The following is a 144179-nucleotide window of genomic DNA, read 5'->3' as shown; positions in this document are numbered from 1 at the left end:
CCCTTGTGCCCCAGGGGCCAGCAGAGGAGGAGAGGAGCCCAAATGGCCACTGCACCCGGTGCCCCATCTCCAGCCAGAGCCCCGGTGATTCCAAAGTGGTGGAAGACTTCAGGAGGAGGCTCAAGTACTTCTTTATGAACCCCTGTGAAAAATATAGAGCCAGGGGCCGGAAACCATGGAAACTAATGTTACAGATTCTGAAAATTGCCATCATCACGTTCCAGGTAGGCTACTGTAGAATACAGTGTAGGAGGAGACTTAGGCTACTACTGTCGGTCATGTAAAATATAGGTACAATATACCCGCCTAGAGAAGTGAAATACCCATAGATTTAACCATTTCCCCATTAAACCATGACTGTGAGCCAAAGTGGCATTACACAATAATGGAAGTCCCGAGAAAGACCATGTCTAAAATCCCAAATATTTTATTCACTTTAATAAAATGTAAGAAAATGAAAAAAAATCTCAAATGCTTTGTGTTACGCATAATTGATGGATGTATCTATTACATGTTTGTTTTCCTCAGTTGGTGTCTTTTGGGTTGAGTAACGAGATGATGGTGACCTTTAAAGAGGAAAACTTGATGGTATTTAAACACCTCTTCCTGAAAGAATACAAGGACCAACATGTGGACAGATACGCAGTGTACACCAAAACAGATGTGTACGACCACATCTATTACGTCATCGATAGGGTAATGTAGACTTCAAATGGCCTAAAAAGAGCAAAGTCTTTCTCACTGCTTGTTCCCTACCAGTGTAAATGATATGTCTTATGTAGATTACAGCACAGTATTTAAAGGTTACAGTAGCTGATTCCCCGTGTGTCATCTAAATTTTTTACACAGTCATATGAGACTTATCAAACAGTGGAGCACAGTGTTGTTTATAGTGAACCCTAAACATGTTGACAACCAAAAAAATTAGTGAATTTCCTCATTTGCAACACCTGTGACAAATCTGGCCCAGAACACGGTTGTATATCATGTCTCACTATATTTTTCCTTGTTTCAGTTTATAAACCTGCAGAACCTGACGGTAGGGAACCATGCGTATGAGAAGATAGAGGGCGAGTACACCCCTCTGATCCTTTGTCAGGAGTTCTTCAGGAAAGGCAGCATCTCCCCTGGCAATGACACCTTTGATATAGACCCACATGTAGACAAAGGTACAAGAGCACACCATTTCATTCTGTATTTTTTTTTGTGATAGCCTCAAGTGTTTTATAAGAGAGGATAATAACATGGTTTAGACATCTTAAAAAATAAATATGATAAGGGGGAATAATGTTAAGTTTTAATGTATGGGCCCACATTGACTGGGAATAAACCGTATGTAAGTCATTTTGTTAGATTAATCCATTCCAGCTGTTAGATATCTGCTTACATGCTCAACTAAACACTGACCGTGGACTGTTTGTCCTATTTACAGATCTCTGGCTTCTCACAGCTGTCAGTGCCCAGATTGTGTGTTGTTGTTGTAGTAGATTTACACTGAGTGTACTAAAAATTAGGAACACCTTCTTAGTTTTGAGTTGCACACTCTTATGCCCTCAGAACAGCCTCAATTTGTCAGGACATGGTCTCTAGAAGGTGTTGAAAGTTTTCCACAGGTTTGCTGGCCCATGTTGACTCCAATGTTTCCCACAGCTGTTGTCAAGTTGGCGGAATGTCCTTTGGGTGGTGGACCATTCTTGATACACACGGAAAACTGTTGAGCATGAAAAACCCAGCAGCAATGCAGTTCTTGACACCCTCAAACTGGTGCGCCTGGCATCTACTACCATTCAAAGGCACTTAAAAATTTTGTCTTGCCCATTCACCCTCTGAATGGCACACATACACAATACATGTCTCAATTGTCTCCTCCCCTTCATCTACACTGTTTGAAGTGGATTTGACAGGTGGCATCAATAAGCGATCATAGCTTTCACCTGGATTCACCTGGTCAGTCTATGTCATGGAAAGAGCAGGTGTTCCTAATGTTATGTACACTCAGTGTATAGTATTTATCACATTGTCAGTTCATTCGTGTGCCTGCAGAAACAGGAAGTTTGGGAATTGCTTGTAACCATTACAAGGGTTACCACTGGATTAAGGTATATTATGAAGACATTTCTGTTTTTTCCTCACAGAATGTATTTCCGTATATCCTCTGGAGCCATTGGAGGATAAAACTTTGTCAAGAGACATTAACTTTTCTCTGGATTTTAAAAGGTGACTGACCAGACCAACAGTCTAACTACAGTTGGCCCCCTATACTAGGTTTCTTTTGTTGTAGTCTATAATCATAAATGTTTCTTTGTCTCTCACTCAGGCTGTTGTCAGTAAACATCTACCTCACGTTGAAAGCCATCAACCTGCAGACAGTGCGCCACCACGAGCTCCCAGACTGTTATGCCTTTAGTATAATTGTAGGTGGTGGGTTGTATGACTCAGGAAACAACTTCTTCAAGCTCTTTTAGGCTTTTAAGTGTGATGCAGCTGTCCTCTGTGTCAATGGAGAAGACAAATGGAAACCAGTAGCGAGTCAACAAAGTTAACGGATTAATTTGTGTCATGGAATAACTAGTCAATTCTCCATTTTCTAGTAATGGTGCATTTAAAATGTTACTTAAACCAGTTGAAATCCAACTGCTGAAACCTGGATTCAGTCGTCCTTGCTAGAACTCACAAGCAAATGATGTCTCTGTCTGACTTTATTTTTGGCAGATAATGTTTGACAATCGTGCACACAGTGGGAGGATAAAGATTAACTTAGAAAATAATGTTGGAATCAATGAATGTAAAGACTGGAATGTTGAAAGCACTTGTAAGTATATCATAAGATCATCCCAGTATGTAAAAAAAAAAAATGTTCAGTTAGCATACAATTTGTCTGAGTAATAGCTACATTCTTTGTGACCTCAGTAGTTAAGATTTAGAGTGTTTAGTGAGCTGAGTCAGACTGTCACGTCTCCTTATTTGTAACATACTGTAGTTCTAACATGGGCTGTGCCTCTCAATGCCAGAAGGAGGCACAATTTAAAACATTTAGGAAATGTCCATAATCTGTTGCTCAGCATGTTCATTTACTACAGTCCATATTTCATATGTTTACAGTAGAGATCCTACCATTTGCAGTGGCAGTAATCTGTCAGCCTCCATCCTATATGCATGGGGAAAAAGTGTCACTATCTAATTTACTGATTGATTGAATTTGCAGCTGGGAAGAACAACCACCTCTTGCTGTTCGATTCCCTCGTCATCCTCGCCTGCTTTACCTCACTCATCTTGTGCACACGCTCAGTCTGCAAAGGATCTCAGCTCCAGTTTGTAAGTTAAGAAGACCATTCTATAGGGGTAATAGGTTAAATATTAGGATTGTACATACCATGAAAACGGTCAGGCATTCATACAATATACAAGTAGAAGCATACCCAGCTCATGATCGCCTACTCACTATAACAATAGCATTAATATTGATGTGTTTTTGCTTATGGTGTGTGTTTCTCTCATTCAGCATTACACTGCATTCTTCCACACCTACTTTGGTAAAACTGTGCCCTGGTCTGAGCGCATGGAGTTTGTGAACGGCTGGTATATTCTGATCATCGTCAGCGATACACTGACCATCGCTGGATCCGCCCTCAAAATTGGAATACAGACTAAGGTGTAGTGACTACACCTGAGCACATACCTTTTGTTCATGTGTCTGTATGTCCAATATGACATTCATATTTCTGTATTTGTCAGGACCTTACAAACTATGATGTCTGCAGTATTTTGCTTGGGACATCCACAATGCTTGTCTGGGTTGGAGTTATCCGCTACCTGGGTTTCTTTAAGAAATATAACGTAAGGACTAACATAAGAAATGAGCTCAATTTAACAGCAATGCTCCATCAGCACCACAGCAATGATTTGTTCTCTGAATAGGAACATTACAGTACATGGCATTCATAAAGGACAGCACATATTCAAATAGTGAAACATAGATGAGTAAGGTTCCTTGTTCCTCCTAGATCCTAATTCTGGCCCTAAGGGCAGCGTTTCCAAATGTGATCCGCTTCTCCTGCTGCGCTGGCTTGATCTACCTGGGCTACTGTTTCTGTGGCTGGATCGTTCTGGGGCCGTATCATGAGAAAGTAAGTAGGTACACTAAAAAACAAAAAGGTATACGGTACCTGTATATGTAGGCCCAAGATATTTTAGAATCCACATATATTAAGTCAGTCCAGTATATGAAGGGCTACGATTTGAACCAATGTGTTACAATGGTTTATTACATATAACTAATACAAATTTATAATCCTTTATAGCACAACATACCTTAATGCAAAGTGTTACCAATTGATTTTCTGCCAGTTCCGGACCTTGGACAAGGTGACGGAGTGCCTGTTCTCTCTGATCAACGGTGATGACTTGTACTCCACTTTCCAGAAGATGAGAGAGAAGAGATACATGGTGTGGCTGTTCAGCAGGCTCTACCTCTACTCCTTCCTCTCTCTCTTCATTTACATGGTGCTCAGTCTGTTCATTGCCATCATCACAGACACATACGAGACCATCAAGGTCAGCTTTTGCATTAACATGGCATGACATATTCAAAAGTAACCGTCCCTGTTTATCTTCTGCATGCCTGTTCAATGAGAAAAGATGGTAATTCAATGATCTGGTATAATGTTGCATCTCCTTCCTGGTATATTTAATGTTACAGCACACAATACAGTGGTTATGTAACATGGTAATAGTATAGTACTGTATGTAAATGTTCAGAAAGTTAACTGCCATACTGTTTATTTTCAGCAACACCAGAAGGACAGAGTCCTGGTGTCCCAGCTGAAGGCCTTTGTGGCTGAGTGTAGAGACCAGCCTGACTCTGGGAAGTACAAGATAGACAAGGAACCCACCTGCTGCTGCTCCTGCTTTGGATAGACCCTATAAAGTAGCTGTGTGTGTGTGTGTGTGTGTGTGTGTGTGTGTGTGTGTGTGTGTGTGTGTGTGTGTGTGTGTGTGTGTGTGTGTGTGTGTGTGTGTGTGTGTGTGTGTGTGTGTGTGTGTGTGTGTGTGTGTGTGTGTGTGTGTGTGTGTGTGTGTGTGTGAGAGAGACATATGTTAGTAGGCATTAAAGCTCTTCATGTGTTGGGAAATGTATTTTGAAAATTGTTTAAAGTTTGTATATGTTGATCTATAGTATACTTTTTTATATGTGATTGTATTATGTAATTATGTATGAACAATTAAATTGCACAATGGGTGGTATTTTAATGTAACGTGACATTGTTTGTGCTTGCATTTACTAGGTAACATAGTAGAGAAAAAGTATGCATTCACTCATAACACTCATAGGTAGGCTAAATCAGTGGGCTAATGGCGAGTTTCCAATTAGGGTTTATCCTGGTGTTTCGCCCAAAAGACAGATTTTTCGGTTTCCGGCTACATGGGCCCGGCACCCGGGGCTGACTGGGTCATGGCTCTGAGGGACATGCCCAGACTTGGGGCCAAGCCCAGGCCCTGTGCTTTAATTTACATAACAATGGCTAACTGTGAACTTCAACACCTTCTCACAAAGCAACTGTCTTGAATGATGCAGAGGTTGTTGATTCTGCTCGCCCCAAGTCTTTAGTGTCACATTCCTGATGGAAACACAATTATACTAGAGCAGGTGTTCTCAAACTTTTGGGCTTGGTGGGCCAATATATAATCTGTGTGGTGGGTCACGGGCCAAACAAATAGACATTATGTATTTAGAGATCGTGACCGTGGGACTATAAAGGTCTGTCTACGCAAAGCATAGTTCTGAGATAAAGATTATCAACATTCTCACATCCCAGATGTCAGCACTGTTTTGTAGTGAATTCTTCTTTCATATCCCATTAAGGTCCTCACCTTAAAGATACCTAAAGTGCAAAGTATCAAAATCATGAGACATTTGTAAATCAGTTTATTTAGGTGGGTACAATCTCAGATACAGTATAAACTTGTGGCTCTGAAATGTCAATCTGGGTTCAGCAGTAAGGTTATATCTTTTTCTATTTTATTTTTTTATTTTACCTTTATTTTACTAGGCAAGTCAGTTAAGAACAAATTCTTATTTTCAATGACGGCCTATCTAACACTTCTGAATTCAATTTTAAGAAAACTGTAGCTATTTGAATATACTCATTATAGAATAATACTATTTTACCAAGATTGAGTCAGAACACATCATCCAATACATGTATTATGATCATCAGACAAATTACTATAATCACTGAACAATGATGTGACAACATAATTTACTTTAAGATGTCTGACAGTGTTGTTTTTTTGCTTGCGTGTCATTATTGCTGGCTAGACTATACCACACCTTACAGCGCCTAGTTCAAATGGGTTTATGCACTTAGAACGTTCTAGTTTCTTTCTCTTTTCATTTTTTCCCACTTAACATTTGTTTTTTGAGTATGTTTCAAATGACTTGACTATGGGAAAGGTATAACAATTTGTCTTTGCAGCAGTAAGTCACTAAAAATGCATCCAAATGGTATTGGAAAGTTCAGGAAAACATCCAAGCTCATCAGGCGCCTCTAGCCTTTTGGCGTCCCTAAGCGAGATTTGGTTTGGTGTCCCTCCCCCTCCCTCTCTTGGCTGTGGATTTTTGTTGTTGTTGTAGTGTTAAAGTACATTTTCTGCAATCCTACACATTTTGCCATGGGGTGTAGATAAAATGTTATGGTTTTAAAAAACATTTCCTGACATTTTACACATTTTGCCATAACGTGCTGAGAAATTTCTGCAGTTTTAAAGCTAATTTAGCTGCAATTCATACATGTTCAAAACAAAAATCAATGGTGATGCCCTGTATGCCCAATGGTGATGCCTTGTATGCCCAGTCGGTAATCTGGATAGATTACTTTACCTAGTGATCTAAATCATGTTAGCTGACATGGGCTCAGTGAGTGACTATCAGTGACTGAATATAAAAAGTGCACCTTCTGCATTCTAATTTTCTAAATCTCAACAGTAACTTCATACCTAGACTAAATTCCTAGTACAATAGTACAATAGAACAGAATACAATACAATAGAAATTATATTTTTTAGTTCCAACACTATCATAAAACACTGGTGTGGGTGTAAAGTGGGTGTAAATTTCAATAAAGCGCTGCAATGCACTTGACAGCCTTCCATATTTGCATAAATCGTCTATTAAAGGTGTGCGCATGATCCAATACAGTGGACTAATACTGGTTGCTTGACAACGCATTCGCCAATGACGGTGGTGTTTGTTTTGAAGCCAGAAAGACGTCCACTTAAAAAACAAATCTAATTTTGTTAATGTGGGGTTAACTGTACCACAGTGAGTAGAATTATCCAAGTGGCTTGGCATTCACTGTCAAGAACTAGACAGAGAAAATCATTGTACACTCGCAATCTCGGATTCGCATAGAGTTGGCTGTGCTGGCACTAAGGCAGGCTAATCAAGTCAAGTGAGTATCCACTATCCAGCCATGTCCTTGCTTCGTTGGCTAGCTAACTTTATACACACGTTACGTTAGCTATTATACACGTTTCATCAAAGCAGAGTTAGCTGGCTAACGTTACTACCCGAAGCCAGCAGCTTTTTATCTGGCTAGGTTAACGTTACTGTAGGTAAACCAGTTCAACAAGATAACATTAATCGTAGCTGAAAGGGTGACAAGTTAACGTTAGACAGCTAACTTTAACTTGTCTTGTAACTACATGATTGACTACGTTTTCAAATGAGCCTCCTGTTTGTTTATCTGACTCACTTGCAGCAACTCAATAAGATAAGAAGAAGCGAACAGTAGTAATGTTTTAGCTACTGCTTTTAAACTGGAACACCAGTGTTACTTGTACATACACACCCTTATGTTGCACTAGGGAACTCGTGTTTCCATAGCTAGGGCTGACCGTGAGGACTTGTCAAGAGCAGAATCAATAATCTATGCATAATCAAAACAGTTGCTTTGTGAGAAGGTGTTAAAGTTCACAGTTAACCAGTGGTATGTAAATGCCATCTGAAAAGTACCGGTGGCCTGGCTTTGGCCCCAAGTGACAGCAGGTCCACCGGAGCCATGGGGCACGAGTGCCGGGCCGCATAGATGGAAACAGAAAAGTCTGAACCTTTTGGGGTTAAATACTGTTTGAAAATGTGCCAAAGTGTGTTGATAGTATATTCACCCAATCGTAATGTCAACACTAGCTAAAATGTTAGCTAGCTAGCTAGTTGGTTGCTCTTCTTGGATTTAGATGGAGGCGCAGTGGATAGGGTAACAGTGTGACATAGGGCAAAGTTAAATCACAGACAAAAGGGGAAACCAGTATCTTTGGTTAAACGGGAGTGAGTATCGGTGTACATAAAATGCAGCATGGGTCAGTGGATAAGGGGTGCCTGAGAAGGTGTTTTCTGACATAGCTACTGCCTCTGTGGCTCGAATAACTTTCTACTCTGGTGTTGCCCGAGGCAATTGAGACAGTCAGGTCTATTATACTTAAGTCTAAAATGCACAATGTATGTTTAAACAGAGTTTGCTGATAACTGTACTGTTATCTATTTAAAGGGGAGTGGTGAGTGTAGAATGTGGTTGAGCTTGTTTCACCAGAAATCTTAAGGATCATATTATAAGTCACATTTTATTTGTCACATACACATGGTTAGCAGATGTTAATGCGAGTAGCGTAGTGCTTCTGGTTCCGACAGTGCAGTAAAATCTAAAAGGAGTGAATGAGAATATGTACATAAAAATAAATGTCCTCTCACTGTCAATTGTTTGTTTATTTTCAGCAAATTTAACATGTGTAAATATGTGTATGAACATAAGATTCAACAACTGAGACATAAACTGAACAGGTTCCACAGACATGTGACAAACAGAAATGGAATAATGTGTCCCTGAACAAAGGGGGGAGGGTCAAAATCAAAAGTAACAGTCAGTATCTGGTGTAGCCAGCAGCTGCATTAAGTACTGCAGGTCATCGCCTCCTCATGGACAGCAGCAGATTTGCCAGTTCTTGCTGTGAGATGTTACCCCACTCTTCCACCAAGGCACCTGCACACTCCCGAACATTTCTTGGGGGAAATGGCCCTAGCCCTCACTCTCCGATCCAACAGGTCCTAGACGTGCTCAATGGGATTGAGATCCGGGCATTGTCATGCTGGAGGGTCATGTCAGGATGAGCCTGCAGGAAGGGTACCGGAGGAGGGTGTCTTTCCTGTAACGCACAGCGTTGATCAGACCATGATGGACTCTCCACCCCCAAATCGATCCCGCTCCAGAGTACAGGCCTCGGTGTAACGCTCATTCCTGCGACAATAAACTTGAATCTGACCATCACCCCTGGTGAGACAAAACCGCGTCAGTGAAGAGCACTTTTTGCCTGTCCTGTCTGGTCCAGCGGCTGTGGGTTTGTGCCCATAGGCGACGTTGTTGCCGGTGATGTCTGGTGAGGATCTGCCTTACAACAGGCCTACAAGCCCTCGGTCCAGTCTCTCTCGGCCTATTGCGGACAGTCTGAGCACTGATGGAGGGATTGTACGTTCCTGGTGTAATTGCCTACCGTCTGTAAGCTGTTAGTGTCTTAATGACCATTCCATAGGTGCATGTTCATTGATGGTTTATGATTCATTGAAACAGTGTTTAAACCCTTTACAATGAAGATCCGTGAAGTTATTTGGATTTTTACGAATTATCTATGAAAGACAGGGTCCTGAAAAAGGTACATTTATTTTTTTGCTGAGTGTATATATGGCTGAGTGGCATAGACAAGGTGCAAGATGGTATAAAATACAGTATATACATATGATTGAGTAATGTAAGATATGTAAACAGTATTTCATTGTTTAAAGTGACTAGAGATCCATTTGTTAAAGTTGCCAGTGATTGGTTATTCATGTAGGCAGCAGCCTCTCTGAGTTAGTGATTGCTGTTTAGCAGTCTGATGGCCTTGAGATAGAAGCTGTTCTTCAGTCTCTCAATCCCAGCTTTGATGCACCTGTACTGACCTCGCCTCGTGGACAGTAGCGGTGTGAACAGGCAGTAGCTCGGGTGGTTGTTGTCTTTGATCTTTTTTGCCTTCCTGTGACATCGGGTGTCATGGAGGGACGATATTTTGCCCCCCGGTGATGCGTCGAAGGTGCTATTGCGCCGCCTTCACCACACTGTTTGTGTGGGTAGACCATGACATTTGTTGTTGATGTGTACGCAGAGGGACTTAACTTTCTCCACTGCTGTCCCTTCGATGTGGGTTGGGGGGTGCTCCCTCTGCTGTTTCCTGAAGTTCACTATCGCCTTTTGTTGACGTTGAGTGAGAGGTTGTTTTCCTGACACCACACTCCGAATGCCCTCACCTCCCTGTAGGCTGTATCAATGTTGGTAATCAAGCCCACTACTGTTGTCTGCAAACTTAATTGAGTTGGCGGCGTGCATGGCCACACAGTCGTGGGTGAACAGGGAGTACAGGAGGGGGCTGAGCACACACCCTTGTGGGGCCCCAGTGTTGAGGGTCAGCGAGGTGGAGATGTTGTTTCCTACCTTCACCACCTGGGGTGGCCCGTCAAAGTCCAGGACCCAATTGCACAGGGCAGGGTTAAGACCCAGGGCCTCAAGCTTGATGATGAGCTTGGAGGGTACTATGGTGTTGAACCCTGCGCTGTAGTCAATGAACAGCATTCTTACATAGGTATTCCTCTTGTCCAGATGGGATATGGCAGTGTGATGGCTGAACCTTTCTGAACCTGTTAGGGCTGTATGTGAAGTGGATCTTGTGTGGCTGGTAAGGTGGAGGTGATATGATTCTTGACTAGTCTCTCAAATCACTTCATGATGACAGAAGTGAGTGCTATGGGGCGGTAGTCATTTAGTTCAGTTATCTTTGCCTTCTTGGGTACAGGAACAATGGTAGCGGCTGCGCAGTTCTTGTTAGCAGGCCGCGATGGTGGCACTGTATTATCCTCAAAGCGGGCAAAGAAGGTATTTAGTTTGGCTGAAAGCGTGACGTCGGTGTCCGTTATTGTATATAGTCAAAGAGAACAATTAAGTACTGAAGAGGCCCTCTTGAATAATGAGTGTGCAGTTGCCTCTTGTTGAAGCCATTTTTCTCAAACTAAGCATTTTGAGTTCAGTGCCACTGGCATTGTTAATTAAACCTTGCACACACCACAGTCAGTGGCCTTTCTGTGTGGGTGTCTAAAAGCCTTCCCCTGGCATACAGTCATTAGCCTAGTTAAAGTTAACATGCAAAACCCTCTCTACTCAAGCTCAAAGTATCACTCCACTACAGTCCAGTGTAACAGCCAAGGCCTGAAAGCCCTACCCACCCCCAACCCGGTCCCATGCTGGCATAACACCCAGATTACGTTTAATCCCGCATGGCGTGAGTGAAGAATCGATCCAGATTATGCTGCCTTGGAGTCTTATGTCATTGGCTTGCTGCTTGACGCTCTATTTCAGGATTCTGTTCCAGTGAGTGCAGCCTCCGGTCGGTCAGGTCTGTCGTCTCGCGGATGACGCTTTGTTGACATGGGAGACTGGTGGACGACACTAACCATAGAGCCATCAATAGGTAATTTAATTCAAATGGGGACCCGGGGACAAAATAGACAATTGTTTGTTTTTATATGGATTTTTGTTGGATGGTGTGGGATTTTGCCCTATATTTGGGCACAATTGATTTTTTTTAAACCTCATAGTCAGCTGCCTGTGAACTTGTGATTCATCAATTGGTGGTTCTCTCTGTTTCCCTGCTGTGTTTAGAAAACCATGAGATCTCCAGCATATCAAGAATGATGATGTCCCCCTCGAGGCATCATAACAACCTTCCTACAATGCAGTCCTCCACCATGACACTGTCCAAGAGCTCCTACAATGTGTTAAGTGCCTTCTGCACTGAGGAGAATGTTCCCCAGTGTACCTCATACATAATTCAGGTACTGAAATTACTATTATTTAGTTTACATTTGGAATAATCCAATACTGACTTTGTGTAGGTGCTTATTTTACCGTTTTTTTATTTATTTATTTTTTTAGGTTTGTGTATCTGATGTTGCTCAATGATTATTCATTGATCTAGTTTAATTTTCACTGTATGCTGCTAACCCATTTTTCTGCCCTTATTTGGGGCTTGTACAGGAGATGGACTCTCTGGGTTTCTCCTCTGCCTGTATTGAGGCCAGCTCACCAGAGGGAAGCTGGGGGCTGAACACGGTGCCAGCCCTGAACATGATGTATGAGCTGCTCCAGATGCACCGCCGCAGCCAGCGCAGCCTGCAGGAGCAGGAGACGGAGCAGCTGAAGAGCTCCAGTGCCCTGGAACACCTGCAGATGACCAACTCCAGACTCAAGGTCAGTCAGGCAGCCTTTCCCATAGATCGTTTTCCAGGCAGGGTGCAAATTGTCAGTAAATACTAGCTTGGGGAGCTAAGTTAAGGTTTGATGGTGTCCTGAAAGGTCTTACTGCTTAGAATACGACATGTTATTGTTATGATATTGTCGTCAAGGTGAGCACATTGCGTATGCAAAATTGTGTTGATATAACATGTACAACAAGTATGTAATTGCCCAGCCTCCCGAGTGGCGCAGTGGTCTAAGGCACTGCATCGTAGTGCTAGCTGTGTCCAGGCTCTGTCGCAGCTGGCCGCGACCGGGAGACCCATGGAGCGGCGCACAATTGGCTCAGTGTCGTCCGGGTTAAGGGAGGTTTGGCCAGCAGGGATGATCTTGTCCCATCTCGAACTAGCGACTCCTGTGGCGGGCCGGGCACAATACGGGCTGACACGTTTGCCAGGTGTACAGTGTTTCCTCCGATACATTGTTGCGGCTGGCTTCCGGGTTAAGCGAGCAGTGTGTCAAGAAGCAGTGCTGCTTGGCTGGGTTGTGTTTCGGAGGACACACGGCTCTCGACCTTCGCCTCTCCTGAGTCCTTACTGGAGCTGCTGCGATGGGACAAGGCTGTAACTACCAATTGGATACCATCAAATTGGGGAGAAAAGGGGGGAGGTAAAATAAAAATAAAAAATGTATGTAATTGCCCAAAGGATCAGCTGGAGCTCTACAAAAGAGAGAAGTCAGGACTGCTTGAGACGGAGAGGCAGCTGCAACTCAAAAACAAGACTCTGCAGAACTGCCTGAAAACAGAAAAAGATGAGGTAAAGACTTTGTCATAAAATTGTTAATCATTGAGTGATGTGCTTATGTCGCTGCAAGTTTTAATAGGAAATGTAGTTTTGAGTGTGTGAGCCTGAACCAGCATCTTGCTCAGTAGTGCACACCATAGCAAAGCATTTTGTAAGCGAAAAACAAAACTGTTCTTATTGGATAAGTTCAGGTAGTACATCCCCGTTTCAAAATGTTTTCTCCCTACTGAACACACCCTAGGTGCAGAAGCTCCAGAGCATCATCACCAGCAGAGCCTCTCAGTACAGCCATGATGCCAAGAGGAAGGAGCGGGAGAGCACCAAGCTCAAAGAACGCCTCAACCAGCTACTGGTGGACAAGAGGGATAAGAAACTTGGTATGGGCATCTCAAAACAATTGTTTCCTCCTTATTCCAAAGGTTGTTGGTAATGTGAATATGTTTGCAATCTAGTCTTTTTTTCATTTTTTTTCAACAAGAGTCTGAGAACACTGAAAATGATGTAGGCCTATATAGCAAGTCCCTCATTCCCATTTTCCTCCCTTTATCTCTACTAGCGCTTGATGTATTGAACTACTTGGGACGGGCTGATGGGAAGAGAAGCCAATGGAAGACTGGAAAGGTGGAGGCCAGGTAGCAAAACTCATCTGACTGAACCATGTCGGTTTTGTGTGCTTACATCAACTCTTGATGCAACAAATCCTACATAGCTTTGGAGATCCCACTTTGATGAGTACGTATTTATTTGCCATGATTGTAGACATGAGGGGGAGATGTACAAGTCCCTGCTGAGTGACTACGAGGGTCGTCAGAGGGCTCTGATGCTGGAGAACGTTGAGCTAAAGAAGGTGCTGCAGCAGATGAAGCGGGAGATGGTGTCCATTCTTAGTCCCAGGAAATCCTGCTCCAGAGGAGACCGTGCGGAAGACAGCCTGGAACGGGTGAATTGATGATTGTCCTATCTGAGACACCGTAGCAATAGTCTACTTAGTTATTTTTATGTGGTAATAAAGGGATTAGATCACTTAATTTTTTTGAAATGCTCCTGCAAATCTTAATCACAAATCGTGTCTGTCTATGCAGAGCCACTCACAAAATCTCACTGTTCTACATGGTATGGAAGTGACATTTCGCTATAAACATTGGAGAGTAGAGGAGTGATCATGCCTATTGTTACGCTTTCAGGCCAGCTCGGACAGAGATGAGGTTGGTGACTGTAGTAAGGAGACCCTGGATCAGTCATGTGATCATGCTAGGGACCAGTCCTGTGAGCACGCCCGGGAGCAGCTGACCAATAGCATCCGACAGCAGTGGAGGAGACTGAAGAGCCACATGGAGAGACTGGACAGCCAGGGTATAAACGCATCTCCATATATATATCTATCTATCTATATCTCATGGAAGTAGACAATCTGTAACTCACCTAGTCGTCATCACTGGCTTTCTCTGGTCATTAACGGGTGTTACATGAAGGCAAATGAAATAATCCACTTTTGGCTCACTGCCATAAAATCATGACCAGTACTACTGCATTTTTGGCTCTCAAGTGGCACAGCGGTTTAAGGCACTGCATATCAGTGCTAGAGGCGTCACTACAGACACCCTGGTTCAAATCCAGGCTGTATCACAACCGGCCGTGATTGGGAGTCCCGTAGGGCGGCGTCCAATTGGCCTAATGTCGTCCGGGGTAGGCCGTCATTGTAATTAAGAATTTGTTCTTAACTGACTTGCCTAGTTAAATAAAGGTCAAATAAAACATGTAAACAACTCTGCTGCCAATACATTCTATATGTCACAGGGAGCTTTCTTCTCCACCATTGATCATATTGTATCATCCATCCACTTCCCAGCCTCCCTGGTACAGCAGAGTCAGCAGTGTGCTGGTAAAGAGCTGGTCCCCAGACAGATCCACGAGGAGGAGATGGAAAGGATGAGACTGGAGGTCCAGCAGTGTAAAGACTTCATCCAGACCCAGCAGCAACTCCTACAGGTTAGTTAGACCCACAACGCGACACACAATTCTCTTTTTCAAACCGAGCTACAAGTATCTGCCTTCAAGTACATATCTACCTCAAATATATTGTACCTCTGCACATTGCTATGGTACTGGTATTCCCAGTATATAGCTCCATTCATATGTATTTGATGTTTCTCCTCTTGTGTTACTATTTTATTTGTATTATGGTAAAGTCTACACCAGTTGTGTTTGGTGCATGTGACAAATAAAATTTGATTTGATCTACTGTACATCTCTTGTTATTGCCTTGAATTTGACCCTTCCAGGAGTTTCTCAGTCAAGTATTATTACCTTTTCCTTGTGTGTGTAGCAGCAGCTCAACTCTCCCTGCTATGATGATGAGACTGCTGCTCTGCTGAATGACTGCTACACTCTGGAGGATAAGGAGCGTCTCAAAGAGGAGTGGCGGCTCTTTGACGAGCAGAGGAGGAACTTTGAGAGGGAGAGACATAACTTTACTGATGCTGCAATTCGCCTCGGCCATGAGGTATCCGTTTTTGTTTTCGGCAAGTTCTCAAGTTGGAAATGTTTTGTAAAGTTGTCACTTGCAGTATGTGAACCCTTTGGAATGACCTGGATTTCTGCATAAATTAGTCATAACTTTTGATCTTAGTCACAACAATAGACAGTGTGCTTAAACTAATAACACACATTATTTGTCTTGTTTATATTGAATACACAATTTAAACATTCACAGTGTAGGTTGGAAAATGTATGTGAACCCCTAGGCTAATGACTTTTCCAAAAGCTAATTGGAGTCCAATCAATGAGATTGGAGATGTCGGTTAGAGCTGCCCTGCCCTATAAACACTGTTTGCTATTCACAAGAAGCATTGCCTGATGTGAACCATGCCTTGAACAAAAGAGCTCAAATGACCTAAGATTAAGAATTGTTGACTTGCATAACGCTGGAAAGGGTTACAAAAGTATCTCTAAAAGCCTTGATGTTCATCAGTCCACGGTAAGACAAATTGTCTATAAATGGAGAAAGTTCAGGACTGTTGCTACTCCCTAGGAGTGTCCGTCCTGCAAAGATGACTGCAAGAGCACAGTGCAGAATGCTCAATGAGGTTAAGAAGACTCCTAGAGTGTCAGCTAAAGATTTACAGAAATCTCTGGAACATGCTAACATCTCTGTTGACGAGTCTACAATACGTAAAACACTAAACAAGAATGGTGTTCATGGGAGGACACCAAGGAAGAAGCCACTGCTCTCCAAAAAAACACATTGCTGCACATCTGAAGTTTGCAAAAGACCACCTGGATGTTCCACAGTGCTTCTGGCAAAATATTCTGTGGACAGATTAAACTAAAGTTGAGTTGTTTGGAAGGAACACACAACACTGTGTGGAGGAAAAAAAGGCACAGCACACCAACCTCATCCCAACTGTAAAGTATGGTGGAGGGAGCATCATGGTTTGGGGCTGCTTTGCTGCCTCAGGGCCTGGACAGCTTGCTATCTTCAACAGAAATTAATTCCTAAGTTTATCAAGACATTTTGCAGGAGAATGTAAGGCTCTGTCCGCCAATTGAAGCTCATCAGAAGTTGGGTGATGCAACAGGACAACGACCTTAAACGCAGAAGTAAATCAACAACAGAATGGCTTCAACAGAAGAAAATAAGCCTTATAGAGAGGCCCAGTCAGAGTCCTGACCTCAACCCAATTTAAAATGCTGTGTCATGACCTCAAGGGAGCGGTTCGCACCAAACATCCTAAAATTATTGCTGAACTGAAACAGTTTTGTAAAGATGACTCGTCCAAAATTCCTGACTGTTGTGCAGGTCTGATCCGCAACTGCAGAAAACGTTTGGTTGAGTTTATTGCTGCCAAAGGAGGGTCAACCAGTTATTAAATCCAAGGGTTCACATACTTTTTCCACACTACACTGTGAATCTGTGCGCTCAAAGACATGAACATGTATAATTGTTATTAGTTTAAGCAGACTGTCTATTGTTGTGACTTAGATGAAGATAAGATCAAATTTTATGACCAATTTATGCAGAAATCCAGGTAATTCCGAAGGGTTAGCATACTTTTTCTTGCCACTGTAACTGTGTATTACCCCTTTCTTTTTTTCCTTTTGTGTTTTCACAGAAAAAGGCTTTTGAGGAAGACCGCGCCTTGTGGCTCAAGAATCAATTCTTGAACATGACTTCGTTCGTGGACCGCAAAAGTCATTCAACGTCAAATCCTCGTTCCTTGTCAGTCAGTAAGTTGTGATGATTACTACAGCAACGATTCGTATTGCTAATCCAGATCGAGATTAATGGAAAATATATACAGCAGATTTGGTTGGGAAATTGTGTAGAAAATATTGTATTGGAAGATTGGCAGCATACTGTATAATGCAGCATCACCACAACAACAAAAAACACGCCAATGATCTTTTGTGAATCATATTGTGTTTGGTCACAACTCCCTGTTCCCCTCTAGGTAGTGAACCAGAGATGAGAATCCCCTCCACCTCTGCCATGCTGACCAAATCCCGGACGTACACGGCGTTCTCAACGCCTAAAGCTGCCTCTGCTGCTGGCATGCCCTCCACAGCTGATCTCTACCGTACATTATGCCTCATACCAGACAGGAGGTACCGTTTTTACTAGTTATTTTGCGCTATGCCAGCTCACTCTCCTTTTTAAAATGTTTCATTCCTACATTAGATAGTGATAATCAATGACACCGATTTGATACTATGAACTTAAGTTCTCTCAAACAAACTGTGGTTAACTCTTGTTTGTTTTCTATCTAAGCTCCTCTTCTGTAGGCAGTTCAACACAAGGGAGCTGGCAGGAGTCCAACACCATCCACAGTAGAGAAGATACTCCGGTCAGGTCAAAGCACAGACACAGAGGTGGAGACTGCTGCAGTATCTTCTCTTTAGGGTCAGAGGAAAACAGCCTCAACTGAAGACACACTAGTACCATTGTGTTACTGTGGACTCAACAGACAACTCGGATGACAATCCATGGCAGAGTTCATTAGACACCAAACAGAAGAAAATGGACTGAAACAGGGAAAGAATACCTGGATTTGTCCAATAAGATGCACTCATTTTTTAAATTTCTGTTGCAAAACATTTTCTGTTACGTTCCCTAATGAACATGACCCATGTTTCAACGCCACCACTGCCTCAGGATGCCACGGAGACCTATTTTTGTGCAACTCATGTTGCATGATCACGGACTAATACTGAACAGTAGCACATTGTCGTTCACCAAAACTTGATTCATTCAGAGAGCACTTTATTGGAAATGCCATTTTTTTTTCTCTTCTATATACATTTTTATTAAGCAAAGCATATCCAAGTCTCTAAGCTTTCGCCAAGTGGCAGCCAAACCTTCATTTGGGGTTCTGTATCACTACAAATGTTAGCTTTTCCCAAATTGGATATCAATAGGCTACTGACTAACCATGAGAATGTTTACACATTGTTTTCACTCCAGATATATCATGAATAGTTTAAAGAGAACTTTATTCTAAATGTTTAAAATTAAGCGCTAACATATATGCTGCTCTGAAATTGCAATAAACGGTTTTTTTATTTTCATCTATCAATTCAACTTTTTGTGCTTGGCGCCCCATAGCGGTTTATACCAGGGGGTGTGGGCGCAGACTGCAACGCTGCGACTGCGCAAGTCACAATCGGATGTGTGATCATCGGTGCTTTGTCTACGCGTCCGTCGAGCTAACAGCCCACCGCTTCATTTCTAGGAAATAGTAAAGATGTCTGGCTCATCAAACCTCGTTGCGATGAAGAAAATTGTCCAGCAGCTGCGTTTTGAAGCGAGCATAAACAGAGTGAAGGTAAGAATCTATTTCACACGTAAATCTATTTGGTAAATATGCCCACGAAACTAGTCCGAGCTAGCGAACATCGGTAACGTTAGCTAGCTAGCGCTAAGGGCGTGGAATCTAGGCACACAAATGGAGATCTAGCCATGAAAACACAATCACAAACGCCCCAGGATAATTATTCCAAACAGATTCTTGAATTAACGTTAGGCTTTTCCTGCTGTTCAATGACTATGTTCACACCATACTATTGACAACACCCATTTTTAAGGAGGATATTTACAGACTTGCAGGAGTCTAGCTAGTTAGGAGTGCAACAGGTAGAGCTTCCCTTTCACAGCTATATTCCTTTGTCTTTTCAGGTGTCCCAAGCAGCTGCAGACCTACAGCAGTTCTGCATGCAAAATGCCCTCCAGGATCCCTTGCTCACTGGGGTGTCCTCCAGTACAAACCCCTTCAGACCACAGAAGGTGTGCTCCTTCTTGTGAGGAAGACACACAGGACAGACCACAGCATTCTTTGGTGAGTCTTTATTTTTTGGTGTATTATGTAGTCCTTTTGAGAATCTCAATTGCATACTCCTCACCTTCTCAAAACCCATTGAAGAAGATGGTTGGAGGTAGCCTGACTCCTGACACAATTATTCTGCTGCTCTGTCTTTTGCTTGGTTATTTGGTTATTACTGCATTGTCGGAACTAGAAGCACAAGCATTTCGCTACACTCGCATTAACATCTGCTAACCATGTGTATGTGACAAATAAAATTTGATTTGATTTTACATACTTTAATCAGAGACTGCCGTCATTGAAGTCATTTGTGGTGACAAAGGGAATTGTGCAAAAGTCATCAGCGATTGGATTATCTCTATCCAATCATAGGATCAGACTATTATGAATTTTCAAACTACCGCTTTACCCACGTGTGTTCTAGCCCAACCCATTTTAGTTCTGGACCAATTGGACAGCCCCGAATGTGTTTGGATTTGGTGAAGGGTCAGGGAGCTACTTAGATCCAGACACATTGTGGAGAAAACTAGCGTCCGTGGGCGTAGCGTTTGATTGGAGCAAGGAGTCTGGTTAGCGAGGGTAGGGACCTCCTTGCTTTCTCAGCCAATGGGTTTTGAAGAGGAGTATGCAATTGAGATTTTTGCTTTGATTGGCATGTAAGCTGCAGTAAATCAGTAAAGCGAAACAGGTTATCTACTCCATGCTAGTCTTTGATTGCGTTAAAGACCTGTTTCTTTAATGTGCAAGAGTATCACATTGTACCTCTGTTTTCCTGTCTCGCAGGCCTTCGTTTTGATGCTACAGGGAAAAAGTTGACCTCAACACTGCTCCTCATTGCCAATGGCAAACCACTGCCACATAATCTTATGAAGTGTAGAACATGTCAGGAAGACTTGCCATCTATTCTCAGCCAACCGAGGATACGATGAAAGGTTTATTTTTCATGGCACTGTGTGGTTTTCAAGTAAATGATTGTGCCTTTTCTATTTTATTCATTGTTCTTGACTTTTTGTATTTAGAAATTAACATTCTTCTTTCTCTACATGACTGTGTTTTTGCTAATTGTTCTTGGGTAAGACTGACAGTGTTACATCTCAAATCTTTACCTAAGATGCAAGTAGTTTCTAACAGCAATGTGAACAGGGCAACTTTACAATACAAAAGGCAGCAGCATGTCACTGTTATGCGTGATAAAAGCATCCACATCAAACACGAAAGTAAAATGCCATATATTTAAGAATAAGGAAATCAAAGAACATTCAGCAACCTATATCCCTGTGCTTAAATTTACAATTGACATGCATAATGTTCATAGATGCATCTTTTGATTAAGTTAAATAGTGGCTTATTAGGAAAAGAAAAATGGCTGTAATGGAGGATCGGTAAGTATGGTTCAAACTAATTACCATCCAGTCTTAGCCAGCATCAAACTGTTCCATAGTTTGATATATATATATATATATATATATATATATATATATATATATACTGATCAATGGTAGAGAGCGCATCACAAAGTCAGACATCTTTAGTGCACCGTTTGCATCCATCTGAAAAGGATCGTCCACTATTAAATAACCAATTCAGTTGAATCTGCTTGATTTGCTTTGAGACTAACTCTTCGAAGAAGAGAAAGTAAACCTGTACTTTTTAAGACCTGTAAAATGATCTTATGCTGTCCAAGACCTCAAAGAATTAAAGTCCTTGTTTGGTTTCATAAACTGATACCACTCAGTTAACTACCAACAAATGTAACGGCTCAAATCATTTGGCATCTGTTAAGTTTAGGTAACACAATATTTTCAGAAGGATGCAAGATGCAACCACGCAAGAGTTTTCTAAGCCCTGTTGTCTTCCACTGTCCTCTTGGGTCTATAAATCTCTTCGGACTGGTCTGTCCGTCCTGCCTCGTGATTATCTTGTTACACGTTGAGGAGCATGCAGTGGTGCATTAGCGTTACTCTTCAGGTGCTGAGTTTGAAGTGGTTTCACGTGGTACTCGTAGATCTTCAGTGCTGGCCCCAGTTTGATAGAAAGACCAGTCAGGACATCATTTCGTGTCATCAGGAGCAGAGACTTGCCATCGATTTCCTACAACAATAACAAATGGAAGGGATTGGGAAGCTCTTACCCACACGGAAGAAAGAGCAACTTGCAAGGTCAGTAAAATTATTATCTTTACCTGGTCCTGGAAAGCAGTAGCCTGCTCATCAAATCCTGCAGCTTTGAAATAGTTGACGACATCAGTGAATGCCCAGTCTGCAGGGTCCGGCAGCTGGCCATTCTCCGCCACACTAGAAAGACAGAACAGGAAAATAGGTATAGGGACAAGGCAGGACAGCACAATCCTATCCCTTATCTACAGCCTCACAATTAAAACCCCATAGACTAGACTTACAGTTTAGCTTCCACTGATCCATTTGTTTTGTTCTCCATTCCAGCTAGAGGAAAAAAGAGAACGGTGAGATGGAGATATGGATAAGCAAAAATACAATTGAAGCCAAAATATTAGGTTTATGAAGAAATATGAGGTCTGTCATAAAGTGAACACATTCACTACTTACTTGAAACGTGTGTTCGTTGTAATAGGACGTGTCAAGAGGTTACCTGGATATGGTCAGTTTCTGAAACCTTAAACTACAGAGCGAGCATCTGATAAACGGAGTGTTGAATAGAGAAGTCGTTTTTTTGAACCATTTCTTTGAAATGCTGACACGCATAAGTAGAGTACTCAGTTGCTAAGCAACATAGATGTGGGTTGCTTGATACTGTGGAAATACTATGGTACAAATGCATAGATCAGAAATCGCATTCAATAATGCCAAAAAGCAAATCAGTCTTCAATGGATGATGGGCAATAGGGTTCATATAACATGGAGGATAGAATCATCACATTAGTCTGTGGATTCTGACCTGATCCAAAGCCATGGAATGCGTTGCACTCAGATTTGAGTCCAAATATCAGAGACGGGAGCAATTTTAAAGCTCCCCGATCTGCATGATTAAAACTTCCATATTCAGTGTAGCTACTGTACCTACGAGACTACCACTCTTGGATGTTCTGTAGTTTATCTTTGGAAAGCTAATTTCCACCAGAAGCATCATTCATATAGTTTAAACTTTAGACACTGCATTTCATTCAGGACTATACACATATGTGGACAGAAATATAGCTGATGGTGATGACATTGTTGACTGTTTTATTAAGTGTGATATTGCAATGTGTAACAAAAGTCAGATGCAGCATGAAATATGTAGTAAAAGAAGAATGGGTATACATGACAAACTTTGAATAATTAGTCATTTAGGACAGTTTATTCAATATTACTATAGCTTACTACTGAAATTATATCATTGCATCATTGCCAACGTTGTGGTTGTCTGTCTATTTGACACTTACCTCTTTATTGCTAATTCGTGAGCTAGTTGGTTTCCTTTTATAGTTCTTAGGGCGTAAATAAATATCCGGTTTATTCACGATCGTGTGCTTGTCGCTGTGTAATTGATCTATAAACCACCTGAATTGCTCATTCAATTTTTTCGGATATGTTGAAAGGACCTGCGAGTCGGCATGCGACACTAAGACAAGAAGCTCGTGAACAGGCGCACACACCATTCTCAAACCTGACTGGCCAGTTCGTAGCGAATGGGACAGGGTTCCGGTTTAGAAGCACGGTTTTGTACTGATCCTACAGTTTTGCTTCTGTACTGCAGTTTAACTGATGCTCGGCCCAGAAAGACAATTTCCATGCATGGCCACATAGAGAAATCAGATTCGAAAACTCCCAATTTAGTCATCACCTTTGGGTCTGAATACTTATGTAAATGTGATATTTCATGTTTTATTTTATACATTTTAAACATTTCTAAAAACCTGTCTTTGCTTTGTTATTATGGGGTATTGTGTGTAGATTGAGAGAGAAAAAAAACTATCAATTTTAGAATAAGGCTGTAACGTAACTGTGGAAAAAGTAAAGAGGTCCGAATGCACTGTAGATGGCCTAAGAATAGCATGGAAAACTACCAGAAAGCAAGAAATTCAAAATAAAACCCTTCCTAGACAACTTTATGGCCCCCACATTTCATCAAGATAAGGAAAATGTCAATTTGGGTGTACAAAACATTAGCAACATTGTGACAAATTGGCGTCCTTTTCCAATTTTTAAAAAGACGCATAAAAACAATCCCAAAAATAAATAAAAGTTTGATTATGATTCGCAAATCTATAACAGAAAAACGTAGGACTATCCAGCCAAAAACAGAGAACCAGAATCTGCGCTTTCAGTATTGGGCAACCCTGAAAGAATAGACTCCAGAACAAAAAAAGAACAACACATCAGACATCAACCAATGAAAATGAGGAATCCATTAATTCAAACAACTTTTGGGAAAGTTAGAACTGCCTAAACAAACCACACAGAGGAAAAATGTGCTATCCAAAATGGTGACTAATTGAAAACTCACTTTGAACAATTATATATACATATTAAAATAGTTTCGGAACAAAAAAATCTATGAAAAATGTCTTCTTGAATCAGCCATTTAAGACAACCAGAACCTGTTAGTTCTGTTTGGGTTATTGGGGTATCTATAGTAAAACAAAAATACAGCTTGTGGTCATGATGGGATTTTTAACGAATTTATCAAATTCAGACCACAAATTTAGCACTGCAACACTCAAACTATTTAAAGTTTTGAATGTAGGGGCCTACCGGGTGGCTCAGCGGTTTAAGGCGCTACCGGGATGTCCTTGTCCCATCGCACTCTCACGACTCCCTGTTGCGGGCTGGGTGCCTGCAAGCTGACTGTGGTTGCCAGCTGGACAGTGTTTCCTCCGACTCATTGGTGCGGTTAACTTCCGGTTTAAGCGAGCAGTGTGCCAAGAAGAAGTGCGGCTTGGCAGGGTCGTGTTTCGGAGGATGCAATAGCTCTCGACCTTCGCGCCTCCCGAGTTCCTACGGGAGTTGCAGCGATGGGATAAAACTATAACTACCAATTGGATAGCACAAAAGTGGTGAGAGAAAAGGGGTAAAAAATACATATATTAGTGTGTGTAGGCTTTTTCCTTGACATCTACAACCAAGGACTAATAACAATATTTTTTTAATTGAGACAAATTTGATCCAAACAATTATTGTGGCATTTGTGGGAACAGCAACCTGGGGAAAATATTCTGTGCCATCATAAACAACAGATGACTACACTGCCTCAGTGAACACAATGTCCTGAGCAAAAGTCAAATTGGATTCCTACCAAATTATCAAACATCAGGTCACATTTATACCCTACACACCCTAATTGATAAATGTGAATCAAAACAAAACATTTTTTTCCTGCTTTGTGGATTTTCAAAAAGCCTTTGATTCAATTTGTCATTCAGGCATTTTTTTCAAATTAATTGAAAGTTTTTTATGGGTGGAAAAATAAATGTCATCAAATCAATGTATAGAAATAATGCAGTCAAATTGGAAGTAAACACACTTATTTTCCCAAGGGCACACTGTGAAACAGGAAAAACTTAAGCTCAAGTCTATTTAACGTACAGTACCAGTCAAGTTTGGACACACCTACTCATTCAAGGGTTTTTCTTTATTTTTACTCTACATTGTAGAATAATAGTGAAGACATCAAAACTATGAAATAACACACATGGAATCATGTAGTAATGACAAGTATTAAACAAATCAAAATATATTTTTGATTCTTCAAAGTAGTCACACCGTCTTGATGACATCTTTGCTCACTCTTGGCATTCTCTCAACCAGCTTCACTTGGAATGCTTTTCCAATCATTTTGATGTAGTTCGCACATATGCTGACCACTTGTTGGCTGCTTTTCATTCACTCTGCAGTCCAACTCATCTCAATTGGGTTGAGGTTGGGTTATTGTGGAGGCCAGGTTAGGTGATGCAGCACTCCATCACTTTCTTTCTTGGTCAAATAGCCCTTACACAGACTGGAGGTGTGTTTTGGGTCATTGTCCTGTTGAAAAACAAATGATACTCCCACTAAGTGCAAACCAGATGGGATGGCGTATCGCTGCAGAATGCTGTGGTAGCCATGCTGGTTAAGTGTGCCTTGAATTCTACATAAATCACTGACAGTGTCACCAGCAAAGCACCCCCACACCATCAAACCTCCATGCTTCACGGTGGGAACCATACATCCGGAGATCATCCGTTCACCTATTCTGCATCTAACAAAGAGATTTATTTGTGAAGCATTTATTTGGGCTGCAATTTCTGAGGCTGGTAACTCTCTAATGAACTTATCCTCTGCAGCAGAGATAACTGGGTCTTCCTTTCCTGTGGCGTTCCTCATGAGAGCCAGTTTCATCATAGCACTCAATGGTTTTTGCAACTGCACTTAATTTCATAATTCTTTAAATTTTCCAGATTGACTGACCTTCATGTCTTAAAGTAATGATGGACTGTCGTTTCTCTTTGCTTATTTGAGCTGTTCTTGCCAGAACATGGACTTGGTATTTTCCCAAATAGGGCTCTTCTGTTTACCACCCCTACCTTGTCACAACACAACTGATTGGCTCAAATGCATTAAGAAGGAAAGAAATTCCACAAATTAACTTTTAACAAGACACAGCTGTTAATCGAAATGCTTTTTAGGTGACTATCTCATGAAGCAAGGTCGAGAATGCCAAGAGGGTGCAAAGCTGTTATCAAGGCAAAGGGTGGCTACTTTGAAGAATCTCAAATATAAAATATATATATATTTTTAACACTTTTGTGGTTTTTACATGATTCCATGTGTGTTATTTCATAGTTTTGATGTCTTCACTATTATTCTACAATGTTGAAAAGAGTAAAAATAAAGAAAAACCTTGGAATGAGTAGGTGTGTCCAAACTCTTGACTGAACAATCAACAGCCCACGGGTTTCACTCTAAACGACACCGAAATAAAATGCCTCCTGTATGCAGATGGCCTGGTGCCGCTGTCCCCCACAAAAGAGGGGTTACAGCAACAAATGGATGATCTGCAACAGTTCTGGCAGACCTGGGCCCTGACAGTCAATCTCAAAAATAACATTTTTACTGGGCTTCATGCCCATAGAACACACACACACCTACACATTTTTGGGACAAAAAAAATCAGCTCTACAGGGAACTTCAACCTGGCCGTGAGTTAACTGAAAGACAAAGCAAGGAGGGCTTTCTATGCCATTCAAATATCTATCAAATTAGACATACCCATTAGGATCGGCTCAAAATATTCAAATCAATAATAGAACCAATTGCACTATGGCAGTGACGTGTGTGTGTGTGGTCCGCTTACAAAACAAGAATTTGACAAAAGGAAACAACACCAAATTTAAAACCCTATCTGCGGAATTCTGAAAGCACATCCTCAGACTGAAGAGAAACTCAAAACAACGCATGCAGGGCAGAATTAGGCAAATTCCCTCTTCTGATTCATTAATATTCAAAAAAATAGCCACCAAATGTTATAATCATTTAAAAACAAGTGACCCCCACTCCTACCATTTACAAAATTCTCAAGTGCCAAGAGTTGACCATCAAGAAGAGCCATAAGCTAGCTGGTCCTGAGTCTTAATTCTCTAACCACTCGCCTCAAGACAGCACATAGAAAATCTGTCCCATCCAAATGATCACAAAGCAAAAATAGAAATATCACCTATTGGAAAGAAATCACAAAAAATGTAAGTAAACTTCAATGCTATTTGGCTCTAAACAGACAGTACACGGTGGCAGACTATCTGACCACTGTGACTGATAGAAAACTGAGGAAAACACTATGTACATACTGTGAGCACAGCCTGGCCATAGAAACCGGTAGTCACAGGCAAACCTGGCTGCCCGGAGAGGACATGCTGTGATCATTCTGCTCGCAGGAAGAGATGGAGACAGTGCTGAATTTTCTTTCAAACCTTGACAGATATACTGACATAAGATATACATTCTTCCCAAAAATGTGAAAACAATAAGAAGAATTTGAAAATCTAAATGATAAAGACACACAACTACATACTTGGTGAAAAAACAAAATTCTGTCTTTTAGCAGCCACAGTTGTGGCCTCCTGCCGCAACCTGAGGGACAGCCAGTTAGAAGTGTAGTGTGATTATTCATATCTGCCTATTCTTTATTAATTTTTGTTGTTGTAATTGCTCTTATTATGATTATCACTATCATTAGTTTTGCTTTATTACAAATAGTCTAGTATATTCCTGTCTTTGACCATTGTCGCTATATGTTTACTTTGACACTGTAAGTGTTTACTATCCATGTCAATAGAGTCTTAATTGAATTCATTGAGATGGCCAATTCGGCGGAAAATCTGTCTCCCTCCAGTAGGTGGTGATTTTTCTTTGTTTCGCCCACCAAGCAAGGAGTTTTATATGAACGTCGAGGGTGTCAAATTTGGTCAACAAAAAAACATATGGCTTATTTGCTACATGAGGTTTATTTTATCGAATAGAAGTTTCGTAATGCTTAAGTTACGAGTGTACATCCAGGCAACTTTGAGAAAAACACTTTATATCGGAGTTGTCTCGAGACGGCTATGCATATTCATGGCATGAGGCTAGTGGCATAGCATTTCTCTACATTGAATAAAGGATGTTGACGTCAACAATCCTCATTGAATATTTAAAGGATTACAATAATGAGATGTATCCACTAATCCAAAGAAATGATAGGCGGGAGCTAGACAGCCAGCCGGCTTGCTTTGTGGACAACGACTCCCATTGTTAGGGCAGAGAGACATACATACCATAATCATTGGTATAAACCAGATGAAACTTGGATATAGATGGTCAATGAATCGAGACCGGTGTCTGTCATCATTTGGGGTTCACACTCACCTATCTCGATCAATAAGAGACTACTTGAAATAGACAAGATGGCGGCATACACATGAAGCAAAAAAAATTATTTTAATAACTGAGCATTTTCTAAATTCAAACAGAACCCCTGCAACTGGACACTGACATTTTATGACACTCCTGTTTCCACGAATCGAGAACAAAGATGGCATGGGGCGGCAGGTAGCCTAGTGACTGAAAGGTTGCTGGATCGAATCCCAGTAACCAAAAGGTTGTTGGATTGAATCCCCGAGCTGACAAGGTAAAGGTAAAGGCAAGGAAGACCTGAGAGAGTTACCTCTGCTCTTTTCCCCAAGCATAATAATATCCCTTCAGGACAAAAAGGTAATTGCATTTTGACTTCCTTCTTTTCATTGTTAATTTTGTTAGTATTGTGGAGTAACTACAATGTTGATCCATCCTCAGTTTTCTCCTATCACAGCCATTAAACTCTGTAACTATTTTAAAGTTACCATTGGTCTCATGGTGAAATCACTGAGCGGTTTCCTTCCTCTCCAGCAACTGGGTTAGGAAGGACACCTGTATCTTTGTAGTGACTGGGTGTATTGAACACCATCCAAAGTGTAATTAATAACTTTACCATGCTCAAAGTACTCAATGGCTGCTTTTTTTTGTACCTTCTTTGCGAGGCATTGGAAAACCTCTTTGTGGTTGAATCTATGTTTGAAATTTACTGCACGACTGAATAGTCATTCAAAAATCATGTTAAACATTATTATTGCACACAGTGAGTCCATGCAAATTATTATGTGACATGTTAAGCACATTTTTACTTCTGAACTTATTTGAGCTTGCCATAATAAAGGGGTTGAATACTTATTGACTCAAGACATTTCAGATGAAATGTTTTAATTAATTTGTAAACATTTCAAAAACATCCTTCTACTTTGATATTATGGTGTATTGTGTGAAGGCTAGTGTAAAAAAACAAACACATTTCAATTGAATCCATTTTAAATTAAGGCTGTAACAACAAAATGCTGAAAAGGTCAAGGGTTATGAATACTTTTTGAAGGCCCTATAGATAAAGATTTTGTTGTGGCAGAGCAAGTTGGACTTTATCACTATAGCGTGCAGGGTGATGAGCAATAGGACAAAGCAAACCATTAACAGATTGTATCGAGATGGTAGCAGGTAATAACCAACTCCATCATAACATAAGTTAATCATCATATGTTATCCATAGTTATATAACACCCATTGAGGACATAGATCAAGCCATTGAGGGAAAGACCAACTGCAATGCAGGAACATTTTAATTTTAAATAAATCCCCATTTATAACAGCGTGGAGCCAATTAATCTCATATGGTCCTTGTAACAAATACTCTGAGTGAATGTACAAAACATTAGGAAAAACCTTCCTAATATTGAATTGCACCTCCTTTTGCCCTCAGAACAGACTCAATTTGTCGGGGCATAGACTCTACAAGGTGTCAAGTATTCCACAGAGATGCTGGCCCATGTTGGTCACATACACATGGTTAGCAGATGTTATTGCGATTGTAGCGAAATGCTTGTACTTCTAGTTCTGACAGTTCCATAATATCTAACATGCAATCTAACAATTCCGCAACAACTACCTAATACACACACATCTAAGTAAAGAAATGGAATAAGAATATATACATATAAATATATGGATGAGCAATGACTGAGCGGCATAGGCAAGATGCAATAGATGGTATAAAATCCAGTATATACATATGAGATGAGTAATGCAAGATATGTAAACATTATTAAAGTGGCATTATTAAAGTGACTAGTGATCCATTTATGAAAGTAGCCAATGATTTCAAGTCTGTATGTAGGCAGCAGCCTCTGTGTTAGTGATGGCTGTTTAACACTCTGATGGCGTTGAGATAGAAGCTGTTTTTCAGGACAAGGCTTCTCACAGTTGTATCAAGTTGCCTGGATGTCCTTTGGGTGGTGGACCATTCTTGATACACACAGGAAATTGTTGAGCGTGAAAAACCCAGCAACGTTGCAATTCTTGACACACTCAAACCGGTTTTCCTTGCACTTACAGTACTACCATATCCTGTTCAAAAGCACTTAAATCTTTTTTCTTGCCAGTGTAAATAGGCATTTGAACTTTGTAGCTTTCGCCGGTGATAAACTTGTGGAATAGACACCAGCTGGAATGCAGTTTTATCCAATCAGCATCCAGGATTAGACCCACCTGTTGTGTAAATGAGTTAACAGACCAATAAGAAAGAGTTCCAAACCTCTCTACCAACAGTTTTTTTTCTTCAGTTTTTCCCTCCCCAATCAAACCAGTGTAGTACTTAAGTAAAAATGCTTCAAAGTACTACTTCAGTAATTTTTGGGGGTATCTGTACTTTACATGACTTTATGTTTTTGACTATTTTTATTTCACTACATTCCTAAGGAACATAATATACTTTCTACTCCATATATTTTCCCTGACACCCAAAAGTACTTGGCACATTTTGAATGCTTAGCAGGACAGGAAAATGATCCAATTCACACACTTATCAAGAGAACATCCCTGGTCCTCCACACTTCGTCTGACCTGGCAGACTCACTGAACACACATGCATTGTTTGTAAATTATGTCTGAGTGTTGGAGTGTTCCCCTGGCTATCCACACATTTTTAAAACAACAAAATGGTGCCACCTGCTTTGCTTAATTTAAATCATTTTTACTTTTGATACTTAAGTATATTTAAAACCAAATACTTTTAGACTTTTCCTCAAGTATTATTTTACTAGGTGACTCACTTTAACTTGAGTAACTTTCTTATTAAGGTATCTATACTTTTACTCAAGTATGCCAATTGGGACATTTTTCCACCACTGGTCATAGCAAAAATGTAGCTTGAGAAATTGCTCTTTGCTAAGAAGCAATTGTTGTTTCTTTTTGACCATTTGAATTGAAAACAGTCACAGTAGGGTACTTAATTGTTACTCAGAAATAATTTCATATTGAGATAAAAATGACTGCATTGAACATTTCATTTAGGAATGGATATATCCTTTGAATTGAGTATTTGTTATGTTAAAGATCTATCATATAAGCTTTAAATATGCAGTGGTGGAAAAATTACCCAATTGTCATACTTGAGTAAAAGTATAGATACCTTAATAGAAAAGTTACTCAAGTAAAAGTGAAAGTCACCTAGTAAAATAATACTTGTGGAAAAGTCTAAAAGTATTTGGTTTTAAATATACCTAAGTATCAAAAGTACATTTAGTTGCTAAAATATACTTAAGTATCAAAAGTAAAAGTATAAATCATTTAAAATTCCTTATATGAAGTAAAGCAGATGGCACCATGTTCTTGATTTTAAAATGTATGGATAACCAGGGGCACACACCAACACTCAAAGTATTTACAAAAGATGCATTTGTGTTTAGTGAAGTAGGGATTGCCACTTGTTCTCTTGATAAGTGTGTGAATTTCACAGTTTTACTGGTCTAACAAGCATTTAAATTGTAAGGAGTACCTTGGGTTGTCAGAGAAAATGTATGGAGTAAAAGTACAATATTTTCTTTACGAATGTAGTGAAGTAAAAGTTGTCACAAATATAAATAGTAAAGAAAAGTACAGATACCCCAAAAAACTACTATAGTAGTCCATTAAAGTATTTTTACTTAAGTACTGTACACCACTGTAAACATGGTATAAACGGGAGTGATAAAGCGACATCAACCTCAGTCATTCACACCAAAAACTGAACGAGCTTAGAGTGGAGCGCCCTTAAAAAGTATCTAGTCGAGCGCCGTGCACTTTTCGTGCAAATACTGTACACTGCTCCAACAGTAAGAGAACTGGGCTCGTGTCCAAATAGGAGGAGTTACGCTCAATTTCTTCAGAATAACCAGGTCTGTAGTCTCCACCCAATAGGTTAGAGCGCGCCGCCGGGTGTGTGTTGACCATCGAAAGAGAAGGAGTTGCACGGAAAGGGTGAAAGTTTGAAGCTGCCCCAGATCTCCTCGCATAGGCGTGTCGCTTGTGTCTGTCGTTTCGGAAACTGGAGATCTTATCGGACGGACAATCTATCGGTGCGTAATGGGGAAATGAGGGGATGGAGGTTGGATAAAACTCACATGGGGGGAGTAATGTTACAATATATGTACTGTGCAGAATACATACATTTCAGGTTGAAAATAGTGCCCCAGTCTGTGAATAACAGGGTTGTGGAAATTGTAAGGAACAAAGGTCTGGCCGGCTTTAAAAAAATATTTAAAAGTTTGCCAATTGTTCAACACACAGTTGTATGTCTGTGTGCATTCATTGAGCTTGGGGGTGGTCGCAGCGCTTCACAACTAACGTAACGAGATATTATATTGTGACATGTCTGCTTCGCGCATAGGGCAAATGTTGTCATCCAAAAGTTTACGCGTTATAACCAGAGGAAATTACCGTTTTTTCGGCAATGGGGCACAATACCCCGCGGGACACCTCACCCCTTGTGTCCGCTCAGTGATGATCCCCTCTCCGCTGTCACCTTTCTCTTCTCAGAGTAGAGCACTTTCTGGTGTCAGTGGACCGCCGCGTGGACTTGTCCAAGAGAAAATGACCGAGAATGCAGTGTTCTCCCAGAACAAGGTTTTGACCATCGACACCATGAACCCCAATGTGAAGAAGGTGGAGTATGCCGTGCGCGGACCCATTGTGCAGCGCGCCGTGCAGATCGAGAAGGAGCTGAGAGAGGTATGCTTAACAATAAAATGTAACTTTCTTAAATCATGATTTTCTCTTTTTTTCCCATTTGTTTTTAAATTGTGCAAATCATTTGTTTCTCTCAATCTGAAATATACAGCAGTTTGCAAAGTGCGAAAGCAATCTCTGACTGACATGCGCTGTCTGTCTCAACTAGACTAATTGCAAAAGTCTGACTTTTAAACAAGTTTTAGATGGCCTCAATGGCTCCGTTTTTCTGGATCTGCAACTACAGCAGTGACATGCAGCCTAGGCCCATAGGCTTGTGTGATATAGGGTGACCAGACGATTTTGGTGACATGTCCCCAGCTAAAGATTTCCCAGAAATGTTCCTGATTAGCTCCCAGAAAGAATAAAGCAACTCTGAAGTAAATTGAGGCTGACAATTCAGTAATCAAATGCTATATCCAATCAGATATGCATGTTAAACATCTATCCCTGTATCAAACATGTCTGCTGTCTGCTACCAAACTTGGGTGATTTTAAAATAAATAGATAGGCTAAGATTAAGAACTGTGGCGGGTTAGGCTAATCCATTTCTGTGTTAAAATTGCTAGAAGTATTTGAACCCCCCCCCCCCACCCTAAAATGTCAGAAATAACTGGTTTCCAATGGCTTGAGAAGCATTTGTCGTGCCCTTTGCTTGCTCTGCCTTTTGCCCTCTAGCCTAAATGCTCACCAAAACATATGCTTTTTGAGTGCATTTGCTCACACACCCAGTGTGTCACCCACAAGCAGATTGACCCCTCGTCGGAAATCAAATTACTGTTACTGGAGCTGAGGAAGATTAAAGTCAAAGTCCACAAGTCAAACAGCAAACTGAGAGATTTACTTCAGTTCAGTCTGTTGTCTGTTTTTACAACAGCTCTATTTAAACTTCTGAGCTCACAATGGCGTACAGTATAAAATCTATCAGGGGTCAAATCTTCATTTTCCCCCGACCAATGCCACTGTCTCCTTTAACTCTCTTAAAAGCAATAACTCATCACTCCTAGAGTCGCAAGCCCCCCTCCTGTCGTATGACATTTGTCATGTGTAATTTTTGGTACTTGCTGGTCATCATGTTACAGCTGCTAGTTAGTGGAGTGGTGTTTCTAGATTTAACAGCCCACTCGAGTGAAGAGGTAGGTTGTTGACATTTTGATGTAGACTACTGACATGTATTTTTACAATCATACTGTACATTTTTCAACAATGTACACATGCACACAATGCAATATTTTTGTTTTTCTCAAGATCAATCTACATCTATTGATATTGTCCACATTGTCAAACACTTTGGTCAGACTTAGTCCTCTTAGATCAATGCTATTTTCCAATTGGTTTTTATGTACTTGCCCTCAGTGTAACCCTTACCTGCACCATCCTCGTCCCCTCTCACTTCATTTCAAGAGTTGTCATGGAAACCCAGAGAGCATAGTTTACTGAGTTCAATCAGGTGTGTAAAGCAGACCCTCCGAGTGGCTCTTTCCATGAAGACGAGCAATGTGTATCTGTGTGTGTGAGAAAGAGGTAAAAGGGTCGCTTTTTGGCTGCGGCAGGGTATGGAGGGACTATCATAGTAATGACTATGGTGATCTTTACCAGATGGTCCTGGGGCTTTACCCAAATACAATTTGGATTCATGGATTTTCTCTCTACTATTTGTTCCGAGTCATCCTCAAACACCCCAGCCAACCAAGAGCCAACCTGGGTTAGGGGATGTTGGTTATTACCGGTAATGGCGCCGGAGAGGATTGGCTGCCGTTTTACGGGCTTCTAACTAACTGTGCTATTTTGTTAGTTTTTTCGCATTGTTTAACTTATTTTGTACATAATGTTGCTGCTACTGTCTCTTATGACCGAAAAGAGCTTCTGGACATCAGAACAGTGGCTATTCACCTCAAACTGGACGAAGAAGTTTTCTTTAATGAATCCGACACAAAAGATATACTGCTTTCCCGAGACCAGAACCAAATCCCTGTCATTCGGATGAAGAAAAGACAGAAATACAGGGGGCGGAGTTAAGGGTGCCTTGTGAGAATTTGTCGGCAAGTAGATAAACCGCCTCTACCATCTGTTCTATTGGCCAACGTGCAATCACTGGAAAATAAATTGGATGATCGGCGATCGAGACTATCCTACCAAAGGGATATTAAAAACTGTAATATCTTATGTTTCACCGAGTCAATGCTGAACGACGACACGGATAATATAGAGCTGGATGGGTTTTCCGTGCATCAGAAGGACAGAGCAGCTACGTCTGGTAAGATGAGGGGTGGGGAGTCTATTTTTCAATAACAGCTGGTGCGCAATGTCTAATATTAAAGAAGTCTCAAGGTATTGTTCGCCTGAGGTAGAGTTCCTCATGATAAGCTGTAGACCACACTATTTACCAAGAGAGTTTTCATCTATATTATTCGTAGCTGTCTACTCACCACCACAAACCGATGCTGGTACTAAGACCACACTCAACGAGCTGTATAAAACCATAAGCAAACAAGAAAATGCTCATCTAGAAGCGGCGCTCCTAGTTGCCGGGGACTTTAATGTAGGCAAACTTAAATCCGTTTTACCTCATTTCGACCAGCCTGTTACATGTGCAACCAGAGGAAAAAAACTATAGACCACCTTTACTCCACACACAGAAACGCATACAAAGCTCTCCCTCACCCTCCATTTGGCAAATCTGACCATAATTCTATCATCCTGATTCCTGCTAACAAGCAAAAACTACAGCAGGAAGTACTAGTGACTCGCTCAATACGGAAATGGTCAGATGACGCGGCTGCTATGCTATGGGACTGTTTCACTAGCACAGTCTGGAATATGTTCCGTGATTTATCCAATGTTATTGAGGAGTATACCACCTCAGTCACCGGCTTCATCAATAAGTGCATTGATGACGTTGTCCCCACATACATATATATCCCGACCAGAAGCCATGGTTTACAGGCAACATCTGCACCGAGCTAAAGGCTAGAGCTGCCACTTTCAAGGAGCGGGACACTAATCTGGACGCTTATAAGAAATCTTGCTATGCCCTCAGACAAACCATCAAACAGGCAAAGCGTTGTCGTATGTGGCAGGGCTTGCAAACTAATATGGATTACAAAGGGAAACCAGCCGTGAGCTACCCAGTGACGCAAGTCTACCAGACGAGCTAAATGTCTTTTATGCTCGCTTCGAGGCAAGCAACAATGAAGCATGCAATGAGAGCACCAGCTGTTCCGGATGACTGTGTGATCGCACTCTCCGTAGCCGATGTGAGAAAGACCTTAACAGGTCAACATTCACAAGGCCACAGGGCCCAGACGGATTACTAAGACATGTACTCGGAGCATGCGCGGACCAACTGGCAAGTGTCTTTACTGACATTTTCAACCTCTCCCTGACTGAGTCTGTAATACCTACATGCTTTAAGCAGACCACAATAGTCCCTGTGCCCAAGAAAGTGATTGTAACCACCCTAAATGACTATCGCCCCATAGCACTCACGTTGTTAGCCATGAAGTGCTTTGAAAGGCTGGTCCTTGCTCACATCAACACAATTATCCCGGAAACCCTAGACCCACTCTAATTTGAATACCGCCCCAACAGATCCACAGATGACACAATCTCAATTGCACTCCATAATCCCACCTGGACAAAAGGAACACCTATGTGAGAATGCTGTTCATCGACTACAGCTCAATGTTCAACACCATAGTGCCCATAAAGCTCATCACTAAGCTAATGAACCTGGGACTAAACTCCTCCCTCTGCAACTGGATCCTAGACTTCCTGAAGTGCCGGCCCCAGGTGGTTAGGGTATGCAACAACACATCTGCCATGCTGATCCTCAACACTGGGGCCCCTCAGGGGTGCGTGCTTAGTCCCCTCCTGTACTCCCTGTTCACCCACGACTGTGTGGCCAAAAGCATGACTCCAACTGTATCATTAAGTTTGCTGATGACTCAACAGTGAACGATCGCCGACAACGATGATATAGGGAGGAGGTCAGAGAACTGGCAGTGTGGTGCCAGGACAACAACCTCTCCCACAATGTGAGCAAGACAAAGGAGCTGATCATGGACTACAGGAAAAGGCGGGTCGACTAGGCCCCCATTAACATAGACGGGGCTGTAGTGGAGCGGGTCGAGAGTTTCAAGTTCCGCATCACCAACAAACTATCATGGTCCAAACATACCAAGACAGTCGTGAAGAGGGCACGACAATACCTTTTCCCCCCCAGGAGACTGAAAAGATTTGGCATGGGGCCCCAGATCCTCAAAACGTTTTACAGCTGCACCATCGAGATCATCCTGATCGGTTGCATCACCGCCTGGTATGGCAACTGCTCGGCATCCGACCATAAGGCGCTACAGAGGGTAGTGTGTAAGTCCCAGTACATCACTGGGGCCAAGCTTCCTGCCATCCAGGACCTATATACCTGGCAGGGTGTCAGAGGAAGGCCCACATTTTCTTTACTACCTATGGATAGTCACTTTACCCCTACCTATATATACAAATTTCCTCGACTAACCTGTACCCCCGAACATTGACTCGGTCCCGGTGCCCCCTGTATATAGCCTCGGTATTGTCATTTTATTGTGTTACTTTTTATTTTATTTTTTACTGCATTTTATTTAGTCAATATTTTTTTAAATTAACTCCACTTCTTGAACTGCATTGTTAGTTAGGGCTTGTAAGTAAGCATTTCACGGTAAGGTCTATAACACCTGTTGTATTCGGCGAATGTGACAAATAAAATTGGATATGGTTGATTTTTGTCTTTCAGTAGTCTACATCAGGGGTTTAATAAGAAGTTATTACGTCCTTATATCATATTGAGCACCTGTAAATCCATGCCCTATCACATCCGGACGCGATTGGGAGTCCAATAGGGCGGCACACAATTGTCCCAACTTCATCCGTTTTTGGCCAGGGTAGGCCGTCATTGTTAATAAGAATTTGTTCTTTAACTGACTTGCCTCGTTAAATAAAGGTATACAAAAAAATACACAAAAAAATATGAAAACAAGTCTGTTATGTTATTTAGGGGAACCTCCAAAAAGGTTGAAAACATGAAACTTGTTAATCTGTGCTGTATCAGGTGAACTAGCTGTAGGCTATTCCAAGTCTAACCTGATTTTCATACTGAGCTCTGATGGGTGTTAGATTTCTTTGTGAAAACAGGGCACAAAGCCTACATTCACTTGCTTGCTTTAAAAAAAGGTAAGGAAGGAACACCCACTTTCTCCACTCCCTCTCTATCCACTCCCTCTCTATCCCCGTTTCACCCCTCTCTATTTTCTCCTACGAACACACATGCCTATTTTGAGGGCTGAGATGAACTGTAATGTTTCAGGTGCAGATAAAGTTTGTTTCCTGAAATCTGATACGACTTAAATTGTTGTCATTAGTTAATTCCCCTCTTAGCCTAGCAGGAAGAGAAAAAGCACTAAGTAGAATGTGAGCAAAACAACTTCAACCCAACAACAGCTCTAGGACCAGGCTTGAGGCCCATGGAGATACATTCTACCGTCTCAGTGGTCTCCATGGAGACTGCAGGAGGTTTGCTGAGTAGCACTGTGACTTTCTTTTAATGAATGAAAGACATCACATTTCATCTCCTGCCTCTGCTACTTTGCTAATTTTGAAGAGTAAACCAGTAGCCATGATGATGTAACTTTCTTTTGCCAGACTTTGAATTTGTTTTGCCGGAACAATTAGAATTCTACTTACCAGAGACAGAAAAAGAGGCAAATAAACTTACACACGCAGAAAGAGCAAAAAAAAACAAAAAAACTAGAGAACTGGGTAAGGAGGTAGAGAGAGAGTGGGCAAAACAAAATCAACTGTAGGCTAGTCTCAATCATCTTATGAAGAACATGCAACAACTGACAAGAGCCACATGGCCTAATCAGTGAAGGTTTTTCAACAAGGGGCCTGCTATGTGGTCTTTATGTGACAACGTAAAAAGACTCCCTGAGATAAAATACCTGATTAGTAGCACTTAGAACACTTAAAAATACTTTTAAAGTTCCCAGAAAAAGAGGGGGACTGATTTTTGTAGTTATTTTTGTGTACTTTTATTTTAATAAAACGTACTCTCGTCACTTGGGAACTGTTGATTTTTTTTGGTTGTTGCAACATCATATCTCGTTGGAGTAAAATGTAAACTGCTCTCTACTCTCAGTATGAATGGAATGTGAGGAGGTCCTTTGTATTCAGTGGGTGTCACTCCCCTGCTGTTTGTGATTGGTCTGAACTGAGAGACACCTCTGTCTTGTGACCAATGGGAGTGTAGGAGGTTTATTTTCTGTTGTGAACTTTGGTGGTCATTGCTGGTCCAGCTGGCCCAATTAGATTGGATAAAGTCTCTGGTGGGTAGAACAACAGCAGGGCTGCTTTGCTTCCCACTGGGTTTGAATGAGTTCCAGGCCGGCGCGGCAGGGTAGCCTAGTGGTTAGAGCGTTGGACTAGTAACCGAAAGGTTGCAAGTTCAAATCACCGAGCTGACAAGGTACAAATCTGTCGTTAACCCACTGTTCCTAGGCCGTCATTGAAAATAAGAATTTGTTCTTAACTGACTTGCCTAGTAAAATAAAGGTAAAATATATAAAAAATAATAATAAAAAATACCAATACCAAGGACACTCACTGAGGAGCCTAAGGACAGAGAAAAGGGAACATACAGCTAGTGTTACCATTGGCCTATAAGAGCATCATTTCATCACCATTCCTTGACAACCTCCCCAAATTAATAATTTGTTCCTATTCTCCATGACCAGTTCTGTTTTGCAGTCTGTTTTTTTACACCGCATTTGACACCTACTTTACACTTGTCGTCTGTTTCTACAGCTGGAAACTAGCTGATATAACACTTGACAAGCCTTCCAGGCAGCAGCCAGCATGGGACTGTGCGTTTCTTTTTGCTTTCCAGACAGCATTTTCTCTCCTTTAATATGTTACAATATACAGTAGTTGGGCTGAACAACTTCTTGTTTTGACTTCCTCCACTCTGCTCCCAAACACAGACGCATATGATGTGTTTGTAGGTAAGTGTGTACAGTTGGAAACCCAAACATTGGAAAAGCTCAAATTGGATTCTGTCACTTATGTGTTTTATCTTTTCTTGTGGTATTATTTAATTTCGTCTTTATTTAACCAGGCAAGTCAATTAAGGACAACGACGGCCTGGCAAAAGGTCTCCTGTGATGTCCTACATTTTAGGACCTAAAAGCAAGGGATGAGGAAAGCACATATTAAACAAATGCAGGCTGCCAAGTAATTTCTCCTGGCAAAGACTATACCTAATTTTGTATTTGTGCTTGAGAGTTTAAGTAAAAACACATGGCAAAGGAAATTATGAAGAGCTGTTTGGCTTTAAGGGTTGTCTATTTAAAGGTCTCAGGGCTCGGGGCTGGGTTTCTACTAAACTAACATCTGGAATTGTTTTACGATGGTCATACCAAGGATCGTTTAGCTATTTTATTTTGAATTTTAGGACCCATGTAGGTATAAAAAAAATCTATATATAAAAATTATTTGATGAAATATTGAATTTGGCTTATTAACTTATAGAAACGCATTGAATAATAGATTCATACATGGAAAAACAGTGTAAAAATAAAGGAAGTATGTTTTGAAGTGTCTGTCCAATATCTGAGAGATATAAAAGAAAGCTCAGAAAATAAACAAAAAGTTAAATGTGGAATTATCTGAAAACCTTTAATGTGGAACTGCCCCATTCACTTCCATTCATTTTTCGGCCCACTACCGGGGTAACTTTAGACGAGACCTCATATTCCAGAAGGAAGTGACCTCATACTCATGTCTTACTTAGAGGGACACGCTCAGATAAGTAGTTATACATGGTTAATTATGAGTTTATAAAGAATAAAGTATCGGACTCCCTTTATCCCCTGCACATCCCTGTGACCCAAGAACGCATGGGACACACTCTTTTCACACCACTTCAATACAAAGAGCACTTTTGATATCCCTAATAATTTTCCTAACCTCAACCTCAGTCTCCTAACCTGCTGTGCAAGTTCCCCTAACCTTCAATGAAAAAGTCACTTCGGTATCGAAATGGCGTGAAGAGTGTTTCCCAAGAACAGGGAATCAAAGTGGCATGAAAAGAGTGTTTCCCAAGAACACGTTGTATTCATCCCTCTCTTTTTTTCCTTGCCCTAATTGTTTCATCCTCTCTCTGCCTCTCTCATTGTTTTGTGTCTTGTTTCTCTGTCCTGCAGGGAGTGAAGAAGCCCTTCACTGAGGTCATCAAGGCCAATATCGGTGATGCCCATGCCATGGGCCAGCAGCCAATCACCTTCTTCCGCCAGGTCTGCTTTTATCCCCTATGTTCCAAACCTAAAACAAATCTAAAACAACTCTCTTTTTGATTACAGGGTGTCTTTCATTCTCCTTTGTCATTTGAAACCGTTCTGTCGATGGCAAAATCACGTTGTGATATTTTCATGCTGATTCATGCAGCGTTTCATGCTGATTTGTGTACATTATCCTGCATCAACTCCTGTCTGTTCCTCACCTAGCTCTCGCTGTCCTCTCTTCCTCCTCAAGGTCTTGGCACTCTGCTCCTACCCGGAACTCTTGAAGGACAATATGTTTCCAGAGGATGCCAAAAGCAGAGCACGCCGCATTCTGCAGGCTTGTGGGGGGAGTAGTTTGGGTATGTTGTTCAGATACTTGATTGATTGTGTATTGGAAGGATGTAAGTTAAGATAAAATACACAAAGGGGATATTTTAGCCAATAAGCCTGTGTCAGCCTGTTCGTGTCTGCATAAGCAATGAATGACCTTTCGCAGTCTAGGGTGGCCAACCCCGATCCTGGAGAGTCGCAGTGTATTGAGTCTCTCTCTCTCTCTCTCTCCCTCTCTCTCAGGTGCGTACAGTGCCAGTCAGGGTATAGACTGTGTGCGGCAGGACGTAGCTTGCTACATTGAGCGTCGGGACGGGGGCGTGCCCTGTGACCCAGACAACGTCTACCTCACCAGCGGCGCCAGCGACGGCATCGTGGTAAAAACTCAAAAATCAAACAATTCGATTTTTCAATTAAACTTCTCACTGCAGATAAAGGGGAGGGCAGGAGGAGAGCGTTGAGGACTCTAGACTTGAGATGCACCCATCGGTCCTCCTTTGCTCCCCTCTCTCTCCCAGACTATGCTGAAGCTGTTGGTGTGTGGTGAGGGTGCGTCGAAGACGGGGGTGATGATCTCCATCCCTCAGTACCCTCTGTACTCGGCTGCTCTGGCTGAGCTGGGTGCTGTGCAGGTCAACTACTACCTGAACGAGGAGAAGTGCTGGAGCATGGACATCAGTGAGCTGGAGCGCTCCCTAGCGGAGGCCAGGAAGCACTGCAACCCCAAAGTCCTCTGCATCATCAACCCTGGAAACCCCACTGGTAAGTAGCCGAAGCTTAACACATACGGAATTCATGATGCGTCATGTAGAGTTTGACATAGGGATTTCACAGTCCTCCCAGTCATGTCACTAGACGGCGCCAGAGGACAGAGATCTCACTTAGACATAAACTAAAATGTCCAGTTCTGCCAATATGAATCTGAACCTTTCCCTCTCCTCCTCTGTAATAGGTCAGGTCCAGAGTAGACAGTGCATTGAGGATGTGATCCGATTCGCTGCTAAGGAGCATCTCTTCCTGATGGCTGATGAGGTAAACTAATCAGGCAAGGTCAAGAACTGGGCCCTCGTTTTTAAAGGTTGAGTACCCATAAAATATGCCCCGAAACATGCGTGTGCCAGTTGCCAGTTGTCTAAAAACTGAACATGATGTAAGAATATGCTTATCGTCCCGCAAACTTTAGACCATGCATATGCACAGTTTCTAATGGTTAAAGTATTGCATTGCAAGAATTCAAAAAGTAGCCTAGTAGCTTTCTGCAAATAGGGAATATATGAAGACTTATAACAAACAAAAAATCTGTTGCTAAATATAATAACGAGATGCAATCATATGCTGTTAGTGAGAAGTGTGAAAATATATGCATTTTATCGTTGCGTTCGAAAATAATTAGAAATCTATTCCCAATGATTTATTACATGTTCTTGATCATTGCAGAATACATTCTTCACCTTTTCTGACTGTGACGGTTTAATACCAACAAAATAGCCTATAGGCCGACAAAAAGTCAGGATAGGCCACCATTCATCCCATTTGATTGTACCCACTTAACTATTAAATAGATAGTCTATTTGCCTTATGCGATCCAAAGCGAAGTTTAATGGTAGAACAGACTGTTCACATTTGTAGGCTATGTCTGTATACCTTAATGTCAAATTTTTCAGAAAAGCCTAGACATTATTTAATTTATTAACATAATACATACAGTACCAGTCAAAATGTTTGGACACAACGACTCATTCAAGGGTTTTACTTTATTTTTACAATATTCTACATTGTAGAATAATAGTATTGACTTCTAAACTATGAAATAACACATGTGTAATTCATGTGGTATTGCTGCAGAATGCGGTGGTAGCCATACTGGTTAAGTGTGCCTTGAATTATAAATAAATCACTGACAGTGTCACCAGCAAAGCACACCCACACCACCACACCAACTCCTCCATAATTCCCGGTGGGAACCACACATGCGGAGATCATCCGTTCACCTACTCAGCATTTCACAAAGACACCAAAATTCTCGAATTTGGACTCATCAGACGAAAGGATAGATTTCCACCGGTCTAATGTCCATTGCTTGTGTTTCTTGGTCCAAGCAAGTTTCTTCTTATAATTGGTGTTTTTTAGTAGTGGTTTCTTTGCAGCAATAAGACCATGAAAGCTTGATTCACACGGTCTCCTCTGAACAGTTGATGTTGAGATGAGTCTGTTACTTGAACTCTGTGAAGCATTTATTTGGTCTGCAATTTCTGAGGCTGGTAACTCTAATGAACCAATCCTCTGCAGCAGAGGTAACTCTGGGTCTTCCTTTCCTGTGGCGGTCCTCATGAGAGCCAGTTTCATCATAGCGCTTGATGGTTTTTGCGACCGCACTTAAAGACATTTTCCAGATTGACTGACCGTCATGTCTTAAAGTAATGATGGACTGTCGTTTCTCTTTGCTTATTTGAGCTGTTCTTGCCATAATATATACTTGGTCTTTTACCAAATAGTGCTATCTTCTGTATACCACCTCTACCTTGTCAAAACACAACTGATTGGCTCAAATGCATTAAGGAGGAAAGAAATTCCACAAATTAACTTTTAACAAGGCACCCCTGTTTATTGAAATGCATTCCAGGTGAAGCTGGTTGAGATAATTCCAAGATTGTTCAAAGGGTGGCTACTTTGAAGAATGTAAAATAGAAAATATATTTGGATTTGTTTAATGCTTTTTTTGGGTTACTACATGATTCCATATGTGTTATTTCATAGTTTTGATGTCTTCACTAACCTTTGCCTAGTACTGTGTTTATATATATATACATATGTATGTATGTGTGCAAGTATTTTAACTGACAAATAAAATAAATCAATCATTCCAATTTGATGAATGGAAAGAGGCATCTGTTACAAAACACTCAAAAGTTTATTGACATTCAGAGATTGTCAAGCCAAGCCTTGGGCAAGCCTATAAGATAGGGAGGGATGTGTTTTCTGTTTGACGTGATTGACATAGTCATAGACATAGTCATAGATATTGACATATTTATTGTAGTGTTGAAAATGATATTGAAGTGCCTGTATGTTTTGTTTATTGGTTGTGTAGTGCATTGGCACAGAAACATGTTGGTGGAAAATGTGTTTCATATATTTTATATAATTATAAATATGGCATCAAAATGTTAAAATCTGATAATTATCTGCAACCGGCTCTGATCGTAAAGTAATGAAACAGGTTGGGAGAGTGAGCTCCTGTGTGGTGGTCGGCGAACCTTTAGCCTTCTGGCCCGTAGCCCTGTGTGGCATTGACTGTGACAAAAAAGCAAAGTAGATATCCACGTTTATAAACACAGGGTCGCTACAGTTAGTTATTTGTGGTCATAAACATTATTTTGAATTAATCCTATGAGGGGGGAGGTTGTTAAATAGATTTGACAGTACAAGGGGAGGGTCATGTGAAAAAAAATTGACTTTAGGACCAGCCTCCGCCTTCCCCCTGGTAAATTTAGATCTGTCCCTATACTATACCAATACTATCCTGATCCTCCTCACAAACACAATTTCAACTGTGCTTACCTTTACGTATACCACTAACATCCCCTTCTCTCCTCTCCTGTCCCTCAGGTGTACCAGGATAATGTGTATACGGAGGGTTGTCAGTTCCATTCCTTTAAGAAGGTGCTGTTTGAGTTGGGACCACAGTACTCGAACACTGTAGAACTGGTGTCTTTCCACTCCACCTCCAAGTGCTACATGGGAGAGTAAGACATTTTCTCCCTCTCTCGCTCTTTCATGCTCATACCCTGAACCGTTCACAAACGATACACAAGCAGGCCAAGAGGACTGAGTATGAATCTGCATTATTTCCTGTAGAAACCTCAAGAGCAATACTCAGTAACCTGACTTGACATATCAACCATTATATGGCTTCATTTAAACCAGTATATCCTGTATCGCCGATAGATATGGTAATGGTACGGTGATGTGTTGCTTTAAGAACCACTGTACTGTAACTGGTCTCCCCCTTTTGCTCCCCCAGGTGTGGTTTCCGTGGGGGTTACATGGAGGTGATCAACATGGACCCAGAGGTGAAAGCCCAGCTCATTAAGCTGGTGTCGGTCAGACTGTGTCCCGCCGTCCCTGGTCAGGCTTTAATGGACCTGGTGGTCAACTCCCCACAGCCAGGAGAACCTTCCTACACCACCTTCATGAAGGTAATCATTTGGTTATATGGTTATTTAACAGACATTTTTTTTAATAGAAAATGACTTACCCGACTGTTAACATTGACAGGGACACATATTTAACATACAGTACATTGGGGTTCCGAAATGATTGACATCCTTGGTAAAGATGAGCAAAAATGTCTCTATGAATAAATAAAACAGATTCTGAGCAATATTGTGTGCTCCAAATTTTTTGGGGGGAAATTACATTATATTAATACAATTGCTCAGAGACATAGATTTTGTTTAACAGGTTAAACTTTTTTTTTTTCAAAAAAGGTAGGGGTAAAAATGATTGACACCCCTGTTTTCAAAATGGTTGCCTCTGCCTTGATACCCTTCGTCTACGCTTCTGGACTGCCCTCTTCAATTCAAACCACATAGCATCAAAGATCGACCGCCATAGTTTACAGTAGGTGTGGGGTTCTTTTCTGCTCGTGCATTCGCATCCACCACTGCTGTGCATGGCCTAAGAGCTCTATTTTCACATCGTCTAACAAATGTAAATGCCTGGAGTTTGCTAAATGGTATTGGCACTTGGATTGGAACAGGTGCTTTGGGCAAATGACCTGAAAATAGAGCTCTTTGGCCATGTACACCAGTGGTGGGTTTGGTGTCAAAATGAGAATGCATAAGAGCAAAAGAACCCCATACCTACTGTAAAATATGGTGGTCAATCTGGAATATTTTGGGGCTACTTTGCTTCCACTGGTATTGTGGCCCTTGTTATGGTCAACGGCATCATGAACTTTACCCAGTACCCGGACATGTTATCCTAAAACCTGTTCGCCTCTGCCAGGAGGCTGAAACTTGGCCACAATTGGATCTTACAGCAAGACAATATCCTCAAGCACACATTAAAATCCACAAATACATTGTTAATTGGCCACAAAGTTTACATTTTGCAATAGCCATCTCAGTCTCCAGACTTGAAACCCATTGAAAACCTGTGGTTTGAATTGAAGAGGGCAGTCCTTAAGCACAGACGAAGGATATCAGGATCTGGAAGGATTCTGTATGGAGGAATGAGCTAAGAACATTTTAGAAAAAGGCTCAGTGCCATTTTCCTTGCAAGGTGATGCATTGGTAATCTATGAGAGTTCATTTTTGAGGGGGAAAAAACATTACTTTATGCTTTCTCTAGGCAATTGTATTATTATGTTTGCATACAATATACAGTACCTGTCAAAAGTTTGGACACACCTAGTCATTCAAGTATTTTTCATTATTTTTTACAGTTTTTTAATAGACATCAATACTATGAAATAACACATATCAAATCATGTAGTAACCCAAAAAGTGTTAAACAAAGATAAAATATATTTTATATTTGAGGTTAAAGGTTAAATAAAAAAAGATATATAATTAAATTCTTCAAAGATGCCACCATTTTCCTTGATGATAGCTTTGCACACTCTTGGCATTCTCTCAACCAGCTTCACCTGGAATGCTTTTCCAACAGTCTTGAAGGAGTTCCAACATATGCTGAGCACTTGTTGGCTGCTTATCCTTCACTCTGCATTCCAACTTATACCAAACCATCTCAATTGGGTTGAGGTAGGGTGATTGAGGAGGCCAGGTCATTTGATGCAGCACTCCATCACTCTCCTTCTTGGTCAAATAGCCCTTACACAGCCTGGAGGTGTGTTGGGTCATTGTTCTGTTGAAAAACAAATGATAGTCCCACTTAGCTCAAACCAGATGGTTTGCTGCAGAATGTTGTGGTAGCCATGCTGGCTAAGTGTGACTTGAATTCTAAATAAATCACAGACAGTGTCACCAGCAAAGCATCCCCACACCATCATATCTCCTCCATGATTCATGGTGGGTACCACATATGCAGAGATCATCCATTCACCTACTCAGTGTCTCACAAAGACACGACGGTTGGAACCAAAAATCTAATTTGTATTTATCTGACCAAAGGACAGATTTCCACCAGTCTAATGTCCTTTGCTCGTGTTTCCCAAGGAAGTCTCTTCTTATTATTGGTGTCCTTTAGTAGTGTTTTCTTTGCAGCAATTCGACCATGAAGGCCTGATTCACGCAGTCTCCTCTGAACAGTTGATGTTGAGATGTGTCTATTACTTGAACTCTGTGAAGCACTTATTTGGTCTGCAATTCCTGAGGCTGGTAACTCTAATGAACTTATCCTCTGCAGCAGAGGTAACTCTGGGTCTTCCTTGCCTGTGGCGGTCCTCATGAGAGCCAGTTTCATCATAACGCTTTTGCAACTGCATTTGAAGAAAATTTCAAAGTTCTTGAAATGTTCCGGATTGACTGACCTTCATTGGGCTCCCTAGTGGCGCAGCGGTCTAAGGCACTGCATCTCAGTGCAAGAGGCGTCACTACAGTACCTGGTTTGAATCCAGGCTGAATCACATCCGGCCGTTATTGGGAGTCCCATAGGGCACCACACAATTGGCCCAGTGTCGTCCAGGTTTGGGTGGAGTAGGCTGTCATTGTAAATAAGAATTTGTTCTTAACTGACTTGCCTAGTTAAATAAAGCTAAAGAAAGAAAAAAAGGTCCTAAAGTAATGATGCTTTCGTTTCTCTGTACTTATTTGAGCTGTTCTTGCAATAATATGGACTTGGTCTTTTACCAAATAGGGCTATCTTCTGTTTACCACCCCAGACAATTGATTGACTCAAATGCGTTAAGGAGGAAAGAAATTCTACAAATCTACTTTCAACAAAGGCACACCTATTAATTGAAATGCATTTCAGGGTGGCTACCTCATGAAGCTGATTAAGAGAACGTCAGGAGTGTGCAAAGCTGTCATCAAGGTGAAGGGTGGCTACTTTGAAGAATCTCAAATACAAATATATGCAAGAGGCGTGATTTGTTTAGCACTTCTTTTGGTTACTACATGATTCAATATGTGTTATTTCATAATTTTGATGTCTTCACTATAATTCTACAATGTAGAAAATAGTAAAAATAAAGAAAAACCCTTGAATGAGTAGGTGTGTTCAAACCTTTGACGAGTACTGTAGATCAGTATTTGACAGTATAAAATAAATAATTCATTTTTGTTCATCTTTGTGAAGGGTGTCAATGATTTCGGACCTCACTGTATGTGGCCCATTCGCAAAATCAAACACACACACACGCACACACCGTCTTCCCTGTGTCCAGGAGCGAACAGCAACCCTCAGTCTGCTGGCAGAGAAGGCCAAGTTGACAGAGGACATTTTGAACACTGTACCTGGGATCACCTGTAACCCTGTCCAGGGAGCCATGTACTCGTTCCCCAACATCAGCCTGCCTCAGAAAGCCATCAAAGAGGCGAAGGTTAGTCAGCCCAAATTACTTCTGCTCTGCTGTTAGGAACTGAAACAAGTCAAATTCAGGAAATGAATTTCCATTTTATTTTAATAATAAATTGCATTTGAAGAGCGCTTTTCATTTACAGGTAAAAATCACAACGCTCTTTTACATTGTGAGCAACCGTTCAAAGAAAAGGCTTTAATAAAAGAGGGCTAAAAACATTAAGCAAGACATTTGAAACAAAACCCTTTTGTAAAAATCTGGTTGTGAAATACTTACTCCATGGACGTGTGAACCTACTGCAATACCGTAATTCACTTATGCTTCTGAGCCTGCTTTAATACTGTAATTTCTGCTTCTCTCTCCAGGCTCTGGGCCAGGCACCGGACATGTTGTACTGTATGAAGATGTTGGAGGAGACTGGCATCTGTCTGGTGCCGGGAAGTGGCTTTGGACAGAAAGACGGGACCTACCACTTCAGGTATGGCCAACCCAGTTTCATCAAACATGTTATCACAACCTCTCTCAGCGTAAAATGGGCATCCATCCCAAAGTAGGAATGTGAGCAACATAAGTAACGTCTGTCATCCATAATTTCCAATGCACTGATTTCTGTTCAAAGTCCAAGCTGTTGTAGATTACCACGGTGTGGAGTATACCATTTATTTTACAGCTCTTTGATGATGTTCTCTTTCATTTTCTCTCTCATTGTTCCAGGATGACCATTCTGCCGCCCACAGACAAGCTGAAGATCTTACTGGCTAAAGTGAAGGAGTTCCACCAGAAATTCACTCAGCAGTACTCTTAATCATCCTGCTTAACTTCCTAACTTTCACCAAATCAAAAGAGAATAGGACACAGACCAATATGTGCACAATCTACCAGCCAACCTATCAGAAATCATCTGTCAATAAGTGCCTACATCTTCGGCCACCATGACAATGCACTTTAACTCCTAGGCCTACAAGATTCCAAGAAATGGTGGACTCACAGAATGTACATGTAAAAATGTAGTTGTTGTGAACACCAAGGAGACTTAGTTTGGAGTTGTAGTTTTTTTATGTTGGGACATATCAAATTTATCTGACACACATAACTTAATTGAATTGATGTTCATTGTCACCTCAGTTGTGTGTCTGTGCACACACTTGTGTGGCATGATCACACAAGTCAAGGCCAGTATAGTACATTTTAGTAATCTAGCACACACTCTTAACCAGAGCAACTTACAGTAGTGAGAGCATACATTTTCATACTGGTCCCTCATGGGAATCAAACCCACAACCCTGGCGTTGCAAGCACCATGCTTTACCAACTGAGCTACGCTGGACTAGTAATAGTGTATGAAATGGAAAGAGCTACTAGATTATTTCCAGACTCTATAGAAATAGTTTTGTCAGTATTGTAGTAAGGTACTGTATAAGATACTTTTATGTAAGAGAAGCTTTCACATAATGATTTTAAATTGAAGTATGATTTTATTATATTTGCTACATAAATACAACATTTTTGCCTCTTTTTTTGTGTGGAACTTTCCATCATAGTGCTAGACTTCCACAAGAGGGCACACTTGTCACAACCCATACATCTAATACAAAGAATGTCCTTGACTTTCAATTGAGTAGCGTACCTTCACATTCTTTAGACCAAATTCATGGGAAAAAAACGGGACAAAGAGGAGACCGCAGGGAGAAGAATCAGAGACCAGTTTTTGAACAGCAGGAGAATGAAAATGAAAAGAAATGCGGTCAAGGATTTGTAGAATTATGAAGAAGAACAACAGCTCATGGCAGTTATCATGGGGAGTGAGTCAGGAGCCTACGGTGCGCACACACACATGCTGGGAGAGGTTGTCCCCTGAGGTTGAGCTCTCCTTGAGGGCTGGCCTGCTTTCACAGGTTTTATTGAGAGTTCAATTCCTGTTAATATTATCTCTAATGATGTCACGTGAATGTATTTATTGAACTTGTCCGTCAGCCCTGCATTAAAGGCCATAACTGTCATAAATAGAAAAGTATACCAGTTTCATTTAAGGACCAAAAACATTGACAGCCGTGCTTTGTATAACCACCACTTCCATCTTATAGCTATAATCTACAATGATCAAGATATTGTTGGACATATACTTTATTTCTTGAGGGAGGGGGATAGCTTTTAGTCTGTAAAGCGCTTTCTCTCTCCTGTCCTCTACAGTGGCTGCCAACATTCATTATCCCTGACAAAGCAGAGCCCTTTTCCTAATTAACCACCTCTTAGTCTTTCTGTAGCCCTTTACAATCCCCCCTCCCAGCTAGATACGTCCAGTCAGCCACATGTCCCTGTCCTCACTAATTGCATTGGTGAACTTGTTTTACACAGTCACCATCAACTCGTTTGATCTGACCTTGGTCAGAGTAGGACGACAAAAGGCAACCTGTATATTTGCAATTTCCATTGAATCCACCAGAAAATACAGAAAAATAATAAACAAATATTGTGGTTAAACTCAAATATGCTAATTGATAAAAAAAACAACGTTATTTTTTAAAGAATGTTTTAAAAAGAATGTATAATCTTTGTAAATTATATCATAAATAGGACTCGTGGGGTAATGTGACACATGGAAATGTCTGCTCACCCAAAATTACAAACAACTACTTGCAAAATTACAGCAAAAAATGGAAGAGGAAAGTGGAAGGGGGAAAAAGTAAGGAACTTGTTTGTCGGCCCTGCATTAAAGACCATAACTGTCATAATTAAAAAAGTATACCAGTTTCATTTAAGGACCAAAACATTGACAGCCGTGCTATATAGATTGCAAAATAGTTGGGAAGAGATTTTTGACGTAGCGATTCCATGGCACATGGTTTATGAACTGATACGCAAAACGACGGCGGATTCAAAACGTCAAATTTTTCAATTTCAATTATTATACAAAATTCTTGCAACCAATAGAATGTTATTGATATGGAGGATACAACCTTCCAAGCTCTGCAGATTTTGCGAAGAGACATAGTCATTAAGATCATTTGATTTGGTCCATATCTAGCTTGTTTTTGGTCACAGATCCAGGAATGATTGAGGAATTGAAATATTTACCTGGAGCTAACCCTGCAGATAGCACTACTGGGTGATCTGAAAAGTCATAGTCAATCGATTTTTCAATGGGACAATGACCCAACACACCTCCAGGCTGTGTAAGGGCTAGAAGGAGAGTGATGGAGTGCTGCATCAGATGACCTGGCCTCCTCAATCACCCTACCTCAACCCAATTGAGATGGTTTGGTATAGGTTGGAATGCAGAGTGAAGGAAAAGCAGCCAACAAGTGCTGAGCATATGTGCATATGTCAAGACTGTTGGAAAAGCATTCCAGGTGAAGCTGGTTGAGAGAATGCCAAGAGTGTTACAAACCTGTCATCAAAGCAAAGGGTGGCTACTTTGAAGAATCTAACATATATAATATATTTGGATTTATTTTAACACTATTTTGGTTACTACACGATTCCATGTTTTACTTCATAGTTTTGATATCTTCACTGTTGTTCTACAATGTAGAAAGAGTAAAAATCAAGAAAAACCCTTGAATTAGTAGGTGTGTCCAAACGTTTGACCAGTACTGTATGTAAATATACTTGCAAAAAAATATATGGGGGATTGGAAGGGATGCAGACAATTACATTGATGGAAGCTACAATCTATCTGCAATATAAAAGCTGATCTACCCCCTAAACAAAATATTTGTGGGGGTCAAAGTCACCATAAAACGGGGTCAGCAGAGGGACAGTCAACATCAGGCTGCACCATTTTGCCGGCTCTTGAACATAAGCCTAACTTGCAATTCTCATATTAATGATGACTTGCCGTGGCTCTGTCTCTGTTTCCCTGCCTCTCTACTACTACAGTTCTCTTCCATGCATCTTCAAGGTCGCATGTGATGGATGATAGTGTAGTTTGCTAAGCGTGGCTACTTTCAGAGCTGGTACCCAACCCAAATGCAGCCACCACTCATGTTGAAATCAGAGGGTGTGATGGAGCAATTGCTGAACTGAGCTGAGCCTGATTTAATGCTCAGTAGTTGGGTTTGAATGTAATTGCAGATTTGAAGAGTGAAGGAGAGGGGAAGGCAACTTACTTCTGTGTGGTTTTCCTATAATTGTCTGATTTGCCACTTGTCTAGCTCCCTGTAGCAAACTATTATAGGCTTCTATTATCCCCTTTTGTTTTCTACACCACTCCTTTTCCATCACACACTTCAATAATTGTTTTTGCATCTTATTGTTTTTCTGTCTTCTCTCTTCCCTCATCCCTCTCTCTCTCTTCTTTCCCACCGACCTCTGTTCAATCCCCAAACCCCACCTTTTTTCTCACCTCTCCCCCGGCACCGTTTTCACCTACACTCTCATACTCATCCATAAACCTCTGCCATCACATTTCAACATGCCAGAGTCTGTATTTTACGTAACACATGTAGGCCTATGCCTAATGAAAGGAGTAAGAAATATTAAGAGCGAGTGAAAGTAAGTGGAGTAGGAGATTGCTAGGATGTGATCTGGTTTCTCTGTGGCTCCAACAGCACCTCAGAACCTCTTGCAGCCAGGGTAATTAGTTATTCCCAGGCTGGCCTGATCGATCGGTCTCCCTGTGTTCCCCTGGCATGTTGACAAACTTCCATCTAATTTGCCACTAAGCACCTCGCCACCGCTTAATTGCATTGGCAGAGAGTGTGACATACGCCACCCCCCACCCCCCTGATGTCATCAGCAAGTGGAACATTGATCGTGTTCCTATAAGAATTCATCCTCTCTTTTTCATTTGGGGGATTTGTTTTTGTCTAGTTTCTCTCTGTAATAATCCTTTGCAGTTTTCGCATGGCAGGTTCATTTTACTGTCTCAGGATGCCGAGCACTAAGTCCACGTAACACCAAATGTTAGATGTCAAAAACACATAAACAACTAAGAGCACCCCAAAAAATACATTCTGCAAAATATGAACTCAGATCACAGTCCTTTTGTGTTTGAGAGGTTTCTATTTCAGAACCCAGACCATTTTTTTTATTGGAATTGATTGAAGATTCTAGAGGTGATGTAACCACTGATCAGCTACAAGACACTCTGAGGGGTTGGTGGTGTGGTCACAGGGGGAGTACATACAATTTGACACATCCATGTAAAGATTCTGCAGAAAGAGCTGATTGTGTGAAAAGCACCATGGTGGTTAGGCCTACATCCTTTGAACAATGTGGACAATCCAACATACAGGACAGATTATTAATTGATAAAATACTTATTTACTCTGACTCCTTTTAATTAATTAAATCATTGCACATCTCACTATTAATATCTTCACTATGATGAGGTTTTGATGTAAAGGTGCCTCTTCTAATTTTCGTGCCAAATCATGTCCAAATAATCCTAAAGTGTCAGAAAAATGACTGTTTAACTCAATTAAGTTAATTGTAGATGATTTGGACATGATTTGTAAAATGCTAATTTAGATACCATTGATTTGCATTGGGGCGGGGCAGTTTCCCCCAAACACACTCACTTTAAATTTGACTACTTTATTCAAAACGGATTATATAATCTTTAGGCTCCCCTAATGGTATACATATGAAACGTTTATAGATCTAACTTACTTAGATTATGACTTAATATTAGATCAACTCTTACTTTTGTTAGAGTGACTTAAAAAATATAGATGAGACAGATAAAATGTCTAGGACATCGGTTTAACGTCTCATCCCAAGACCGAATTTAATATCTGAACAACTTCAATTAATGAGCTTATCTCTCTGCTGTCTTTTGCGTTATCATTCAGAGGTAGTTTATCCAGTTATTTTATCTTTCACTAACCAGGTTTCCAACCTATTTAAGCAAGTAAAATAGGCATATGTCAGGTCTCCATCTGCTCCCTCCCTCCAGAGCTCGAAGTTGCCATCTACTAACCACCTGCTCCCCATCGTTAACCACACCTGGACTTCATCAACACCCTGACTACACTCCCTCCATATAGCCCCCTGTCGCCTCAGTCATTAGGCAGTATTGTTCAGTACATGGCTCCTATTTTGTGTTTTCGTCATGTTTATTATTATTATTATTATTATTATTAAACTCCCCTTCTGCATCTGCTTCCCTGCGTATTCGTTACAGCCTACATGTCGGAGATATATATATTTTTTATGACAGGCCTGATGGAAACAGAATACTTCTCGGTAAACATTCCAAACAACAACAAAACAAAATATGGTAGACAAGGTGGAATCTTTTTATGTGGGTAAAATTTATTATCCGAGAAACGTTGGCGGAAATGCTTTCATGCGCAAATATTGATATAACAACCATCAAATCGAAGTAAACTTGGGAGTCACGCGATGACATTGTGTGGTCCTCCCTGTACGACTCGCCAGGAAATCATGCAGTTTAATAGGCTGCAGCTGAAATAAGTGATGATGAACTTCCCAGGGTGGTGAAAGTGTAAGGTGATGAGTTTGAAGAGCCTTTCCAATACATATCCAGGGTCTTATCCTGGTGACATGATCATTGATGCTTTGCTGCCTATTGACAAATAAAAATAATATTGCTCTTTTGTCCATAATATCATAATGTAGGGTAGGCTATAAACCTGCACTGTTGGCCCATCTGTGAGCTCTAGGCTAGAGTGCACGTGCCAATATCAGAGTGGGCACACTCACTATAATGCAACATTTTTCGTGAGAAAACCATCAGTAGAGTAGAAAATGCGATGGAAACCCATTTAACTTGTTTTTTTTTTAACATTTAACTGCAAAATATATTTTTATGTACGCAAGGTCCTCATGCACAGCCTTTTATCCTCAAGTCAATTTGAAGGAAACACAAAGCGTGATTTTATAATATTCGCATGAAAATCTGTCGCTAGTTGGATGGAAACCTAGCTAATGTGCATTTGATCTCCACCTATTTAGCAAAAATAAAAAATGTGTTTATTTATTTAGCCTGTTTTGCATGTTATTTTGGCATTAATACGTGTCACATGTCAGTTTGCAAACAATGTAAAAAAATAAATAGAATAATTGCGTTAATAAAGCCGTAAACAAACAGTATCTTTTTTGCTTTCTTGAGTACGGCAGCTACAAAATGTTTCAGCCTACCTCAGTGCTTTCACGAAGTTCTATCAACACATTGACTGTAGTACTCACACTGGGAAAATACTTGACCACTGATATTCTCTGTTCCGGGATGCATACAAGGCCTTCCCCCGCCCTCCCTTCGGCAAATCAGATCACGACTCCATTTTGCTTCTCCCTTCATATAGACAGAAACTAAAACAGGAAGTACCCGTGTTAAGGTCCATTCAGCACAAGTCTGACCATTCGGAATACATGCTTCAAGATTGTTTTGATCACACGGACTGGGATATGTTCTGGGTTGCCTCGGATAATAACATTGATGTATACACGGACATGGTGACTGAGTTTATAAGGAGGTGTATAGGGGATGTTGTTCCCACTGTGACTATTAAAACCTACCCAAAACAGAAACCGTGGATAGATGGCAGCATTTGTGCTAAACTGAAAGCATGAAGCACCGCATTTAACCATGGCAAGGTGACTGGGAATATGGTTGAATACAGTAGTTACTAGTAGTAGTTATTCCCTCCGTAAGGCAATCAAACAGGCAAAACGTCAGTACAGAGACAAAGTGGAGTCGCAATTCAGACACAAGACGTATCTGACAGGGTCCACAGACAATCACAGATTACAAAGGGAACACCAGCCACGTCAGGGACACCGATGTCTTGCTCCCGGACAAGCTAAAGGATAACACAGTGCCATCAACACAGTCCGCTTCCAAGAACTGTGGGCTCTCCTTCTCGTGGCTGACATGAGTAAGACATTTAAGCGTGTCACAAAGCCACCGGCCCAGACGGCATCCCTAGCTGTGTCCTCAGAGCATGTACAGACCAGCTTGCTGGAGTGGTTACGGACATATTCAATCTCTCCCTATCCCAGTCTGCTGTCCCCACTTGCTTTAAGATGTCCACCATTGTTCCTGTACCCAAGAAATCAAAGGTAACTGAACTAAATGACTATCAACCAATAGCACTCACTTCTGTTGTCATGAAGTGCTTTGAGAGGCTAGTTAAGGATCATATCACCTCAACCTTACCTGATACCCTAGACCCACTTCAAAATACTTACCGCCCCAATAGATCCACAGACGATGCAATCGCCATTGAACTGACACAAGTAATTTTTCCAACAATTGTTTACAGACAGATTATTTCACTTATAATTCACTGTATCACAATTCCAGTGGGTCAAAAGTTAACATACACTAAATTGACTGTGCCTTTAAACAGCTTGGAAAATTCCAGAAAATGGTGTAATGGCTTTAGAAGATTCTGATAGGCTAATTGACATAATTTGAGTCAATTGGAGGTGTACCTGTGGATGTATTTCAAGGCCTACCTTCAAGCTCAGTGCCTCTTTCCTTGAAAAAAATTGTAGACCTCCACAAGTCTGGTTCATCCTTGGGAGCAATTTCCAAATGCCTGAAGGTACCACATTCATCTGTACAAACAATAGTACGCAAGAATAAACACCTTGGGACCAAGCAGCCATCCTACCACTCAGGAAGGAGACGCTTTCTGTATCCTAAAGATGAACATACTTTGGTTTGAAAAGTGCAAATCAATCCCAGAACAACAGCAAAGGACCTTGTGAATATGCTGGAGGAAACAAGTACAAAAGTATCTATATCCACAGTAAAACGTGTCCTATATCGATATAACCTGAATGGCCGCTCAGCAAGGAAGAAGCCACTGCTCCAAAACTGCCATAAAAAAGCCAGACTACGGTTTGCAACTGCACATGGGGACAAAGATCGTACATTTTGGAGAAATGTCCTCTGGTCTGATGAAACAAAAATATAATTGTTTGGCCACAATGACCATTGTTATGTTTGGAGGAAAAAGGGGGAGTCTTGCAAGCCGAAGAACACCATTCCAACCATGAAGCATGGAGTTGGCAGCATCATGTTATGGGAGTGCTTTGCTGCAGGAGGGACTGGTGCACTTCACAAAATAGATGGCATCATGAGGCAGGGAAATTATGTGGATATATTGAAGCAACATCTCAAGACATCAGTCAGGAAGTTAAAGCTTGGTCACAAATGGGTCTTCCAAATGGAAAATGACCCCAAGCATACTTCCAAAGTTGTGGCAAAATGGCTTAAGGACAACAAAGTTAAGGTATTGGAGTGGCCATCACAAAGCCCTGACCTCAACCCTATAGAACATTTATGGGGCAGAACTGAAAAAGTGTGTGCGAGCAAGGAGGCCTACAAACCTGACTCAGTTACACCAGCTTTGTCCGGAAGAATGGGCCAAAATTCACCCAACTTATTGTGGGAAGCTTGTGGAAGGCTACCCAAAATGTTTGACCCAAGTTAAACAATTTAACGGCAATGCTACCAAATACTAATTGAGTGTATGTAAACTTCTGACCCACTGGGAATGTGATGAAAGAAAGAGAAGCGGAAATAAATCATTCTCTCTACTATTATTCTGACATTTCACATTCTTAAAATAAAGTGGTGATCCTAACTGACCTAAAACAGGGAATGTTTACTCTGATTAAATGTCAGGAATGGTAAAAAAAAACTGAGTTTAAATGTATTTGGCTAAGGTGTATGTAAACCTCCAACTTCAACTGTATGTAAGAATACTGTTCATTGACTATAGCTCAGCCTTAAACACCATAGTACCCTCCAAGCTCATCATCAAGCTCGGGGCCCTGAGTCTGAACCCTGTTAAATAGCCATCACTAGCCGGCTACCACCCGGTTACTCAACCCTGCACCTTAGACATGGAATCACTGGTCACTTTAATAATGTTTACATATTGCTTTACTAATTTCATATGTATATACTGTATTCTATTCTACTGTGTTTTAGTCAATGCCACTCCGACATTGCTTGTCCTAATATTTATATATTTATTAATTTCATTATTTTACTTTTAGATTTGTGTGTATTGTTGTGAATTGTTAGACATTACTGTACTGTTGGAGCAAGGAACACAAGCATTTCGCTACACCTGCAATAACATCTGCTAAACATGTGCATGTGACAAATAACATTTGATTTGATTTCTGTGCTGGTGGGGCAGCCAGCAGAAAACATGGAGCGTAGGGGTTGCTAATGTTCTCTAGTTGCACCGTGATTGGCTCACTGTTCCGTCACCCATGGGGACACATAACTACATCATAACTGCAAAACGTACGGGTAGAGCTCGAAAATTCAAGCCTCTTGGGTGCTGCCATAGAGTTACATTAGAAGTGCCCATCCAAGAAGGCTCAAGGTCATTGGATACAGATAAAATGTCAAATCACGTTATATCTACTGTAGCTTTGACTGGACTGATCATATAAACATCATACTTTCAACATTTTTGCTAGCAAGAAAGCAGTCATAATCATGAATCAAGTCGACAATCTACTGCCAAATCCTTTTCAATCCTTGTCATATGAAGAGAAATGATCTAAAACATATCGGTGCTCATCGGCCATTGGACATAAACATTACACAATAAGTTGGAAATCGCAAATTGAACAATGAGTGATTTGGAAGGAATCCATGGCTAACTGCAAGCATTGCAAAGCAATCACTAGCCTGCTATTCCATGGAGTGGATGTTTGGTCCAAAGTCTGGGTTTAAGGGTCTCTTTTCCAAGCTTAAAAGGATCAACATTAATTGGGCCATAAAAGGTTGAATATTGGCCATGCTGTCAATCCAGAATGACTTCTGCTGCGTTCAAAACAACTAGAAACTCATAACTGGGAAACCTTAGACTTCAGTGACTTCAAGACAACTGGGAAAATACGTTTTGAACGGTCATCCAACTCGGAATTCAAAGTCGCGCCTCTTTCTAGAGCTCTGACCTGAAGATCACTGACGTCATAATTCGAGTTCCGAGTTCCCAGTTATCTTGAAAGCACCATAAATCCAGAGAATGCCAGACTTTGATGACAAAGTTTCATGACAAAATTTGCCCACATGAAGGATCGCCGTGCCACCTTCCTATTCAAGTGAGCACAGCACCATAGTCCAAAAATGTATTGTATGCTGTTCCATAAATGATGTAGTATTCCAGGGAGATATGTATACTGTAGCTAAGAAAGTAATACTAAGTGTATGTTGTGTAGTAAGTTGTTGTGCCCATGTGTCTCATCCTAAATAATTGTTGCCTTTCACACTCATAACTTAGCCTACTGTTCTGACTTGATGGTGCACATGTAGCCTATAATATAATCATCCAATATTGTAATAGCTTTCATTGTCTGCTTATTTGCCCCCTTTTTTATCCTACAGTTCTGACTTGGTGTGTAGGGAGAATACTGCAAGAACGGCCCATGTTCTGAATTCTCTTGCTGTACATCTCAAAAGTGCTGAACTACTGACGTCCGTCCTAGCTCACTCATTGTCTTAATCAAAATTACAGATTGCCTCTTATTCGCTCATCGTCCCTTTATGTCATAGTTAGTACATCTCAATTGTCAGTAGAAACCACATTTATTTAAGCAAGTCAGCCATATCGGCCATGTTTTTTTTTAAGGCAGTAAATGAGGCTGAATGAACTGTTTCACTGCCAGACAAGGCTCTCCTGACAGCCAGGTAGTAAGGATTCACTCCATGGTGCTTAAAAGAAAGCTCTGCTGTTGCGACAGCTTTATGTAGGCCCTAACCGTTTCTGGGCACCATTTGTCACCTTTATAGTGCAACTAATGTCTGTTTAGTGTTGTGTTGTGGATTTGCTGGCATGCATCCCCAGAAAATGTGGGAGTTTGCCCCACCAAGATTTACATGCTAAAATCGCCACTGCTAATGTGTATGGGGAAACATGCCCAACAACCAACTCCCACCTAATGCTCTCCCTCTGTGGCTTTATTGATTTTCTCCAGTGATTAATTGGACACAGGGGGAGCTGAGGTGTGGCCAGGTACCAAGAAAACATACTGCCCATGTCCTCTGTGGCCATCCAGAAACGCCATTCTACAAACAGCATGCCTCTTAGTGGATGTTCAAATATGAAATTGCAAAAATCTCTCTCTCTCCTTTTGATGGAAGAGATCACATAATATATGAATTGGAGTACTTTTCCCTCAACATACATCTAATATCAGAGCTATCACCATCTCTCCCTGCTCCCCTCTTCTCTCCAAACACTCATGCACAGGGAATCGCTGTGACCATTTTGAAGATATTGTAGCATGGTTCATCGCGCTCCAGCGACTCCATGTGGAGGGCCGGGTGCCTGCAGGCCGACTTCGGTTGTCAGTTGAACAGTGTTTCCTCCGACACATTGGTGCAACTGGCTTCTGGGTTAAGCTGGCGGGTGTTAAGAAGCACGGTTTGGCGGATCAGAAGTGAACCTTTGAATTAACATTAAAATGGACATTTAGATTTGTGCATAAAATCTCCAAATTTTGCAATGTCCAATACAGAAACTTAGACACATGGAAACAAGGAAGGTGACGTGAGAACGTTTCATCTGTATAAACCAATATTAATGGTTAAACAGGAATGGTGTTAATGCTTCATTGTTGTTCATGGCTTTTGACATTGGGTCAACTAATCAATTCATTTCAATTGGTCTTGTAACACATCTCAGTTCATGTTAGTCTATAGAATAGGAAATAATACTCAGAGGTGATTAAAACTATACTGTATGAAGTAATGTTTGGTGTGTTTCTGTCTGCATCTTACTGCAGTGCTGATCTATTACTAATACTTTATAAGACTACTGCATTAAGTGTAAAAGAGCTATCATTATCATCATACACAGTCCAATTCAACCTTTTCCTGGAAAATGAATTAAGTGCTACTCCACTAAGATTAATTAGGTCTACAGCCAGTATTTGAAATGGAAATGATGCATTATATGGAAGAAAAACATTCCACTAGAGAAAATAAATCAAAACCAATTTTAATGACTTCGGTACAGTATTCATGTAAAAAAAAATCAACAGGTCAGTTCTAATTTTTGCAGAGCATTAAAAATGGTAAGAAAATATTCCTGGGTCACATTTCCCTCTGAATGGCAGACTACCATGATGTTCAATTTGGTGATGTATCAGGAAAAAAAATATATACTCCTACTCCCTAACTTTTTAAATCCTATCACACACTGTCCTAAAGTGACACAATGGTTATGTATTGATTGTGCTGTGATGTCGATGCTCATGTGGTGAAGTCCCTCTGTGATGCCACCTGTTCTCAGAAGGGAAGACCATGTCCTTCAGGATGACCTACCAGCCAACCAGCTCCCTCCCATAGGAACCCATTGGGTGACATCACAACCTACCAGCCAACCAGGTCCCCTCCTATATCCACCCAGTCACAGTGTGACATCATGAAAACTCATCTAACAAGCATAATAATAAAGAAAACTTTTGGTACCCCAATATCTTTTAGCAACAAAAGAATTAATCTAAAACGGGAACAATGTTACTACTTTTCACAAAGAATCTTTGTTAAATGTCATTACTACAAACAAAGCTCTTATGGCTTTCACTAAAACTAGTCAGAACGGAAAGCACCATATTTATGAGTAGAGCACCAGGTGCAGACGATGTGCAGTCCATGTCCTTGAGTTTGTTTGGGGCAGAAACTGTCGCTTTGTCTTGTTAAATGACATTTGGTTTCTGTGTATATTGGCACCACATTTAGATTTAGTCTAAGACTTATTTTCTAGCTGGATGGTTTAATTTATTTGCTTACAGTATTAATAATTAATTACAAACATGAATTGAAGCTTTGATTCAGTCATGGCAAGTAATTGTGTGACAAATACATTTGAATGTTGTTAGTGTTCAATCCAAGGTTTTTTTTCCTTGTTTACCTCTCAATAGAACACTTTGATTCAGTAAATCACAGACAAGTAGCAAGAATAAAAAATGTCAACTTCTGACATCAATTGCATTTGGTAATTTGAAAGTAATAAAACATTTCTAAACACTTTTTTTTTTACTGTTAGTTCAGTAGCTGTTGAAAAGGATAAAGGCCTATGGAGCAGCCTTTATCTTCTGGGTGATCTGATTCTGATCCTTCATTTGAATGTGAGCCAGCGTTTGGGGTTGTCTATGAGGATCTTGTCCACCTGGGTCTGGTTGATCCCTCTCCTCAGCATCTTGGGCACGATGTTCTTCAGTATGTGTGAGTAGCCGTGCCCTCCGTACTTGGTGAGACGGTTCTTGGTGTGGATGTCGTGGGCAATGACAATGTTGTCCTCATATCCCTCCTGGACCAGGAACGCCAAGCTAGAGAGGGTGGGAGACACAGGCACACACACACACACACACACACACACACACACACACACACACACACACACACACACACACACACACACACACACACACACAATGGCGCTGGAGTTGATGGCTGCCGTTTACGGGCTCCTAACCAACTGTGCTATTTTATGATTTTTTTCACATTGTTTGTAACTTATTTTGCATATAACGTTGCTGCTACTGTCTCTTCTGACCGAAAATAACTTTTGAACATCAGAACATCGATTACTCACCTCGAACTTTACAAATATGTTTTTCTTTAATGAGTCTGACATGAAAGATATACTGCTTTCTCAGGAACGGGCCCAAATCACTGTCATTTGAGTGAAGAAAAGACTGAGAAAAAGGGGGGGTGAAGGTTGGGCTGCCGTCTGAGAATTTGTAGGCGAGTGAGTAAACCTCCACTGCCATCCGTTCTATTGGCCAATGTGCAATCATTGGGAAACAAAATGGATGAAATACGATCAAGACTATCCTACCAACGGGACATTAAAAACTCTAATATCTTATGTTTAATCGAGTCGCGGCTGAACGGCGACACGGATAATATAGAGCTGGCAGGATTTTCCCTGCATCGGCAGGACAGAAAAGCTGCGTCTGGTAAGACGAGGGGCAGGGGTGTGTGTCATATTTTGTCAATAACATCTGGTGGGTGATGTCTAATATTAAAGATGTTTCGAGGTATAACTCGCCTGAGGTAGAGTACCTCATGATAAACCGTAGACCACACTATCTACCAACAGAGTTCTCATTTATGTTATTCATTGCTGTCTATTTACCACCACAAACCGATGCTGACACTAAGACAGCACTCAACCAGCTGTATAAGGCCATAAGCAAACAAGAAAATGCTCACCAGGAAGCGGCGCTCCTAGAGGCCGGGGACTTTAATGCAGGCAAACTTAAATCAGTTTTACCTCATTTCCACCAGCATGTGCAACCAGAAAAAAAAAAAACTCCACACAGAAGACGCATACAAAGCTCTCCCCGGCCCTCCATCTGATAAAGTGACCATAAAGTGACCATAATTCTATTCCTTCTTACAAGCAAAAACTAAAGCAGGAAGTACCAGTGACTTGATCAATATGGAAGTGGTCAGATGACGTGGATGCTACACTACAGGACTGTTCTGGTAGCACAGACTGGAAAATGTTCCGGGATTAATCCAATGGCATTGAGGAGTATACCATCAATAAGAGCATCGACGACCTCGTCCCCACAGTGACCATACGTACATATCCCAACCAGAAGCCATGGATTACAGGCAACATCTGCATCGAGCTAAAGGCTAGAGCTGCCACTTTCAAGGAGTGGGACACTAATCCGGACGCTTACAAGAAATCCAGCTATGCCCTCAAACAGGCAAAACGTCAATGCAGGAATAAAATTGAATCCTACTATACCGGCTCTGACGCTCGTAGGATGTGACAGGACTTGTAAACTATTACAGACTACAAAAGGGAAACCCAGCCGCGAGCTGCCCAGTAGCACTCATGTTGGTAGTCATGAAGTGCTTTGAAATGGCTCACATCAATAGCATCATCCCAGATACCCTAGACCCACTCCAATTCGCATACCGCCCCAACAAATCCACAGATGACGCAACCTCAATCGCACTCCACACTGTTCTCCCCCCCCAAGTTTGTTTTTACACTGCTGCTACTCGCTGTTTACTATCTATGCATAGTCACTTGAACCCTACCTACATGTACAAATTACCTCGACTAACCTGTACCCCCGGAAAATTGACTCGGTACCGGTACCCTGTGTATATGGCCGGGTTATTGTTATTTATTGTGTTACTTTTTATAATTTTTTTAAAACTTTAGTTTATTTGGTAAATATTGTCTTAACTCTTTGTTGAACTACATTGTTGGTTAAGGGTATTCGGCGCATGTGACAAATAAAGTTTGATTTGATGCACGCACACACATCAAAAGAGATCCATGGGCGTTATTTAACTTTTTAGGTTTAGTAAAGTATCGTGAAGTAGATACACACAACCAAATTGACCTAGTTTAGCTGCAGTTGTCTAGTAGGTAGTTCGGTAGCAAAGAGCACTCACGCCTTGACTCTCTGGCTGTCACTGGGCATGTCCACCTCCAGGTTATAGGCATAGTTCAGCATCTCTGTTCCAAACAGGTCGTATTCCAGGTAACTCCCCATCTTTGCAAACTCCAGCAGCTCTCCATTGTCAAATATGGTCCTGTGTTAGGAAAACAAACCATGAATAATTTAGTCACTCATCACTGAAGCGATCTTTGAGGCATCAGCAGATTACAATTCTCCACAATACGCCTTAACACATTCCTGAACAATTACAGTGTATTCCGAAGGTATTCAGACCCCTTCACCTTTTCCACATTTTGTTACAGCCTTACTCTAAAATAGATTATTTTTTTATATTTAAAAAAAATCGAATCTACACACAATACCCCAAAATGACAAAGCGAAAACAGGTTTAGAAATGTTCACAAATGTATTAAAAAATAGAAACAGAAATACCTTAGAATTATTCAAACACTTTGCTATGAGACTTTAAATTTAACTCGGGAGCATCTTGTTTCCATTGATCATCCTTGAGATGTTTCTACAACTTCATTAGTATCCACCTGTTGTAAATTAAATTGATTGGACATGATTTGGAAAGACACACACGTCTATATAAGATCCCACAGTTGACAGTTCATGTCAGAGCAAAAACCAAGCCGTGAGATCCAAGGAATTGTCCATAGAGCTCCGAGACAGGATTGTGTCGAGGCACAGGTTTAGGGAAGGATACCAAAACATTTCTGTAGCATTGAAGCTCCCCAAGAATACAGTGCCTCCATCATTCTTAAATGGAATAGGTTTGGAACCACCAAGACTCTCCCTAGAGCTAGCCTCCCAGCCAAACTGAGCAATCGGGGGAGAAGGACCTTGGTCAGGGAGGTGACCAAGAACCCGATGGTCACTGTGACAGAGCTCCCGAGTTCCTCTGTGGAGATGGGAGAACCTTCCAAAACGACACTCCACCAATTAGGCCTTTATGGTAGAGTGGCCAGACGGAAGTCACACCCTAAGCACACAGCCAAGACAACACAGGAGTGGCTTCGGGATAAGAGCTTGAGAGGATCTGCAGAGAAGAATGGGAGAAACTCTCCAAATACAGGTGTGCCAAGCTTGTAGTGTCATAACCAAGAAGGTTCGAGGCTGTAATCGCTGCCAAAGGTGCTTCAACAATGAACTGAGTAAAGAATCTCAATACTTAGGAAAATGTGGTACTTTTGTGTTGTTGCTTTTAATGTAACAAAATGTGGAAAAAGTCAATAGGTCTGAATACTTTCTGAATGCACTGTAGAAGCTTGCTTTATAAGTATAATTGTTCATACTGTATTATAAACCCATGTAGGCCTCTGACCTTTTCCTGACTATATGACTGACCAGGAAAAAAAGTACTGCCACCCCTCTATTCCACTCTGGGCCCTGAATGAAAGCTCTCACCTATCCAGGTGTGACATAACGGTCTTGCTGATGTCACCTCCAGCTTCTTGCAGGAGACGCACTATCTCAGCCGGTGCACCAGGGTTCCGTCCTGGGTGGATGATGACTGGGCAGCCCAGCTCGGTCTGAGCATGTGCAGTGGCCTGCAGCACTTTCTTCTCACTGTCTGTGATTGGCCAGCTGCAGCCGATCTCTCCAATCACACCGCAGCGGATCTCGGTCCCATCCGCCCCGTGGAGAACCTCACTGATGATGATGTCTGTGAGCTGGAGAGAAGTCGAATGTTAGTCAGGGGAAGTAGTGGCAGACAATGGACACAAACTGGCTATAGCTCCCTCAGGTGGGAGACAGCTGACCAAAGCCACTTGGATACATTTGACTGAGAGGAGGCTTCTACAAATGGGCCAGTATACCTTCACACAGACACAAACTACCATAAACCTCCCCCACCTTCTCCACGGTCATCTTCCTTGTGGCCTCAGAGTGGGTGGCGTCCACATAGTACCCCGCCCCTCCTATGATGTGGACGCCCGTATTCTTGGCCAGCTGTTTGAGGCAGGGCAGATCCCGGGCGATACCCTGGGTAGTGTTTTCTACGATGGTACCCCCTCCTGCCTTTCGGTACTCATGCAGCTCTTCCCGCACAGCATTGGTCTCCTGCAGCAGCAGCAGGTTTTCATGGCTGAAGAAAATTGTTACAGGGACACAGAGATTTGTCTATTGGCTTCAGCCTGAACACGTTCTAGACTGCCTGCTGTACAGGTTCTAGATTACCTGCTGGAAAGGTGCTAGACTACCTGCTGTATGGTTCTAGAAATCTGCCTGCTGTACGGGCTATATAGACTACTTGCTGTTAGCGTGCTAGACCACACTGAGCGTACAAAACATTTAAAAAACACCTGCTCCTTCCATGACAGACTGACCAGGTGAATCCAGGTAAAAGCTCCGATCCCTTATCGATGTCACTTGTTCAATCCACTTCAATCAGTGTAGATGAAGGGGAGGAGAAAGGTTTAAGAAGGATTTTTAAACCTTGAGACATGGATTGTGTATGTGTGCCATTCAGAGGGTGAATGGACAAGAGAAAAGACTTAAGTGCCTTTGAACAGGTATGATAGTAGGTGCCAAGCGCACCGGTTTGTGTCAAGAACTGCAATGCTGCCCGGTTTTTCACGCGCAACAGTTTCCTGTGTATATCAAATCAAATGTTATTGGTCACATACACATGGTTAGCAGATGTTATTGCTAGTGTAGCGAAATGCTTGTGCTTGGCACTGTCGGAAGACAGTGCCGCAATATCTAACAAGTAATATCTAACAATTCCACAACCAATACCTAATACACACAAATCTAAGTAAAGGAATGGAATAAGAATATATAAATGTAAATGCACTACTGTTCAAAAGTTTGGGGTCATTTAGAAATGTCCTTGTTTTTGAAAGAAAAGCACATTTGTGTCCATTAAAATAACATCAAATTGATCAGAAATATAGTGTAGACATTGTTAATGTTGTAAATGACTATTGTAGCTGGAAACCCGCAAAACACCAGTCTCAACGTCAACAATGAAGAGGCGACTCTAGGATGCTGGCCTTCTAGGCAGAGTTGCAAAGAAAAAGCCATATCTCAGACAGGCCAATAAAAAGAAAAGATTAAGATGGGCAAAAGAACACACACTGTACAGAGGAACTCTCCCGAGAAGGCCAACATCCTGGAGTCGCCTCTTCACTGTTGATGTTGAGACAGGTGTTTTGCTGGTAATATTTAATGAAGCTGCCAGTTGAGGACTTGTGAGGCGTCTGCTTCTCAAACTAGAAACGCTAATGTACTTGTCCTCATGCTCAGTTGTGCACGGGGCCTCCCACTCCTCTCTCTATTCTGATTAGAGCCAGTTTGCGCTGTTCTGTAACAGGAAGTAGTACACAGCGTTGTACAAGATCTTCAGTTTCTTGGCAATTTCTCGCATGGAATAGCCTTCATTTATTAGAACAAAAATAGACTGACAAGTTTCAGAAGAAAGTTATTTGTTTCTGCTATTTTGAGCCTGTAATGGAACCCACAAAAGCTGATGCTCCAGATACTCAACTAGTCTAAAGAAGGCCAGTTTTATTGCTTCTTTAATCACGACAACAGTTTTCAGCTGTGTTAACATAATTGCAAAAGGGATTTCTAATGATCATTTAGCCTTTTATAAACTTGGATTAGCTAGGAGTGATGGCCTCTGTACGCCTATGTAAATATTCCATTAAAAGTCAGCCATTTCCAGCTACAATAGTCATCTACAACATTAACAATGTCTACACTGTATTTCTGATCAAGTTGATGTTCTTTTAAAATGGACAAAATTAGCTTTTCTTTCAAAAACAAGGACATTTCTAAGTGACTCCAAACGTTTGAACGGTAGTGTATTTCCTCCTTATATTGTACAATCTGTGTGTCGCTTCTTTGGCCTGGGCTATTGTTGTTTTTTAAATTCAAGACCAGATTGATCTCCGTTTGTCAGTCAGAGTAGCCACTCATTTTGGTCATTTGTGTGGTATTATAAAAGCTATATAAAAAAAACTAAACTAAGTACCTATGATTTCTTAATCCAGCCCTGCTCAAAGGTATGCTTTCAGTTTTCAGAATTAGAAGTGTGTGTGCTGGGGATGAAAATGAAGAGAGTAAAATATATCTGCCCCATGTGGGATTAGGGCGGCAGGGGGAGGTAGGTAGTGGTTAGAGCGTTGGGCCCATAACCAAAAGGATGCTAGATCGAATCCCCGAGCTGACAAGGTAAAAATCTGTCATTCTGCCCCTGAACAAGGCAGTTAACCCACTGTTCCTAGGCTGTCATTGTAAATAAGAATTTGTTCTTAACTGACTTGCCTAGTTAACCTTTATTTTTTTATAACTCACAACCATTGAACTATGAGCCAAGTTGTCATGACCACCATTGTCATCTATTTCTTGTTAAGATTATGTAGCTACAAATATAAACGTATAATCCTCAGCCGACATTTTTTCTATTTCGGAAAAGCACGTGTATGAAACGTTGAATTTGGTCATATAAGGAAATATGCCTTACTGCCTTTCGAATTTTGTGAAACTTCAATTGTCTTTTCAAGAAAGCATCATGCAAAATGTATTGGCACACTATACTTACCAAGACCATTGCCAAATAAGGCGTGCTGTCGCCTACTTTTATAGTAAGGCTTGAGGTGGTACCACCCAGCACATCTAGAAGGGAGTGTATTTCATACCGAACCCCTCCCTTGAGATGACGTAGCATCACCTTGCACCTTCTCAAGGTGCCTACACATCATGATGCCAGTGGTAGAGTTGAACCGCTAGGGGCAAAAAGAGCTATATTTATTACTAAAAGACCAAAATCTATCACTTTTGCAACGAACAGTCAAAATGAAGACCAGAATCGACTTGTTTCACTATAACTAAGACATCTGGTTTTCGATTGTTATTTTTTTCTTCGTAAAAGTTACTCTTTAAAAAAGTGTGATTTTGAGATCGAAACCTGAAAAACTGATGAACGGAAACCTGGAAAAACTCATCGGAGAAAACAGAATCGGGCAAAAATAAAACAGATTTTATAGAGCCCTATGACTGAAGTAACTTTCTTTCTAAATGAGAAGATGAGATGTTTCTGAACACTTTAAATTCATCCTGATAATGCCATGGTTAAGAAAAATCATGAATAAATCAAAATCAAATCAAACTTTATTTGCCACATGCGCTGAATACAACAAGAGTAGACTTTACCGTGAAAAGCTTACTTACAAACCATTAACCAGCTGTGCAGTTCAAGAAGAAGACAATATTTACCAAGTAGGCTAAAATAAAAAGTAACACAATAAGAATAACGAGGCTATATACAGAGGGCACCGGTACCGAGTCAGTGTGCGGGGGTACAGACTAGTTGAGGTAATCTGTTCATGTAGGTGGAGGCGAAGTGACTATGCATAGGTAACAAACAAACAGCGAGATGCAGCAGTGTTCAAAAGGGGGGGGGGGTGTCAATGTAAATTGTCCTGTGGCGATTTTTATGAATTGTTCAGCAGCTTAATGGCTTGGGGGTAGAAGCTGTTAAGGCTTTTGGTACTAGACTTTGTGCTCCGGTACCGCATGCCGTGCGGTAGCAGAGAAAACAGTCTATAACCTGGGTGACTGGAGTCTCTGACAATTTTATGGGCTTTCCTCTGACACCGCCTATTATATAGGTTCTGGATGGCAGCAAGCCTGGCCCCAGTGATGTACTGGGCCGTTCGCACTACCCTCTGTAGCGCCTTACGGTCAGATGCCGAGCAGTGGCCATACCAGGCGGTAATGCAACCGGTCAAGGTGCTCTCGATGGTGCAGCTGTAGAACCTTTGAGGATCTGGGGACCCATGCCAAATCTTTTCAGTCTCCTGAGGAGGAAAAAGTGTTGTCGTGCCCGCTTCACGACTGCAAGTTCTCTAACCTCCCTATAGGCAGTCTCATCGTGGTCGGTGATCAGTGTTGTGTCGTCAGCAAACTTAATGATGGCGTTGGAGTCATGTTTGGTCGCACAGTCGTGGGTGAACAGGGAATACAGAAGAGGACTAAGTACACACCCCTGAGGGGCCCCAGTGTTAAGGATCAGCGTGGCAGACCTATTGTTGCCTACTCTTACCACCTGGGGGCGGAACGTCAGGAAGTCCAGGATCTAGTTGCAGAAGGAGGTGTTTAGTCCCAGAGTCCTTAGCTTAGTGATGAGCTTCATGGGCACTATGGTATTGAACGCTGAGCTGTAGTCAATTAACAGCATTCTCAAATAGGTGTTCCTTTTGTCCAGGTGAGAAAGGGAAGTGTGGAACGCGATTGAGATTGCGTCATCATTGGATCTGTTGGGGCGGTATGCGAATTGGAGTGGGTCTAGGGTGTCCGGGAGGATGTTGTTGATTTGAGCCATGACCAGCTTTTCAAAGCACTTCAATGGCTACCGACGTGATTGCCACGAGGCGGTAATCATTTAGGCAGGTTACCTTCGCTTGGGCACAGGGATTATGGTGGTCTGCTTGAAACATGTAGATATTACAGACTCTGTCAGGGAGAGGTTGAAAATGTCAGTGAAAACATGACAGTTGGTCCGCGCATGCTTTGAGTACACATCCTGGTAATACATCTGGCTCAGCGGCTTTGTGAATGTTGACCTGTTTAAAGGTTTTGTTCACGTCGGCTACCGAGAGCGTTATCACACAGCTATGCAGAACAGCTGGTGCTCTCATGCATGCTTCAGTGTTGCTTGCCTCAAAGCGATCATAAAACGGCATTTAGCTCATCTGGTAGGCTCGCGTCACTGGGCAGCTCGCGTCTGGGTTCCCTTTGAAGTCTGTAATAGTTTTCAAGCCCTGCCACATCCGACGAGCGTCAGAGCCGGTGTAGTAGGATTCAATCTTAATCCTGTATTGCCGCTTTGCTTGTTTGATGGTTCGTCGGAGGGCATAGCGGGATTTCTTAAATGCGTTTAGTATCCAGCTCCTTGAAAGCGGCAGCTCTAGCATTTAGCTCTATGCGGATGTTGCCTGTAATCCATGGCTTCTGGTTGGGACATGTACATACAATCACTGTGGGGACTAAGTCGTCGATGCACTTATTGATGAAGCCGATGACTAAGGTGGTGTATTCCTCAATGACATTGGATGAATACCGGAACATATTCCAGTCTGTGCTAGCAAAACAGTCCTGTAGCGTAACATTCGCGTCATCATATAAGTTTTTCCTTGTAAGCTGGCATCAGGAGGATGTAATTATGGTCAGATTTGCCAAATGGAGGGCAGGGGAGAGCTGTGTATGCATCTCTGTGTGTTGAGTAAAGTTGGAATAGGATTTATTTTCCCTGGTTGCACGTCATATGCTGGTAAAAATATGGTAAAACTGATTTAAGTTTGCCTGCATTAAAGTCCCCGGCCACTAGGAGCGCCACTTTTGGGTGAGCATTTTCTTCTTTGCTTATGGCCTTATAGAGTTGTTTGAGAGCGGTCTTAGCGCCAGCTTCGTTTTGTGATGGTATATAGACGGCTATGAATAATACAGATGAGAACTCTCTTAGTAGATAATGTGGTCTGCAGCTTATCATAAGGTACTCTACCTCAGGTGAGCAATACCTCGAGACTTCTTTAATATTAGACATTGCGCACCAGCTGTTATTAACAAAAAGACACACACCCCCACCCCTCGTCTTACCTGAAGTAGCGTCTCTGTTCTGCCAGTGCATGGAAAATCCCGCTAGCTATATGTTGTCCGTATCTTCGTTCAGCCACGTCTTGGTGAAACATAAGATGTCACGTTGGTAGGATAATCTTAATAGTAGGTCATCAATTTCATTTTCTAATGATTGCACGTTAGCAAGAAGAATGAAAGGCATTGGGAGTTTACTCGCTCGCCTTTGGATTCTCAGAAGGATCCCCGATCTGCGTCCCCTCTTCACGCAAAAGGCGTGGATCTGGGCCTGTTCCAGTGAAAGCAGGATATCCTTCTCGTCGGACTCGTTAAAGGAAATAGTTTCTTCCAGTCCGCGGTGAGTAATCACTTTTCTGATGTCCAGAAGTTATTTTCGGTCGTAAGAGACAGTACCAGCAACATTATGTACACAAATAAGTAAAAAAACAAGTTACACAAAACACACAAAAATAAAATAGCACAATTGGTTTGGAGAGTGTAAAACGTCAGCCATGTTCTTCGGCATCATCTTTCACAAAACATGAATAATGAGTGAGACGTCGTTCAGAGGCTACAACAAAACATGCTAACCTCTCACCATTGTCAATAACAGGCAAGGTTAGCATTTTGAGGGGTGGTATAATATTTGTGCCTCTGTAACCTTCTCGCTCATCATTATTCACTCATCATTCATGACTATCCATAATCATGATTGCATCCACATTAATGTAGAAGTGTTCAGAAACATCTATCCTTACTTACAATAGAAGTGACTCCCAAATGGCAGAAGTCATTATTCATCATTCAGTTCCTATTGGGCAAAACATAATCCAAAATACAACCATAACAAACCGCAAATGCATCCAACAAGTTTGTAGAGTCAAACACTTGATGTAGTCATTGTGTGCAAGGAATATGGAACCACATACTAAATGTTTGACTACATTTTTAAACTAAGTGAATTTGTCCAAATAATGATGACTTATTCAAATGGGGAGACAAGAAATTAAAGGACTTCATGCATCTAAACAGTAAAACAGATATGTATGAAAATACCCTCAAATAAAAGCTGACATTATGTACTGTCGCCTAATATAAAACATTCTATCTCAAATCTAAAATGCTGGAGTATAGACCCAAATTAAATAAAAATGTGCACTGTCGAAATACATATGGTGGGGAGTTTACCTGCTGTAAGGGTTCTGCTTCAGCCAGAATAGATTCTTCATCTGGATGGGGGCCTGGGCAACAGTCTCGTCCCCCGGGGCCGGAGAGAAGTAGCAGCACTCAAAGGTCATGGTCAGGTGCTCATGGGTCATGGTTCTACCCAGCTGGTCGGGTTCTATTGGACCCATCACCGTCTGGACCTTACCGCTCAGTGCTGACATGGTGAAATGGTTGGGTCTCTGGGGGTTTTAATCCTGCAGAATATAATATTTTATAATTACTACATTACACATAACTTATTAGTTATGAGATATTCCAGTACTGGAAAAACATTCCTTAGTAAAAAAGATGGTAGTCAGAGTGCAGTATAACTGCATTATGCTGCAAATACTGCATCCAGAATAACAATTTTTTTACTGCAGTAATTTTGCAGAGTAACTGCAGTTATTCTGAAATGACCATGTCCAAAATACCACAGTCGACTGCAGTTACTACACTTCTACAGCAGTTTCAAAACTGCAATCTTTTTTTAAAGGGAAAACTATTTGGTTGACGGATAGTTCCATGGAATACTGGATTGATTGAGACCAGCAGCAAAACACAGAGTTAGAAAGCAACTGGACACACTTATTTCACATGAATAGATATGACTAGACAGGTGCCCACTCAGGCAGGGTTGCCATGTTTGTGGTTTTCCGATAAAATTGGGCTACTTTGAAAACGATGTCGCGGGTGAAAATGTATTGTTCGTGGGTTTCAGGTTTTTGGCCTACTTCTAAATTGCACCGCGGCCGCCATGGCATTTCTCTCTCTTAAAAAATAAATAAATATTTTTTCACTGTGACCTGCTGTTGCTGACTATCTGGCAGTGAGCAGGCTGTTACTGAGTGAGGAGGGGAAGAGCCGGAGGGGTGTGTGCGTTAAGGGGATTGGTTGTTAGAGCGGTGCAGTCACTGAGACAGAGCAGTATGCGCGCACATCGTGACAACTTGTTACCAGTTGTTGGTAGGCTATTTAGATTGGCCATTACGGAGACACCTATTTCATATTCATATTAACGCGCTAAAACTGACATAGCGTCTACAAAGCATTGGAAAACTAGAGCTCTTTAGATAAATTCGTTCAGAGGTGGTTTAAATTAAACCGCATTCTCATGTCGACTTTTCCTTTGGGAAAGCGAAGGTTTTTACGCATGCTCAGTTCTAGGGTCTGGAGCACTGAGCGAGTGGATATTTGAAAGGGTAGTTACGGAACTCCCTCGCGTGAAACTGACATTAAAATGTGTAGAATGATACATTTGCATCTGTTGGCCATCAAATAGGATATTTGTGTATATGCCATTGTTAGCTACTGTAGCCTACCATTTGATACAATAAACATGTTGAAATTAAGATATCACTGGAGTCAATGCAAATCAATGTGCCACTTGTGTAGCCTACCTGGAGCTGGCAAACATATTTAATAAATAACCTATAACTTCAGTTTGCTGTTGTATCCTTGTGTATATATGCAATTAGTAATGGCCATGTTTAGTTAAATAAATTGGAAGTCATCAATGGTGATACATGGTCACAGCTCTGTCCTTAATGTATCATCCTCCACATTTAATGTCAGTTTCATTGTGGACTACGGCATGTTGGCCTATCAGGGCCTATAGGCTACCTGCATCGAGCTCAGCAAACCATGGCAAAGTTGAATTACAATTATAAGATTTTAGTCAGTAGCCTACCCTATTGAAATGACAAGTACATCTTGCAAATAGGATATTTTTTATTTAACTAGGCAAGTCAGTTAAGAACAAATTCTTATTTACAATGACGGCCTACCTAAAGGCCTCCTACGGGGACAGGTGATTAAAAATAAATTAAATCAAAATATAGGACAAAACACACATCATGACAAGAGAGACAACACAACATTACATAAAACAAGACCTAAGACAACATAGCATGGCAGCAACACATGACAACACAGCATTGTAGCAGCACAAAACAGGGTACAAACATTATTGGGCACAGACAACAGCACAAAGGGAAAGAAGGTAGAGACAACACATCACGCAAAGCAGCCACATATGTAAGTAAGAGTGTCCATGATTGAGTCTTGGAATGAAGAGATTGAGATAAAACTGTCCAGTTTGAGTGTTTGTTGCAGCTTGTTCTAGTCGCTAGCTGCAGCAAACTGAAAAGACGAGCGACCCAGGGATGTGTATGCTTTGGGGACCTTAAACAGAACGGGTGTTTTATGTGGAGGATGAGGGCTTGCAGTAGATATCTCAGACAGGGGGAGCGAGGCCTATGAGGGGTTTTATAATGGTTTGTTGTCTTAACATCTGGCACAACAGCACCCTTTGACAGAAAATAGCAAGTTCGTCCAAGTGTTTCTTGACCAGAGGATTTGAGATCCTCTGTCCAACTTAGATCATTCAAACTCTCCTATCATATTTATCTATAGTTATGCACATGCACAAACAGGATTTATTAATAATTATAAACTGGGTGGTTTGAGCCCTGAATGCTGATTGGTTGAAAGTCGTGGTATATCAGACCGTGTAGCACGGGAATGACCAAAAAAGTCCTAAGAACAACTCTTAGCTGTGGTAAATTGGTCATATACCACACCTCCTTGGGTTCATATTGCTTAATCATAGCAGTCAAAACAAGTTAAATCAACATCCATTGATGGAAAATTACCTGGCAAGTAAGGGTGATTTATATTCTCTTGCGACATTCTTAATTAAACTCGCAATAATTATTATTTTGATGAAAAACCAAATGTTGCTTCTTAGCCTGTCGTTAAATGACGTCGACATGTGTTCTTAATTCGCTCAATAACATTATGGAAAAAGGGTGTATTGGATAAATCTGGCAACTCTCTTCCTGTGAAAAAATATTGGGCTAGTTTTCACACCTGGCGGGCAGAATTTAGCTAGACCTGGCAAACCTGCACTGAAGAGCCCTTTAGACCTATGGTTGTATACGAGAGTTCAAGTGCCCCCATTTTAACTCACATGACCTGCTAGCTATAGAATGAATATAATTAAACATTTCCCAGTGTTATTTTCTCACAAAAATAATGCACTCTTGCACCGTTAGTTTTAGATTTTGTATCACGCTTGTGATCTCGAATCATTTAACATGCAATCAACTGGATGTAGTAACTGAGCCTAGCAAATACAGCGGGCTGAAGCATGCAACTGCGATTTCTGCAAATGCAACAGCTTTTCATTTCATTAGTGAAAAATATACATTCATTGTTCATGACACTACGATGTAGCAAAAATTATAGAAGACCTGGAAATCTTTCTTCGATTCAGTAGTCCAAACGTTCTTCTTAACTTGCAAACAAGAGGAAGACCCAGGAAGCAACAAGTTGTGCGATTAGGCAGTCCTAACTATCGCGAGAATTTGACTGATACAAAGTATGCTACTGTAGCCCGACGGAATGTATCGAGGCCATTGGTGACAGTATGTATATTGGCTGTGTTCGGAGAGAACTGAGGATGGATCGACAACATTGTAGTAATGCCACAATACTACCTAACATAATTGACAGAGTGAAAAGAAGGAAGCCTATACAGAATAACAAATATTAAAAAACATGCATCCTATTTGCAACTAGGCAAAATAGTAATACGGCAAAAAAATGTGTCAAAGCAATTCACTTTTTGTCCTGAATACAAAGTGTTATGTTTAGGGCAAATCCAATAAAACATTACTAAGTCCCACGTTCCATATTTTCAAGAATAATGGAGTTTGCATCATGTTATGGGTATGCTTGTAATCGTTAAGGACTGGGGAGTTTTCAGTTTTTCAGGATTTAAAAAAAGGAACAGAATGGAGCTAAGCACAGGAAAACATGGTTCAGTCTGCTTTCCACCAGACACTGGTAGATGAATTCACCTTTAGCAGGACAATAACCTAAAACACTGGAGTTGCTTACCTGAGTGGCCGAGTAACAGTTTTGACTTAAAACTACTTGAAAATCTATGGTAAGATCTGAAAATGGTTGTCCAACAATGATCAACAACCAATTTGACAGGGTTTGAGTGTCTTAACGAATAATGGGCAAATGTTGCACAATTCAGGTGTGGAAAGCTCTTAAAGACTCACAGCTGTAATAGATGCCAAAGCTGCTTCTACAAAGAATTGACTCAGGGGTGTGAATACTTATGTAAATTGTATATTTCTGTATTTCATTTTAAATACATTTGCAAAAATGTCTAAAAACATGTTTTCAATTTGTCATTATTGGGTATTGTGTGTAAAAAAAACAACAACAACGATTTAATCCATTTTAAATTCAGGCTTTAACACAACAAAATGTGGAATAAGTTGAGGGGTTTCTCTGTCATCCACTATTCTCTCTAAATTCCATATTTTCTATTTCCTTTGCATAGCTCCCATTCCTTGACCAGGTTCACTGACGGTGACAGATGGATTAGGTAACATCAGTGTATCATTCTCACACAGTGACCGGCCAAGTGGATACAGAACTCATACAGTATGTGAGATCATTGCAGAGAGCCTGATATAGGCTACAGTTTGAGTTAGGGCCAACGTACGTGCTCTCTTTGAGCAAGTTTGAGCAGAATCTGTTACATTTTATGTTCTCCAGCATTCAGTGATGAGAAATGAGTTCAGAGTGAAGTAAACCATCTCTGCCAATGGTTGAGTGAATGACAGACTACAGCTGTTCTCCATCTGTAAGTAAGAGCATGACCTCTCAACAGTGTCACGTGGGACAGAAAGAGAGTGAGAGAGAGTGGCAGGTGGCAGGGTAGCCTAGTGGTTAGAGCGTTGGACTAGTAACCGAAAGGTTGCAAGTTCAAATCCCCGAGCTGACAAGGTACAAATCTGTCGTCCTGAACCGGCAGTTAACCCACTGTTCCTAGGCCGTCATTGAAAATAAGAATTTGTTCTTAACTGACTTGCCTAGTAAAATAAAAGGAGAGAGGCTATGACACATTTTTTTAAACAATGTTTTTCCCTAGTTATTGTCTTTAACTGGGGCCCAGAGCTTTTCCAGCTCAGATCGTATGATCAGAAAAAAACTCAAGCCCCTAAAGATGACTGAGGCTTAAAACTAGAGTTCACTGCCCTCAGTGATGGACTTACCATTAAGCAGAAAAGGCCTCACATCATCAAGGGGGCTCAAAAGACTAGTAATACATTTAAAAAAAATAATTTCTCCACTTGAGGCCCCCCAACCCCTCCTCCCACGACAAACGACCCGTTGTCATGGGCTGCTTAGCTCATCGCTATCATAACCCTTGGTTCAGCAAGTTGGTTCAGCAGCAACAAAATCTTCAGGAAGCTTCAAATTTGCAAAGGACATGGGGAGGAAGGGTGGGTTTGCCTGGCCACTGTGCTAAAAAAAATGAATTCATAGACCTGTTGTCTGAAAACTTCACGAAAATAATTAGCGTGCATCAATGTGGCCGGAAGCTGTGCTTTGTTATGATTCTGAACGGTTAGATCCAGTAGCTAGCAGTAATGACAAGAAACTGCCATGCGGGGAATTGTAGGTGGCTCGTTTCAGCTAGTTTTATCTTGTTCTTGATATCATCTCCTGTTTTGAGGTGCTTTTGCTGATTTCACGTCAATACTAATATGGCAAAAAACTCCCTAGCTAGCTAACCAACAACTGTAACAATGTATTTAAGAGACAACAAGTGTTCATTGTGCAAATGTGTTTATGTTTTCAATAAACATTTTGAAACTAAATCTAGTTTACATGTTATCAACAATATAAGCCAACCTCCTTATCTTTTGCCCCATCGTTGCGCATGTGTCTGTTTTGTTGCTAAACAACCATCCCGTCTATACAGCCGCATAATTATTCATAATAGATCAATCATTTCCACACAGAGTATATATATATATATATATATTTAATATCAATATAATCCACATTTTTCTCATAATATTAGAAACAAGTGTCTTTCATTACTGGTTCATAATAATGGACTAATCCATCCTGACAGAGATCCCATGCGTTGTTTCACGCGACATGATGGCAAGCGTGACATTCAATGAAATTAAGCTGCAACAATGAGGTGCTTTAAAAGTGGGGCAGAGAAAAGAAAAAGAAGGAAGGATGATTGAATTTTTACAGAAAAAAATGTCCTTAGTTAACGCATTTCTTTAGTAAAAAGACAGGTGCTGTTGTGGTGATAATTCCTTCATCGTCCAGACAGCATCAAATACATGGGCTACATATAGTAACACAGAGAGGCCCTGTTTCGCTCGCTCAAATGCTTTCTCCAAGTGAGATACATGTCCTTTTAGCACCTTGCAAATTGATGAAATGTTGGCATGTGCACAGTGCACTGTTCGGATGCTGGATTTATTTTTGGATAAACTGTGCAAACTTTTTGAAGTGATTTGTTTGACAATCAGATGAAAACATCATGACAGTTTGTGTTCATGGCACATTAAAAGGCAATACTTTTTTTACAGTTCAATTCCATCTTTACTATAAAACACATAAAAACATTTGTGCACTGTCATCAGTCACCCTGACTCTGTTGCACGCACGTATGCACACACACACACACACACACGCACACACATACACACACAGAGAGGCATGGCATGGGGGGAGTGTGGCAAAGAGATAAGACTGAAGCAAGGCCTGATGTCCACAGAGACCTCTGAGGATACAACTCATTTATTTAGGATGAATATCAGTGGGATAGAGAGTCGAGGGTGGGAGGTGATTTCATGCATGGTTCTGCTGTTCTTTGATAGTGGTCGTTGTCTATTGCCATTTGTTAATCATTGTGAGTTAGGGGTTGGCTGTTGCTACCCACGTTGTCTTGGTTTTCACAAACAAAAAGAGGGCAAAAAATATAAACTCATGTTAATGTTTTACTATCACTTTATTTAGCATTGGAATTATATTCCTGAATTTATAAATCAGTAAATTAAATCACAAATCGGCAATCGGCAATCAATTACTACTGTTCATAACGTTTTGAAGGCTCTCGTGTCATGCTGGAAGGGAGGTTACTGTGTTTACCATTAGATCACAAGGCCCTCTGTGGGTGGAAAAGGAGAGCTGCATGCAAACTGACTATTCAATTATCCAAATGTCAATGAATAGACTGCAAAGATGATCCTAGACAGGAGAATATGAACATCACTTTATCTCCCACCCCCATTCCCACCATCCCCACATTTATTTTCCAGATTAGTACAGCAGCTGCCTGTTAGTTGTGTATTTTTCTAGAACAAATGAAGCACTGTAATAGTGGACCAGTCCACTGATCCATCTAAGAGGTTTAAACATCTTATAAAGATCATCATGATAATCAATAGGCATGCTCCGGCCAATGATTAGTGTTGCTGTAGCTGATCAGTGGAGAAACATTACGTTACAGGGTTGCAGTTAATTCCACAAATTCAATTATAATTCAATTCCCTCTCCCTGTACATTCCATTTAATTCAATTCAAATACCTGATCAGTCTTTGAATTCGGAGATAATTCAATTCCTCTCAATTCAAATGTTAGGTCAATTCCAATCATTCATTTCCCACTTCATTATTATCCCCAATAATTCTACAAATTCCAATTCAATTCCCTTGGGCTTTCAGGTGGATCTTGTCACTGGAGTACTAAGCTAACATATTCATTTTTTTTGGACACATATTTAACCTTATTTTAGTTGGCACAGAACTACCTCCATACTTCCACTTGTTTGTATAGGGGACCTTCAGATGAGTCCCATGACACTTGTGGGAGTCAAAACGGACAACACCACTGTGTTTGTGAGAGTCTCTCTTTTCCATAATAGTTTGTGGGCCAAACCGTTCGGACACTACAGACATTTTTGTGACAAGACCGAATTTCTGGATGTCTCATGGTCTGACAAACACTGCTGTAGCTTGGCCACCTTCCACCGCAGATGTGAAAGTCCGACATAGGCGGATGCAGTGAATTGAGACTCAGCCCATGCAACAACGGATTTTGATGTTATTGATTTATTATGGTACTTAAATTGACGGAAGGCGTCGCTAGTGGCAAACGCATGCTCTTTGGCAATTTCGACATGTAAAAGCCAGCACTCTAGTATTTTCCAACCCAATCCAGGCACCATCTTATATCAGCCCCTTGTGCTGAGGGGCGGCAATATTTGAGGTGTGTTCATTAAAAATGTGTGCCAGGTTGCCTATTTCAAGCAGCGCTCGTGATTCACCAAAAGCTGGTATTTTATTATTCTCATTATTGTTATTTAAAGCTGGTCTTAGCGGTAATGCCATTGGTTATGCCATCGATTGTTTATGGCATCACACAGTAGCCTAATTAGTAACCTATAACCAATGTTTTATTACATTATCAGAGCAGCAAAACAGTCAACAGACATTCAAGTTTTTTCTTTCTATTGTCAATTATTTTGTCCATGCAGCTTCTGTGAAAAGTTTGGACTCATAAGGCCTATATGCGATGCACATTGAATGAACTGCAGGGAGTCTGTTTAGGAATATCACGTTCATACAATAGAATAGACTGGTTATTGTTTTTCCTTTAGAATTCTGTTAAAAAATGGCATCTTTGACTTTGTTGGACCTAACTGTCAAATCGATTGTAGGTTAGGCTATTTCCCTGCTCATTTGTTTACCTTTCACGTGGCAAAGTCACTAACAGGCCATATCAACAACGATGGTAGGCTAATCTTATTATAATGTTTGGGTAATCTGTAATTGTCCATGTCGTGAGCTTGCAGTGCATTCTCAATGTGCGAATGCAATGTGTGTAGAGGAATTTTTCCACGTTAAAGCCAATATAAAATTAGACATTGGCTACATTTGTGTTTACAGTACGTATTTTGTGTTGATCGTTGACAAAAAATAACAATTAAATACATTTTAATCCCGCTTTGTAATACAACAAAATATGAAAAAGGTAAAGGAGTATGAATACATTCTGAAGGCACTGTATGTAATCATTGTGAAATGGCTAGCTAGTTAGCGGTGCGGGCTAGTTACATTTCACTCAGTGACATCACTCACTCTGAGACCTTGAAGTAGTTGTTTCCCTTGCCCTGACTTATGCAGAGGCCGTATCCCCATAAATGCTGCACGCCCAATGCACATGTCCGATTTGACCATGCAGCGCCTTTAAAGGTCATGTTGTCCAAAAATCAGGAAGTCACGCTCTGGCTCCCGGTGCCTGGTCTGACTAAATAATGTGCTGTGCTGCTTCCTTCTTTCGGCCAACCGGATATGACAGGCCTATTATGGTCATCTAGAGTCAAAGATCATTTGCAAAACTGTCAAAGACCAAACAAAACCTTCCCGAATATGTACCAAGAAGTTGTGCCATTGTCTTACAAATCCATGTCTCGCACTGCTCTCTTTTATTTTACACATGACAGTCCTATGGGTTTGAAGATGTTTGGGAAGAATCCTTTATAAAACCTGGGTTTGCACTGCTACGGCACACACCGACACTCTTCCCACGTAGCAAACAGCTACTGAAGAAAGAAAAAAAACAGCTCCACCATGCCTGTGAAACATCTGCTCTGATCTTGGGGATGTCCATGATCTCAAATGCTTCACCCGTCCATGCATTCTGAAACGTGATCTGGTAAATCTGATCTCTGATTCCTTTCAACTAACATTTTCATGTGCGTTTTCCGGTCTCTGTCATGATAGCATCTTGAGTAGTTTGGAATTGTGTTACTAACTAAGATGCTGATGATGCTGTTGGGAAATCAATTAAAAACGAGCAGGACAGTAAAATCGTTTTTTGAAATCATAGATTTCCAACGAATATAGTCACATTACTGCAGCAGTTGTATATCTATCTATATAGCCTGTCATAAATTAAGTTAGTCCTAGTGATGTCAAAATCTGTCTGTGTCTGGCTGTATGTCTGTCACTCACACCTTAAGTCTGTGTCTTTTTATTAACCTGCCTGTCTTTCTTGTCTCTTGTCTTTCTCCAGGCTGTTTGGGCAGCCATGTGTTGAGGTCAACATAAATCAAATCAAATCAAATTTTACTTGTCACATACACATGGTTAGCAGATGTTAATGCGAGTGTAGCGAAATGCTTGTGCTTCTAGTTCCGACAATGCAGTAATAACCAACAAGTAATCTAACTAACAATTCCAAAACTACTGTCTTATACACAGTGTAAGGGGATAAATAATATGTACATAAAGATATATGAATGAGTGACGGTACAGAGCAGCATAGGCAAGATACAGTAGATGGTATCGAGTACAGTATATACATATGAGATGAGTATGTAAACAAAGTGGCATAGAGGATCAGCGGGGTGGAGATGTTGTTGCCTACCCTCACCACCTGGGGGTGGCCCGTCAGGAAGTCCAGTACCCAGTTGCACAGGGCGGAGTCGAGACCCAGGGTCTCGAGCTTGATGACGAGCTTGGAGGGTACTATGGTGTTAAATGCCGAGCTGTAGTCGATGAACAGCATTCTCACATAGGTATTCCTCTTGTCCAGATGGGTTAGGGCAGTGTGCAGTGTGGTTGAGATTGCATCGTCTGTGGACCTATTTGGGCGGTAAGCAAATTGGAGTGGGTCTAGGGTGTCAGGTAGAGTGGAGGTGATATGGTCCTTGACTAGTCTCTCAAAGCACTTCATGATGACGGAAGTGAGTGCTACAGGGCAGTAGTCGTTTAGCTCAGTTACCTTAGCTTTCTTGGGAACAGGAACAATAGTGGCCCTCTTGAAGCATGTGGGAACAGCAGACTGGTATAGGGATTGATTGAATATGTCCATAAACACACCAGCCAGCTGGTCTGTGCATGCTCTGAGGGCGCGGCTGGGGATGCCGTCTGGGCCTGCAGCCCTGCGAGGGTTAACACATTTAAATGTTTTACTCACCTCGGCTGCAGTGAAGGAGAGTCCACATGTTTTCGTTGCAGGCTGTGTCAGGGGCACTGTATTGTCCTCAAAGCGGGCAAAAAAGTTATTTAGTCTGCCTGGGAGCAAGACATCCTGGTCCGTGACTGTGCTGGTTTTCTTCTTGTAGTCCGTGATTGACTGTAGACCCTGCCACATACCTCTTGTGTCTGAGCCGTTGAATTGAGATTCTACTTTGTCTCTATACTGACGCTTAGCTTGTTTGATAGCCTTGCGGAGGGAATAGCTGCACTGTTTGTATTCGGTCATGTTACCAGTCACCTTGCCCTGATTAAAAGCAGTGGTTCGCGCTTTCAGTTTCACGCGAATGCTGCCATCAATACACGGTTTCTGGTTAGGGAATGTTTTAATCGTTGCTATCTTCAACGCACGTTCTAATGAACTCACACACCGAATCAGCGTATTTGTCAATGTTGTTGTCTGACGCAATACGAAACATATCCCAGTCCACGTGATGGAAGCAGACCAAGCAGTGGAATCAGCTTGGTCGGACCAGCGTTGGACAGACCTCAGCGTGGGAGCTTCTTGTTTTAGTTTCTGTCTGTAGGCAGGGATCAGCAAAATGGAGTTGTGGTCAGCTTTTCCGAAAGGAGGGTGGGGAAGGGCCTTATATGCTTCGCGGAAGTTAGAATAACAATGATCCAAGGTTTTGCCAGCCCTGGTTGCGCAATCGATATGCAACATAGTTCTGGTGAGTCAGATTAAAGCCTGGAGGCGCATGGCCGGCTGAGGTAAGAACCCTGCTTCTGTGTAAATCAAACTTAACTTCACTGTGGAGGATCAGTTTTCGTAACAATTTTTTTGAAATTTTGAAATAGAGAGATAGAGGGTCTGTGTGCTCTGACTGATACGTCAAAGGAGCTTTCTCCAAAACGTGAACCTGTTTTATCACCTCAGACACTTTGTAGTATCCTTCCTTGCTAGTGGTGTAGGCATAGTAAAGTATAGCAAAATATACGCTCTAAAATCATAGCTCAAATTCCCCAACTGTTGCAGTTTATAACAAGTTAAAACACTGTACTGTAGCATTACAAGAATGGTAATACACACTTAAACATTGCTGCTACAGCCCTTGTCTTTTTGGAAATCAAACTCAAATCTTACTCCAGGCAAAGAATGTTCCTGTAAGACCAAAAATTACATTGCACAATCCCTACACATTTAAAATGGCTGTGTTCCTATGGGAATTTGTCCATGCTTAGAGCGTCACAATTAGCTAAAAATCCTTTTGGAACAGTAATTGGTGTCATTTTTTCCCCCAACATTTAAACATTGCTGTATCTCAGGCTCTGTAATTGTCACATTGTTTCTGACACCTTTATCCACATTTCTTACCTTTCTAACGGTGAGTAGCATGTGTTTGTCGGGCTTAGAGTTTTGAAACCTAAATGTACTTTAGAGGGTAGTATACAATATTATGCATCACTTAGAAAAAGATTCCAGAGGGCATCAGAGTTTAACAGGTTAAGTATTTTCATGCCTGTTTCCTGTCTTTACAGGAAGTGGACTCCTCTTTGTCCAGGCTATGTTGAGATTTTTTTTAAATAATAAATTAACTAGGCAAGTCAGTTAAGAACAAATTCTTATTTACAATGACTGCCTACGCGGGGGCCGAGAGACTGAAAAACAGCTTCTATCTCAAGGCAATCAGACTGTTAAACAGCCATCACTAACATTGAGTGGCTGCTGCCAACATACTGACTCATCCCTAGCCACTTTAAAAATGAAATATTGATGTAATAAATGTATCACTAGCCACTTTAAACAATGCCACTTTATATAATGTTTACATACCCTACATTACTCATCTCATATGTATATATTGTACTCTATACCATCTCCTGCATCCTGCCTATGACATTCGGCCATCGCTCATTCATATATTTTTATGTACATATTCTTATTCATTCGTTTACACTTGTGTGTATAAGGTAGTTGTGGTGCATGGTCGGAACTAGAAGCACAAGCATTTCGTAACACTCGCATTAACATCTGCTAACCATGACAAATAAAATGTGATTTGATTTACCCTGGTGACGCTGGGCCAATTGTGCACTGCCATATGGGACTCCCAATCATGGCCAGATGTGATTCAGCCTGGATTTGAACCAGAGACTGTAGTGATGCTTCTGAGATGCCGTGCCTTAGACCGATGCGCCACTTGATTGGTCCAATGATTGGTCCTGTCTTGGATACTCATTGGTCACCAGTAAATGTTTGACCAATGACATTGTGGGGCTGACATGTACCTGATAATTGTCTGTTGAGAAAGAGAGATGGGCATTTTGGATATTTCCTGAATAAATATTTAACATTTTCCTCAAAGCAATACCATTAAATATTTATATATTTTTTTTTTATCAGGAAAGCTATATTAACCTACTATGTATTGTCTATAATTATTTCAGAAAATACTGTAGATTTTTCAGACCGTTTCATCCTGAATGATTCTCTGATGGCCCTTAGATAGCTGTAGATCCCTACAGAAAGTTTATTTTACTGATCCACCTCTCTGAAGTGGTCAGGATATTCTCCATTCATACATAAAGTAGATAATCATTCACAAATTGGATGATATGCCAATTGAGGAGTCTGCATGTCTCACCTGGTATGACCATTTCCATGGAGTATTATCATGCACTATGTTGTGTGGTCAAGGGAAGAAACATCTGTGACATTAATAATGTGTCCCATGCAGAACAATAATTAATTGTTTCTGTGAAAATGTTATTATCCTCTTATAAGTCTCTGTCCCATGATGCATGTCAAGTTACCCCAGCCGTTCTGGGAAGCTCGGGATGAGAGCTTCAAGTTCCTTGGTGTCCACATCACCAACGAACTGTCATGGTCCAAACACACCAAGACAGTCGTGAAGAGGGCACGACAATGACTATTCCCCCTCAGAAGACTGAAGATTTGGCATGGGCCCAAAATCAAAAAGTTCTACAGCTGCACCATCGAGAGCATTGGTTGCATCACCGCCTTGTATGGCAACTGCACGCCCTCTGACTGCAAGGCACTACAGAGGGTAGTGCATACGGCCCAGTAAATCACTGGGGCCAAGGTTCCTGCCATCCAGGACCTATATACAAGGCGGTGTCAGAGGAAGGCCATACAAATTGCCAAAGACTCCAGTGACCTTAGTCATAGACTGTTCTCTCTGCTACCGCACAGCAAGCTGTCACGCCCTGACCTTAGAGATCCTTTAAATTCTCTATTTGTTAGGTCAGAGCTAGGGTGGAAAATCTATGTTTATATTTCTTTGTTGACAGAGTATGGTTCCCAATCAGAAGCAGCTGTCCACCTTCAGTTGGCGGGATCTTGTATTTGTGTGTTGCATGTGTTGCACTCCTAGCTTTACATTTGTTTAGTTGTTTATTGTTTTTTTGGTGGAACATTTAAAATGAAAGAAAATGTACACCTACCACGCTGCACCTTGGTCTTAATTTAACGACGGACGTTACCGAAGATTCCACCACCAACAGACCAAGCAGCGTGGTCAGGAGGACTGGACCTGGGAGGAAATCCTGGATGGAGCAGGACCCTGGACAAGGGTCGGGGAGTATCGCCGTCCGAAGGAGGAGATAAAGGCAGCGAAAGCGGTACGGCTATACGAGGAGATAGCTCAACGAAGCAAGCACGAGTGGCAGCCCCCCCAAAAAAATTTTTTGGGGGCACACGGAGACATTGGCGGAGTCACGGTTCAGACCTGAGCCAACTCCCCGTGCTTACCGTGGGGAGCGTGTGACTGGTCAGGCACTGTGTTATGCGCACGGTGTCTCCAGTGAGCATTCACAGGCCTGTGCGCTCTGTGCCAGCGCCCCGCATTTGCCGGGCGGAAGTTGGCATCCAGCCAGGACAGGTTGTGCCAGCTCGAGGCTCGAGACCTCCAGTGCGCCTCCACAGCCCAGTTTATCCGGTGCCAGTGATGATCCATGGCCCGGAGCCTCCAGCGACAGTCCCCAGTCCGGAGCATCCAGCGACGGTCCGCAGTCCAGAGCCTCCAGCGACGATCCGCAGTCCAGGGCCTCTAGCGACGATCCGCAGTCCAGAGTCTTCAGCGACGAGCTGCAGTCCAGAGCCTCCAGCGGGGGTTCCCAGTCCGGAGCCTCCGGCGATGATCTACGGTCCGGTTCCACAGAAGTGGATGGATCTGCGTAGGGAGCGGGGTCTACGTCCCGAATCGGAGCCGCCACCGAGGGTAGATGCCCACCCGGACCCTCCCCTATAGGTTCAGGTTTGCGGCCGGGAGTCCGCACCTTTGGGGAGGGGGGGTACTGTCACGCCCTGACCTTAGAGATCCTTTAAATTCTCTATTTCTCTATTTGGTAGGTCACGGTGTGACTAGGGTGGGAAATCTATGTTTATATTTCTTTGTTGGCCGAGTATGGTTCCCAATCAGAGGCATCGTTGTCTCTGATTGGGGATCATACTTAGGCAGCCCTTTTTCCCACCTTCAGTTGTGGGATCTTGTCTTTGTGTATTGCATGTGTTTTTTGGTGGAACATTTAAAATTAAAGAAAATGTACCACGCTGCACCTTGGTCTACATTTTACACAAGCGGTACCGGAGCACCAAGTCTAGTTCCAAAAGGCTTCTTAAAAGTGTCTACCCCCAAGCCAAATACTCCAGAACAACTAATTAAATGGCTACCCTACATGCACATACTACCTGAATCACCTCGACTAACCTGAGCCCCCGCACATTGACTCTGTACCGGTACCCCCTTGTATATAGCCTCATTACTGTTTTTTATTGTTGCTCTGTAATTATTTATTTTTTCAATTTTCTTTTTCTTTTCTTTTTTCTTTGTATTTATTTATTAATACTTTATTTTTTTTCTTAAAACTACATAGTTGGTTAAGGGCTAAGGGCTTGTAAGTAAGCATTTCACTGTAAGGTCTACATTTGTTGTATTCGACGCATGTGACAAACACAATTTCATTTGATTTGATTAATCTGCTCCCTGTCACTGTTAATCAAAGTTGTAGTACCTACCGTGGTGCTGCAGTACTATTGTAACTCTCCCGGATAGTACATATTTCAAACCTTCACCATCTTAGACTTTATTTTCATTAGCATATGTTTCTCCTGTAATCATCCCATCACACGTCACACTGCTTTCACAGTGTGTTTTTAGTATTTTTGTTTTGTTGAATGTCATTAATTGTCGAGGACAAAACAGATGGATATGAATATATGGATCTGTGCTGTGGGAGTGTGCGCCCCCCTTCTCTTTCTCTCTTTCTATCTCTCTCTCTCTCTCCAAAAATGTCACGTCTCTTGTATCGACTGCTGTGTAATGGCCTCTTCCCACTTCCATTAATAGCACTCCAAATTATCCCTAATGGCTTAACAGCATGTGTCAAAGTATCAGAGAGAGAGGCACTCAAGAGCCTGGTAAAGGCAACACTTATCTACTTCCAGAGGACAGACAGAGCTGGTTACTATGCCAGACAGTTTGAACATTTAATGCTCCAGGTTTTTATGACAATCCCTTTTGCCCTTAGTGGAGAAGATCTCATGTTAGTTGACTATAGAATTATAGGGTTTTGGCTTGTTATGGCATTGATGCTGATCCTTTGGACACACAGATGGAGTTCTCTATACAACCCAAAAAGTATTTTTTAAGTGTATTCATCCTTTTGGTTTAGCCTTTTTTCAAATTTTCTCTTTCCATCTCTTTGCTTTCAAACTTCAATCATCACTTCTGTTGGCGACGATACTACTACCACTGTATTTAATTTGATGATAACTTATAAATATAATTTTCTTAGATTTAAACACTTAAAAGGAAAATGACATTTACACGAATGTACAATGACAAAAAGGAACCAGCAACAAACAAAGCATGAGGATGCCCAAAAAATCTGCACTGCATTTTAAAATCCACTTTATTGACAGACTTTATCTTGCCCTCAGAACAGTGCAACGAGACCAAGGTGCTGATGAGCACAGGGGAATAAATACAGCAATACAGTACTGACTGAACTGAACTAGCCTGACTGGCTCTGCTTCAGAGTTGGGTTCCATTTCAATTCAAGTCAATTCAGTCAATTCAGGAAGTACACCAACTGAATTCCAAATCCATGTTAGGGAAAATTTGACATTCAGCATACTTCACGAATTGACATGGAATACTGAGCTACTAAGCCATATGGAATTGTTTTAAGAAACATAATTTTGCTATTTGATTTTTAACTTTAAGACCCCTTGTATAAATAATATATATAATTGTATGACCATCTTTATTTGGTCTACTGCTATTAGCCTATACAAACGCATTGAATAACAGATTCACATTGAACAACCGAGTCCCCCCCCCAAAAAAATCGAAAGGAAGTTTGTTCTGAAGCATCTGTCTGATATCGGACAGATATAAAAAAGATCAGATAACATTTGTTATTTTTTTGTTATGTATTCAACCCCTGTTTTTGGCAGGTACACTTCCATTTTTTTTTCTTCGAACTGGTACCTGGGGACCTTCAGACGAGTCTTGTGAGGCCTGTGGGCGTCCTAGAGCAACAACCGACATGTACCTATTTGTGAGAGTCTCACATTTCCATAGAGTTTTGTTGGCCAAACTGTTGGATGTTACAGACGATTTTGTGAGAAGACCGATTTTCGGGATGTCTCGTGGTCTGCCAAAAACCGCTCTAGCTCTGTTACCTTTCAGCGCAAATGCGGAAGTGCGACATTAGATTTCTACGGGGGCAAGGACATCGACTCTAGATTAAATGATCCATGGAGAACAACAATGAGAAATGAATGGCTGGATGAGAACCCTTATGTTATATGATTTCTAAGTGTTACGATACAGTGTCTAGTGAAAGTCTACACACCCCTAGCACAGTTTTCACATTTTTCTGCCTTAAATTTAAATCACATTTTTTGTTTTGAAAGCACTGAGGTCGGAAGTTCCAGTTCCGAGTTCCCAGTTGTTTTGAACGTGGGAACAGTTGACTTGAAAGCACCATAAATCTCATGGTACCCTTCGCCAGCTCATATCTGTGTGAAGCTGGTTTCAGTGCTCTCATCTGCATTAAAACCAAATGTCGATCGAGGTTGGAAGTGACAGCAAAGATGAGGTGTGCACTGTCAACTACGCCCCCTGAATTTAAGAACCTCCGACGCAACATGAATCAAGCACACCCATCTCATTAGTGGTGGCGAGATTAGGTCAATTATGTCTGACTAATTTGCAATTGATTGCCACAGCCCCACATTAAAATGATGTGACAATCAGAAATACTGTTAGAATGTTTTTCAATTGACTGCCATACCCCAGATAAAAGCATTTACATTGGCTTTTAATTGTCAGATATCAAAATGGTGTCGTGGGGCAAAAATATTTGGGAATCTCTTTTTTAGGGCAACATACACTGAGTGTACAAAACATTAAGGACAGCTTCCAATTCACCGGGGAATGGACTCTACAAGGTGTCGAAAGCTTTCGACAGGGATGCCGGCCCATGTTCACTCCAAAGCTTCCCACAGTTGTGTCAAATTGGCTGGATGTCCTTTGGGTGGTGGACAATTCTTGATACACATGGGAAACTTTTGAGTGTGTAAAACTCAGCAGCGTTGCAGTTCTTGACACAAATCAGTGCGCCTGGCACCTACTACCATGCTCCCGTACAAAGGCTCTTCTGTCTTAACCATTCATCCTCTGAATGGCAAACATACACAATCCATGTCTCAATTGTCTCAAGGCTTAAAAAATCATTATTTAACCTGTCTCCTCCCCTTTATCTACACTGATTGAAGGGAATTCAACAAGTGACATCAATGAAGGATCATAGCTTTCACCTGGATTCACCTGGTCAGTCTATGTCATGGAGAGAGCAGGTATCCTTAATGTTCTGTATATCCATTATTTTTGTCAAAATTGCTCAAACTCAGTGAATTTCGTTCGAAATGATTGATTAGTAGAAATATTCAAACCGTGTCTCTGTTTTTCAAGGAGATTTAAGTCAGGACTGAGACTGGACCACTAAGGAACACTAGACACGTCTTCGAAAGCCATTCTGGAGAGTATTTCGCCTTGAATTGTGTTTATTTGTCCCACTGAAAAATACAATTATATTGCAGTGTTAGGTCTTCAGAGGACTGAGGCAGGTTTCCCTCAACATTTTTACATTTTATTTTTACATTGGCTTTGTTCCTTTCATATTTTTTGGATCTGGACCAACTCCCCAGTTCTTGCCGATGACATGCATACCCAAAACATGATATTGCCCCCACAATACTTGGGAAAACACTTTTTCACTCTGTGATGTTTTGTGTTGGATTTGCCCCGAACCTTCTTTTTTTCATTGAGGCCAAAAAGTTTATTTCTTTGCCATGTTATTTCGCTGTGGAGTAGATTGTGTACACAAAAAAAATCCCAATTTAATCTCTTTTTAACACGAAATGTTAAACTTTTACAAGGGTGTGTAGACTTTCACAAGGCACTGTATAGTATTGATATAGCTGTTGATATGGAGTTCATTATCCTGATTTTATCAAATATTTTTAAGTAAAAACAAAAAAGAAGTACCATAAATGTGGACAACTCAAATCCCTAAAAATATGTTTCTTCTCTCACATACTGAGTCATCTCACACACGTCGAGAGGAACGTGACATCACACAACCACATTGATTTTAATATCATGGAGGGCAACCATGGGCAATTCAGAGACAATATACTGTAACATGTTTTTTTGGGACCTACTGTATATTTTATTCACATTGACTGTACCTACTGTATATGTCTTCAGATCACAGCCAGGATTTTGCCACTTTTTTCTTTTACTTTTTTTTTTTATCACACCATGTAAAATAATACATGAAAAACCAACTGCTGTCACTGCCAGTCAGAAGAACAACATGTCAAAAGATGTTAAGAAATGGACACAGTAAACCTCACTACCACTATCTTCATACAGATTTGTGGAGCCTACATACAGTAGATATGTTAACGTGCACACACACACACACACACACACACACACACACACACACACACACACACACAACAAAAGTAAGCTATGATTAAGGCAGTCTCCAAAATATTGCAGAGATGGTTTTGGCCCCCTGTGTTAGAGACAGACTGCCACAACAGTCTTATTCAGTTCTCTGCTCTGTTCCTAGCTGCTGCTGCTTCCCGTAGACCACAGACAGACAGAGAGCACACCAGACCAGACGGATGGCCATGGGCAGATATGGAAAAGACATGGCCAAAGAAAACGTAAGCGTGATGTCATGTCATGATGATGTTAGATCCATAGATTAGAATTAAACATCCCAACAAAGACTCTCGGAGTCGTAATCCGCACTAGGAAGGGAAGATAGGTCAAAGGTCATATTTGGTTTGGGTATCAGACAGTCCACCTCACAAATACTAATATTTGAAAGAGAATTAAATCAAAAAGCACAGAGTCTGGGCAACTTGAACTTTACTAGGACATGAAAATAAAAAGTAGTAGCCTATTACTAAATGGTCCACTGTACTGTAGATAGTAAGGGCTTGTTAGGGGCGTGCAGAGACAGAGAAAGACATGGGTCCCACACAGCTTTCCTTTTTCTCCAATAACTACTGAGTGCACCCAATGAGAGTCAAGAGTTAAAGCAGACACATCTTCGTTGGAATTGGCAGCCACAGTCCATTATAGTCTTGAATGAAGACGTCTCGCTTCGCTCCACCTTGCATGTCACAAAGAGGGCAAAGCACAGTTTGGAACATGTTAGGAGGAGGACTCTACTGTACTGCATATACTGTCCATCAACAAAGGGAGTTAGTTTAACAACTAGAGAGCAATAGGAGTTTGATAGCTCTTCCCACAGTCCCTAGTGGAAGTTCCATACACCTCCCCTACAGTTCCAGTCCAGTCTCAGGTTTGGCTCAGACCCACTCCTGCATGGAGCGCTTGCAGTACAGTATGTGTCTCTGCGTGCTCTTCCTCCTGAACTGGAACACAGTGTAGAGCAGGACCATCATGCACAGCGCCAGGACGCAGGGGATGGCGATAGCCACGGCATTCTCTGTGCCCCCTGTGCTGTCCAGCTTGATGACGACGTCCACATCACCGTTGCTGCTGTCGGAGTGGCGCTCCTCCACCTCCGGGGGGCTCCAGTCCCAGTCGGGGTCGGCCGGCGGGCCGTCGCAGCCCATGAAGTCCCTCAGGATGGAGCGGGGGTAGCCCGGCTCCACACGCAACCGCTGGTTGTTGAACTTCCAGTACTCCTTCCCCTTGTAGAAGTAGGTGAATCCTGTTCACAGGAGGACAAAACTCAATATTTAAACATTCATACAAGTTAATAAAATGGCTTGTGCCAAAAAAGTTTATCCCCACATGTGTTTTAGAACACAATCAAAAACGTCCTATACTGAGAAGCAAGGCATAAATAGGCTATATAGAGCAATGAGGCCAATTTGAGTCATTAGAAAGAGATGCGATGCAGAGATAGAGGATGATATAGAGGGAGGAATGGGATGGCCTACCGTTGGCCTTGTCCACAAACGCCCCCTGAGGGGAGTCAGGGATGCCCTTCCAAACCGTGATGGGTTTGGGGTAACCAGGGTCCATGTTCCTCATATCTTCGTTGTACCTCCAGTATCTAAAGCCGGGTAGGAAGGAAACAGTGCGGTCAATATCCAGAAATGCTGATGTAGGATCTTCATTTGAGCCAGTTTGCTAAAGGAGGGAAATCATCCTGGAGCAATAGTTAATTAGAATTATTATGTGGATTATAATTAATGACGTTTTTATAGGGGTTGATACATTTTTTTTGTTAGGGCAACTTAAGTCGGACATTTCAAAGTGGAAATTCCAAACTTTAGAAGCTTTTTTGAAAACCCAAATACACTACAAGTTTGCATTTCCTGCACACTCACTCACACACTCACACACCAGCATTATAATCTCATGATCTTCTACACGCACACACAACTTTTAAGGCGCAGGAGTACGTTACGCTGTCATACACAGAGGGATGATGTCGTGGTCTTAAAAACAAAACTTCCTAGTGAACAGGGTGCTGCGGCATGATGACAGCGCCATGACAAATAATTTGATCTGCTCTCGCACCCGGGTCAGCGCCTTCATATGATTTCATCTATCATGACAGCTTCACAAAATATCTGAGTCATATTGGTAAACACCATGTACTCACTTTAGCATCTTATTCTCTTATAGTCCACATACATAGGGGAGGCAGGGTAGCCTAGTGGTTAGTGTGTTGGACTAGTGACAGAAAGGTTGAAAGTTTAAATCCCCGAGCTGACAAGGTACAAATCTGTTGTTCTGCCCCTGAACAGGTAGTTATCCCACTGTTCATAGGCTGTCATTGAAAATAAGAATTTATTCTTAACTGACTTGCCTAGTTAAATAAAAAAACATTTTTTTTGTTCAATAATAAAAACATTTGTGCCAATATCAGTCAATTCTATATCAGCTGGCCTGTATCATTGTCATCAGCTACAATCTATCGTCACTATGAATCAAACCAATGTGGTGTCATGGAGAAAGGAAAAGGTAAAACACACCTGTCTCCCTTGAAGAAGTATGTCTTGGCCACGTCCTCCCACCACACGGCGGTCTCTATACTCTGGGTGGGCATCCCGCTCCCAAACAGAGAGATATCCTGAGGGTAGGTGGGCTGCAGAGTAGTGTCCTTGACCACCCAGAAGCGGTTCCCTAAAAAGAAAAAATAGACACAAATGGATCAGTGGTCATAATTATCCAGTAATCACAAACAGAGCCTGGGTCCAAACATGATGTTTTACACTGTTGCTATGTAACACTGTGAGCAGTATTGGCGCTATTGTGACTTTTAATTGATTCCAATAATGAGGGCTTATTACACTGGCGTACCGGACACCCCCGCAGCCCCCGGAAGGCGGAAGGCCCACACCTCTGGAGGCCCATCCGCCTGTCCTCGATGTCTATTTTATTTACTTATTTAATCATTTTTACAGAAACCCTCCAAAAAGTAATTTGTAAACATTTTTTTCATTTCAATACGTACTAGGAAGTTAAGTGTTTGTTTCTTGGGCTTCAGGAATGTGTCTGAAAAAGTGCCTCATGCCTTGAAAAAAATAAACTGATTGAAAGAAACGGGATATCAGTGAACAAAGGTCATGGTCCAGGCTACGACGCTGCTAGTGCAATGAGAGGAGTTTATCAGACCGAGAGAGTTTTTGTTCAGAAAACGATCTCTCCGCAGAAGCGACAGTTAAAGGGGTGGTTAAAAAAAGAAGAAGCTTGATTGCCGTAGCAACATCAAGGAAACTGGGCAGAAGGGAGTGGTGCTTTAAATACAGTAGTTCTGTAACATCTTTATATAAACCTCTCATTCTTCTTATTTGCTGGCCTCAACACGTTACGGAAAGAGAGGAACTGTATAGGAAGCTCTGGGGACAGGTCGTCTGGATACTGGACAGTCAATAAATGTGGCATTTAATAGATTGGTTCTACGCACAACAACTTTCTATCCAAGCTGGGAGAAAGCGTGAGAGCTCATGTCATGGAGGTTCAGGTAGGCTACACAGGACCGTTGTATATTAAAAAAAAAATCAATTGGGAGCTGATTAGTATGCTGCTGCATCGAAAATTAATTTTACAATCTGCAATGTTTGAATCTCCTACTTTAATTACCGAACAAGTAATTACATTATTGCCGCCAGCCAGCAGACACTGTGCATAGTTTCGTGAAATGTTAGGATTAACATGAGAAAAGGACGACCAAATAGGCCTAGTAATAAACATTTATCCAATCCATTAGCTAAAGCAAAGCTACAGGCTACATGTCCTGGCATCATCGATTCTATAAACAGCCACATAGACATGAAGGGGGGGCACTGCATTACACCAGTGACTTATTTGCATACTTCAGGAAGAGGTAAAGAGCTACTATAGTGTTGTGAGTTTATTTAAGAGCTTTTGAAAACGAGTGTAATTATAATGAGTACAATAAGGGCTACTGAAGTGTTGTTTTATTGTGAATGCAGTACAATAAGGGGCTACTGAAGTGTTGTTTTATTGTGAATGCAGTACAATAAGGGGCTACTGAAGTGTTGTTTTATTGTGAATGCAGTACAATAAGGGGCTACTGAAGTGTTGTTTTATTGTGAATGCAGTACAATAAGGGGCTACTGAAGTGTTGTTTTATTGTGAATGCAGTACAATAAGGGGCTACTGAAGTGTTGTTTTATTGTGAATGCAGTACAATAAGGGGCTACTGAAGTGTTGTTTTATTGTGAACGCAGTACAATAAGGGGCTACTGAAGTGTTGTTTTATTGTGAACGCAGGACAATAAGGGGCTACTGAAGTGTTGTTTTATTGTGAATGCAGTACAATAAGGGGCTACTGACGTGTTGTTTTATTGTGAATGCAGTACAATAAGGGGCTACTGAAGTGTTGTTTTATTGTGAATGCAGTACAATAAGGGGCTACTGAAGTGTTGTTTTATTGTGAACGCAGGACAATAAGGGGCTACTGACGTGTTGTTTTATTGTGAACGCAGTACAATAAGGGGCTACTAAAATGTTTTTTTTATTGTGAACCCAGTACAATAAGGGACTACTAAAGTGTTGTTTTATTGTGAACGCAGTACAATAAGGGGCTACTAAAATGTTGTTTTATTGTGAACGCAGTACAATAAGGGACTACTAAAATGTTGTTTTATTGTGAAAGCAGGACAATAACGGGCTACTAAAGTGTTGGGAGTCCAGTCCAGTAAGTAGCTCCTCCACGAGGGAATAAATAAAGCATGATGCTCTCTGTGATCCTGCTGGGTGACAGATGTCATGTTAATCTGCCTGATGGAGGGATGCAGGGATGGAGGAGGGGCTGAACACTCACCCGTTATCATACAGTACAAAATTGATGCTATTTAGAACATATTTCTACTAATTGCATTGGCATTCTCTTGTACTTATCAATATGACATTGTGATGACCACAAACTGCTTTGCTCTGTCTTTTTCCCTCAATTGCTCTCCTCAAACTACCCTTCAAACGTAATGCTACCTTCTGCTGATACAAGAGTAAAGTAAGCTCCCTTTCATCTCCTCCATCTCTCTCCCATCCTGTCCTTTTTTCCTCTCTTTCTCTCACCTTTGAAGAAGACAAACTTCCCTTCGCTGTTTTCATAGACAGCGTCGATCTTGGCAGGCAGGCCTTTCCAGAAGTAGTTGATCTGCATGGGGTAGCCAGGGACCACTGAGTTGTCCCTCACCCTCCAGAACCACTGGTCCTACACACGGTGCAGACAAAAACACATGATCTTCACCTCCTTCTCTATGGTAGCATAAACCCAAACTCTGAAACCTGCTTCGTCGCATTCCCTAAAACCAGCAGTGATCGATTCCACTGAAAGCCTTCAGTGAACACCTCCACATGTAAACATATATTTTAACATCTCTCCATCCAAAGTCAGGGGACATAGTCAACAGTGGAAGTGTAATAATAACCATAAAATCTAGCAGTCAAACAGACATGGTTCCAATCATTTCCCCACCATTCATTTTCCCCATAGGAAATGGTAGAAGCACTTACAATAAGGGCTGCGTTTCGTGCAGGCCTACCCGGCGTGACGTTTTGATAACCTTTCGGACAAGGTGACTTTTATTAATATCAGTAGGTTTTATTTACTCTCAAATTCGAAAACGCTAGTTAGCATGGCTAACAGGTATTGTGTCAATTTAAAACTTGCACAAGACAGTTCACAGAATTTTCAATTTAAAGAAATTTCAAATTTTTGGAAAATAATTTAATATCTGTGTTTATCAAAGATAGAAGGTAGTGAGAGCACTGGCTGGAGTGAAAGCGAAATTAGCGCTGTATTTACATCCCTTCAAAACAAACCTTTGTGAATGGCTTCGTTAATCATTTCAAGTAGCAGTGGACCTAATTGGTTCCCCAATCAATTATAGACCTCAGGAGGAATACCATCACAACCAGGTGATTTGTCTTTATTCATGTTATCCAATGTCCATTTGAGGCTTCTTCAGTTGAAAAAAGACGAGTTCTTATAGCTTTTAAAAATGATTCCATCTGGCTTTGTGTGGATGTACAATCAGAGGTGTACAATTATTTTACAGAAACGGGAAGTAATTAGCAATTCACCTGATTCAGATATATAGTTGCAATATACTCAAATCGATCATTACTACAAAGCCTGTTAGACAGTAGACGACTGGATCGATTACCACGGAAGTAAAGGTTGAGTCTAACTTGATGGATGTCAAATTCTGCTCTCTGTCGTATAGATTTAGATCTGTCTTGACTTTGAAAAGAGTAGTCGCTACCTAGTCTGATAAAAGTGTTTGTTGAAACCACTCTAACGTCGTTAACAACTTTATCAATTCTGATATCTTCATTAATTGTGATTCATTCAGCCCAGATGCAAATGCAGTTGTTTTTAATAAAACCTTCAATGACATCCCATAAAATCGGATGATCATCGACTTAATTTTTGTTAATCATTATCAATTAATTTAATTCCGTTTGAAATTGTTCACAGAAAGTATGATTTTGTAGTAAGGAATCATTAAAACATGTGGTTCTTTTAGGAGGTTCTGGCATTTGTATCTGGCAATAATAAGCATGGTGATCAGATATGCTCATATGCCGAATTTCTATTTTCATGATTAAAGAAAATAGAGGAGTAGATAATGGCACGAAATCAATACGGGAGAATGTTTTGTGCCTGTTTTAATAGATAGTGTACATGTTTGCTTTAGGTTTATGAGCTAGTCAGGCATCAATAAGGTTGTAATTAGAGAGTATATGTTGGAGAGCCTTGACTGCCTCTGGATTGGAGTTGGTTTCATTAGTTTTGTCCCGCAATTCCAAAATGGCATTCATGTTTGTCCCAATAACCAGTTGGAATTCACTTAATTCTAACAATATGCTGCTCAGAGAATCAAAAAACATAGGATTATATGAATTTTGAGCATACACATTAATAAAGGCAATTTTCTTTCCATTATGGATACATTTAAGGAAAGTGATTCTGCCCTCTTGGTCTTTGCCTTTACCCAAGATGGTACTTTTTTATTTCTTATGTGTCGCAATGATTACCCAAGCAAAAAAAAGAAGTATATTTTAATATATTACAAGTATACTGAAATATACAAAATAATCAAATAATATACTTCAAATTCGAGATGTATTTTTCTAGTATATATATTAAGTAGACTATAATATATTATATTCATTGTTTTTCAGTCTTGTAGTATACTATAAATATGCTATCATCAACCTTCAATACACTTATTAAGAGTACACTTTAAATTAATCGTTTTTCAGTCTTTAAGTATACTATATTGGGGTGGCAGCGTAGCCTAGTGGTTAGAGCGTTGGACTAGTAACCTAAAAGGTTGCAAGTTCAAATCCCCTAGCTGACAAGGTACAAATCTGTCATTTTGCCCCTGAACAAGGCAGTTTATCCACTGTTCCTAGGCTGTCATTGAAAATAAGAATTTGTTCTTAACTGACTTGCCTAGTTAAATAAAGGTAAAATAAAAATATGCTTACTATTATTAAACTTAAACACATTAAAACTGTACTTCAATTTCAATCGCTTGAATTGCAATTTAGTATATTCATTCAAAATACAGGAGTTGTTTTTAATAAGTTGAAGCATAATTCTTTCTTTTTTTAAATAAAACTCTTGTGAGTGATCAAGTGCACTATAAGTATACAGTGCCTTGCAAAAGTATTCTTAACTCTGGTATTCAAATTTGATTGTGTTAGAAAGTGGGATTAAAATTGATTTCATTGTCATTTGTTGTCAACAATGAACTCGAAATACTCTGTAATATCAAAGTAAAAAAATTATATTACAAATTAGATCACTCAAATATAGCCATTGCATAAGTATTCAGCCCCTTTGTTTAGGCAAGCCTAAATTAGTTCAGGAGTAGAATTTGGCTTAACAAATCACAGAATATGTTTCATGGATCTGTGTGAAGTAACAGGGGTCAACATATTTTTTTGTGTGTGACCAACCCTTCCTCTCTCCCCCATACAACATATGTAAGGTTCCTCAGTCAAGTATTGAATATCAAGCACAGATTCATCTACAAAGACGAGGGAGCCTTTCAAAAGTCTCATAAAAAGGGCAACGATTGATAGATGGTTAACAATACAAAATCAGACATCGAATATCTCTTTAAGCATGTTCAAGTTAATAATTATGCTGTGGATTATGAATTAAACCACCCAGACATCGCAAAGGTACAGTCGTTCTTCTGAACTGAGCTGCAGGACAGAAACTGCTAAGTGATGTTACCATGATGCCATTGGTGATTGATTGTAAAACAATTACAGAGTTCAATGGCTGTGATGGGAGAAAGCTGAGGATAGATCAACAACGTTGCAGTGACTCCACAATAATGATGTAAATGACAGAGTGAAAAGAATAATACAAATATACAGAAGAAAAATATTCCACTTTTGAGAAATACATATAAATATACTTAAGGTGTATTCAAAGTATATTAGAATACACATTAGTATCTAATATACTAAGAACATGCCTCAATTTAGATAATTTTGTGTGTATTTAATATACTTAAATGGTTATAAAATACAAATAAATTGACATTAAATGTATTTAAAATTGTTCCAATTTAGATCATTTTAAATATACTCAAATACATATACTTAAAATATGTTAATGGCGTATGATTTAAGGATATTTAAATATTATTTTTCGCTTGTGTGCACCTTTAGTTTTGTTTGGGGCTGGTGAAACAGCAGCCAGTTTGTACAAGTAGTTCTCTATTCTGTGTGTGTCCTTTTGGAGCAGGTGTTCTCCTTGGGACATTGCTATATGGCGGCAGGGTAGCCTAGTGGTTAGAGCGTTGGACTAGTAACCAAAAGGTTGCAAGTTCAAATCCCTGAGCTGACAAGGTAAAAATCTGTCGTTCTGCCCCTGAACAGGCAGTTAACCCACTGTTCCTAGGCTGTCATCAAAAATAAGAATTTGTTCTTAACTGACTTGCCTAGTAAAATAAAGGTAAAAAAAATATCAATATGGTTTCTTGCTAGAATATCAAGACAGCTGGAATGTTTGATTGGTGAGTTTAAGCCTCTCACATTCAAATCAAATTTTATTTGTCACATACACATGTTTAGCAGATGTTAATGCGAGTGTAGTGAAATCCTTGTGCTTCTAGTTCCGACAAGTAATAACCAACAAGTAATCTAACTAACAATTCCTAAACTACTGTCTTATACACAGTGTAAGGGGATAAAGAATATGTACATAAGGATATATGAATGAGTGATGGTACAGAGCAGCATAGGCAAGATACAGTAGATGGTATCGAGTACAGTATATACATATGAGATGAGTATGTAAACAAAGTGGCATAGTTAAAGTGGCTAGTGATACATGTATTACATAAGGATGCAGTTGATGATATAGAGTACAGTATATACGTATGCATATGAGATGAATAATGTAGGGTAAGTAACATTATATAAGGTAGCATAGTTTAAAGTGGCTAGTGATATATTTACATCATTTCCCATCAATTTCCATTATTAAAGTGGCTGGAGTTGAGTCAGTGTCAGTGTGTTGGCAGCAGCCACTCAATGTTAGTGGTGGCTGTTTAACAGTCTGATGGCCTTGAGATAGAAGCTGTTTTTCAGTCTCTCGGTCCCAGCTTTGATGCACCTGTACTGACCTCGCCTTCTGGATGATAGCGGGGTGAACAGGCAGTGGCTCGGGTGGTTGATGTCCTTGATGATCTTTATGGACTCCCTGTAACATCAGGTGGTGTAGGTGTCCTGGAGGGCAGGTAGTTTGCCCCCGGTGATGCGTTGTGCAGACCTCACTACCCTCTGGAGAGCCTTACGGTTGAGGGCGGAGCAGTTGCCGTACCAGGCGGTGATACAGCCCGCCAGGATGCTCTCGATTGTGCATCTGTAGAAGTTTGTGAGTGCTTTTGGTGACAAGCCGAATTTCTTCAGCCTCCTGAGGTTGAAGAGGCGCTGCTGCGCCTTCTTCACGATGCTGTCTGTGTGAGTGGACCAATTCAGTTTGTCTGTGATGTGTATGCCGAGGAACTTAAAACTTGCTAATCTCTCCACTACTGTTCCATCGATGTGGATAGGGGGGTGTTCCCTCTGCTGTTTCCTGAAGTCCACAATCATCTCCTTAGTTTTGTTGACGTTGAGTGTGAGGTTATTTTCCTGACACCACACTCCGAGGGCCCTCACCTCTTCCCTGTAGGCCGTCTCGTCGTTGTTGGTAATCAAGCCTACCACTGTTGTGTCGTCCGCAAACTTGATGATTGAGTTGGAGGCGTGCGTGGCCACGCAGTCGTGGGTGAACAGGGAGTACAGGAGAGGGCTCAGAACGCACCCTTGTGGGGCCCCAGTGTTGAGGATCAGCGGGGAGGAGATGTTGTTACCTACCCTCACCACCTGGGGGCGGCCCGTCAAGAAGTCCAGTACCCAGTTGCACAGGGCGGGGTCGAGACCCAGGGTCTCGAGCTTGATGACGAGCTTGGAGGGTACTATGGTGTTGAATGCCGAGCTGTAGTCGATGAACAGCATTCTCACATTAGGTATTCCTCTTGTCCAGATGGGTTAGGGCAGTGTGCAGTGTGGTTGAGATTGCATCGTCTGTGGACCTATTTGGGCGGTAAGCAAATTGGAGTGGGTCTAGGGTGTCAGGTAGGGTGGAGGTGATATGGTCCTTGACTAGTCTCTCAAAGCACTTCATGATGACGGAAGTGAGTGCTACGGGGCGGTAGTCGTTTAGCTCAGTTACCTTAGCTTTCTTGGGAACAGGAACAATGGTGGCCCTCTTGAAGCATGTGGGAACAGCAGACTGGTATAGGGATTGATTGAATATGTCCGTAAACACACCAGCCAGCTGGTCTGCGCATGCTCTGAGGGCGCGGCTGGGGATGCCGTCTGGGCCTGCAGCCTTGCGAGGGTTAACACGTTTAAATGTTTTACTCACCTCGGCTGCAGTGAAGGAGTGACCGCATGTTTCCGTTGCAGGCCGTGTCAGTGGCACTGTATTGTCCTCAAAGCAGGCAAAAAAGTTATTTAGTCTGCCTGGGAGCAAGACATCCTGGTCCGTGACTGGGCTGGATTTCTTCCTGTAGTCCGTGATTGACTGTAGACCCTGGAAGCAGTCTTGGAGTGTGGAGTCAGCTTGGTCGGACCAGCGTTGGACAGACCTCAGCGTGGGAGCTTCTTTTTTTAGTTTTTGTCTGTAGGCAGGTATCAGCAAAATGGAGTCGTGGTCAGCTTTTCCGAAAGGGGGGCGGGGCAGGGCCTTATATGCGTCGCGGAAGTTAGAGTAACAGTGATCCAAGGTTTTTCCACCCCTGGTTGCGCAATCGATATGCTGATAAAATTTAGGGAGTCTTGTTTTCAGATTAGCCTTGTTAAAATCCCCAGCAACAATGAATGCAGCCTCCGGATAAATGGTTTCCAGTTTGCAAAGAGTTAAATAAAGTTCGTTCAGAGCCATCGATGTGTCTGCTTGGGGGGATATATACGGCTGTGATTATAATCGAAGAGAATTCTCTTGGTAGATAATGCGGTCTACATTTGATTGTGAAGAATTCTAAATCAGGTGAACAGAAGGATTTGAGTTCCTGTATGTTTCTTTCATCGCACCATGCCTCGTTAGCCATAAGGCATACACCCCCACCCCTCTTCTTACCAGAAAGGTGTTTGTTTCTGTCGGCGCGATGCGTGGAGAAACCCGTTGGCTGCACCGCTTCGGATAGCGTCTCTCCAGTGAGCCATGTTTCCGTGAAGCACAGAACGTTACAGGTTACAGTCTCTGATGTCCCTCTGGAATGCTACCCTTGCTCGGATTTCATCAACCTTGTTGTCAAGAGACTGGACATTGGCAAGAAGAATGCTAGGAAGTGGGGCACGATGTGCCCGTCTCCGTAGTCTGACCAGAAGACCGCCTCGTTTCCCTCTTTTTGGAGTCGTTTTTTTGGGTCGATGCATGCGAACCATTCCGTTGTCCTGTTTGTAAGGCAGAACACAGGATCCGCGTCGCGAAAAACATATTCTTGGTCATACTGATGGTGAGTTGACGCTGATCTTATATACAGTAGTTCTTCTCGACTGTATGTAATGAAACCTAAGATGACCTGGGGTACTAATGTAAGAAATAACACGTAAAAAAAAACAAAAAACTGCATAGTTTCCTAGGAACGCGAGGCGAGGCGGCCATCTCTGTCGGCGCCGGAGAGAATAGCTAGCGTGGCCATTGTACACCCCCCCCCCCCAAAAAAAGTAGTATTACAGATGTAATTATTATATTTGGTGTTAATAAGCCCATGGCTGTAAAACAAAAAGCAGGAGCCACAGGAAAAAACACTCATTTGTCGTTCCCCGCCTCACGAACAATCTGATATTGAGAGTTGCCATATTCCCACAGTCGAATTGTGGACAGACAAATTCTAGCTGCTGGAGCGCAATAGACCTACTAGTTATTCCTTGTCACACAATGAATGTTCCACACCTTAATATGGTGTTAATTATTGACAGGTTTGAGGAAATATGTTAATCAATTTATAGTAATTTGCAAAAGAAAGCAGTGAAAAGCCACATGTTGCAATGCATGCCACCGGATCCGGAAGGAAAAATCTATTACCTTTTAACACTTTGTAGATTTTATAGGGTAGACAAGTGTACATTACACAGTATCTGTGCATGCCGACCTACCTTGAATACGAACAGCTCCTGTCTGAGGATGGCCAGGGTGTTGAAGCCTCCGTCGCAGATGTTGGGCGTGGCGTAGGGGTTGGAGGGTTTGGCACCCTGAGGAGGGCGGTGGGGCCGTACCTGGCGGTCGTGCTTGCGGGGTTCCGAGGGGGAGTGGAAGCGTGGGGGAGGGGCCGTGGGTGGGGCCCTGGTGGGCTGGAGAGCCCTGTCTGGTGGACCTGGAGATGAATGGGAAACATTAGCCAAACCAACGAACTAGCTAAGGGCATAAAAAATATACATATGTCATTGAACATTATCATTAAACATTTATTTCTTCAATGAAAACAATAAAACATTTTTTTTTTAAATTATATACACAATACTATTACTATACTACTTTCCGTAGATTTAGTGTACTAAACAGATTGAGGGCATTACTATAATATCATATTATGTGGGAAATTAAATGCAGTACAATAGATAGAGGTAAATGCCCAAATAAAGGAAACACTTGAGTAAATGAAGGATACAAAGTATATTGAGAGCAGGTGCTCCACACAGGAGTGGTTCCTGAGTTAATTAAGCAATTAACATCCCATCATGCTTAGGGTCATGTATAAAAATGCCCAGTTGCCCATTAGTTTGGCTACCATGGCAAGAAGAAAAGATCTCAGTGACTTTGAAAAAGAGGTCTCAAATGAGCATATGGGGTTTAAAGGGTGTGTGTGGGTGTGGGTGTGTGTGTGTGAGTTATAAGATCACAACCCAATTGAACACTTATGGGAGATTCTGGAGCGTTCCCTTTCAGTCAGTCAACTTCAGTACAACCTACTATGGGTAGTCGCACTCTGGTTGAAGGATCTACAATCACGCCTGACAAGGAAAATTAAATCCACGCCTCACTAGAAGCCCAGTGTGAAGCTCGGATTCTTTCAATTATTCCACTCTTCACCTCATGAGGTCCCGTGTGGCTCAGTTGGTAGAGCATGGTATGATTCCCACGGGGGACCAGTATGAAAATGTATGCTCTCACTACTGTAAGTTTCTCTGGATAAGAGCGTCTGCTAAATGACTAAAATGTAAAAACAGGAACGATTCACGCTACTAACACAAACAATTGGAAAAGGAGACTGTCTTACGTTGCGCTAACTGTGATAGAGTGGGCTCACCACCTGTACGCTGTACTAGTTATCATACGTTTTCTAATCACAAACAAAGTTATTAGTTATTCTTCAATTTGCTGGTGCAATGAGTAAGATGGTCAACAAAACGACTGAGACGACGATGCCTACGTGCGTGTTTGGTTTGATATAACCTCAGTCATGAGGTTATAGCATTTCTCTGAAAGATACTCACAATCTATGTATAGTTTGTCTCGGGTTTGGAGCATGCTCAGGCGGCCCTCAATCAAACCAGTTTGGGCACGCATTGCCACGTACTGTGTACAGACTCCCTGGAAAGACGTGTAGCATTCTTGAGGAAGCTTGGAATTACTGATGGTGACTTTCCTTTCCCGAATGCTGGAAGCGGAGATGGATTTGGTGGTCTGCCTGGGCGTGGGGTATGTAATGGCTGCCTGTGCCCAACTTGGCTCCTGTGCACTCTGTCATCGGTTACGGGAGGCTACTCGAAGAGAAGGGACATCCTGGTTCGGTGGGTACCTCACAGGCTGCCTCGGGCAAGCACTGCTTCCCCCTCTTCCCAGACTTGTTGATGAAGGGTCCGGTCCCACCCCAGTGATCCGTTCCTATGTGGACTTTCGAGACCGGGCTAGCTAAACAAGTGCTGCATAGCGTGCTAGCCAGGTTGGCTAACTCACTAAGGCGAGCTAGGTATTACTAGCTATTCCTGCCTCCTCGTGATGGAGTTTCTGGAGTAGCTCTCTTGTTTAGTGTATGTATCATTAAGTCGCTTGGTTATTCTAAACGGACCGTGCTGAGGTCAAAGAGGCTAGCCTAGTGTCATGACGTGGCCCTTTCTGGGTGTGGATCGTCCCCCCCCTCTTGTTCCTCGTTCCTCACTCTCTCTCCTAAACCCAGGTTTTGTTATCTCAGGTCATAAAATCTTGGCAGAGGCTCTCTCCCCCTGGTCATGCAGAAAGAGAGGGACAGAGTACAGAGAGAGAACAAAGGACTTCACCAGGCCAAACTCCTAAATCCCCAAAATGAGAGAATTAAACCATTTCTACTTTTGAGAGAATGTGGGAATGGTCCATGGACACTAAAGGGACAGTTATGATGAGTGTGTTTCATTTGGTGATCTCATGAAGGACAGGAAACACACATAATGTTATCTCTTACAGTGTACATTTCCCAGCTGTTTGTGAAAAGATGTAACGTGATATTAACCTTCTAAATGAGAGTATGGATTTTCATATAAAGATGAACTAGTCAGTGGCCACACTCCCGTGAGCCCAGACATCACATTAGACGTCACGGCCCTTTTCCACTGAACGGTATCTCTTAATGTGTACATTTCCCAGCTGTCTGAAACGTATAAAACCCACTCCTGATGAAATTCACACCAGACCACGTAAACCCCGGTGTAAACTAAGGTTGCAAATGGTTGAATTTCTAAGACCAAAACATGCCGTGTGACGCTGGTGTGTGAAGTGGATTAAACTACAACTCTACCAAAGGACAATACTATACTACGTGGAGCATTGGCTCCAGTGAGAAATTCTAGATGACAAAAATTACTAGTCTTCAGCTAGAAATGACGTAAACCTAGGACAAGAATACAGACAACCGCCGAAACACCTATTCTATGGCAACATCTCCGAATGGTATTCTGAAGTATCCATCTAACAACATCAAAATACTTTAATCTTCGGGGGAAACGCAACCAGAGAGACTCTGATGAACTCCCCAGCAGACAGACCAGTTTCCAACAGAGAAGACAACGACATACGGGCGTAAATATGAATTGCAATTTATTTTTGAATGAGTGGTCATTCATGTAAAGTATTAGTAATTTCTATGAGTGTAGTGATCCTCTGAGTTTCCCGCTCTTTATCGGTCCACACCCCTTTTCTTTTGTCTACCAAGCCATCATATCGGCTTTGCCAGCTAGGGAGTCTTTTCTTTGTATCATGTAGCAACCCAATGTATAATATCTACTGTTTGTTTGTTATGTATTTATGTGATTTGATTAGTTAGTATATGAATAATTAAGCCAATTTGTATAACGCTGATTCATAATTTATGCTAGGTTTCATGCAGAATTTTGTAAGACGTTCCGATGAGACTAATAGAAGGTACAGAATAATTAATGATGGACTGCTATTGATATAAAATATCTTCAGATCTTTAAGAGTGGATTTGGGAGATAGCCGTTCCATATAAACTAATGCTTCCATGGTGCCATCATCTTCATAATGAGTTAGTTAATGCCTGATTAATTTATTCAAAAATTAAACATTAGGTAATCGATTTGAAAATAGCCTGTCATCACATTAAGGATAATAGAGACACGACACTATCTTATGCTAAAAAGCCTCCTGGCTAACATTGGCTAGCATACTTAACCTCCGGCGAGTAAAACTGACTAGAGGAAGCAAAAAAAAGCAAACGGTATTATCTGAGGATAGCACCTCCATAAACAAAAGAGTAAAAACATTTCAACCCTGCAGGCGCGACACAAAACGCAGAAATAAAAATATGAATCATGCCTTACCGTTGATGAGCTTCTTCTGTTGGCACTCCAATATGTCCCATAAACATCACAAATGGTCCTTTTGTTCGATTAATTCTGTCCATATATATCCAAAATGTCAGTTTATTTGGTGCGTTTGATCCAGAAAAACACCGGTTCCAACTTGCACAACGTGACTACAAAATATCTCAAAAGTTACCTGTACATTTTGCCAAAACATTTCAAACTACTTTTGTAATACAACTTTAGGTATTTTTTAAAGTAAATAATCAATAAAAATCGAAGACGGGATGATCTGTGTTCAATACAGGAAGAAAACAAAATTGAAGCATGCTTTCTGGTCATGCGCCTCTATCAAACAGTACACATGAAGTGACCTTTGTTCAAGATGGCCATACTTCTTCATTACACAAGGGAATAACCACAACCAATTTCTAAAGACTGGTGACATCCAGTGGAAGCGGTAGGAACTGCAAGCAAGTCCCTTAGAAATCTGGATTCCCAATGAAAATCGATTGAAAAGAGGGTGACCTCAATTTTTTTTTTATTCTGAATGGCTTGTCCTCGGGGTTTCGCCTGGTACATAAGTTCTGTTATACTCACAGATATGATTCAAACTGTTTTAGAAACTTCAGAGTGTTTTCTATCCAAATCTACTAATAATATGCATATCTTATCTTCTCGGGATGAGTAGCAGGCAGTTGAATTTGGGCATGCTTTTCATCCAAAATTCCAAATGCTGCCCCCTATCCTTGAGAAGTTTTAAACAACTTCTTCCGTGGTGCCCCAAATTCCTAATGAGTTAATTGTTACATTATTAATTTAATCGGGTAACAATTAAACATAGTTAGTGGATTAAATAAATGACAGTCATCAGATTAATGAAAGTCACAAAAAGGTTTTGTTTGCATCACACATTTTGACATTTGAGTGAGGGGCCCCTCCAGCGGTCAGGCGCATCCCCCTCAGTCCTCTGGCATTGCAAATTCTTTCCCCACTTTAATTAACTTTTTTACTGTTCTTGTTTTTTCTGTCTTTTTAGGTTGATGCTAAGCAGGCTGTTATGGTGCACATGTTTTTTGGTTTATATCGATGCATCATGGGGAATTTAAGGTCATAAATCTAAATGTAAACAGATTGGGGAGTGCCATCAAGAGAAGTGAGGTAATAGCAAAGATGAAACGGGAGAGAGTTGACATACTATTCTGTCAGGAAACTCACTTATCCCATCCTGATCACGAGAACTCAAGTTTATGGGATATAGGAATACCATTTTCTCTCCTTATAAAATGGGTAGAAGGGGCGTTGCAATTTTGAGCTTATATCAGAAATAAAAGGAAAGGATGGAACAAGGAAATAAAAGGAAAGGAGGGTAGATGTATCTTTGTTAAACATAAACTGGATCACAAGGAAGTTATATCATTTAATGTTTACGCTCCACCGGGGAATGACATGGTGTTCTTTAGGAATGTGTTTGATTTAACTGCCACAGAAACCTCTGGCACGCTTATCAGTGGAGGGGATTTTAACATGATTTTAATCTCACAATTGGACAGTACAAATCAAAATAGGAAAATGAGCTCGGTTGCTAAAAAGATCAATAGGATTTTACAGGATTTAGGACTGTTTGATGTTTGGCGCGACTTCCATAGGTCATATAGGGGATGCACTTTTTACTCAGCCCGCCACACTGAATACTCCAGGTTAGACTACTTTTTCATGTACAGTGCAGATAGACACAGGCTTAAGGATTGTAAGGTTAGGCAGAACGACTTATTAGATCATAATGGAGTTGACCTAACTCTACATCTTGATAGCAAACCAAGAAATACTCTATGGAGGCTTAATACACGCATGCTGAATGATCCAGCATTTAAGGAGTCAATAAAGACAGAATTGAACGTCTATCTGGAGAATAATGGTAATGGGGAAGTATCCCCTGCTACATTGTGGGATACACTAAGCTGATTAATAGAGGGAAGATCCTAGCCACATCTTCTCTCAAGAAAAAGATAAATGCACAGAAACTGCTGAAATTACAGGAAACATTAGGAAGCTTAGAACGATCTCAGAGTCATTTCAAAGACCCTTTTATATTACGTGAGATTCAAAAGGTAAGACAGGAAATTGACCAGATTTATATTGAAGAAGTAGAGAGAAAAGCTTAGGTTCCTGAAAGAACAATATAACGAAGCAAAAATATAACGAAGACTCAAATGACTAGCATGGGGACTCAGAAAACAATAAGAACAGAATACAATTTTCTAAAAATGAAGACCGCAAAACAAAGCAGATTAAATGCAAATTGGATGAAATATAGAATGCGTTTGAATCATACTATACAAATCTGTACAAGCAACCAGAGAAGGCAGATGCACAGACAACAGTGTTTTTTTTAAACTCTATTGATCTCCCTTCAATTGGAACAGAGCAAAATGATAAACTTACTTCAGAAATAACTACTGAAGAAATGAATAATGCAATATTTAATCTAAAAGCAAAACGATCTGCAGGCCCTGATGGCTTGACTGGTTTAAAGCCTTCAGAGAACAACCAACACCTCTACTTTGGGCCTCTTTGAACTGGAATCTACGAGAGGGAGATCTACCACCATGGAGAGAAGCCATCACATCTGTAATTCCAAAAGCGGGTAAGGATAAGAAGGAATGCAGTTCCTATAGACATATCACAATTCTTAACATGGATCATAAATGGTATGCATCACTAATAACCAAAAGAATGGAGGACATAATCCCAGAATTGATAGGAATTGGGAGTTGGAAATTGCCACTGGTTTTGGAGGCACTGAGCCTCTGGAGTCGGTGGATCTGAAGATCCTCTCCTAGAAAACCTCCCTTTGGCCTCGGCTAAACATGTTGGGGACCTCCGCGCGTTATCCGTACACCCTTCCTGTATTCATCTCTAAGGTGACATTGTGTCCAAATTCGGCCTTCGCTCCAAAAGTCATGGCTATGTCCTACAGGTACTTAGCTTTTGAAATAGTTCCCTTTTTGTGTCCTCTTTTTTTGCGCCTGAAGAGAAACAGAGGTTACATGCCCTGTGCCCCGTGCGGGCTTTACGCACATATGTTAAACGTACCCAGGACATCTGGTTATGTGATCAACCTTTTATCTGTTTTGCTAATCCAGCTCACGGCAGGGCGCTCTCTATGCAGCGTTTCTCCCATTGGATTGTGGAGGCTTTCTCCCTGGCATATAGCAGTATGGGGCAAGGGTCACCTAGCGGTGTACATGTCCACTCCACCAGGAAGGAGTCTGGTGGCATCTTGGGTGTTGTTTAAAGGATTGACTATAGGAGATATTTGTGCTGCGGTGAGTTGGGCATCACCACACACTTTTGTGAGGTTTTATTGCTTGGATGTCACTGCTCCCAGTATAGTACACAAAGTACTTATGGCTGGGATAGGGGAAAGTTTCTAGCCAGCACGTTGTGTGTGCAATACCCAGACTGATGCATCTCGTGAGATCAGGTCTGGGTGGTTTGCCATGGGCTGTTTCATTTAGTATCCATGGGGTCGGCTTGGGGAGTGATTATATTTCCCCACATAGTATGTTGTACCGAAGTTGACTGACTGAAAGGGAATGTAACGTTATGACTATAACTACTGTTCCCTGAAGGAGGGAAACGCACCATCCATTCCTGGGCCCAGTTAAGAGTGGTATTAAATTGAAGGAGTGAATCCGAGCCGCATGCTTATCACCTGTGGAAGACGTGATTGTAGATCCTTCAACCGAAGTCGCAAGAGTGTGACTCCCCATAATATGGTGTACCTTGTTGCCCTCATTCAGGGAACAGTAGTTATAGTCGTTACGTTTTCCACCACCATCAACAAAACACTGAATTATGGAATTTCTTGTGGAAGAATCGTGTCGCATTCCTCCAGTAGAGTTTCAGACACTTGTAGAATCTATGCCAAGGTGCATTGAAGCTGTTCTGGTGGCTCGTGGTGGTTGGCCCAACTCCCTATCAAGACACTTTATTTTGGTGTTTCCTATAATTTGGCAGTTACCTGTTGGTACAGTACCATAGATTTTCTGGATGCCCTGAAGGTCGTCGTGAGGAAGTTTGAAGTTCTCTGTGTCCATGTACTGGTAGAATGGAGCCATGATGGCTGTGGGGTCATTGGAGTGTTCCAGACCCAGGGCGTGGCCCAGCTCATGGACTGCCACCAGGAACAGGTCATTACCTGGGAAGGGAGAGAGAGACTAGGGATTAGAATCACACACACAGTGTGACTGCACACACACATGCACACACATAGACCCCAGCTAGCACATTTGGTTCCTTGGAAGTTGTAGGAATGTACACTACTGTTCAAAAGTTTGGGGTCACTTAGAAATGTCCTTGTTTTTGAAAGAAAAGCATTTTTTTTGTCCATTAAAATGACATCAAATTGATCAGAAATACAGTGTAGACATTGTTAATGTTGTAAATGACTATTGTAGCTGGAAAAGGCCGATTTTTTATGGGATATCTACATACGTACAGAGGCCCATTATCAGCAACCATCCCTCCTGTGTTCCAATGGCACGTTGTGTTAGCTAATCCAAGTTTATCATTTTGAAAGGCTAATTGATCATTAGAAAACCCTTTTGCAATTATGTTAGCACAGCTGAAAACTGTTGTTCTGATTAAAGAAGCAATACAATTGTCCTTCTTTAGACTAGTTGAGTATCTGGAGCATCAGCATTTTGGGGTTCGATTACAGGCTCAAATTGGCTAGAAACAAAGACTTTCTTCTGAAATGCATCAGTCTATTTCTGTTCTGAGAATTGAAGGCTATTCCATGCAAGAAATTGCCAAGAAACAAGATCTCGTACAACGCTGTGTACTACTTCCTTTACAGAACAGTGCAAACTGCCTCTTACCAGAATTGAATGAGGAGTCGGAGGCCCCAGTGCAAACTGAGCACTGAAGGGGAATAGACAGTTTAAAGAATCTGTTTTAAGATTGAGACAGGGATTGTGTATGTGTGCCATTCAGAGGGTGAATGGGCAAGACAAAGGATATAAGTGCATTTGAACGTGATATGGTAGTAGGTACCAGGTGCACCGGTTTGAATTTGTTAAGAACTGCAACACTGCTGGGATTTTCACACTCAACAGTTTCCGTATGTATCAAGAATGGTCCACCACCCAAAGGACATCCATCCAATTTGACACAAGCATTGGAGTCAACATGGGCCAGCATCCCTGTGGAACGCTTTGGACAACTTGTAGAGTCCATGCCCCGAATAATTGAGGCTGTTCTGAGGGCAAAAGGGGGTGCAGCAAAATATTAGGAAGGTGTTCCTAATATTTTGTACACTCAGTGCATATGGTTTTAAATAACATTGTTAGAAAGTTCCTTGAACGCTACTAATGTTCTTGTGGTTTTTATGGAAAGTTCTCTTAATGTTCTGAGAACATGACATTAAATAGAACTATGAGGAAACCTGCAGGAAACATTCTTCTGAAGTACTGAAATTCCCACAGAAGAATGTTGTTTCTTAACTTTCTCTGAATGTTCTAAGAGCATGACTTTAATTTGAACCATGAGGAAACCTGTCGAAAACATTATGTTGAAAATATTGACATTCCCACCTGAAAAATAACTGAAAAAGAAAAGTAATAGCTGGGTATCCTGCACCATTCTCAGGACTTTGTGGGAAAGTTGCATGCAACATAACCATAGGACAACCAAATCCTCACCAAGCTCTTTGAAACATATGGTTCTCAGAACGTTATGTGCTAGCTACGATACATACACACACCTACAAAACTGGCTCATTTCCAGTTGAATTCTACAGAAGTGTATCAACATGTTAATCACACTGCTGACATTTACTATAGTCTATAGGGCTATAATTCATACGGTTTCGTGTTTTACACCTGGGGATTCAACTCTATTATGAACGGCAAGGTTAGAATGAGGCTATTAAGGCTGGGAAACGTGAAGGGCATATTATGTGTCTATAGGGAGCCATAGCTTACAGAGAAAAGAGCGTCCCTGCCCAAGGCATTGGAACATTCATGTCCTGTTACACAACACACCGGAGCGCGCGCACACACGCGCACACGCGCACACACACACACACGCACACACACACACACACACACACACACACACACACGCAGCAGCAGGACCACAGATATACGTGCTTGACTCCACGTTACTCGTCATGGGTCTGGAGTATGTGTAATTTTAACTGACTTGTCCGGAAGGGCTGGTACAGATCCGAACGCAACTGCTGCAGTAGAGAGAGAGACGCGTGTAGCTTGTTGTTGGCCAATCACAAGTCATTACAAGTGGCAATAGGCTACAGTCGTAGAGCCTCCGTGTGGAAAAAGTTAGGATATTTAATCAACGGAAGATGGAATTAATATGACAGAATTAAAAGTTAAAGGAGAAGGATAGGCTACAACCACCAAAAGCCAACAACTAGCCTGCTATTTAGCTAATATTCTGAACGGAGTTGTTGTTATTTGTAGCTGTAGGATGAGAAAACTCATGCACAGCAGCGTAAATTAGCCAAGCTAGCTGGTTTAGCTAGCTTCTCCCGGTTTGATGCAGTCAAGACAGGTACCACTTCATTTGTATTTTTTAGCCTTTATTTAACTAGGCAAGACAGTGAAGAACAAATTCTTATTTTCAATGACGACCTAGGAATGGTGGGTTAACTGCCTTGTTCAGGGCAGAACGACAGATTTGTACCTTGTCAGCTCGGGGATTTGAACTTGCAATCTTTCGGTTACTAGTCCAACACTAACCATTAGGCTACCTTGCCGTTATTTATCACACTTGAGGATGAATAACCTAGCTATGGAAGCAATTGTCTACTATAGCGCGAGTCGGATTGGTTGGTTGGTTGCTGTCACTCATCTCTTTCCTCCCTTCTCCCTGTTTCACTCGTTCACAGTATGGCCCCTCCCCCACCTGCTAGAGCGGCACCACTCTTCTTCTTCAATGGGGTTTTTGCAGCAATTCAACCAGGAAGTCCTGATTCACACAGTCTCATCTGAACAGTTGATGTGTCTGTTACTTGAACTCTGTGAAGCATTTATTTTGGTTGCAGTTTCTGAGGCTGGTAACTCTAATGAACTTATCCTCTGCAGCAGAGGTAACACTGGGTCGTCCTTTCCTGTGGCGGTCCTCGTGAGCTCATGAGAGCCAGTTTCGTCATAGCACTTGGTGGTTTTTGCGACTGCACTTGAAGAAAGTTCTTGAAATTCTCCGGATTGACAGACCTTCATGTCTTAAAGTAATGATGGACTGTCATTTCTCTTTGGTTATTTGAGCTGTTCTTGCCATAATATGGACTTGGTCTTTTACCAAATAGGGCTATCTTCTGTACACCACCCCTACATGTCACGGATCCCTCCGGAACTGTCATGACTCACACCTGGTCCCTATTCCCAGTGATTAGTATTGTATAATTGTGCCCTTTGTTCACCATTATCCTGTCGATTATTGTTACAATGTCCGTTGGTCGTGTGAGCATCTGTGCTGTGTTGCTTTGGCTTTTATGCCACTTATATTGCGTAGATGATTAAGGGTCTCATCCCGTGTAATAATCATTGTGCGCTTGTGTATGTTCGGGTCTCGTCCCATGTATTTATTAGAGGTACTCCTCACTCTTCTGTTTGGGTTTCAACCCTGTGTTTTCTATACGTGTTTGTTTGGTCTACGTCCCCGTGTTTTTACACGGAATGCTGTAATTTGGGGGAGAAAAAAAACTATTATGCATTTCTGCGCCTGTCTCCTGACCATTTATGCCAACGTGACACTACCTTGTCACAACACAACTGCTCAAATAACAAGGTACACCTGTTAAATGCATTAAACGCTTTTCCAGTTCTGCCCACAAATGTTCTTTGGGATTGAGGTCAGAGCTATGTGATGGCCACTCCAATACCTTGACTTCTTTGTCCTTAAGCCATTTTGCCACAACTTTGGAATTATTCTTGGGGTCAATGTCCATTTTGGAAGAACCATTTGCGACCAAGCTTTAACTTCTTGACTGATGTCTTGAGATATTGCTTCAATATATCCACATAAGTTTCCTACCTCATGATGCCATCTATTTTGTGAAGTGCACCAGTCCCTCCTGCAGCAAAGCACCCCCACAACATGATGCTGCCAACCCCGTGCTTCACGATTGGGATGGTGTTCTTCGGCTTGCAAGCATTTGGCTCCAAACATAATGATGGTCATTATGGCCAAACAGTTCTATTTTTGTTTCATCAGACCAGAGGACATTTCTCCAAAAAGTACGATCATTGTCCCCATGTGCAGTTGCAAACCATAGTCTGGCTTTTTTATTGCGGTTTTGGAGCAGTGGCTTCTTCCTTGCTGAGCGGACTTTCAGGTTATATCGATATAGGACTAATTTTACTGTGGATATAGATACTTTTGTACCTGTTTCCTTCAGCATCTTCACAAGGTCCTTTGCTGTTGTTCTGGGATTGAACTTTTCACACCAAAGTATGTTCATCTCCAGGAGACAGAACGCGTCTCCTTCCTGAGCGATATGACGGCTGCGTGGTCCCATTGGGTTTATACTTGCGTATTATTGTTTGTACAGATGAACATGGTACCTTCAGGCATTTGGAAATTGCTCCCAAGGATGAACCAGACTTGTGGAGGTCTACAATTTTTTTCCTGAGGTCTTGGCTGATTTCTTTTGATTTTTCCATGATGTCAAGCAGAGGCACTGAGTTTGAAGGTAGGCCTTGAAATACAGGTACTCCTTCAATTGACTCAAATTATGTCAATTAGCTAATCAGAAGCTTCTAAAGCCATGACAGAATTTTCTGGAATTTTCCAAGCTGTTTAAAGGCACAGTCAACTTAGTGTATGTAAACTTCTGACACACTGGAATTGTGATACAATGAACTATAAGTGAAATAATCTGTCTGTAACCAATTGTTGGAAAAATTACTTATGTCACGCACAAAGTAGATGTCCTAACCGACTTGCCAAAACTATAGTTTGTTAACAAGAAATGTGTGGAGTGGTTGAAAAACAAGTTTTAACGTCTCCAACCTAAGTGTATGCAAACTTCCGACTTCAACTGTATATTCAGGAAGCAAGGTTGTTCTTGTATGCTGGATATAAAAGAAGCTTCAACGTTCACACTGAACTGGCGGGGAAGATTGAATGGTTAGAGTGTGATACGATCACATTGGCTGGTGGTAAAAATGCAATAAACGGAGATCCTCTGTTCTCCCCATGCCCTGTGTTTATGTTTGCAATGAAATGTATTACCTCAGAATGCCCAATGCTATACTGTTTGCAATCAAATTCAAGGAATTAAGTTTTCCTATCAATCTAATTTGCATAAACATTGTGATTGGAGTATAGCTGTGACGGTTATCGAATCAGGATCAAATCCTCTGATTTCCTCAAGCTCATTAATGATAGAATTTTCATATTTGAAGATTACCGAAAGGGTCAGTCTCTTTAGCAATGACAAGGAGTGGCAATGAGTGGAATGTTAGCTAAAGAGACTCGTACTAAGGCTATAGATACAGTAGGACACAAACATTTTTGTATTTTTTATTATGGCACGGCATCAACATGCACTCAGGTGTGACCAATTAGTGGGCACTGCCAGCCAGTGCTGGAAAAAGTACCCAAAGTAAAGATACCTTAATAGAACATGACTTAAGTAAAATTGAAAGTTACCCAGTAAAATACTACTTGTGTAAAAGTCTAAAAGTATTTGGTTTGAAATATACTTAAGTATCAAAAGTAAATGTATTTGCTAAAAGTATAACTCATTTCAAATTCCTCATATTAAGAAAACCAGATGGCACCATTTCCAGGGGCTACCTCCAACACACATAATTGACAAATAAAGCATTTGTGTTTTGTGAGTACGCCAGATCAGAGGCAGTAGAGATCACCAAGGATGTTCAATTCACAGTTTTCAGCTGTGCTAACATAATTGCAAAAGGGTTTTCTAATGATCAATTAGCCTTTTAAAATGATAAACTTGGATTAGCTAACACAACGTGCCATAGAAACACAGGAGGGATGGTTGCTGATAATGGGCCTCTGTACGCCTATGTAGTTATTCCATTAAAAATCCGCTGTTTCCAGCTACAATAGTCATTTACAACATTAACAATGTCTACACTGTATTTCTGATCAATTTGATGTTATTTTAATGGACAAAAATTGTAGCTTTTCTTTCATAAACAAGGAAATTCTAAGTGACCCCAAACTTTTGAACAGTAGTGTGCACTTATCTCCCGCACCAGCTGTCAGAGCAGCTCACAGATCACTGCACCTGTACATAGCCCATCTATAAATAGCCCAAATAATTACCTTATTCCCTACTGTATTTATTTATTTATTTTGCTCCCTTGCACCCCATTATTTCTACTTTGCACATTCACCTACTGTAAATGTACAATCCCAGTGCTCTTACTTGCTATATTGTATTTACTTTGCCACCATGGCCTTTTTATTGCCTTTTACCTCCCTTATCTCACCTCATTTGCTCACATTGTATATAGACTTGTTTTTGTACTGTATTATTGACTGTATGATTGTTTTACTCCATGTGTAACTCTGTGTTGTTGTATGTGTCGAACTGCTTTGCTTTATCTTGGCCAGGTCGCAGTTGTAAATGAGAACTTGTTCTCAACTTGCCTACCTGGCCTACCTGGCCTGCCTACCTGGTTAAGGTAAAATAAAATTGTAAAAATGAGATGAATAATGCAGTATATGTAAACATTATGAAAGTGGCGCTTATTAAAGTGACGAGTGATCCATTTATTAAGTGGCCAATGATTTCAAGTCTGTATGTAGGCAGCATCGTCTCTTTGTTAGTGATGGCTATTTAACAGTCTGAGTGCCTTGAGATAGAAGCTGTTTTTCAGTCTCTTTGATTCAGTCTCTTTGATGCAGCTGTACTGACCTCGCCTTCTGGATGGTAAGCGGGGTAAACAGGCAGTGGCTTGGATGGTTATTGTCCTTGATGATCTTTTTCGCCTTCCTGTGACATCGGGTGCTGTAGGGGTCCTGGAGGGAAGGTAGTTTACCCCCTTGTGATGCGTTTTGCAGACTGCACCACCCTCTGGAGAGCCTTGCGGTTGTGGGCGGTGCAGTTGTCGTACCATGCGGTGATGCAGCCCGACAGGAGGCTCTCAATTGTGCATCTGTAAAATTTTGTGAGGGTTTTAGGTGACAAGCCAAATTTCTTCAGCCTCCTGAGGTTGAAGAGGTGCTGTTGCGGTACTGTCTGTGTGGGTGGACCATTTCAGTTTGTCCGTGATGTGTACGCCGAGGAACTTAAAACTTTCCACTTCTCCACTGTGGTCCCGTCGATGTTGATAGGGGGGTTCTCCCTCTGCTGTTTCCTGAAGACCACAATCATCTCCATTGTTTTGTTGACGTTGAGTGAGAGGTTGTTTTGCTGACACCACACTCTGTTACCCAGGAATGATTTGATATTGATATAAAAACGCCTGCACTGGGCCTTTAACTTTCTTGGAACAATTTGAGCAACTGTCCTGCACCATTCCCAGAAACTTGTGGGACGGTTCTATGCAAAATAACCATAGGACAACCATGCTCTCACCAAGCTCTAAAAAACATATGGTTCTCAGAACATTATGTGCTAGCTGGGTGAAGATGTCCCAGGGCGATGGCTGCTCTTTACAACATTATATCTACTCCAGCCAGGAGCACAAAGAGCCAGGAGCACAGGCAACACATTAGCAACAGCAACAGCTGGCCCTCCTATCTACACAACTAGCTGAGAAAGAGACATTATATAGAAATAAGATCCAAGCCCTCAAAATGCAAGATCCCGCCCACTGGCATAAGAACATCAATGGCTTAACCAACCTCTCAGAAGTCAGGCAACCTTCCACATAGAGGATCTTAGACCAGGTGACAGAAAACAAACAGCAAATGAAATCAACAAAGCACTATCAAAATTAGCACAGTCCCGACCACCCATCAACTCAGCACTGCTGCCCTCCTTTTAACCAGCACACCCTGCTCCAGAGGTCCAACCCTGGGAAGTCTACAGAAAATATCAGAAAACCAAGCCACTAACTTCTCTAGTGAGCAAAGTAGCTGAGCGCTTTATCACTGAAGGGGCTCTCAGTGACATCCTACCCCAAATTGACACCCAACAGTATGGATGTCTACAAAGCCAATCAACCACACTGTCTGGTGGATCTAACAAATGAGCTATTCAAGTCCCAGGATAAGAATGGTTCCATCTGCTCCCTGGCGACCAAAGTCTTCAACCATGTCTGCCACAACCTCATCATCACCAGGATGTAATACCGAGCTTGGGCTTAGCCCATTACCCGCCAGATGGATAGGCAACTTCCTCTCGAATAGACACCAGGTGGTGAGGTATCATGGTGTGCTGTCGGACAGTGTCAGTATATCTTGTGGCCTACTGTACCTCAGTGAACTCTGCTCGGCCCGCTGATTGTTATTGAATATATCAACAGTGCGCCCAGGCAAACTGCAGTTTTTGGATGACCTTAATTTATTAGATACCAGAAGAACTGGTTGACCTGGAGAAGTAGTCATACCAGACCCGCTCCTCAGCTGAACTGGAGCTGATCCACTGCAGGACTGAGCATTTCTGTTGCAGCGCCATCCCAGCCATGGTTCGCCTGCTGATCAGTTGATGATGAACATTATTTTTTTTACCTATAACTGTTGTTTATTGTATTTTAGTTTGTATTGCCAATTTGAATATTAAAATGTAAGTTGTACACACAATTCAGCATGTTGTTGCCATTTGTACAATGTTCTGTTCTGTTCTCTCTCCCTCTCTCTCTCTCCCTCTCTCTCTCTCTATCTATCCTATCTAAACAACTAGCCAACCTAACCCCCCCCCCCCCCCCACCCCCCCCCCCCACCCCCCCCACACACACACACACACACACTCCATCTATCATAGCTACAGAACAACATGGCAACAATGGAAATTTAAGCAATACTAAATATCTTATATTGAGTGATAATTATATTTTTCTTACCAAGCTAATTTATGTAACTTCATAAGCAAATCATTTTGCTTATTTTAATCAACAACAAAAAAAGGCTTAATATAAGTAATTTGTCTTATTTCAAGATATTTCACTAATCGTCTTATTAAGATAAAATATCTTTAAAAATATATTGAAATAAGATAAATTATTTGTATTAAGCATTTTTCGGGGGTAAAATAAGCAACCCTACAGGCATACACTCTGCCTCCTCCCATTTCACCCCCAACCCACTCCATCTCTCCTACAGAACTAGCCACCACAAGACATGGCTTCATCCTCCTCCATTAACTACAGCCCATAATAATACCCAGGGGATAGACCAGGCCACCATTAGCACATGTCAACATACAACATTCACGATTACATACACCACTGTGAAAACCCATTAACCATTTCTTAACATGCAGCTAAACCCTTAGTTGGCAGCTCTGTTTTACGGTCATTGATTTACACACACAAGCTGAGGCAAAGGATTGAACCAGAGTCTATTCTGTATGGGAAGCCAGGATTTTAAACAACATGTAGAGAGAAATCTGAATCAGAGATAATAACAAGAAGCAACTGAGGAGAAGTGATAGGGGGCTACAGGACAAAAAGCTGAACCAAGAAACAAACAAAACACTGGCTGCTATTGCCCTTTGCACACTGACAGGCAGGCGGCCTAGGAGGGGACTGCCTATCTAAGTGGCATTGTTGTGCCAGTTAATGCTGCCTGACAGCCCTCTAGATGTGCTGTTCCGCAGGCAGTACTAATGGCAGCCAGAGCAGAGCAGGCTGGCAGCAGGGTAATTAAAGTAAAGTGCTGCCTGACGGTGGATGGATGGAGGCTGACAGAGCTGAGAGAGGGATCTGATTACCCTCTTCAACCTGCAGCTCTCTAGGGCTGCAGGCTGGATCCCCACCCTGCCCTGCAGCTACAGTACAATACACTCCCTGAGCATAACAGAATAAATATGTGAGGGTTTATATCTGATAACAGCAGGGTGTGGTGCAATACAATGCAGCCTGTTGAAATGCAGACTGTATCAGTGACGTGCAGTCAGGGTAGGCAGTCTAATAAAATTAAAGCTGTTATGAAAAGCCTAATAAAAAATACAATTATATAAAAAATGGTAATTCTATTATTATTTTTTTTAATCAAATGTCTTTTCTCTGTGATTCTTGCGGTTTTTAAGCTAAAAATCCCAAAATGTGCAGAAACTGCATCAAAACCTCAGGAAAGACACCACGGTATGCATTCCTTCCTTCCCATCCTTTAAAATCCATTCAAATCGTTGATGCACATGGCCGTTCATGATTCCAGTCACTGTTAACGGACAGGGTCAGGGTAGGACTCACTGCTTTGCCTAAGCTGACATTTGTTGCATTGAGTGGATTTCATATTTTGCATGTTGCCTAAACATGTTTTGTGGGAAAGCTCTGCACATTTGGGCATGTCTACATAATGTTGACGCGTGCATCCCTTAAACTGAACAAAGCTTGCTAGCAAAAACAACATGACGAAATGGACACTATTGTACTATGAAAAGGACTATGAAAAGACTTAGATTTCCAAAGAAAACTTGATATAATTCAGAGAGGGAGACCAACACCTGCACTTACTGAATTTCATCAGAGGAAGGGACAGAAAATCATACGACCATTTAAACAGAAGTTGTGTGAAATAAAAGAGTGGCCGTGTGACTGCGCTACGAGAAGCCGCCTGTACTTTTTCTCCTGCCTGCTCTTCTCAACCGGGGACAATGTTTGGGTGGAAGGCAGGCTACTGCAATCTCAACAACCTGACCAATGCCCTCAACAAACACGAAAAGTCAGCATCGCACATTCAACACCAGATCACCCTAAAAACCTTTGAGAACACTTGATCGATCTGGCGTTAAATGATGGGCAAAAACAACAAATGACAATCCAGAATGCTAAGGTAAAGAAAAACTGTGAGATTTTGAAGGACCTTATTAGAGCAACATGCTACCTAGGGAAACAAGAGTTAACATTTTGCAGTAATGATGGCGCCGGAGAGAATGGATGCCATTTTACAGTCTCCTAACCAATTGTGCTATTGTGTGTTTTCTCCCGTTATTTGTAACTTATTTTGCACATAATGTTTCTACCACAATCTTTTCTGACCGAAAAGAGCTTCAAGAAATCAGGACAACGATTACTCACCTTGTATTGAAAGATATTTTTTTTCAATGAGTTGGACGAGAGGGATTTACTCCAGACACCCGAGAAGGCCCTCATCTCCGTCATTCCCAGGAGAAAGAGACGGAGATATCGAGGACGAAGGTCCGACCACGAGTGTGTAATTTTCCTTTACCTTCGGTCCTATTAGCCAACATACAATCATTGGATAATAAAATAGATGAACTACAAGCACGTATATCCTACTAATGGGACATTCAAAACTGTAATATCTTATGTTTCACCGAGTCGTGACTGAACGACAACATGAATAACATACAGCTGGCAGGTTATACACTGTATCAGCAGGAAAGAACAGTAGCCTCTGGTAAAGACAAGGGGTGCCGGTCTATGTATATTTGTAAACAACAGCTGGTGCACGATATCTAAGGAAGTCTCAAGGTTTTGCTCGCCTGAGGTAGAGTATCTCATGATAAGCTGTAGACCACACTATTTACCAAGAGAGTTTTCATCTATGTTCTTCGTAGCTGTCTATTTACCACCACAAACCGATGCTGGCACTAAGACCGCACTCAATGAGCTGTATACGGCCATAAGCCGCTCATCCAGAGGCGGCGCTCCTATTGGCCGGGGTTAATGCAGGGAAACTTAAATCTGTTTTACCTCATTTCTACCAGCATGTTAAATGTGCAACCAGAGGGGAAAAAACTATAGACCACCTTTACTCCAAACACAGACACGCGTACAAAGCCTCTCCCTCGCCCTCCATTTGGCAAATCTGACCATAATTCTATGCTCCTGATTCCGGCTGACAAGCAAAAACAAAAGAGCAAAATTGCACTCCACACTGCCCTTTCCCACCTGTACAAAAGGAATACCTATGTGAGAATGCTTTTCATTGAATAAAGCTCAGCGTTCAACACCATAGTGCCCTCAAAGCTCACCACTAAGATAAGGAACCTGGGATTTAAACCTCCCTCTGCAACTGGATCCTGGACTTCCTGACGGGCCGTCCCCAGGTGGTAAGGGTAGGTAACAACACATTCGCCACACTGATCCTCAACGCAGGGGCCCCTCAGACATGCATGCTTAGTCCCCTCCTGTACTCCCTGTTCACTCATGACTGCATGGCCAGGCACGACTCCAACACCATCATTAAGTTTGCTGATGATACAACAGTGCCTGATCACATATAGGGAGGAGGTCAGAGACCTGGCCGTGTGGTGCTAGGACAACCTCTCCCACAATGTGATCAAGACAAAGGAGATGATTATGGACTACAGGAAAAGGAGGACCGAGCACACCCTCATTCTCATCGATGGGGCTGTAGTGGAGAGCTTCAAGTTCCTTGGTGTTCACATCACCAACAAACTATCATGGTCCAAACACACCAAGGCAGGCGTGAAGAGGGCATGACAAAACCTATTCCCCCTTGGGAGACTGAAAAGATTTGGCATGGGTCCTCAGATCCTCAAAACGTTCTACAGCTGCATCATCGAGAGCATCCTGACTGGTTGCATCACTGCCTGGTATGGCATCTGCTCGGCCTCCGACCGCAAGGCACTACAGAGGGTAGTGCTTACGGCCAAGTACATCACTGGGGCCAAGCTTCCTGTCATCCAGGAACTCTATACCAGGCGGTGTCAAAGGAAGGCCCGAAAAATGGTCAGAGACTCCAGCCAACCTAGTCATAGACTGTTCTCTCTGTTACCACACGACAAGCGTTACCGTAGCGCCAAGTCTAGGTCCAAAAGGCTTCTCAACAGCTTCTACCCCCAAGCCATAAGGCTCCTCTTTTACACTGCTGCTGCTGCTGCTGTTTATTATCTATGCATAGTCACTTTAACTCTACATATATGTATATACATATTACCTCAATTACCTCGACTAACCGGTGACCCTGCACATTGACTCTGTACCGGTACCCCCTGTATATAGCCTTGCTATTGTTATTTTATTGCTGCTCTCTAATTATTTGTTACTTTTATTTCTTCTAATACTTAACACATATTTTTCGTAAAACTGCATTGTTGGATATGGGCTTGTAAGTAAGCATTTCACTGTAAGGTCTACACCTGTTGTAAAATTTGATTTGATTTGAGTACAAGCTTGCTAAAAAAAACTTCCACTGTGTTTTCGGTTATCAAACAGAATACAGAATGATTTGATTGAAGCAGTTTTTGATATGATTCGAAAGGACATTGAAGATGAGATTAATGTAGCCCCATTTGTTGCAGTAGAAGTAGATGAAACCACAGATGTTACAAACAAAGCCCAGACCTCTGTGATTTTTCATTATGTGGCTAAAAGCGAAATCAATGAGGCGTTTTGGGAATTGAATGATGTGAGAGATAGTGCCTAGCGATTAGTGCTTTTCGAGGTCGTTTCGGTTTCAGCTCGATTATTAGTTCGGAAAACTACCATTTTCGTCCTTATGCTAGCTAGCAGTAGCCACAGCAGCCATTTTGGAATGTCATTCTCAGCCTTCTGAGCTTCTCAGCTTTCTTCTTTGTTGTTGTTATTATAGGCGGCAGGGTAGCCTAGTGGTTAGAAAGTTGGACTAGGACCAGAAGGTTGCAAGTTCAAACCCCTGAGCTGACAAGGTACAAATCTGTCGTTCTGCCCCTGTTCCTAGGCCGTCATTGAAAATAACTGACTTGCCTAGTTAAATAAAGGTCAAATAAACATAAAAAAAATCAATCTTCTCAATGTATCAGTGTGGAAAAAAGTACATTTTGGAGTGCAGTGGCATATCACACCCCTACATTGAGGTAAATTTTCCGACCCAGATATTGCGCTGGCTCCACAGTGTCTTAAAGTAACCATGATTGTGTTCCGACCTCAGTGCGGCTCAGTGTAAACAACTGTAAAGGTAGGGTCGGTATCTTCTGGTAAACACCCATAGAAAGTATTTCAGTAGCAATAGCAGCCAGCCAGGCAGCCAGACCATCTAACGTTATCTCTGTCCTCCTTATACTGTACTGTCTTCAGTCATCCTATTTATCTAGGCTAACCTGCCTAAGTATGCTGCAGAGCTGTTTGACTAAATCATTTTACTCGCTCTTCAAAGTAGATAAGACATAGTTTCACAAACTGTCTCTATCCCTCTCGTCACTGTTGTGTACATTCCTCCTTCATGTGGTCTATGTGGTCTGTGTGTATCTAACCTAATGTAGCAGGTGTAAAAGTATATCTATCTCTGTCCGAGCCAGAAAGAACAGGCACAATGGATTATGTTCATTGTAGTTAATTACCACGTTTATGCGCTGAACGAGGTTGAATATTTGCTTCATGGAAACTCCAACTCCATTCAGCCCAGCGTCCCACAAAGTTCTTGACTTTATTTCTCACATGAATGATTTGATTTCTCCCTAGAGAAATTGTGCGTCGGTCAATTAGTTGTTTAATAACCAACATTTTGGTTAATCATTCTGCACTAGTGAGTGATGGCAAACGAGCTGCGGCCTTGGCGGATTATGTATTGGGAGTGTTGGGGAAGTACAACTGAGTTGAAAAGCTGGTTAGCTCAAACATACAATGGGTCCTCAGTGATGGCATCCCAGCTTAATGGGGTGCAGGCCAAGATAAGAGAAAAAGTGCCCGAAGTTCCATTTATTCACTGTTAAACTTGGTGATCTCACAGTCAGTGAAATGCAGCCCAGAGTGTAAAATCATTTTCAAAACTGTGGAAGGACTCACTTTGACTTTCAAACTCAAAAGGAATGAATAAGACTTCCACAACACTACCACGGAGAGGTTCACCCTGACGGACAGACGAATGGACTTCATTTCCAAGCCAAGGTAGGTCTAAATGCATTTTTCCCCCCCAATTAGGTTACTGTTGACTGAACATGAGAATAGTGCTGCTTACCATTCAGCACAAAGGAGTTAACCTGTAGGCTATCACATTAGTTGCCTCCAAGGCACTGTCCATTCAGCAGTGCTGAATCCTGGCCACAGCCTCAGATACCTTTAATAAAAGATTTTCCTTTGTAGCTTACTTCCTCATTTTCACCATTGTCTATACTTTAGTGGCTTTAAAATGTATTTCATTTCCTAAAGGTGTCTAGCTTGTTTATGGTTTTGATTAATGGACAACATCCCTTTGATGCATTTGATTTATCAAGCTAGAATTCCGTTTTGATGAGACACTTTTCAGTCATTTCGATTGTTGATATGGACATTTTGTTAACACCTTATTTATTATATACAGTATTTGTGTGTAATAATATTTCACCTAATAATATTATGTGTGTGTGTGTGTGTGTGTGTGTGTGTGTGTGTGTGTGTGTGTGTGTGTGTGTGTGTGTGTGTGTGTGTGTGTGTGTGTGTGTGTGTGTGTGTGTGTGTGTGTGTGTGTGTGTGTGTGTGTGTGTGTGTGTGTGTGAGTGTGAGTGAGCGCACGCGCGTGTTGCAAATTATTCGAATTAAATGTGTCCATACATTGGTATTTTAGTGACATCAATTGTAACTGTGGACGCTACATCGGCCTATGGCTGAGTTGAACAGTGTGTCATTTTGTTGGATGATATGCTGCCATAGGAGGCTATCGCTTGTGTATCTTAGCTACATTGGTATTTACATTTGGTGTTTTTTGTTCATTTCGGTTAATAGCTTATGTCACTGGTTTTTGGAGCTATATGTTATATGGAGAATTTGGGCTTCATCGATGTCTATTTGTGAGTAAACTGGCATTGATAATAGCCAGTGCCTACCCAGCCACCGACCTCACCGCACATCACTGGACTGTATCCATTTTTGGACTTGTTAGTCTTTGATATGATTCTCTCACAACTATATTCCTTTAATCTGTCTCTCTGAACCTCCCCACCCCCTCTCCACTCCCTCTTTCTCCTTCCCCTTTCTCTCCCTCTTTCCATCTCTCACCATCGTGGTTGGGGTTCCCCAGGGTCCAGGGTTCGTCTGAGTCGAAGTGGGTGTCCCCTCCGATCCCAGGGCCCGGAAAGTAGGCGTGAGCTAGGAACCCGCCCTCACCGTCGAAGGGTGAGCTGTCGCCATGGAAACCTGAGGTGAGATCAATTTAATTTAACTTCAAAGTTTACATGGGGAGAACGGGATAAGGCCGACATTGACAGTTTTTTTTCCTCTCCCAGGCACCATTCAATACAATTCTCACCTGAGGCGAAGATGATCGTGATGTCCACATCACGCCTACCGCTCTCCAGGGCGCTGTAAGGGACGGCCTCAAAGTGAAGCGGCGTCACCCCCTGCCACACGTCAAACGCACGCCGGATGGCATCGTGGGTCTCCCTGGAGCCCACTTTGGGCGTGACGTTCTTTATGCTGAGGGAGGAAGAGAGGGTGAGTCAATTAAGAACATATTCTTCTTTACATGTTTTACAATAAAGACCTGATGTTAGGAGAGAAAGGGATAGGGGATATGATAAAAGTGGAAAACAGATTGTGTGATCCATCCTGGGTGGGGTGTTATTGGGAGGTTGGATGGTACCACCAGCTAGATGAGAGCAACATTTTACCGGCCATTTTTTTTTATAAGACATTGACAGTAATATAAATAAAATATTTTACTCCTTAGAAAGATTTAACTCCTATTCTGATCTAACCGGAACAATTATACATACATTCATTCATATTTTTTACTGCAGTGGGCTAAATCAAGGTCGCAGTCTTAAACAAATCTACTTTGAAACAAAAGTATGCACCTCACACACATGGTTATGGGCTTTAAAAAAAGAACACCTGTACCATGTCAGATATGTATTAAATGTTGAGTTTACATCCCAATATTACACTTTATATACATCACAGAAGACTAAAACATAACAAACCATTTGACATAGAAACACTGAATTTTCAGCATTTAAAAAAAAAGAATGTTGATTAACTATGACATTCAAAAATATATTAATAACATTCCACCCATGAGGCCACTAGAGGGTGGTTTGGTCATTCAATTGCAGGAAGGGAGGCTTCAACAAAGCTTTAACACAAGGCAGCCCCTCAAACAGAGCATTTTAAATAAATAAAGAAACAGATGGCTACAGCGTCACATACAGCACCACATATCATATACTGTAAGTCCAAATCTATTGCTTGGAGAGAATATTCTCTAAAATGGTTGACGAGACGCTCTAAAAAGTTTCAGTGTTAAACTATTCCAACAAACCCGGCAGCTTTCACTGCACTTTTAACACAGCTGTCGTTATCAGTCGCTCGCAGACACAGAGAGAGAGAGAGAGAGAGAGAGAGAGAGAGAGAGAGAGAGAGAGAGGGGAGAGGGGGAGAGAGAGAGGAATTTTCTTCCCCGTTTTCTCTCCCCAACTCATTTTCATGTAGAGAGTGCAGTCAGCAGCGACAGCCAGGCTGACTGACATTCCATTAGAAGAGGTGCCTCATCAATTCACATGCAGGAAGGAAGGGAGGATTTAAATAAATTGACAGTGTTATCGTCTATTACGGCTGTAACCTGTCAATTTCCCACAGCGCCGAGCAGCACCCCTTATCCCGCTCTCTCAGACCCCATTAACAGTGGAAACTTAATCACGCGTGATAAGATGGGGAATTTGAATATTTTTGTTGCAATTATTGGATGATTTACATAGAGGTATTTGGAGAGAAATGGACGAAGTAAAAGTTGTCCTCGTCCTCGATCGTCCTTGCTATTAAAATTTGGCAGTTTGTCTTCTGGTACTCTTTAAAAGGAGAAATGAAAGATAACTGCAAAGGAATGCAATGGAATGCAAAGAAGAAGAAAGTTGAAAACCATTACATCACTTTATTCTGTCCTCTGACTTGACTTCTATTCACACACAAACAACTCTTCCTCTATGTATATCAATATGTGAGTGTGTGTGTGTGTGTGTGTGTGTGTGTGTGTGTGTGTGTGTGTGTGTGTGTGTGTGTGTGTGTGTGTGTGTGTGTGTGTGTGTGTGTGTGTGTGTGTGTGTGTGTGTGTGTGTGTGTGTGTGTGTGCATGCATGTGGGTGAGCGTGTGGGTGTGTGTGCGTGTGGGTGGGTGTGGGTTTGTGTGTGTGCATGTGTGCGCGTGTGTGCGTGTGCCCATATGTGCGATCTCTAAGGCATCGCTGAGGGAATGTGACACCAAGGAGGAAGAGAGAGCACAAATTAATAACTACACTGACAAACACAGAACCCTATAATAACCCTTGGCTAATCTGACTAACGGCTGGTTGTCATGGTAACCGTCACGGCTGCTGGAATGAGTCTCTCACCTGTAGGTGATGCGTATGTGCGTGCATGTGCCGGCCCACATTTCTCACCTGTAAGTGATGTGTGTTCGCTGCCACTTCTGCCCCGTCAGTGCGTACCTCCGCTTCCGTGACCTTGAAATGCCCTTTAGTTTGTCTGGATTTCCACACCTCGGCCTCTTCATCCAACTAAGAACAAAGGAAGTAGTGGAGGTGGAAGAAGAGGACAATGGAGGGAAGAGGAGGACAACAGTTTGGGTTTGGCGGATTCCAGGAGAACGCTAATTGCCTCAATACTTAGTGCCAACTGTAAAGTTTGGTGGAGGAGGAATAATGGTCTGGGGTTGTTTTGCATGATTTGGGCTAGGCACGTTAGTTCCAGTGAAGGGAGATCTTGACACTACAGTATACAATGACATTCTAGACAAGTCTGTGCTTCCAACTTTTGGGGAAGGCCCTTTCCTGTTTCAGCATGACAATGTCCCCATGCACAAAGCGAGGTCCATACAGAAAGGGTTTGTCGAGATCGGTGTGAAAGAACTTGCCTGGCCTGCACAGAGCCCTGACCTCAACCCCATCGAAAACCTTTGGGATGGATTGGAACGCCCACGGCGTGCCAGGTCTTATCGCCCAACATCAGTGCCCGACCTCACTAATGCTCTTGTGGTTGAATGGAAGCAAGTGCCCTAGTGGAAATACTTCCCGGAAGAGTGGAGGCTATTATAGCAGCAAAGGGGGGACCAACTCCATATTAATGCCCATGATTTTGGAATGAGATGTTCGACGAGCAAGTGACCACATACTTTTAGTCATGTAGTGAACCTACAGGATGTTTGACTGGTTATCTGATGCCACATCAAGAACTACTCAGAACTAGAATACCAAACACATGGCCTTACATACTGCAGTGAAGTGGACAATGGGACTAGTACTTCCCACTATAATATACACTGAGTGTACAAAACATTAGGAACACCTTCCTAATATTGATTTGCACTCCTTTTTGCCCTCAGAACAGCCTGTATTCGTCGGAGCATGGATTCTACAAGTTGTCGAAAGCATTGTCCTATGGGTGGTGGACCATTCTTGATACACACGGGAAACTGTTGAGCGTGAAAAACCCAGCAGCGTTGCAGTTCTTGACACACTCTAACCAGTGTGCCTGACACTTACTACCATACCCGTTCAAAGGCACTTAAATATTTTTCTTGCCGATTCACCTTCTGAATGGCACACATACACAATCCATGTCTCAAATGTCTCAAGGCATAAAAATCCTTATTTAACCTGTCTTCTCCCCTTCATCTACACTGATTGAACTGGATTAAACAAGTTACATTAATAAGGGCTCATAACTTTCACCTGGATTCACTTGGTCAGTCTGTGTCATGACTAGTTCCTAATGTTTTGTGCACTCGTTGTAGAGTTGCCTCTTACATCCCCTAATAATCCTACTAACACTGGCCTTAAACTTCAACCCAAACAAAATACATAATCATAAGCCTTAAAACAGTAACTGCAAGACTGCACAGAGATGGTGTGACAAAAAAAGGTATTCAAGTATATATACAGTCAATCGGAAAGTATTCAGACCCCTTGACCTTTTCCACATTTTGTTGCGTTACAGCCTTAAAATGTATAAAATTGTTTTTTCCAACATCAATCTACACACAATACCCCATGATGACAAAGCAAAAACAGTTTTTTAGAAATGTTTGATAATTTATTAAAAATAAAAAATGTAAATATTACATTTACATAAGTATTCACACCCTTTAATCAGTACTTTGTTGAAGCACCTTTGGCAGCGATTACAGCCTTGAGTCTTCTTGGTTATGGTGCTACAAGCTTGGCACACCTGTATCCAGGCTGTATCACATCCAGCCGTGATTGGGGAGTCCCATAGGGCGGCACACAATTGGCCCAGCGTCGTCCGGGTTTGGCCGGGGTAGGCCATCATTGTAAATAAGAATTTGTTCTTAACTGACTTGCCTAGTTAAATAAAGGTTAAATAAAAAAAATGTAAACAATTACAATGTTGGTGAGTTTCTCCCATTCTTCTCTGCAGATCCTGTCAAGCTCTGTCAGGTTGGATCGGGAGTGTTGCTGCATACAAATGTTTTCATGTCTCTCCAGAGATGTTCGATCCGGTTCAAGTCCGGGCTCTGGCTGGGCCACTCAAGGACATTCAGAGACTTGTCCTGAAGCCACTCCTGCGTCGTCTTGGCTCTGTACTTAGGGTCATTGTCCTGTTGGAAGGTGAACCTTTAACCCAGTCTGAGGTCCTGAGCACTCTGGAGCAGGTTTTCATCAAGGATCTCTCTGTACTTTCCATTCATCTTTCCCTCAAACCTGATTAGTCTCCCAGTCCCTACTGTTGAAAAACATCCCCACAGCATGATCTTGCCACCACCATGCTTCACCGTAGGGATGGTGCCAGGTTTCCTCCAGACGTGACACTTGGCATTCAGGCCAGAGAGTTCAATCTTGGTTTCATTAGACCAGAGAATCTTGTTTCTCATGGTGCCTTTTGACAAACTCCAAGCTGGCTGTCATGTGCCTTTTACTGAAGAGTGGCTTCCGTCTGGCCACTCTACCGTAAAGGCCTGATTGGTGGAATGCTGCAGAGATGGTTGTCTGGAAGGCTCTCCCATCTTCACAGATGAACTCTAGAGCTCTGTCAGAGTGACCATTGGGTTCTTGGCCACCTCCCTAACCAAGGCCCTTCTCCACCGATTGCTCAGTTTGGCCGGGGGGCCAGCTCTAGGAAGAGACTTGGTGGTTCAGACAGGGTCTGAATACTTATGTAAATAAGGTATTTCTGTTTTTGTTTTTTTATACATTTGCCAAAATGTTTAAAAAAAATGTTTTCACCTTGTCATTTGTCGTGGAAATTTGAATCAATAATGAGGAGAGACAAGATCAATCACCAGTCAGGATTTTACTTTATTCAAAAAGTATTAATAACATTGATTCATTTTTGCAATAATAAAGCTGGTCGACAAACCACCCTTAGATGATTCGTTGAGAGCGCAACAAGCGGATTAGAGCCACAGCATTTTATAACAAAGTACATCCTCCTGAATGTTCATGACAAACAACAGATGTGTGAAATTGGTTAGGATTTGTTAGGATTTTATATGAAATATATTAATAATTCACAGCAGACAGTATCTGATGTATAGACTGTTTTCATTGTGTGGAAACCAGGGTCTGACCCCCAAAACAAGGTTCCTCTCATAATTATCCATACCCGAGCCATCTCCTCCCTGGTACAAACCAGAACACAAACACTAACTCATGCTATGGAATGCTTTCTTTAGATTTTATCACCAAATGCATCGTAAATCCACTGTCAGCATTAAGCCCCTAGATGCCCAACTCAGAAGAACACACACAGATGACAGTGTTCTAAGAACCTATTCCATAAAACAACACTTTGATGCAATAACAGCATTATAACATCATCTTGTAATTTCACTCTCACACATTATGGGGTATTATGTGTAGATTGCTGAGGAAAATGTTTTCTTTTATCAATTTTAGAATAAGGCTGTAACGTAACAAAACGTGGAAAAAGTCAAGGGGTCTGAATACTTTCCGAAAGCACCGTATATTGCTTCTGGGAGCGAAACAAATACTATAGTACAAAACAAAGCAAATATATGACCATAAAAATGTGACATCGAGTTGACTGAAATGGTTCTTTCCATTCTGAGAAAAAGTGGTGAGACTGTGTTGGCCAGGTTAGAGCTTCAATGACTGATCTAGTTACATTCAAACCCATGTAACACATACGGAATACTGTGCTCAGAGATAATATGTAAAAGATAGAGCCTCACCTTAGTGTGATATCACTTCATCAATTTAAGCAAGAAAGAGAAGAATGAAAAGTGTTATGATCTCAATGGGCTGCTAGTTAGAGATGTTGGAGCTAATAAGTCCATGTAGGCTACATACATTTGTCATTGGTGATAATTACGTTTTTGTGTTCCTATTTTCACTGATACATCAGTGCCATTTTGTGTGTGTGTGTGTGTGTGTGTGTGTGTGTGTGTGTGTGTGTGTGTGTGTGTGTGTGTGTGAGTGTGAGTGTGAGTGTGTGTGTGTGTGTGTGTGTGTGTGTGTGTGTGTGTGTGTGTGTGTGTGTGTGTGTGTGTGTGTGCGTGCGTGCGTGCGAGTGTATCTACTCACTATGTGGTCCTCTCATCCAGTGTCCCTGTGACATTGAGGCCGTAGACGCGCTGCATTGCTGCTATGGCTTGCTGCATGGTCTGGGCTGAGCGCAGGACAGCCATTCTGGGGTCTGTGTGGGGCAGGTAGCCGTACTTCTGTAGCCATCCCTACAGGAGACAGAGAGAGAGAGAAAGAGAGAGAGAGAGAGAGAGAGAGAGAGAGAGGGGGGGAGGAGAGAGGGGGAGGAGAGAGAGAGAGACATGACAAATGCTGCTATTACTTTGTTATTACGTGAGTTATAAGCTACATTTTGGTCATTGTCACCAAGATGGAAATGACAGAGTGAAGCAGACGCAGGTCTGTCCTTGTTCATAACGTCTCGAGTGTGAGTCAAACTGATCGTACAGTCCAGGTTCATAACTCTCGGGACCGAAGTGTAGCCTATAAGCCACATCCTACGGGCAACAGTATACCTCCATGCCTTCCAGAGTTACAGGAACACTCAGGGCTGTCTATCACCACCACCGCTCAAAGCTTCCACCCCACACACAGTGACACTGACAGAGAAAATACCTAGTTCAGGTTCAGATCTTCTGCATATTAGGATGGACCGAAGTCCAGTATTCAAGGCTGAACATTGGAACCCACATGGCTATGCGCAGTTACCCGAATCAGTTCCCAATAACATGCACTCTGTGTTTCTACCTATAACCACCACTGGTCAAAGCTGCCACCCACACAGAGTGACACTGCCACCACTGCACTCCTGAGTAAAGCAGAGATTCAGTGTCGTCCAGGGGTCATTGTCAGACCCGATCCCCCGTTTACCGTAGCCAAGAGCCATGAGGTTGCGGCTAGGCAGGCAGCCACGCTCCGCCACAGCTGTCCACACTGCCAACCAACTGCTGCTGCCGCGCAATCGCCATCATTACCCAGCCTATGAGACGCTCCCGCTAATCCTTCATCTATCTCTCCCTCATCCCTCCCTCTATCCCTGTATCTCTATCGCTTGCTCTCCGCTGCTCACTGAGCCAAATGCCTTGTTGTTGTTTGTCCATCTTTCCACCATCCCTCAATCAGATGTAGCCAATTGTTTGTTTGTTTGTTTGTTTGTTTGTTTTGTCTGCGTACAGCTAAGGCCCAGGTTCTGGTTCACAGCACAAAGGAATGAATGAGGATCCGATGCCAGAACGTGGCATTTAACAGTGTCATTTGACTTGAGGGATGAGAGAGAATAGCCTACAGTAGACCCGGCCTATACAGATAATATGACAGAAGCAATTAATGTGGTACAATATATTCAACCCGATCTATCCTATTACGCAACTTGGATCACATCTTAATCTGCACAACCATAAACCCACCCAGTTGCGTAGGTAATTTATAGAACACTAGTATATACAGTATACTACATATATATTTACAGATGTATGATAACAAATATTACAGACGGTGTCAGCTCATGAGCTGACTGAGCGGAAGGGCGCTGGACCATCTCGTTCAAAACAATGCCAACAGCATCCGATGTTGTTTTTGTGATTGTAAAAAAAGAAAGAATAGAACGCATAATAATTTCGATGTTCCGCGCGTCTTGAAACATCCATCCGAATCAGATACATTTGCCATGCCATCCACCATACTTCATTGATGATGTAGCAGACAAATAACAACCCTCGTCTACAGTTAATGTTGTTTTGCGCTGCCACCCGAGCAGAGGAGAGTGCACAGTAATTTATGATGAGCAGCCGCGAAGCACTAGCAGGCCATTTATCTTACCTCAACGCTGAACTGATGATGCTCTTCTCCGGACACAGCGCATACAATCCACAGCAAGAAATACAAGCAGAACGCTGCTGCGGAAAAACAATCCAATGGTTTTCTTTTAGATGAGGATACTAAGGTCATAATGACCCGTTTTTCCCAAGTGGGTTATTAGATAAAACCGCCCGTCGTGTGATTAGGTTCGTGCGTCAAATTAAGAAAACCATCCGGTGGGCTGTCAAAGCCAAATTCGGAGACGCGCATAAAAGGACGGCCGCGGTGGTTTTGCCAAGGGGATAAACCCAGATGCCATGTATTATTTTCTCATGTCAAGCTGTGATAGAATTAGGCATGTTAGTTCCACCGCCTCCGTCGCTGTTATTTACATCGCTGGTTTGGTTTATCCAGCGGCATCGATGGCCATGTACAGTAATCATACCTCCAGAGTCTACGCCTGCGCTTTGATGTTTCCAGCAGCGCAACACACCCCATGAAGGCGTAAAGACCAGCGTCATGTAATGTTTGCCTGGCTACCCAAACTCCTTGCTTCCAAACGCAACGTGATGTACGCCCACGGCGGTTTTATAGTTTATCTCATCCTATTTTACACATTTTGCCAAAATGTTGCCGTTTTAGAGGGATCCTTGAAAGACAGGACAATCTCAACTTTTTTCCCCAATTAATATGTATCTTAATATTAACACAATGTTAATCCCTGAGCCAATTTCCTGCTATTCTACACATTTTTCCACGAGTCTGAGAGAAAATGTTGCAGTTTTAAAGCAAATTGCCTGTAATTTAAAAATAACATCATGGTTTATGACGTGTTCATATGCTATCTGTTGGACCCGAACTCAACCTACATTTTATTTGATATATTTCGTTTTTAGGGAGGGTTGGGGGTTGCAGCGGTGGTAAACTAGTTTCTTCTCCCCAGTGAATATAGAGCAGAGGAAGAATTCCGTTTCAGTCGTCAGGCAAATGTATGTACCCTGGTATGAAATATGTATAATGGGAATTAGAAATAGCCCGAGACAGATGGAGCAATCATCCTTCAATATGCACTGATATCATTCAAGTACAGACTATTACACGGTTATAACAATGTAATGTAATACAGGGTATATTAACAGTTTTAATCATATGGCCTATTCCGTGATGAGATACATACAAAGATACACATATGATATTCAGTGAAGACAAGCATTTTAATATCAATAACCATTCAGTCAGATAAGCCTATCCCAACACCACTCTTGGAAATACTCCATTAGTAGGTTCATGGTGATTGGTGAATGAATGCATGGAGACAAGAAACCTCATCTGGGTACCAATGTCAGGAATCTGCACGAGACAGAGATACTGTACTTGAACACAAGCTGGCAGTGTTGTGTTGAGAAACAGGTTCCCTACTACTACTTCAATGGGGTCAAGATGGATCGGAATTAAATAATGATATGGTGTACGCTACACCCTACTCAGTGGATATGAAAGATTAAAGAGACATTGTTACATTTGTTGGATAGAATACGCCCCTGTCTCTCAGTGTCTTGCTCTTGATAGCAGACCTAGGGTGCACTGCAGTGTAGGTGGGAGTCAGGGGGAGCCAAAAATTTGGCTATTTTAAACCGACACACTCCATGGAAAATCGCCACAGATCTGTCTCACCTTTTCATGATGAAATTGGATTGATTACTCAGTGCATTCGGAAAGTATTCAGACCCCTTGACTTTTCCCCACATTTTGTAACGTTACGTTTGGTGGTTACAGCCTTTTTCTAAAAATCTATTTCATGTTTTTTTCCCCTTATGAATCTACGCACAATACCCCATAATGATGAAGCAAAAACGGGTTTTTTGAAATTGTAGCAATACCTTATTTAAATACCTTATTTACATAAGTATTCAGACCCTTTGCTATGAGACCTGAAATTGAACTCTGGTGCATCAATCATCTTGAGATGTTTCTACAACTTGATTGGAGTCCACCTGTGGTAAATTTGATTGGACATGATTTGGAAATGCACACACCTGTTTATATAAGATCCCGCAGTTGACAGCACATGTCAGAGCAAAAACCAAGCCATGAGGTTGAAGGGATTTTCCGTAGAGCTCCGAGACAGGATTGTGTCGAGGCACAGATCTGGGGAAGGGTACCAAAACATTTCTGCAGCATTGAAGGTCCCCAAGAACACAGTGGCCTCCATCATTCTTTAATGGAAGAAGTTTGGAACCACCAAGACTCTTCCTAGAGCGCACCACTCGGCCAAACTGAGCAATCGAGGAGAGAACCAAAATTGAACTCTTTGGCCTGAATGCCAAGCATCACGTCTGGAGGAAACCTGGCACCCGCAGCATCATGCTGTGGGACTGGTAGACTAGTCAGGACCTTCCAAAAGGAAAACGACCCTAAGCACACAGCCAAGACAATGCAGGAGTGGCTTCGGGGCAAGTCTCTGAATGCCTTGAGTGGCCCAGCCAGAGCCCGGACTTGAACCCAATCGAACATCTCTGGAGAGACCTGAAAAAAGCTGTGCAGCAACACTCCCCATCCAACCTGACAGAGCTTGAGAGGATCTGCAGTGAAGAATGGGAGAAACTCCCCAAATACAGGTGTCCCAAGCTTGTAGATTCAAGGCTGTATTCACTGCCAAAGGCGCTTCAACAAAGTACTGAGTAAAGGGTCTGAATACTTATGTAAATGTGATATTAAATTACTTATTTTTTTGCAAAAAAAAATCTAAAACCTGTTTTTGCTTTGTCATTATGGGCTATTGTGCCTAGATTGATGTGGGGGGAAAAAACAATTGAATACATTTTAGATGAAGGCTGTAACGTAACAAAATATGGGAAAAGTCACTGTATGTACTGTACAATGAACATTCTGATACTGTACTTTCCTTAAGGGTTGAAACAGGACAGGATGACTAGTCTACCACTTGTGGAAAGATGCCTTTTGGATTAAAGTAACCAGGTTCATTCATATACTCTGAGTGTTTACTGTATAAGTCAATGGGATGCTATGGAGACCACATGCTCTGACAAGAACTGTACTTGCCTGGGGAGATCATTGGGAAACGGTAAACCATCACCAATGAGACAAGTCCTGTTTCACTGTGTCAGTACAAAAATGTGTGTGTGTTTCTTTGTTTTTCTGTACACATAGCAGACTATATGGGGACAGCCAGGACTGAAATAATTGTTTTTTTTGTCACATCAGTCTGCCCTTGAACATGGCAGTTAGCACCCAACAACAACTTCTCCCGGGCCCTGATGATATCGATTAAGACAGCCCCCCACATGTCTCTAATTCAAATTGTTTTGGTGAAATGCAGAATACACATTTCGGTTGAATGCATTCAGTTGTAAGGTATCCTCTTCCCCTTTCAATCGTTATCACATTATGTTGGAGCAGGGGAGAACGACTGCCCCCTCTCATTGAAGATTTCAGTTCAAGGCTGACCGGAGTACTGCAGGCAATGTTTTTAGAAAACAGAAGACCACATTATAGTCAATCAAAGTATGGCGATCTTTGTGGTCAATATCCATTAATATTTTTAAAAATCTAACACAATAATGGTACCAATACGTGCTTCTGTTTCACCAGATGTATGTCCTTGTACCGATTGTTTTAGTATCACACACAGAAGAATGCAATTTTTCCATAAACGCCTCCATGAAGCAAGATGGTGACACAGTAAAATGACATTTTCTGATCTTCAAATGATTTTTAGCATGTGGAACGTGTTGCAACTAGTTTACCTAAAGATTAAGGTAACATTTGACACCCAGTGTAATAACACATTATGACACTGTCATAACCATATCATAATGTCTTAACAGCTGACATAACTTTCATAATGTGGTCATAACACTGTCTTGACACATATATTTAGACCTGTTGTGACATATTGTACTATTTTATGGCTGGTTATGACACCTTCATAAGAGTGTCAAAACACACAAAACCTTCAACAGTAGCTATTTTATGGCTGGTTATGACACCTTCATCAGAGTGTCAAAACCCACGAAACCTACCACACAAGGCAACACATTCCATTACGCCATAGCCTACTTGTCAATATTATGTTTATGTTACATAACATTTTCTGAAATGTACCATATTCAATTATCATTGTAATTGTAATTGCGCACAAGTTGATGTCAGACATGCACCTACCCCAATGCTCTGTTGCTGATGACCGGGATGAATGCAGGAGCAGATTTCAGGAGCAGGAAAAGACACCCTCTTTTTGACTGATGACTGATATAAGGGCATGTACTTGATAGGCCTATCTGGCTTACATGATTAGGATGGTCATAATGCTTCTTGACAATGTCATAAAGTGTATTTTCGTAGTCCAAATAAAGTGACACAGGATGGTCCTAATGCTTCATGACAGTGTCATAAAGTGCATTTTCTGAAAGTTATTTTAAATATGATGAGAGAAAAAAAACATGACTGTAATGAATTCATTATGACAACAACAAAGCAAACTTTCAAATGAAAGGAAACTTCTTGGCAGGGAATTTCTTTTTTAATAAATGTTGGTTTTGACACTCTTATGTAGGTGTCATAAACAGCCATAAAATAACACAACAGGTGTAAATAGATGGGTCATGACAGTGTTATGGCCATATTATGACAGGTTATGACAAGCTATGTCAACTGTTATGACATTTTATGACATGGTTATGACTGGGTGTCAGGTAAATTGCCAAAATGGGTATGTCTGTCTCGGTGTTTGCCAAAATAAGTAAGGGGAAAATATGTGTGCATTGTGCAAGTGTGTGCACCAATTAGTAAGGAACTCCCCACACCTGGTTGTCTTGGGCTTAATTGAAAGGGAAAAAACTAAAACCTGCAAAAACTAGGCCCTCCATGGAATGAGTTTGACACACCTGCTGTAAGCAGTCTATGGACAAGGTATGACAGCAATCCATGCTTTGGTTTAGTTTCCTTGGCACTATTTCCACATGCTAACGTTTTAGCATTTGTGCCACAAATCCAGTTCAAGTCATGGGACCGTTATTATAATTTTTCATGCATCATGTTCAAAATATGTAGAAGTGGCTTTTTTGGGTTTCACAATCACTTTGAGATACTTTCGGATGATTTGGGCATGATGCGCGAAAAATGCTAATATCGGTCCCATGGCTGGAATGGGATTTGTGCCATATGCTAAAACCCACAAATGTACCACAATTCATAAACTTAATCTCCCCTGGTAAAAAAGCATCTACATAATATTTCTACTAGCCTAACATTTGGTTTGCAACAGTTGCTGTTTGTCTAAACCTTGCTGCCTGCTTCCAACCTGTGCAACAACGTTGCTGTTTCTTTTTTGAAATCACCAACGTGACGAGACTGACATCTTCTCTGAGCCAGGCAAATTCATTTCTCTGT

General features: G+C 41.6%; 7 protein-coding genes and 1 long non-coding RNA gene across 18 annotated transcripts in view; 5 read left to right on the top strand and 3 right to left on the bottom strand.

Annotated features, from left to right (window-relative positions):
• The window catches only part of LOC135558874 (mucolipin-3-like), a 6160-nt gene extending 906 nt beyond the window's left edge, over positions 1 to 5254 (top strand). For 4 of the 6 annotated variants that reach the window (XM_064993066.1, XM_064993063.1, XM_064993065.1 and 1 more), the window contains 12 exons: positions 1 to 224; positions 529 to 696; positions 1016 to 1169; positions 2136 to 2217; positions 2318 to 2414; positions 2713 to 2812; positions 3206 to 3315; positions 3503 to 3652; positions 3736 to 3837; positions 4005 to 4127; positions 4348 to 4554; positions 4789 to 5254. The exon at positions 1 to 224 is cut by the window's left edge. In XM_064993066.1, the coding sequence (XP_064849138.1) occupies positions 1 to 224; positions 529 to 696; positions 1016 to 1169; positions 2136 to 2217; positions 2318 to 2414; positions 2713 to 2812; positions 3206 to 3315; positions 3503 to 3652; positions 3736 to 3837; positions 4005 to 4127; positions 4348 to 4554; positions 4789 to 4917 (1646 nt within the window). In that variant the 3' untranslated portion in view covers positions 4918 to 5254. The remainder of the gene's footprint in view (positions 225 to 528; positions 697 to 1015; positions 1170 to 2135; positions 2218 to 2317; positions 2415 to 2712; positions 2813 to 3205; positions 3316 to 3502; positions 3653 to 3735; positions 3838 to 4004; positions 4128 to 4347; positions 4555 to 4788) is intronic. The other 2 variants (XM_064993068.1, XM_064993067.1) reach the window with 2 other exon arrangements.
• A 1961-nt stretch (positions 5255 to 7215) lies between these two features.
• LOC135558873 (afadin- and alpha-actinin-binding protein-like) lies at positions 7216 to 18686 on the top strand. Of its 2 annotated transcripts, none has more exons than XM_064993062.1 (14): positions 7216 to 7451; positions 11436 to 11547; positions 11739 to 11911; positions 12114 to 12326; positions 13019 to 13129; positions 13359 to 13494; positions 13674 to 13749; positions 13877 to 14057; positions 14302 to 14470; positions 14967 to 15106; positions 15447 to 15620; positions 17230 to 17344; positions 17569 to 17722; positions 17886 to 18686. In XM_064993062.1, exons 2-14 carry the CDS (start codon positions 11505 to 11507, stop codon positions 18040 to 18042), a joined length of 1842 nt encoding a protein of 613 aa, XP_064849134.1. In that variant the 5' UTR covers positions 7216 to 7451; positions 11436 to 11504; the 3' UTR covers positions 18043 to 18686. The 2 variants fall into 2 exon arrangements, with proteins under 2 accessions (XP_064849134.1, XP_064849133.1); XM_064993061.1 differs by having other exon boundaries at positions 7217 to 7451; positions 15444 to 15620.
• Positions 18687 to 18765: 79 nt separating this feature from the next.
• On the top strand, positions 18766 to 20425 carry LOC135558877 (guanine nucleotide-binding protein G(I)/G(S)/G(O) subunit gamma-5). Its single transcript, XM_064993073.1, has 3 exons — positions 18766 to 18939; positions 19290 to 19449; positions 20218 to 20425. Exons 1-2 carry the CDS (start codon positions 18859 to 18861, stop codon positions 19413 to 19415), a joined length of 207 nt encoding a protein of 68 aa, XP_064849145.1. The 5' UTR covers positions 18766 to 18858; the 3' UTR covers positions 19416 to 19449; positions 20218 to 20425.
• On the bottom strand, positions 20217 to 23668 carry LOC135558876 (sterile alpha motif domain-containing protein 13-like). Of its 3 annotated transcripts, XM_064993069.1 has the most exons (5): positions 22835 to 23666; positions 21999 to 22071; positions 21833 to 21875; positions 21617 to 21728; positions 20217 to 21525 (listed from the first exon to the last, which is right to left on the bottom strand). In XM_064993069.1, exons 3-5 carry the CDS (start codon positions 21868 to 21870, stop codon positions 21349 to 21351), a joined length of 327 nt encoding a protein of 108 aa, XP_064849141.1. In that variant the 5' UTR covers positions 21871 to 21875; positions 21999 to 22071; positions 22835 to 23666; the 3' UTR covers positions 20217 to 21348. The 3 variants fall into 3 exon arrangements, with proteins under 3 accessions (XP_064849141.1, XP_064849142.1, XP_064849143.1); XM_064993070.1 differs by having other exon boundaries at positions 21833 to 22071; positions 22835 to 23668; XM_064993071.1 differs by lacking the exon at positions 21999 to 22071 and having other exon boundaries at positions 22835 to 23668.
• Positions 23669 to 32159: 8491 nt separating this feature from the next.
• LOC135558872 (alanine aminotransferase 2-like) lies at positions 32160 to 50612 on the top strand. 2 transcript variants are annotated; one of them, XM_064993060.1, is made up of 12 exons: positions 32160 to 32320; positions 32781 to 32972; positions 41204 to 41293; positions 41532 to 41640; positions 41855 to 41988; positions 42130 to 42373; positions 42564 to 42643; positions 45221 to 45357; positions 45636 to 45810; positions 48963 to 49118; positions 49463 to 49575; positions 49812 to 50612. In XM_064993060.1, exons 2-12 carry the CDS (start codon positions 32835 to 32837, stop codon positions 49900 to 49902), a joined length of 1467 nt encoding a protein of 488 aa, XP_064849132.1. In that variant the 5' UTR covers positions 32160 to 32320; positions 32781 to 32834; the 3' UTR covers positions 49903 to 50612. The 2 variants fall into 2 exon arrangements, with proteins under 2 accessions (XP_064849132.1, XP_064849131.1); XM_064993059.1 differs by lacking the exon at positions 32160 to 32320 and having other exon boundaries at positions 32333 to 32972.
• Positions 50613 to 62025: 11413 nt separating this feature from the next.
• LOC135558871 (phosphotriesterase-related protein) lies at positions 62026 to 77623 on the bottom strand. Its single transcript, XM_064993057.1, has 6 exons — positions 77528 to 77623; positions 74256 to 74488; positions 67341 to 67572; positions 66891 to 67156; positions 65473 to 65613; positions 62026 to 63374 (listed from the first exon to the last, which is right to left on the bottom strand). The coding sequence occupies exons 2-6, from the start codon at positions 74453 to 74455 to the stop codon at positions 63164 to 63166; spliced, it is 1050 nt and encodes a 349-aa protein (XP_064849129.1). The 5' UTR covers positions 74456 to 74488; positions 77528 to 77623; the 3' UTR covers positions 62026 to 63163.
• Positions 77624 to 93498: 15875 nt separating this feature from the next.
• On the bottom strand, positions 93499 to 139211 carry LOC135558869 (matrix metalloproteinase-16-like). Of its 2 annotated transcripts, none has more exons than XM_064993055.1 (12): positions 138789 to 139211; positions 137031 to 137179; positions 136679 to 136693; positions 132909 to 133025; positions 130789 to 130950; positions 130534 to 130676; positions 114504 to 114680; positions 106838 to 107055; positions 99233 to 99371; positions 96661 to 96811; positions 95617 to 95732; positions 93499 to 95384 (listed from the first exon to the last, which is right to left on the bottom strand). In XM_064993055.1, the coding sequence occupies exons 1-12, from the start codon at positions 138915 to 138917 to the stop codon at positions 95017 to 95019; spliced, it is 1884 nt and encodes a 627-aa protein (XP_064849127.1). In that variant the 5' UTR covers positions 138918 to 139211; the 3' UTR covers positions 93499 to 95016. The 2 variants fall into 2 exon arrangements, with proteins under 2 accessions (XP_064849127.1, XP_064849128.1); XM_064993056.1 differs by having other exon boundaries at positions 114519 to 114680.
• On the top strand, positions 129096 to 130893 carry LOC135558870 (uncharacterized). Its single transcript, XR_010458409.1, has 3 exons — positions 129096 to 129447; positions 130556 to 130676; positions 130761 to 130893. It is a non-coding gene; the product is annotated as an uncharacterized LOC135558870 (long non-coding RNA).
• Positions 139212 to 144179: the final 4968 nt, after the last annotated feature.

The sequence above is a fragment of the Oncorhynchus masou genome, chromosome 17 (genome assembly GCF_036934945.1).
Source record: "Oncorhynchus masou masou isolate Uvic2021 chromosome 17, UVic_Omas_1.1, whole genome shotgun sequence".
In the NCBI taxonomy this organism is placed as follows: Eukaryota; Metazoa; Chordata; class Actinopteri; order Salmoniformes; family Salmonidae; genus Oncorhynchus; species Oncorhynchus masou.
Note: the sequence above shows the minus strand (reverse complement) of the source record. Positions and strands in the feature narration are given on the sequence as shown.

Coding starts and splice junctions, on each gene's coding strand:
- LOC135558869 (XM_064993055.1), bottom strand. CDS start 138,917: ATGACCTTAGTATCCTCATCTAAAAGAAAACCATTGGATTGTTTTTCC. Junction 130,677..130,788: donor GACATCACGATCATCTTCGC/CTCAGGTGAGAA, acceptor AATTGATCTCAC/CTCAGGTTTCCATGGCGACA. Junction 95,385..95,616: donor GTTTGTGGACAAGGCCAACG/GTAGGCCATCCC, acceptor TCCTGTGAACAG/GATTCACCTACTTCTACAAG.
- LOC135558876 (XM_064993070.1), bottom strand. CDS start 21,870: ATGGAGAACAAAACAAATGGATCAGTGGAAGCTAAACT. Junction 21,729..21,832: donor GGATCAGTGGAAGCTAAACT/GTAAGTCTAGTC, acceptor CTGTCTTTCTAG/TGTGGCGGAGAATGGCCAGC. Junction 21,526..21,616: donor CTACTGCTTTCCAGGACCAG/GTAAAGATAATA, acceptor TTATTGTTGTAG/GAAATCGATGGCAAGTCTCT.
- LOC135558872 (XM_064993059.1), top strand. CDS start 32,613: ATGTCTGCTTCGCGCATAGGGCAAATGTTGTCATCCAAAAGTTTACGC. Junction 41,989..42,129: donor GCGCCAGCGACGGCATCGTG/GTAAAAACTCAA, acceptor TCTCTCTCCCAG/ACTATGCTGAAGCTGTTGGT. Junction 42,374..42,563: donor CAACCCTGGAAACCCCACTG/GTAAGTAGCCGA, acceptor CCTCTGTAATAG/GTCAGGTCCAGAGTAGACAG.
- LOC135558871 (XM_064993057.1), bottom strand. CDS start 74,455: ATGTCAGCACTGAGCGGTAAGGTCCAGACGGTGATGGGTCCAATAGAA. Junction 67,573..74,255: donor AAGCAGAACCCTTACAGCAG/GTAAACTCCCCA, acceptor AATTTTCTTCAG/CCATGAAAACCTGCTGCTGC. Junction 65,614..66,890: donor GTTATGTCACACCTGGATAG/GTGAGAGCTTTC, acceptor TTCCTAACACAG/GACCATATTTGACAATGGAG.
- LOC135558873 (XM_064993061.1), top strand. CDS start 11,505: ATGGGAGACTGGTGGACGACACTAACCATAGAGCCATCAATAG. Junction 13,130..13,358: donor TGAAAACAGAAAAAGATGAG/GTAAAGACTTTG, acceptor AACACACCCTAG/GTGCAGAAGCTCCAGAGCAT. Junction 14,058..14,301: donor CGGAAGACAGCCTGGAACGG/GTGAATTGATGA, acceptor TTACGCTTTCAG/GCCAGCTCGGACAGAGATGA.
- LOC135558877 (XM_064993073.1), top strand. CDS start 18,859: ATGTCTGGCTCATCAAACCTCGTTGCGATGAAGAAAATTGTCCAGCAG. Junction 18,940..19,289: donor CGAGCATAAACAGAGTGAAG/GTAAGAATCTAT, acceptor TTGTCTTTTCAG/GTGTCCCAAGCAGCTGCAGA.